The sequence below is a fragment of the Malaclemys terrapin genome, chromosome 7, assembly GCF_027887155.1.
Source record: "Malaclemys terrapin pileata isolate rMalTer1 chromosome 7, rMalTer1.hap1, whole genome shotgun sequence".
Taxonomy (NCBI): Eukaryota; Metazoa; Chordata; order Testudines; family Emydidae; genus Malaclemys; species Malaclemys terrapin.
In genome coordinates, this window is record NC_071511.1 from 81,175,787 (window position 1) to 81,319,965 (window position 144,179).

Genomic DNA, 144,179 nt, shown 5'->3' on the forward strand with positions numbered 1-144,179 from the left:
TACTTAGAGCAGAGCAAAGAATGCAGCCTTTTACCATGCACTGTTTTAGTCCAGTGCAGGAACAACCCATGACCTTGACAGGTAAACAACTTTTGAATTAATCTTTTATTAAGCAGAAACAGATGATTGTATAAGACCTAGATAAAAGCGAGAACAAGAAGAGCAGATAACAAGGAGAGTGTACTGAGTGTTTGTGCTGGGGATGTTTTGCATGGTTGGCTTCTGCAGTTTGTCCTGATTATGAGTATTTTCTAGTTCCAGCTTTTTGCCCATAATCCCCAATTCCCTGGGCTATATTCAGAATTTGAAGTTATAACAAAGGATTTTTTATAGTTCTTTCTCCCCATGGATGCTTGTAAAACCAGAAAACTTTATTTTAACTGTAGTTAATATAGTGCACACCTTATTCTTCAGTAGGAATGAAATATAGATGCTATATTGCCAACATATATTTTCATTTAAACTATGTGCAATTCAAATATTGGATGAATTACCCTTTGGCCTCTCATTGGATTAATCAGTAATGGCTAGATTAGTTATTTCTTTGTTTATTTTACAGAGCAAATCCAGAGCTTAAAAATACCCCAACAAATAGCTCTCAGAAAAGAGATTTTGGATGCTCCTGAGTTGTGAGTTAACACCTGTCATAATGAAACCTTGATCGCCTGCCAGCACAGCCAGAATCCTGATCCCACCTGATTGTTGTGTTGAAGCGTTAATTTGTTTCCTCTGTTCCTTGCTGTCCTGAGCCATGCCAGTGACTGCTGCCATGCCATCCCCATCCAAAATGCTGCATTGGTGTGTTGTCAAATGATGCTCTCCAGATGCCTACCGGTGTACAGTGAAGATGCAGTATTACCTAACTAATCCCAACTCTATTAGGTTTTATCAGTAATTAGAGAAGTACTAATGTGTGATTTGGATATAATCAGAAAAGTTGCTATGGTAATCACCAATCGGTTAGATGCTACTAGCATAATAATAACCCCAGTGCTGTTATTCTAGAGACCTGTATATCCAGAACCATCCACCACCTTATCACATGACTCTTTTAATAAAATAACCCCTGTGCTGAGATCACCTATACTGATATAGTTATTCACTTTGAGACGTTCCATTGCTTTCATTATTATGCCCAAGAGCAATCCATTCCTACCCTTGAAGTGTGACTTCTCTCTGCCTTATCAGTGGGCAGCTTTTTCCCAGACAACTGAGGAAGAGTTTTTTACGGAGCCATGCGGCCTAAAGATGATGTTGTGTCTTCCTGAATGACAGAAGTGTTCTAGCACAGTGGACTGAAGAGGATTTCACTTTCCAGCTCCTCAAAAACAAAACAACCCCCCCCCCACCCCAGTAAGTACCTGTCCAAAATGCAAGATTAATACTTAGCTTTTGGAAAGGAGTGTTAGTACTCATTGTTGCAATTCTGAGCCTCACAGTTTAACCAAAACCACTCTGGATGAACAAAACACCTGGACTCTGTTAATTAAGACAGTTGTAATATATCTGATACAAAATCTAACAATCACAACCATAATTATGGTTGTAAAAAATTTCATTCCTTCCTAGGTTGTTTTCTGTCTTTTGCTGAAAATGTCTTCCCAAATTAAAGGGGAGATGATCAAAGGCACGAATGGGAGTTAGTTGTCCATCTCTCATTGACTTTCATTTGAAATTGGATGTCTCTTTGCTTTTTGTGTCTTTGAAAATCTCTTCCTAAAATAGTGAGTAAATGTGGCCATGAGAAACTGAACTGTTCCCTCTTATATGGCCCACGTTGCTGTCATATCTCAGCGTCTTGTAATTGTTAATATATTTGTCCTCACAACCCCTCTGTGAAGTTGGGAAGTGCTATTATCCCATTTTACGGAAGGGGAACCGAGGCAAAGAAAGACTAAGGGTCAGCAAAGTAGTTATGCACCGAAAGACTCAGATATCTGTCTAGGCGCTTTTGAAAATCCCACTAGGCACCCACATGCATCTTTAGGCAGCTATATGTTTTGTTTTTTTTAATTGACTTGCCCAAGGTCATATAGGAAGTTTGTGCTAGAGCAGGCAATTAAACACAGGTCTCTCAAGTTTCATATTGGCAGTGAAACCACTGTTCTAGCCTTCCTCTCTCACTGGACCTGCTGTCCACTTCAGAGCCTGATCTTTGACAAGGTGGCAGTGAAAATGTCATCAGCACAGACTGAAACCTCAGGGGTGGCTAAGCTTCTATTCCCAGTCAATAACAAAGCAGCCTGTCAATAGCACCAAGCACAGTTCACAAAGAAAATGATTTAGTTATTTTCTAGATATCACAATGTAGTAGTTTCACATTCATGGTGCATCAAAACTAGTCCAAACGTGACTTCATACAGGAATGCACATTTATGTTGTAGCACTACTGAGAGGCAAATAGGGCCATCCTATCTCCGCTTTTTATAGAGATTTGTAGTTTGTGAAAAGTGCCAGATTGAAAGAAACAAAAATATCCCACAGTGCAGACAGAGCACAAATGCAGTTGGAACATGTTCCCTGTCTTTCCCCAGCAATGTGCTTCAACCCTGACCTAGATCACCTCTAGTAACAAAAGGGGGGAAGGGGTGTAGTCTCCATGACCATTCATTACTTGCATTCTTGCTCCTTCTATGCTGAGGAGTGACTCAGCTAATACCCATTTCAATAATGTTTTTTTCTATACAGACACTTGCCCACAAAGAAATGAATGCAGCCCATTCAGATGGCAATGACTGTTGGTCACTACAGAACCTGAGCCAGATAGGAACTGGTGTCCTGATTTAAGCTTCTGGGAGCAAACCATACCAAAGCTAGCACTCCCTCTATGCTTATGTATGTTTCTAATCCATGGCTATCACATGCTGTTAGATTCATAGCATCCTTATTTCACTTACCAGTTGGATGTCATAGCATTTGGGAAAAGAGAGCCAGAAAAGCAAGCTCCCTTTCATTATTACACACACATATCTTTCTTTGAAATAACATTTTTCAATTTTACTTTATAATGATGTGACAAAAGCGATCTTATTCCCCCTGCTTTCTTTTGAAATGGCTAATAATGCATGTTTGCTTAGTTGCCTTTAGTATACCCAAAATGCTTAATAGATTGGAGGAGAATCCATAAGGACTTTCAAAATAACGTTATGTATTTTGTTTTAAAGTTACTGTTGATAAATATTTCTGTACTTTGCAGCTTCAGATTGTTGTCCTATGGCCTGTCACTGTGTTCTTATTCTTACAGATAATTGAATGCCTTAGGGTGTTTGTGTATTTATATATACATATAATATGAAAGTGGGTTCTGAAATTAACTCTGGGATTCCTGCTTAGATTTGCACATTTTAACGGGCCGGCGTGTGAGTAAAAGCTCCAAATTTATGACCCCGTTGCGCACCACATCCTGCTCTCCAAACTGTAATTACTTTGTTGGCTGCATGTGAAACAGAACTGGCTCTACAGAAGGAGGATGCAGAACAGCATCAAGTGTTTTTAACACACACGTATGCTGGTAGCATTACAGAATAAAAGGATCATTTACCAAGAAAGTGTTTCATGCAGAGAGTTATTTTTCATTTTTGAAGATATTTAAATAGTTTTGAGAATAGCAACATTATTTTAAAGCTATCTAGTACCTTGACCACATTATTGTAGTTCCATTTGGCTAAAAAGTTTCATTTTTACCCTGCTAGCTTAAATAGAGATGTGCGAATCCATATAACACAGTCAATCCTTCGTTGCTGACATCCAATGCCAACTGCAGTTGATACAGGCAAACAAAACCTGATGTCCTCTGAAAGCCATTCTAGTTTTTCTCTCCTTAGGGATCAATTTATGCCTTAATATGACAGTGAAGAAATGACTGAATGTAATTTCTAATCAAGCTGAGGGGTTCCTGTTGGCTAGCACTTACCTAGAGTCTGGCTGGAATGGGCCCACTTTGCATGCAAAAACAGAGAATCCCAGAACATTTTGGTCTATACTGCATTGGTTCTACCTCATTTACACACAGGCTAGAGTTTACCATTTAATTTTAATACTTCCATTGATCATGCTTGACTTTTTTACCCCCTGGAATTGGTACACAACCACCTATATGCATGACTTCTCTCTTGAGGTTTACAGCTGTTATATTGTTTAATACATTTAGAAACATCCCAAGATCACAGAGGGAAATAATTTTTAGTAACTGTACCTTATGCATCTAACTTGAAGGAAAAAAAACCCAAACACCATTAAGGAGCTTGCATTTCTGATGATAAAGTTGTATATTTTTAATAGGGATGGCTCAGATTTCACCTAATGGTTTAAAAAATATGCTTCCAATTTTCTGTAAATATTGGTAATTTAAAGAAATAATGAGTCAGATCCTCCACTGAAGTCAATGGAGCTAGGCTGACTTTCATCAACAGAGAATCTGGCCCATTAGTCCTTGTACACCTAATACATCCATTAAAGTCAAGGAAAAGATAATGAGCTTTTCAGTTGCATAGGTAACAGTGTCAGGTACTTAAGGTTCTTTGACAAAAAGATATTCCACTACCTGGAAAATGTTGTAGTCTCTATTTGTTTGCATGTGATTTTTTTTTAAAATAAGCTATCAGTTGACATATGGATAGATATTTGAACTTTTTGAAATTGACAAATTATAACATCCCTTGAAATTATATGTCCATGTTTAAGAAAGTCACTATGTTAATAGATTCCTTGTTTTTTACATACATCGGGTGCCATTGTAAAGCAATTCAAGAAGACGACAAGGAAACTATAAACATCTTCAGAATATTAAGATGAAGTTCCTAAAGAACTAATGAGTATGTAATTGGAAGCACAAATTTGCATACAAATTTGAGCTTGATCTTTCAAAGCTTGCAAACATCATAGTGGATTAAAATGACAAGCTATCCATGCTGATGTATAGTTTTTAGTACAATTGGCTGAAAAAATAAAATATAAAGGCTTTAGTTTTTAGATTACTAATTATATCACATTGCTTTAGGCAAATGCAACATCATACCATTGTGACATGCATTAACTTTCCATTTCCCCTGTTGCTGTTTGCAATTCTGCATACCTTATTGTGTCAGTGCAGAGAAACATGGTCAAAAAAGTATCAAAAACAATGGGTGAAATTCACCAAGACTAGGAGTTCTATCTGTGTACCAGAAGACCAAATGTGGTCCAATGTGTTTCTCCTCTAGAACTGTGCCTGTAGGCTAACATTCATGTTCACTTGTTGATGTTGGGGCTGGAATTCATATCTGAATATGAATATTGGAGCTGGAGAAATATGGGAAAAGTTTTTCTGCAAATATTTTTTTGAGTGAATTTGTTTTGAACGTACATGTCTCTTTTGCTTTTGTTCTCTGAAAACACTCTTGTGATTTGAGCTTCCCCAGCATGAATGTTTTTAGAAACCAGATTTCCAGTTTGCACTGATAAGTAGTTGTGTCAGAAGTGCTTGAATGCTTAACCAGTCAGCGACCGGAAACAATACTGTGTGACTTATGTGACCAGTCTTAATGAACTGACAAAAAAAAAAAAAAAAAAAAAAAAAAAAATCACAGTGTTTGTCAAATTTTGAATTGCACTTTGCTTGTGGATATTTTGTGTGTCTCCCCCCAACCCCCCTAAATAGGCTACATTCAGTGGGGAGGGTATTTGTTGTGAGCTATTTATGTAGCACTATTGGGTATTACACAGTCTGAGGGAGGGAGGCTTTAAACTTTCTTTGTGCTTCCTTGGTTCTGCCTGCTCTCTGTGCCAGCATGGCCACTGGTGGAGCAGAGCAACCCCAGGGACCATTCTGATTTACAGCAGCCTCCTTACAGCTACTTATCAGCTGCTCTTCAGCCCAGAATAGCTGGGTACAGAGAGCTCTGCCATACACCTTTCCATGCCCAGCACACACCTATACCAGGTGTTACAAGGGGCAGAAGCGTATACTGACCCTACACCACTCCTGCACTAAGGAAATTCACCTTGGGCCTGTTGCCTGGCGTATTCATGGTCCCAGCAGACTGCCATACTGGTGTACTTGGGCTAGAATCTGTATTTCACTCTTTCAAGTCTTGATCTCTCTCTTTCTCTCTGCGTTTGTCTACAGGAAGACATGTATGGTATTTTGTCATCTTTTCATTTTCAGTCACCAAGCAGAGTAGAATTTGCACTTTACTAAATTGCAAATCCCAGAGTCCACATTGAACATAAATTTCAGGATCTGCAGTTTTCTGCACCAACAGTTGGTGAGCTTCTGTTGCTATGATGAAATGGAGCTAGTGTAGTTGACATCACACTGGCCATGAGCGAGGAGAAGATCCCTCATCATCTGCTAGCCTTTCTCCTGGTGCTTAACTCCCTGAAATCAGATGTACTCATCTAGTGTGGCATCTCCTTCATTCTCCTGCTGTTCCTACTCTGGAAGAGGGTCTGGCCCAGGCTCTCACAGCTTTGGCATCAGCTCTGAGTGTTCATTACACCACCTAATGCCAGAGAAGAACTCCCGTTATGCTAAATGGGACAACCCTGAATAGTGGATGGAATTGGGAAGAAGGTAAGTTAACTTTACTTGGCTTTAATTTTTATGTTTTAGTGGGGCAGTGCTTTAGATACCTGCACCATGCTCAAGAGATGAGAAATGGAAGCCTCATCTAAAAATGGATTTTTTTTTTTTTGAAGGCACCAAAGATAATTTTGGGGATCCTTCAAGTATTTCCAAGGAAGACACCAGGTCATGATAAGCATTCTCATCAATGAGTGAATTTTTTGCATTCTTCAAATACAAAGTTCAGCAAGTCCACTGATGTAATGCATTGCAGCAATTTAACATAACTGTTCTGAAAGAGCGGATTGGTGCTTCTTTCTAGATTTAAACTGCAGACAGAAATATGTCAGAGAAATTCAGTACTAATCAAGCAGGAATTCTACGTATTGATTTGATATTTGATATGACTTTCAGGATGACAAAGTGACAAATGGGGTTTTGCAGGAGAGACAGTATATACATGAGCTGACACACAGCACTAGGCTCTCTAGGGAATGGCTTGTGTGATGTCAGTTCATGGCTAGTACTCCTCCCCAACCCACCCACCATACAATGACAACATAACAGTAGATCTGAATGAAATAGTCATTGCAAACAGTATTTCAACAAAACAGACCAGTTTTCAGCTGTGCAAAGGAACCATAAAGCCAACTTAACTAGCCTTTTGAGGCTTTCCTGCAGTATAAAGGAAAATTTGGAGTGGCATAGTGGCTTTGCACTGTTGTTCGTAGCCTCTGGTGTAGAAGGCCTGGGCAGGGATGAAGGGTTGAGGTTGGGAGTATTGCTGCACTTTGGCAATCCTTGCCTGCTAGAACAGCACCATGGGGCTATAGGCAGCCAGACACAATTTAGAGCACCCTTGAAGCTGCCTAGAGTTGTCAGGGTCTGAATTTTCCTCTCTTTGGTGCTGTGATAATTACAGCTTGGTCAGACTAGAGAATCTGAGCCTCTGTATCTCAGTTTCCCAATCTGTAAAATGAAGCTCTATCTGTTACATCCTGAATGTTTTCACTTACCATATAACCAAGAGCATTGCCCCAGTTGAAGAGATGGGGAAAACTGAGCCTCAAAGAGGATAAGCAACCTGTGCAGGCTAATATTAGATAAGGAATAGAAAACAAGTCGCCTAGTTCTATCTTCAGCCCACTAAAGCACCATGCTCATTTGGAAGTCACTTAACTTCCTGAACCTTAGTTTTTCCTGTCTGCCAAAGGACAGAAATATTAGAGTATGTCTACACTGCAATTAAAAACCTGTGGTTGGCCTGTGCCAGATGACTTGGGCTTGCAGGACTGTTTAATTGTGGTGTGGACAGGGCCAGCTCCAGCTTTTTTGCCGCCCCAAACGGCGAAGAAAAGAGGGGGGGGGGAAAAAAGCCGATTGAGCCGCTGCTGAAAGCAGAGCGATTGCCCTGCCGCCGAGGACTACAAGTGGAGCGATTGAAGTGCTGCCGAAGAAGAAGAGAGGGACCAAAGGACCCGCTGCTGAATTGCCGCCGCAGACCGGGATGTGCCACCCCAGTAACGTTCAGAGTGCCGCCCCTTTCTGTTGGCTGCCCCAGGCACCAGCTTCCTTCACTGGAGCCTGGAGCCGGCCCTGGATGTAGATGTTCCAGCTCAGTCTACACCTGTCCCACCCCCCCACCATAGCACTGTACAAGATTGTAAGAGCCGGGGGGCAGCCCAAGGTGCATTTATCTTTATTCTGCTAACTTTCCAGTAGCCCATGTTTAAAATGGTGTCTTGTGAGTCCCACAGTCCCAAGTAGGAACAAGGTTTTGCAACATATAAGGCAGAAGTGACTACTAAATATGACTCCATAGAGAGCATTAGTGTAGTTTATATAAGGCCAAATGCTGCCTTCCTGCAGTAAGACTGTTGGACAGGGAGCCCAAGAAGTTCTGTGAGGTTTACCCTGCATGATATCCTTAACAATTTCCTTCCCTCAGTGGGGAGAAGTGTTTTGAGGGCAATAGAGGATTGAGAGGTTCCATATCACATAGATCTCTTGGGAAAGGAAACTGCAGCCCTGTGGAGAATTGATTCCTTTGCAAAGTGGTTGCTACCTCTCCATGGCTGCAGTTTCCCTAGAAACCATTACCCCCATCCTGCACCTGCACAGACCTCTCCTGTCTCAGGGAACTGGAGGCAGGAAGGGGAAGTTAATGCTGCTCTGCCATATGGAATGAGCAATATGGCAACATAGCTAGGAGTCATAGGCTGAAATTAAGAAAGTATAAATTTAGCCTGAATATCATAGAACAATTCCAGACAGTCAGATCTATTAGATGTTGGAATAGTCTTCTAAGGAAATTGGTAGAAGTAATGGAAGCACCACCACTTGGGACTTTTGCAGTTGGGCTGGGTAGAGTACTGTCCTGGCCTGGGGTGGAGATAACAACTACGTCTTTTTCATCTCTAATTTCCTTGTACATAGTTCCATTTAATACATCATAAACAATCAAAGCCACTGAAGGACATTCTGTGCTTTTCTCTGTTTGGGTTATTTCTCGACAATCATCAGAAACTCTACTGAGCCATGCTTAATCTTGGAGCCAAGTTGTGCTACTGCACATTATTAACTGTTGTATGCGAAAAGCAGATGGTCACAGTGTTTTAATATTTCCATAGAATTAATTTGAATTTTTGCCTAAATTATACACCCAAACTGAGTGGAATTGTTTCTTTTCAATAATTTTCAAGGTTTCTTGGAGGGACTTAGGGAAGATGAAAAGAAGGGTGGGGGGGAAACAAACAAAACAGTGTCCTTGTAAAGATTTGTCTGAGATTTACAGCCAGAGTGTTAAATTTTAAAGGCAGTGTAATTACTACTGGCAGTTGCCAACTGGAATGAAATTGCTTCCTGTGTAATAAGCCTGCCACTGAATGACCTCAGAAAGAGAAAAAACAAATGAGTCTAGGTTAAAAGTATCTGCTATCAACTTTTTTCAAAAACATTTTTTTTTTAGTTTGCAGAAAGGCCCTGATCATGGAATAAACACTGCACAGGTAGACCCAGGCTTTTGCATAGTCAATTGCAGGATCAGGTCTCAAGTCATTAAACAGAAAGAATGGGATCTACATTATTATTAATTACTAGTACAGGTCTGTTGCATCTTATGCACATTTAACATGCGCGATTTCAGCTTTACGGCAAAAACAAAAAAAAGAGAAAAATAACAATCATCTGTAGTGTGGGCGATTCCACCCGCCATTCAACTCAATGTAATTTTGACTATACGCAGTTTTCGCTTTACGCGCTAACCATGGAACGGAACCCCCGAGTAAGATGAGACTCGCCTGTATTACAGTAACAACTAGAGATCCAAACTGACATTTCATGATACCATTGCGCTAGGCACTTTAGAAACACATAGTAAGTTGTAGTCTAAACAGACAGACTACAAGCCTATGAAGATACAAATTAATAACTGACAAAGGGACGGAGGCGGTAAAAGAGGTGTAGAGAAATGACATATCTAAGGTAACACAGCAGGTGAGTAACAGGGCTGGCTAATAGACCCAGGTCTTCTAACTCCAAGTCCAGTGCCCTATACATTAGACAACATTAGATGCTTTCTAGTGCCACTCATCTATCCTCTTACATGACAATGCATCTTCAGTCAGTATACAATTGAGAGGCTTGTAATTTAATAATCATGAGAACTAGTGAAATTATTTTTCAGATTCTTGGATGAATTTTCTTTCAGTGATTTTTGTCTGCATTTGTGGTATTTTTTTTTCTTCATATTTCAAAGAATGATAATTGGACCTGGAACAAGTTGTTGGCTCTGCGGTCTGCATCTATCTGCGGACAGGAAGGAGGAAATGGATTTTGAAATTCTGCTTCTTTGTATAAATTAAATGAAACTAGCAGTAACTAGATTTTTCCACATGAACCATCTTAAAAAATGCATTTGAAGATTAATTAATTCTTTAAGTGCTTGAGTTAAAATTTTCTGAAGGTCTGACTACTATATTACATTCCATTGCTTTATGCAGCAGTCAAACAATAGCATCACTCACGCAACTGGATGTAAATCATCACTGCAGAGGATCCAGTCCTGCAGATCTTCCTCGCACAAAACTCCCAGGTGTAGAGTCTCATCTGATGTACATTGTCAAAGTTCCACTATCTTGAGTGGAGCTGTGCTATTTTACACTAGCCAAGGATTTGCACTCCTAGTGATATAAATGGGAGTTTGCCTGAGGAAGTCATACAGATTCAGACCCAGATTCTTTAAACTCATGTACCTATGTTATTAGTTGAAATATTTTCCTTCAAAATATTTTAATATGTATTTACCAGAAGCTACTCCTATGTTCAGAAAGATTCAGTTGTCAGTACTCTGTAGTGTGCAGAGTATGAGGCACTATTACTGTTCATGGGTGTTAAAAATCTAATTCCCTACACACAATTGTTGTGTTCAGTCCCCGTATCACCTTGTTAACTAATTAGCAGGTTAACATAAACAAAAATCTAGCATCTGCAAATAACTGAGACCTACCACCAGTGAGTATGTCTAGTTTGCTTACATTCTGCTCATTTGGGATGCAACGCGCCTCTTGCATCCAAGTTACTAACTGATTTGTTTGTTCTTTATTTTTTGGTAGGAAATGGAGGTTGGTAAGATTACATCCTGTAAAGCAGCGATACAACCTTGAAGGAAAGCGGAGTATTACCTATAGCTAATTCTTTCCTTTTTTCGTGACACTGTTATGTGGATGGCTAATGAAGATAATCAGCCTTCTCCTTTGTGGATAGCTTGTCACCTACTTTAAAAAACAGTAATTAGGATAACATCTTTCAAAATGCAACACATATTACAAAATGTAAGGGGTGCTTCTCAATAAGTCAACCACCTGTGAGAATCATTTTAAAACAGATGGCCCAGAAACAAATTAGCGAAAATGTCAAACCTATGACATAATCCTGGAAAATGTTCCCAGATGTTTATTATTACAGTATTCATGAGCCCCAATCACTTGTACACTCTGTTTGCTGTGCCTTCTGTTATAAATGAGATAGTCATCGTGTGACGGTGTCTTCATGGCCATATGTAGGCATGAAGGAAGGCTCCCGTGGCATGAAATGAGATTACTTTTGTCCAAATAAATCTTCTACGTGGTTTATGATTGCTTTTGCCATTTTTGATATTCAGCATATGTAGTAACCCAGTGTAGAGGAGCAGCTGTTACATGTTAGAGTTGTATGGCAAGGGAGGTTGAACTGTTCCTTTTTCAACTTCAAGTGTTAAATTCATGGTATTTTCATAAAGCACCCTACTTGAATAGATTTCTCTTAAAAACTTGCTATTTTTCGTTCTCAACCAGAGGTATATGTACCCTTGGGGATACACAGAGGTCTTCCAGGGGTACATCATCTTATCTAGATATTTGCCTAGTTTTACAACAGGCTACATAAAAAGCACCAGTGAAGTCAGTACAAACTAAAATTTCATACAGACAATGCCTTGTTTATACTGCTCTGTCTACTATACAGTGAAATGTAAGTACAGTGTTTATATTCCAATTGATTGATTTTATAATTGTAAAATGAGAAAGTAAGCAATTTTTTTTTAGTAATAGTGTGCTGTGACACGTCTGTATTTTTATGTCTGATTTTGTTAGCAAGGAGTTTTTAAGTGAGGTGAAACTTGAGGTAGGCAAGGCAAATCAGACTCCTGAAAGGGGTACAGTAGTCTGGAAAGATTGAAAGCCACTGCCCTAGGAAAATATATATGGTTACCTCAGTATTTGCATTAGCTCCTGTTATTCTTTAAGACTATACTATAAGAAATCCCTGGTCCGAGGGCAAACATTGAGGTTACATATTTAGTTATCTGTGTCACTTGGCAAATCTCTTAAGCATGATCACTTTTTTTTTATTTCTCATACTTTGCACACGCAGCAGCTTTCAGCCAACAGCCTCAAATTGCTTTACCATGCTGAGCAAGTGTCATGAATAGCAGCAGGCAAACTATTTGTAGCATGCAGTTTATCTGTTGGATTTAGCCCTTTTTACCTTATGTGAATTGGTCACTAATCATCTTTGATTTTTTTCAAATTTGCTTTTCAAAGTTTTATTGAACAAATTTCTGGTATGCGGTCCTCTTCCCTAGGCAGGAGGCTGGTCGAAGCAAGGACCGATGAGCCCTCTGCCAACAAGATTCTTTGTAGGAAACACCTCAAGTTGAACTTCTGATTCTTGGCTCTCTCATGGATTATTCCTGTGGGTGGAATATTTGTTAGGGCTAGATCATTCCTTTCTGTGGTAAAACTCATGGGGGGCAGCTGTTTAGGGGAGAAATTCCTCATCAAGGTCTTCCTGTGGAGATCCCCAATGTTGTCCCATCAGCGGGTGGAGTTTGCATTCCCCGATTGAAAGAGTAGTGGGGCCTGCTGTCAAATCTAGTGCAGCGGTTCTCAGACTTCATTGCACTGCATCCACCTTCTGACAACAAAAATTACTACCCAACCCCAGGAGGGGGGACCAAAGCCTGAGCCTGCCCGAGCCCCACCGCCCTGGCTGGGAAGGCCAAAACCAAAGCCCAAGCCCCCCACCCTGTCTGGGGGGGGCCCAAGCCCAAGGGTGTCAGCTTCAACCCCAGGGTGCTGGAGCTTGGGCTTTGGGTTCAGCCCCAGGCTCCAGCAAGCCTAATGCCAGCCCTGATGACCCCATTAAAATGGGGTCACGAACCACTTTGGGGTAACGACCCACAGTTTGAGAACCGCTGGTCTAGTGCATCCTCAGGGATTTCTCTGCCTTTCTGTATGTGGCTCTGGTTCCCAGTGCTCCCCACCCTTTATTCACCTAGATATGGCTCAGCAGCCCAAAGGCAGGCTGTGTGTAAGAGATAACGTAGCCCAAACTATATGATGGTACAATATGCATTTCTTCTGCCCCCACCCCTGGCCTGCATGCTCCTCCCCAGCCCATGCCATCCTCCATCCCTTTCCCCAGGGAACACCCAAGGTCTGTGGACAGCATCCAAGAGATCTGCAGGAGGGTGGGTCTGGACACAGTGCCAGGAAAATAGGTGATCCTAATTCAGCATTTGGAAAGTCCCCTCCCTGCACAGATCTAGGAGTAAATGGTCCAGTCTTTAATTATTTATGGAAGGAGCCTTTGATTCCCTAAGTCTTATTGTTATTTTCTTGTTGGACAACTAATTGGAATCTGCTACAAAAAACATTCACACAAATTATTCATTTCAAAGAGCTGAATCCTCATCACATTGTAGTCAATGAGAGTTTTGCCATTAACTTCACTGGAACTGGTACAATAACTCCTCACTTAACGTTGTATGTTCCTGCAAAATGCAACTTTAAATGAAACGATGTTAAGCGAATCCAATTTCCCCATAAGAATGAATGTAAATGGGGGAGGGGTTAGGTTCCGGGGAAATTTTTTAAGCTGTACAGTACTATAGTTGGGAGGTGCCCCTGCCTTACCCCACACAGGCACAGCTCACTAGCACTGGAGACAATGAGGCAGGCAAGGAGGCTGAAGGTGCTGTAGGCTAGGAGAGGCATGTTGCACAGCAGCAGCGGCAGCTTCCCCTACTCTGCAAGCATGAGGGGCGGGGGGCCTTAACCCTCGGCCTGCCCACACCACCCCTTCCCCCACCCTTAATCCACCTCTTCTACCCCCCCCTTTTCCCTTTACTCCACACGCCGCATCCTCACTCTTCCCCCCCTTCCTCCCCTGCCTCCATTCAGGCCAGTAGCGTAGCTAGGGGGGGTGCATTTTCCTAAAGCAGCACCTTTCTGCGCAGCCAACACTGGGCTCCGGACTCGGAGTCCGGAGCCAGGTTTTGCACGCGGCCGCCAGCTTGCTCGCCGCTCTGCACAGGCACCGCCCCCCGCATCCCCAGCTCTGCTCGCTTGGTGGCTCCGGGGCTGCAGGCTGCTTCGGCTGCTTGCCTGGCTCCCCGGGGATGAGAGGAGGAGGAGGCTCCCGGCAGATCTACCTCCCCTTACTGTGAAAAATGAAGACAGCTAAAATTGAATAAAGGGGCAGGATTTGTTTGTTTAATTAATTGCTGTAACATTGTCCTTCAGGTGGCTGAGGAAGTTTCATTTTTTCTTTAGACATCATTAGACACCGAAGCTCTTGCAGAACAACTTTGATACTATAAGAATTCTGCCATTTTGCTAGGACTGATATGGCTCTGGGATCCACCTAAAAATAGACAAAAAACGCCACTCCTGTCAATCGTTGGAATCCAAAACCTATAGCTGCCTATCAGATACAGTGGTTTTTAATCAAGTTACTGCCAGCAAGTTTGAAAAACTTAACATATGTTTAGTTTCCTTTCAAGCTTAATATATGCTTATACTGTGTAACAACCGGCGTGCTGCTAAGGCAAAAGAGAGGAGTTGTTAGCAATACCTTTCAATTACTGAAACATATTTGATGACAATTACCTTACACCTCCCCTCTTCCACTACTCAAAAAGAAGTATTTTGTTAAACATCTGAGTAAAGATGTATGTTCAAATTAACGCTCAATGTTTAAACCATGTTAACATAAACAGAAAAAACAACAACTTACCACTCCATTAGAACTATTTACTCCAGTCATATTAATTTTTGTTACAAATCTTACAAATGGAGGTGCTTCTGGATATTTAGGCGCACTTTCTATTTTAAGGCTGTATATTCTGTTTTCATAAATTGTCTGGAAAAGAGGAACATCTACCTCCCCTTAAGCAGGTCAGGGCTGGAGGAGTGGGGGGAGGTTGCTGGGTAGAGCTGGTATGATGAGTGCAAACAGAACTGCATTCAGATACAGCTGGGAAGCTGATGCACAGGAGATGGGACGGGAGTGGGGAATGATTCGGAAGCCGCAGTGCTGACTTTGTACTAGGACTCACCTGGATACAGTACCCACCGGGAGCAGATCCGAGACCCCAGAGTGCCAGCACTGCTCTGGCAGCCTCGCCCCCAGCACAGCAACCAGAGCTGTAATGATCAGCCTCTGGGTGCAGCCTAGCCACCCTCCCTCTGCCACCTTCGCTATGGTGCCTGCATGTGGGCTGAGACTTCAGACAGATTGGAGGGTGGGGGAAGTGGGGTGCTGCCCAACGTCCCCCTGAGCTGGCGAGAGATGCAGCTAGCAGCACAGGAGCCTGAGGAGGACAATGGCCCAGGAGGTTTTCACTGCATCTTCTCTCTTGGCCCCAGCTACTGTTCTCCCTTCTTATTGCATTGACAGTGGGTGGGTGTGTCTCGCCTTTTTTTTAAAATCATATATGCTAGGGACAGTCTTGTCCTCTTCTCTTCTCCTGATGTCAGTGTAGATACAGGCAGTGCAAAATGTACTACAGTCATATATAGTATCTCAAATGCAAAGCTGCATTTCACTGGTCTGAGGTTTGAAGAACAATGTGGCACTAGCTATTTTACGGGATGTCTAGATTTCATTCCTGTAGTAACAGAACTGGTGATAGGAAAGCAGGAAGAGGTTTGTTTTTTGTTGTTTTGTGTGTGTGTGTGTGTGTGTGTGTGTGTGTGTGTGTGTGTAGCTTAAATTGGTTAAAAACCCTAACTTTCAGTACTCAGTGTTTCAAAAATGTTAGACTGCCAACCTGTGTCGTAGAGATGTCTTTTGTCTAAAAAAACCCCATGAATAAAGCTACTTTGAGGGAAAATTACTGCTTTGTCCAACCCCAAAGAGCTATGAGAGCTTTGCTCACCAATTCTCATAAAACTTGTATATGTCATGCCTCTTTGGTGGCTTTAGTATTACGGTCTATTATAAATAAAGTGCATTTCACTGATTAATTTCATTTTAAAATCAGTAACTGGAAAAAATGGCCAGTATTTTTTTTTAAACCTGTGACAATTATAAACTACTGTAATCTGTCATTTACTTTCTAGAATCTAAAGTATATCTAAGTATAATCTAAAGTTCTCCTGTGAAATGCCAGCTGTGCAAACCCTTCCATGGCTGGATCATTCTTGTGTTTTTATGTTAAGTACAAATAAATATGTATAACAAATTTAAAAGTATGTAATTACTAATTTGATATGTTGGGTGGCGCCTTTTTTTATGTGTTCACTCCCCCTGCTGTTAGAACCTGGCTATGCCATTGGTTCAGGCTCCCCCGCCCTCCCCTGCTTCCCGAAAGCCCCAAGCCAGCTGATTGCCGCGGGCAGGAGGCGGGAGAGGGAGTGGAGAGATGCGCTGCGTCCTCGCTCCTCCTCCCTCCCTCCTGCCCGTGGCAATCAGCTGGCTTGCGATGTTCAGGGGGCAAGAGAGAGGGGGGAGGAGCGCAGGCTCCCCCCTCTCTCCCCTGCCTCCTGCCCGGGGCAATCAGCTGGTTTGCAGCTTTCGGGAGGGAGGGGGAGCCTGAACGCCGCAAGCCAGCTGATTGCTGCGGGTAGGAGGTGGGGGGGTGGGAGGGGAAAGGTGCTGATTCGTGGGGTCTGCCGGCGGGTGGGAGGTGCTGTGGGGGGGAGCATAGGGGAGCTAATGGGGGGACTGCCAGCTGTGGACAAAGCAGGCAGCCAAACAACATTATAGTGAAGCATTGCACAACTTTAAATAGAGCATGTTCTGTAATTGAGCAGGGACATAAGATCGAAACAACATTAAGCGAGAGGACGTTAAGTGGGGAGTTACTGTATTGGGCCTTCAAAGAACTGCATTTTTTCAGTGGTGTCTTATATATTAGATAGGCTTGCAAAGGCAATTCTTTAAAATTTCACAGTGCTAATACTGAGAGAAAAGTGTAAATTCCACACACTTCACCCAAGTGTTAGCTCAGTTAATGACTGAGTTTTTTGCAGTATTATAAATATATTTGCTGCCCATGCCACACTTCTGAATATTTTAGGAATGCATAATACAGTACTGCATGTGTCAAAACAGTTAATTTATTTATAAATGTTTATCAATGTTTTATCTATGCTATGTGATCCAATGTTACAAACAAATGAATTCTTTAAAAAACAGATAACGGGGTTTGCCCATGAACATAGAAATTGTCATAAGAATTATTATTAATATCATAAAAATGCAGTGTTACATTAACCTTTGCTTTTGAATTATGCCAAGTCATTTTTGCTGTATTTGATACTTTACTTTCTAACAATCAATTTATTCTATCTTGCAGAAAATTGCTTTAAAAATTATGTTTATACTTGAAAGGCTTTCTAGGACTAGTTATTAGTAGGTTGTTGAGGATTCACTTTGCCTTAATAAATGAGTTCATGGCTCAATGTAAGTTATTCCAATTTATATTGTTATATATGAAACATATGCAATTTCATTCAACATTAATGTAAATTTTATTGTACTTCAGAACAGGGTACCAAATACCTGTCTACCCTGGACTCCAGATAAGCTTAACTTTTGTTGTCATTAGCCCTTAAGAAATCTATTAGGAGAATTACCATGGGGAAAAAAAAAAAGAATGGGATATAATAATTCTAAATGTGAACAATAGCAGTGTTACTACATAGAAAGTTTTGGATGGAGAATTCAGTTCTCTGTTGAATTGGAGCCAGCGTGCTCAGCACATTGCAGGAATGAACCCTTAAAGACAAAGCAGATCAAAGGTGATAGAAAAAAGTAACCAGGACAATGATAGTCACATTTATTGTAATGAGACTGGAAACAAATCTGTACAACAAAACTTCACTCATACACTCGCCAGGATTATAATATTGAATTAGGAATGGTAAAACATCTGACAAATTAATGGATGATGAATGCTATTGATTAGCTAGTCAAATATGGTCATTCATATTTAAAATAGTAGCTAAACATTTCCCAGCTATGCTCCATTCTGTCTGAACACTGTAACCAGACTAGCTGATTTAGCTTTGATCTATAATCGTGAGATAAAGAAAGCTATTGGCTGACTAGGCTATTGGAAGCTGAGGTGAAAACGAATGTGGCTAAATGGAGTGAACACAGGTTCAGGGTCTGAAAGAAAAATGTATATGCAGAAAGTTTGTTTTTCAGACTATTTACAGATGATGGGAACAGTTATAGTAAAGATTAAAATAAGAATCTAACCACCAAGTGTTTTTGAAAGGGATCTAAACCCTCATGCTTCAGGACAGTAATAGGGTTAAGAAGAATCTTTCCCTACAGGCAGTTTATCACTTATCTGTCTACTACAAAGTTCTTGCATCTTCCAGTGAAGCATCAGAGACAGGATAGTTTCATCCAGTATGGCAACTGCTGTATTACTAAACATGTAAATATTTAGTTTGGGTTGACATCCAAGAGGAGGTCTGTCACTTGCTGACCAAATGGGGTTCAGAAAATTCCTACTCTTTCATTCTGGGACTTATCTCCTTCATACCAATCCACTTTCCTTTGGAGCTTGCTACAATAATGGAGCTAGCAACTTCTGATTCAAATGTCAGTCCTACTCTATGGATGAGCCAGAGGAAATTGCTTCCCTCTTTGGATCCCAAGTGCATTTGGCCTGGGCACCACTGGACTATAGAATGAGAGGTCTGAGGCCACTCCTGAACTTGTCTCATGAGCCACTTGACTGACTCTTTACAAATCCCTGGCTGAGTAATCTGTACACTTCTGGTTTTATCAGCTACAAATGGGTTATGCGAACACTCCATTCCCACTCCAAAAAGGTATGTGCTGCATTCCGAGGAGACTGAGGCATTAAAACATATAAAATGAGTATGGAGTTTTCAAAATTACCTCTACTTAAAGAAAGCCCAGCCTGATTCTGAGACTTTCTGCTGTGCTGGAATTGGTATTTGTTGCCATGGGAATTAAACCTATATTTGGTGTTTTGTTTTTAAATGTCCAAAAAATAATCATTTTCTTTAAGGAGAAGATTGTGATTCTTTTATCATCTCTCTCTCTCTCTCTCTCTCTCTGTGTGTGTGTGTGTGTGTGTGTGTGTGTGTGTGTGTGTGTGTTAGGGTGCAGTATGTAAACCTATCAATAACATTGCCTTTCCCTCAGAAGCCATTTCTTTCCCCAGGAATATTCAAAACATTTTTGGTAAGAAACTAAAAATACTGTTTTCCATTTTAGGAAGCTGCTTTTTTCTTTCTTTGCATATTTTTGGATTCGGTAGAGTTTAAAGAAATATAGTGAACAACTCATCAAGCAAATCCTGTGATATCCTCATTCATTCAATGAATATTATCTAACTTCAGGGTTGGTGCCATTAACATTAATATGTTCATTTACATGGTAAGGTACTTTAGGCTGTATGAGTATCGAAATCCCACTCTGAGTATTTTGACTCGGTGAGAACTGCAGGTTTTGGTCCCTGGTTATGAATATTTAATACTATTGTAATAACTTTTGTACAAAATACGCCTTATGAGATATCCTTTGAAAACTAATAGTTCACTTATCATTAATATTTTTGTGTGATGTATGTATGCAGTGGGCATTAAAAGTTATGGATATATGCTACAATTATGACTAAAATGAGTTTAAACCAGGCATGTCAGGGGGAGTTGGTTAGAAGGTCAGTCTGCCTTAGAAAAAGTATTTGACTGTATTTGATTCTCTGACCAGTCTAATCTTCATGCAAAGACAATGAAGGCCCATATTTGCATATAAGCAATAAACAGGACCATCAAGACAGCAGGGGGAGGAGATGGCAGGAAACAGAACAGTTTGCATTTAAGCCAACAAGTGGTGGAAGAAAGAGCCTGGAGCTTCCTTCACCACCAAACTCTGGCAGCTTGCATAAACTTTAGTTTGAAAGATCATCTCAGAAGAATCAATTTCAAAGGTTTACTGATCTATAAAGACAGGGGGTCTGAACCTCAAGCTGTAAGCAACTGCATATAGCATACCATATTACGATGTTAGAGGTCTTTTCTAAAAGCTAATGACAAATTGGTGACTAGTATTGTGAAATGTATGTATTAGCGCTATATGAGGAAATTAGGGTTTTAAAGTCTGTAGCCAAACAGAAAGAAACTGGTTCCCTCCCAGACAGGAAAGAAGGAGACAGTAAATAGCTGCCTTTGTAAATTAAGCATGGTGAAATCAGGAGAGTGGAAGCCCCATTTACATACAGAGAGATGGGAAGCCAGGGGAAGGGAAAAACAGCATGAGGTCATCCTGCCTCTTAAAAGAAAGTTATTGAACTTTGGAAGATATAAGCAAGGGGAGAAGCCATCTTTGGCGTCCATCACTAGACAGAAACAAAGGAACAGAGCTCTTGCAAACTGAAAAGGACAGGTCCTTCAATTAAGAGGGCGCTGAAGTCTCTGGAAACTGAATATAGGCAAGAAACCTGCGTAGACAAAGATTGTACCTTGCTAGATTAAGTTCTAAACTTTTAGATGCATATTTTCACTTTTATTTGCTTGTAACCCTTTCTAACTTTATTCTTTTTTTACTTGGCATCACTTAACTTGTGTCCAATTGTTAATAACTTAATTTTATTTTTACTATAAACCAACTCAGTGCTGTGTTTAAGAGGAAGGGTGTACTTACCCCTGTTAAGTTAATAAGCTCTGATGTGATTTTGTGTCTTTAGAGAAGGGGTGGGGAACCTTTTTTCTATCAGGGGCCATTAACCCACATTAAAAATCAATCACGGGCCACACACAAGTAAAAAGCAAGGGTCTGATCCAAAGCCCATGCCATTGACTATTCCGGTCTTTGGATCAGACGCTGTAATGTGGTTCTCGCCGTAAATCAGCCCTACTATCCCCTGGTAGTACTGACATACTACAGTTTGTCAGTATATTTCTGGGGAGCCAGAGCTGAGTGCAGGATCCCCGGGAGGGTGGGGGGAATCCTCCCCAGAACTGGACCGAGAGGAGCTATCCTCTTTCCCTCCCTGGGGTGGGTGGCCAAGTGGCATAGCCACACTTGGGTGGGCCCCGACTTCAGATGGGTGGGCAATGACAGGGGAGTGGGGGATGGGAGGCAAGAGGGATTGAGGCTGCCTCCCTCCACCTCTTCCAGCCAGCCTTGCAGGGGGAGATGGACACTCTAGCCAGGGCCGCACCGGAGCCCCAGGCATGAACCAAGTGCCCAGAGAAGATGCCACTTTCCTGCGGCAACAGCTCCCATCCTACCACCCCATGCCAGGCCTGGCTCCCCAGGTGGCAGACATACCTTTTTTGAGCATTCCTTTGCTGCTGGTGGGCCGCCCACTTATCCATCCTCCTCCCAGTGGCAGATGGTGCCCAGGACCCCCAGCCTGTTCCAACCCCAGGCCCAGTGCTCCTTCTGGGAAATGGGGTCAGGGCACAGGGGATTGCCCCACTCTGCCCGCTCTCCAGCTGGAGTGCCAGGCGGGCGGAGTGGGGCGAGCCCCCGACCCCGCTCCATGGGCTGGATGAAATTAAGCAATGGGTCGTAGGTTCCTCATCCCTGCTTTAGAGAAACAAATGAACTTTATTATTTCTCTGAACTGACCAGGAGAGGGCTGGACATTACAGAGCATATGACGTTGGGAAAATTTTAGACTGGGAGTGTGATGGGGTCGCCTTGCTAGTTGTAGTCAAGGCTGGTGGAAGCTGGAGTGAGACTATGGGGCTGTAGACAGGGCTGTCTAACCCATGGACACTTCAGGGTGTGACCTGCAGGGCTGGCTCCAGGCACCAGCTTGCCAAGCAGGTGCTTGGGGCGGCCACTCTGGAGAGGGGCAGCACGTCCAGCTATTCGGCAGCAAGTCAGTGGATGGTCCCTCACTCCCACTTGGAGCAAAGGACCTTCCGCCGAATTGCCGCCGCAGATTGCGATTGCGATTGTGGCTTTTTTTTTTTTTTCACTTGGGGCGGCAAAAACCCTGGAGCCGGCCCTGGTGAGCTGTAGCCTGATTGTGAGCATCTCAGGCTGTAAGCTACAGCAGGAAAACATAAAGCACCCAGGGTTGCAGACAAATGGTGACACAACCCTTCACTTGTCTAGATTTCACCCCGAACCACCATCACAAAACACAATTCTATTGTCCTAACTTGCCTTTTAATGGTGGCCAAAACTCAGTGCTATAAGAGCAATATTTTTGCAATAAAGAAATAACTAAAACATTCCCCAGTTTTAAATGGACTCGCTGTAGCTTAATTAGGCAGGAATATCAGTTCCTTCCTTCCATTTCACCTTTACATCATGTTAATATTCTGTCTGGTCTAGTCAATATAATAAGCTACTTTATGTAAAGAATTTTGTTGCTTTGAATTCTAAGAGAAATTTAAGTAATAAACCTAATTTAAAAAAAAAAATCAAGCACAGTGCAGATCACATTTCTCCTTGATTTGTGACAAATCTAAAAGCACTGGTTTTGAAATAACAAAATTGGATTATTGAAAATTATGTACTGAGCAAAATAGAATGTGTTTAGTTTACAAAAAATTAAGCACAAACAAAATGTAATACTCTCAACATTTTTACTTGGTCAACCTGCCTGGTGGGCTGACTGGCTACTCATCTCCTCAGGTTCCTGGCTACCCAGATGGCTATCTTCCTGGCTAGTTGCTTCTTGGGCTCCCTTTGCTGTCTGACTTTCTGGTTGCCTGATGGGAGTTTGGTTTCTCAGCCGTCTGGCTCTCTGGCTAGCTGGTTCCTGGGTTACCCAGTTCCTTGGACCAGCTCCTCAGGTTGCCCAGCCTGGCTGTCTTCCTGGCTTGTCACTCGGCCAACTCCCTGCCTGGAATTTTTCAAAAAGTTCTTTTTGGTTCTAGCAAAAGATATTTTTTTTTTTAAAGTTTCCATTCTGCTGAAAATTTTGCATTTTTGACTTTGTATTCCAATTTGGAATGAAAAAATAATTGAAAAGGTGATGGCAATTCTGATTTCTGCATAGTAGTAGGTAGGAGGAGCTTGCAGTATTTCAGACCTGTAGACCTTTTTTGGGGTATAATGCAACATGTTTGTAGATCCCCTCTAAAACTCATTACTGTATACACATAGTGTCCTGACTTGGGAAAGCACTTAAGCATGTGCACAAAATGTTGTTGAATACACGCAACAAAACAGTTTTAAAAAAAGAGATTTTTCTCCTCTATTCTCATTAATTTTATGAAAAGCAACAGAGAGTCCTGTGGCACCTTTAAGACTAACAGATGTATTGGAGCATAAGCTTTCATGGGTGAATACCCACTTCGTCAGATGCATGTAATGGAAATTTCCAGAGGCAGGTATAAGTATGCAGGCAAAAATCAGTCTGGAGATAACGAGGTTAGTTCAATCAGGGAGGGTGAGGTCCTCTGCTAGCAGTTGAGGTGTGAACACCAAGGGAGGAGAAACTGCTTTTGTAGTTGGCTAGCCATTCACAGTCTTTGTTTAATCCTGATCTGATGGTGTCAAATTTGCAAATGAACTGAAGCTCAGCAGTTTCTCTTTGGGATCTGGTCCTGAAGTTTTTTTGCTGTAAGATGGCTACCTTTACATCTGCTATTTTGTGGCCAGGGAGGTTGAAGGATTCTCCTACAGGTTTTTGTATATTGCCATTCCTGATATCTGACGTGTGTCCATTTATCCAGTGGAGTTCTGTTGGTATCTTTCTTGGGCTTGTCTTGTAGCAGGAGGCTTCTGGGTACACATCTGGCTCTGTTGATTTGTTTCCTTATTTCCTCATGCGGGTATCGTAGTTTTGAGAATGCTTGGTGAAGATCTTGTAGCTGTTGGTCTCTGTCTGAGGGGTTGGAGCAGAGGCGGTTGTACCTCAGTGCTTGGCTGTAGATGATAGATCGTGTGGTCTGTCCGGGGTGGAAGCTGGAGGCATGAAGGTAGGCATAGTGGTCGGTGGGTTTTCAGTATAGGGTGGTGCTAACATGACTATCACTTATTTGTACTGTGGTGTCTAGGAAATGGACCTCCCATGTAGATTGGTCCAGGCTAGGGTTACCATATTTCAACAATCAAAAAAGAGGATGGGAGGAGCCCCGCCCTAGCCCCGCCCCTGTCCTGTCCTAGCCCCGCCCCTGCCCCTTCCACTCCCTCCCACTTCCTGCCCCCTCAGAACCCCCAACCCTCCCCCCCACTCCTTGTCCCCTGACTGCCCCCCAGGACTCCACCCCCTCCCTAAGCCTCCCTGCCTCTTGTCCCCTGACTGCCCCCTCCTGAGACCTTCCCCACATTCTAACTGGCCCCCTAGGACCCTACCCCCTACCTGTCCCCTGACTGCCCCAACCCTTATCCACACCCCCACCCCCTGACAGCCCCCCCCAGAACTCCTGACCCATCTAAACCCCTCTGCTCCCTGTCCCCTGACTGCCCCCTCCTGGGACCCCTGCTCCTAACTGCCCTCCAGAACCCCACCCCCTACCTAAGCCTCCCTGTTCCTTATCCCCTAACTGCCCCTTCCTAAGACCCCTCTCCCTAACTGCCCCCTAGGACCCTACCCCCTACCTGTACCCTGACTGTCCAAAACCTTATCCACCCCCCTCAGAAAGTCCCCCCCGAACTCCCGACCCCTCCCCCCCACTCCTTGTCCCCTGACTGCCCCCTCCTGGGACCCCTGCTCCTAACTGCCCTCCAGAACCCCACACCCTACCTAAGCCTCCCTGTGCCTTGTCCCCTAACTGCCCCCTCCTGAGACCCCCCCACCTGTACCCTGACTGCCCAAAACCTTACACCCCCAACCCCCAGACAGCCCCCCCCCGAACTCCTGACCCATCCAACCCTCCCCCCTGCTCCCTGTCTCTTGACTACCCCCCCCTCAGAACCTCCCTGCCGCTTCTCTGGCCCCCGGCCCCCTTACTGTGCTGCAGAGCAGCGCGCTCGGCAGTGGGGGAGGGGAGCAGGCTCGGAGCTCCAGACGAACGGCTGGCGATCTGAGAATGCAGGGAGGGAGGGGGAAGGAGAGAGAGGAGGGGAGTGGTGTCAAGTTTCAGGAGAGAGGAGGGGGGAAGTGACGGAAGGGCTCTGGCTCTGGCTGTCGGAGCCCGGGCTGCTTTGTAAGCCGCGCGTACGCTCTGTATGGGGCGGGGAGGAGGGGAAGTCCGGACATTGACAAATTCCCCCCGGACGCTATTTTTAACTCGAAAAAGCCGGACATGTCCGGGGGAATCCGGACGAATGGTAACCCTAGTCCAGGCTGAGGTTGATGGTGGGGTGGAAGCTGTTGAAATCATGGTGGAATTCTTCCAGAGTCTCCTTCCCATGGGTCCAGATGATGAAGATGTCATCAGTGTAGCGTAGGTAGAGAAGGGGCGTGAGTGGACGAGAGCTGAGGAAGCATTGTTCCAGGTCAGCCACAAAAATGTTGGCATATTGTGGGGCCATGTGGGTGCCCATGGTGGTGCCACTGGTCTGGAGGTATATATTGTCACCAAATTTGAAATAATTGTGTGTGAGGATAAAGTCACAGAGCTCAGCAACAAGTTGTGCTGTGTCATCATCAGGGATACTGTTCCTGACAGCTTGTATTCCATCTGTGTCCATCAGTGCATTGGTGATCTCCCAGAAAACACCATCCTAACCACCATGGATGTGGAGGCTCTCTACACAAACATCCCACACACACCGCATCATAACAACTCTAACTCAGGAACCAATCCATGCAACAAACCTCGATGCCAACTCTGCCCACATATCTACACTGGCAACACCATCACAGGACCTAACCAGATCAGCTACAATATCACCGTAAAAGGATAAATGGACACAAGTCAGATATCAGGAATTGAAATATACAAAAACCTGTAGAATATCAGATTAAAGGTAGCCATTTTACAGCAAAAAAAACTTCAGGACCAGACTCCAAAGAGAAACTGCTGAGCTCCAGTTCATTTGCAAATTTGACATCATCAGATCAGGATTAAACAAAGACTGTGAATGGCTAGCCAACTACAAAAGCAGTTTCTCCTCCCTTGGTGTTCACACCTCAACTGCTAGCAGAGGACCTCACCGTCCCTGATTGAACTAACCTCGTTATCGCCAGACTGATTCTTGCCTGCATATTTATACCTGCCTCTGGAAATTTCCATTACATGCATCTGACGAAGTGGGTATTCACCCACGAAAGCTTATGCTCCGATACATCTGTTAGTCTTAAAGGTGCCACAGGACTCTCTGTTGCTTTTTACAGATCCAGACTAACATGGCTACCCCTCTGATCATTAATTTTATGATCATTGTAAGAACAGTAAGTACATTTGCAGAGGGAAATCTGGTTATTGAGTTGACTGTGTCTCTTCAGCATTGTATACTCATAATTTCATGCTCATTGAAACCCAACCTGAGAGGGCCTTCCCTGTTTCAACAGTGACTAACATGAAATCCCACTGTGTATGCTGAAAAGTAGCCCTCTGACAATGCCATGAATGCCCAATATGACTTGAAATTAATTCCTCCTCCCCAGCTCCTATGCCCAGGAATACCCAATTTATATTGCAGATGTCAAGCAGCAAGAAAAGAGAAGATGTTCAATCTTTTATATTTACATTGCTGAAGTACAAAATAACAACCCTTCATATAAATCAGGCAGAAAATAGCCCAACCATGGTGTAGATAGCCTCCTCCCATTCAATAGCTCAGTGGTTTGAGCATTGGCCTGCTAAACCCAGGGTTGTGAGTTCAATCCTTGAGGGGGCCACTTAGGGATCTGGGGCAAAATCAGTACTTAGTCCTGCTAGTGAAGGCAGGGGGCTGGACTCGATGACCTTTCAAGGTCCCTTCCAGTTCTAGGAGATGGGATATCTCCATTAATTTAATTTAATTTAATTTAAAAACGTCTGTGCTGAGGGGCCCTGTGGTGAGGAAAACTCAAAGAACCTCTTCACAGATATCCCTCAAATCATTCCATGAGAAGTTTAATTTGTTTCTATTTCCTGTAAGTATGAGCTATGTTTCCACCATCTAAACCAAACGGATACTGTCTCCACACTATCTCTGGGGTCCTCAGAGCATCCCCCTTCCCTGTTTGCTGGCATTATGGCTCCAGCACAGCCATGCTACCAGGGCTTCCTCTAGCCACAGATACCCTAGCAACCTCCTTAAGGGATGATTTCCCAAGTGACAGAGGCTCTGAGGAAAAGGATATATATGTGTGCACTGCGCTGCTGGGAATTAACTGAGTCCTTTTCCAACAAGACTTTCCCACTCCCTCTGACCCACACAATCCTCATATATTTTGCATGCATATCCAGATCTCAGAGTCCTCCATGAGGCCCCAGGAAAGGGAGATGTTGCAGTGGAAGTAGTTGACAACAAACTTCTGTAAGAGGCAGGGGAGAGTCTTAAGCAAAGGGCTCTCTTTGTGCAGACACACGTAGATAAACATTCCTTCATATTTTCCTATAATATTAATTTGTCTAACATTTTTAGTATATATATATTGACTGACACATTTCATTACACAGATTTCTAACATATTTAAGCTACCACATTCCCACTTGAAGGACCATTATATGTTTTACTCTATTGCTAAAACATGCACTCAAAAATGCATTTCTTCCAGAAATACTGTTAGTCAAAAAAAGATTGACTGGTTTCTTGGTAACATCTCTGAAGTGGTTGCTTTCAAGAACGGATATTGCAACATAGGTGTACAGATTTTATGGTTATAGCTGCAGACACCTGTGAAATGCAGGTCTTACCTCTGTGAGGGCACTTCTCTGACTTTTATAACCACACTTAATTTAATTTGTTTTGATGATTGTAACCAGATACATTCCTAGACTATTTACATTCAAGTCAGGGTGTACACAGAATGATTGTGTAATTACAAGGTACAGTTCCAAACCAGAATGAAATTGCTGACTGTTCTGCTCTGAGTGTCCTCCAAAATTATAAGAAACAAATACAAGTCTTGGTTAGAATTATATAGGAATTAAAATATCCATTATCTATTTCTGTCCACAACTTGATTTGGACATGAAATTCTACCAGGTGTTTGGCAGATTCAGAAAATTATCATTATAATTTTCATAAGGAGTTGGCCTTAAAAATGTGTGATTTTCTCCCCTCCCCCATATACACTATGTAGTGAAATAAAGCTTTAGGGAAAAAATGACCAATAAAAGTCTTTGACAATTCTGGCAATTCAGCTAGGAAGAGGAGTAAGAGGAAGTTTTATACTTCTGGTTAAGGCACTAGACTAGCATATAGGGACAAAACCTTTCCCAGGTCAAACCTCTCCCTAGAGATGACAGCTGATTCTCCCTGACTAAGGGGTTTATCCAACTTCTACTGAAGTCAGGGGGTACGTAGAGGAGGAGGGACTAGTATGCCAGTGAAGAGCAGTTGGAGGTACTGCTCTTTTTACATGACGGGCAGGGGAATGAAGAGCTGAGTAGCCTAGCCAGTTGCAGGAGGAACTAGGAAGCAAGGAGCTTGCTATTGTCTCGCGTGACCCTTTCAGAACTCCACTGAGGGATGGCGGGGTGGTCTGAGGTACTAGCTGGAAGGGTGTTCAGAAACCCCAGATTCAGCTCAGGACCAGTGCTGCCTCGTACATTGGGCTGAGTGTAACCTGTGCTCTGGGGCTGGCCCTACCTAGACCATAGCTATGACCCTGAAGCATCTCAGCAGTGGGATCCACAAATACCTGTGTGTGCTTCAGGCTTCTTCTTATATAACTTTAAAATACTTAGGTGGTTAGTTTATTTTACTTTCTAAAATATTCTCTAACTTTTTTTTCATAACCACCTCTAGTGACCATTTTAAGTTCCTGCTACACGTTTAGGATGAGATCCAATTATAAGTTCCAGTTGCTTTTCACTATTAATTTCTCTAACATTATTTAGTATACATATTTACCTTAACCAGGCAATTACAATGGGGTTGTGGTTGCTTTCTGTCAGTGGAGTGAGACAAACCATCCAGGATAGTAGTAGCTCTGGCCTGGGGATTCATTCTGATCACAATTACACCAATGTAAATTAAGAGTAATTTCAGTGAAGCAAAAGGAATTATACTGGTGTAAACAGGAGCCAAATCAGGTCCCGTCTCCTCATTATGTCTGGCTTGGGGAGTTTTCATAGCTTTTTTATGATTAATTTAGAAAGCGATTAGAGCTTTTCTTTGGGTTATTATGCTCCACTCCCCCATTATTTGCTTTTCTTTCTGTGCTGTCCATACATTCTGTTTTGTTTTTTATTCATTTGCTGGCTTGGTAAATTTTAGTTTAAAATTTTAATCAGATCACAGCAACTCCTTGGCAAAGAAAAACCATGAAATGAACTGACCTTGGACTCTGCATACATATGGAGGCAAATATATCTTTTCATATCAGAAAATAGTAGATGCAGAAGTATATTTATCTCTTGAATCTTGCAATATACAAAACAGGAGCAAAGTAATTTTTAAAGTGTGCTGATCTTTCTCTCATTTGCACTACATGTATATTATTTTGGTGACAATGTTCAGATAACAATTTGCTGCAAAACTATATGTGTTACAGAAAAACATAGGAAGATAATACCTAACAGACTGCCTCAGTCATTATTGTCCATATGGCAATGCAAAAATGAATAAGCTGAGGTCTCACTCTTCATCACTGAGTCCCTAGCATATTAGAGAGACAGAGATGGAGATAAAACATTATTAGAATTTTAATTACATTTCTTTTTTTCCCCCCCAGACTGTGTTTAAAATAGAAGACTACAACCACTTGAAAAATTCTGTAAGTAGAAGTATTTGGCACATGCCTTGCACATTTGTTCTTCAAGTTGCTCTTTTATAATTATCGTATTTTAGGGAGAGGATGGCAGAAATTCAGGAATGATGTGGTCATCCAAATTTCTGAGCAGGGTATTACAGAGCTTAGGGTAATATTATTACAGTTGGTTTTACCTCTGTGGTATTGTGGCTCTTAGAACTAGAAGATCTGCTTGAATAAGACTTGTCTGGAACTAGCTAATAACCATTGATTTTCGGAACATCTGGACTCAGTGCTCTATCTGCCCATAGTTATCAAAACAAGTTGGAACTAAAGCTAATGGCTTCAATATCCTCAGCCTTCCAGGTGCTCTCTCTTTGTGGGGTTATTTTATTTGGTTGGCCAAAATTATGGAATTTCCTCTGGTACGTTAATTAGCATGCTAAGTATCACCAGAATTACACTGTAAGGAAGATGTACTGTATTTGGAAAATACCATCACTAGTTTGCATCAAAAGGAAATTTTAGCTCCTTCTAAAATGCCCCAGCCAACCTTTTCTGTTGTCCCGGAATGATGTTTGTATACACTAATGTCCCTCATTTCTGCTTTTCCTGTGCTTTTGCCTGCAGTCCAAATTCATCAATGCAATATTTTGAATATTCAAAACCCCACATAAATGGAGATATGCAGCATCTTCCTTTGTAGATATTTTGTCTTAGTTAGCAGGTGCTTCTTGCAAGGTGTCTGGGAAGAGCAGCCATCATCCCAGTCCTTCCCATCAAGCTATGCCTCCATACCCACAGATACCCAACCCTTTTATCTATCCATTAAGAGGCTTCCAGAGGGCTAGGGAGAGGCAGGAGTATACCAGAGAGCCAGTGTTGGTTCTTTATATGGCCCCCCTCCATTTGTGCCCCTTTTGAGTTCTCTACACCCCAGCCAGCCTTGACATTTTGGGTGCCAGAGTCATCTTCCCCAAAATTATTTGGGATCGGTATGGCAATCCTTTGGGCCTACGGCTATGTCTACACTACAGCAGCGCTGTGGCGCTTCTGGGGAAGATGCTCTAAGCCGATGGGAAGGAGCTCTCCTGTCCACTTAGTAACTTCGGCCTCTGAGAGAGGCAGTAATTATGTCAGTGGGTGAAGCTCTCCCACTGACATAGCATTGTCCACACCAGCGCTTAGGTCAGTGTAAATTACATCACTCAGGTGTGGATCATTCACACCCCCAAGTGACATAAATTATACCGAAGTAATTTGTAGTGTAGACACAGCCTAAATGTTGCCTTTTATATAAAAGATCATTGTGCTGCCACCAGGCTTCTGAGCTGCTGTAATGGAGCCCAGCCGCTTGAGCTGAAATCTATGCATAATTTCCTATGCTATAAAGTTTAAAGGACTAAGTATCCAATTCAGCTTCAGTCTAGGGGTCTAGCAGTCTCTTTCCACTGAAGTATTGTGCCTGCATTTTGGTAAATGTTAAGTGATTTTTCTTTCTTCTATTCCTCCATGATTTAACTGGAAAAGAAAAAGTAGCTTAGTTCATATTAACATAACATATTATGTTTATAATAGCCATCCTATCCCGTTCCCAAATGTACAGAGATATTGTGCATCTCCCAGGGAAGCACAATAACATATAGGAACATATGTACATTACTACAATATGTTAACTTAAGCTTTGTCTCTCTTGCTAATTACTTTATTCCATTTCATTCTCTCCTCCCATGTCAGTCCTAATCTCAATTCTGTTCTATTTTCTCTTTTGTAGTCTCTCTCACCTTTCTTTCAGGTTCATCTCATCTTCTCTTTTCCACGTCTTCCACGAGCCTTATCAGACTCTCCAAGAATCAGCATCAGTCACATACACAATTCTCAGAACTTACATACTGCATGTTAATTTGCCAAAGCAACTGCATGATCATATTGTTGTTATGCTTGTCCTCCTCCAACTGTTTGCAATTACCACTCATTGAGTTTTGTCTAAATTTAGATTGTAAGATTTTATAGGAAAGAGCCAGATCCTCTGCTGGTGTAAATCAGCAGAGGTCCTAGGATTTCAAAGGAGCTATGTTGATTTACATTAGCTGAAGAGCCTAGTCTTTAACGTGTTGCATCCCTGCATATTTACGTGTGTGAGATACAAAGATTAGAACAGCAGAATATTTTAATAGGAAATAAATAGGAGAGCTCTACCTGCAATCACTTGTTTTGTCCTGCAGGTCTTCTAGCCAATGCTTCCTCCCCTGGGAGGAGGTGTGTGGAGGGTGGCAGGGGTGGCAAGGAAAAGATTTTAAAGAGCCCCACAACACCAAGTGTGTCTGCTAATTCTCATTCTGATCCACTCTGACACCTGGCAACATGTTGCCTGCCTGCTGAGTGAGGAAGATTCGTTACTTTCACTCTGAGCACTGTTTTTACTCCTGTAGGGATTTGAAGTGGACTGCCTGCCTGCCCTCCTCCCCTTTCCCATCACAGTCAGGGTGAATGACCTATGCTAGAAGTGGGGGGACCTCATCTGGAAGCCTGATACTGCAGGCAGTCTATTTCTTGTATTCACCGGGTTATAAGTGATGATCTCACAATGACATCGTCATGTGATTCCCAGAACCTGTAACTTGAGGTGCAGGCATATTGAGTTTAACACTGATTCTACAAGGCAAAATAGAGCCCTTAAAATCCTGTTTCCTGCGAGTCTTCACTATATTCTGTTACAATAGTGATAAGTCTTGGTAGCTATTTTGTTTCAAGGAGAACTTGGTGCTCTTGAATATTTAAGACAAGATAACTCTGCTTAGCGAAGTGGGCAGCCATAGTGTGGGTGGTACTCATCAGCAACAATGCAGTTCAATACTGAGCCGCAACACCTCTTACCTTAAAGTAGCACCTTCTCTTGACTGTAGACTGCCACATTACAAAATTACCAGATAATTTCTCTGTGTCAAAAAAACAAGTAGGGATGAAGTTGTACTCAGCAATCTCATTTAACTGATTATGTAGTTTAGCTGGCCCAAAGTTAACCCCACTGTGACCTTGCATCCACAATTTCCTTTTATGAAGCACTTTCAATTATTGTCACATCAAGCTATAGGAGAAATGAAATTACTTCCAACATTTTGGAATTTCTGATTCCTTCACTTACACAACTCATAAAGTGAGTAGGATTTGGACCTTTGGTATTAATTGCAAGAGGGCTGAACAGTGTGGTCACCAGTTTACTAGAGTCTCATTTAGAATTCAACATTGGCAACTCATTCAGTCAAATTTAGTGGTAACTGTGCTATACATGAAACCTCCTTCTTGTGTCCTTGTCACAAACTAGATATTTTTCCAGAACCGTGCACAAGCAATGGCTTTTTTCGTCTCCATAGCGAGGGCCTCCTTCGTACAAGTCTCCCCAGAGAGTTGGCAGATGAACAGGAGCTCCATGGTCTGCACCTCACTGCACTCGCATACTGTATGTTCATATCATTAGAATAGCCCCATTTGATCATATTAGACTTTGATCTGCCAGTCTGTGTGCACAGGTGGTTTAGGTATCACCATATTGACCAGTATCAGCTCTTCCGGGAAGATCCTCCTGGGGGTTCCATATCTATTTCAATGTGTGTCCAACTACACATAGTCTTTTATTCTGTAACCTCAGTCATGCCTTGTCAGTTGTCGTATCCAAAGGCACAATACTGATTATAAAACTCTTTCGCGATTGAAACATTAATAATAACAACCTGAACATTATTTTACATTCACTTGCCTAGCATATTTAAGTAACAATTAGTCAAATACATTACCATAATACATTAATTAATTAATTATACTCAGTTACAAACTCCTTGTTCCAGAATTAGGAACAAAAACCACAGTAGTTCATTTTGCTCTGAATGGAAGCTATATTGTGCTCATGGTTTTTTATATGGCAAAAGTGTCCTACATGTAAATGGAAAAGCACTTGATTAATTAGGATATTTCAGGCAAACAAGTCAAGTCTACTAAATATAAGCAGCAAAATTAATTGCCTTCTGCTCTATTCATTGAAACCAGAGATGTGTCATAAGAGTAAAACATTTGAATTTAAATCAATCTGGCTAGTTTAGTAAAAAAGACAATTAGTTTTTTAGAAATACTGTTCAATATTTTACTAACCAATTGTTTCTTTAGGACTGTTTGCATTCAGTTTTGTCAATTTAGTTAACATATATTGAAAGTACTGTAAATATAGTATTTTGCTTGAGTTACTTTCACAGAGAGTTCCATTATGTCTACAACTAGAGGATGAAATTAATCTGGAATTAATAATGTAGAGCACTGCAAGTGAACCAGCAATTCTTTCACATAAGCTCTATAAATTCTTACCTCTAACTAAACTTAATTTTTTAAAACGTACTACTCCAAAAGAGCAAGCAAGCATTAAACATTCAAGAAATGTTTCCCAAGTCTGCTGCAAAAATGTAGACAGCTAAAGGCTGTCAATGGGGAATATTGTCATAACACTAAGAATAATGTGTTATTTATTGCCTAACATTGAATATTGTGTAAACAATTAATCATAGGATAGAAACTACTGAAAATCAATAGCATTTGAGTTGCATTTACAGGCCTGCACTGATCAAGAAGTTTCTGTGCTTACTGCTTATGATGGATACATCTTGTTAACCTTTTTTTGGCACAATGTGTCTACACCTGAAACATCTGCATCATATTGATGTTCCTAGGGTCTTCCTTTCAGAGGGAGAGTGAATACAAATCTTTATTTTTCTATGATAGACAAAATCAGCCAGAAGAACTATGTAAAAAGATCAGTAAACCTTGATCATAGTTCATATGTATGAGTATATAAAAACACTGTCTGCCCTTTACAAATCTTGATTAATTTACCCTGCCCTAATTTACCCTGCAAGTTACAGAAGAATTAATATTTCTATTTACTGATGGGGGACCTGCAGCACAATGGCATAGGAGTTCTGCTGTTAAGTGAAATTGGAAGAGAACCAGGCACTAAGAGTATGTCTACACTGTAATAAAAGACCCACGGCACAGGCTCAATGAGGGTTAAAAATTGCAGTGCAGATGCTTGGGCTTGGGCTGGAGTCTGGGCTCCAGCCTGAGCCCAAACTTTACACTGTAATTTTTAGTCCCACTGCCTGACCCCCACAACCCTGAGTGAACTGAGACTTGGTGCCACTGGTTTTTTACTGGAGTGTGGACAAACCCATAGAGATTTGCCCGGGGTCATACAGGAGGTCTGTAGCAGAGCCATGAACAGAATGCAGATCTTCTGAGGCAAGTCTAACACCTTGACCACAACAGCATCCTTTCTCTAAGTGATCACACGTCCTGCTGCTCATCCAGCCCTTCTGTAAATTAAATGGGCCTGAGTCTCAGAATTCTGAGCCAGATCCAAAGATTCCTGAAGCTTGAATATATGGGGTTCTGGGGCTTTGGTTCAGCCTATAGTAAAGAAAGGAGTTGTTCACAATGCTCAGCTCTGGATTCAGATCCAAGCTTCTGAAAATATGGGTGGTAATTTGATCCTGGATTCTAGAATAGGCTCATATCTGAGTTACCTGTGCTACTGGAGCCTGCAATGTTGGGTTAGAAATCTTGCTGAATCAGGCTTCAACTATCTTTTGTTTCTTCTCAGACTAAAAATATTACAAGTAAAGGTGTTCTGATGGCATTTCTTCTTCTAGTCCTAGTTGGCTCCAGTCAAGGAAAGGAGTGTGAAAATTAACTTTTTTGTAAAATAATGAACTGAATATTTTTGACTTTTGGAAAAAGGTTCTGATTTGTTTTGACTAGGTTTTTACATGAAGGTTTGTGGGGGTTCTTATGCTGTCCACAAGGGGTGAACCATCTAATAAGGGGTCTGATCCAGCCCCCCACTGAAATCAGTGAGTTTTGTCTTTGACTTCAATAGGAGTTGGGTTAGGTTTACTTATACAGAGAGGGATTTATGAAGGCACTCAGTTGGCCTAACTCTGCTTCCATTGCAGTCAATAGAAGATTTCCCACTGACTTCAGTGAAAACAATTAGGCCAATGCTGAGCAGTTTTGAAATCCCACTTTACTTGGATACTCAATTTTATCTTTGCCGATTGTGTTAAATAGTTTAACAACAAAGCATTACCCTTTACTCTGGGCAAAGGCTCTCTACAATTTGATACATCTCTCACTTATCATAGAAGTTAGTAAGTAAACTACTCAATCACAATCTTATTTGCAACTCAAGGGAAGTTGAACCTATCTTCGTTTTGGCTAAAATGTTCTCCAAGGCATGATAGATATATCTCCAATTAACATTTCCCTACAGCTATTTCTAAAATGCATTCATCAGTTTCTGGGAAATTAATTGATCCTGAAGAAATGAGCTAATGTTTCCAACTTCGTGTTTTTTATAAAAGGCCTGGGTCCTTCCTGAATGACAGTGTGTTTTCAATAGCAAAGTACAAATGGGATACATACAGAGTAATGCAACCTGACCTTCTTAACTTCCCAGCTTGATTAAAAAGCTTGTAAGATACATTTTCATAATATAAACTGAGTATTATCCCATCAAGAGCAGATTTAAATATACTAACATTTCTGTATAGTAATTTTTTTTCCTGATACAGAAAAGATCCATTTGCAAGCTGATAATTTGGTATAGTATTGCACTAGCAGGCTAAGCAAGCAGTCTCTGTGTGTGCTCTTATCCTTGGCCCATCAGTACAGTTTGTCTATATTTATTGGTCAGGCAAAATGTATTCAGAAATACATTTTTTGAGGGAGTAAGTGTTTGCTACATTTTTGAAAGGTTCCGTCCCTTCACATTTCTTTCAGGAATTATCAATGGCTCGCATGGACTGTTTGGGGGAGGTTAAAGGCTACTGTAAACTCTGTACAATGCTTAACTCAGTATCATCAGTATAATTATCCTTCCTATTATGCTCACCAAAGCTTCATGGCAATAAAAAATTACTGACTCTACTGGGTCACCATCACTGGAAATTACACCATCCCTGAGTCTTATTGGGATAAAGTAAATGAGCTTTGAGTTCTACAGCTCATATAGGGTAAAATTCTGCTGTTCCTGAACTAGGCCAGAGTAAGTAAGGGAGACTAGAGGAGGCGATGAGTAAGTGTTTGAGGAACAACATGGGTTGAATCACCCCAATTCCTACAGTGCAGCTCTTCCTATTGACTGAAAAAGATGGACGCTGTCCTTCCATACCTGCAGGATGGGGGTTCACAGTCACTGGAGAGACAGATGTAGATTCACTCACCTTTCTCACTGCCTGCTCCCAAAATTGGCCTTTTTGTATCTGAGTAGAGAGACTTGAACTTTCCGGTTGCTCTACCTGTCCTACTACTGCTGTGGGGTCAGGGCTTTGTCTGGGCTCTGCACAAGAGGGGTCTGTGTTTGGGGGTCGAGAGGGAGTGTTTGGATTTCAGCCAGAGTGCAGGCAATATCAAGTTGCAAGTGAGGCCATGGATTGTGCTTCCACACCTGCTTATTTACTTTTTATAGACTTCTAGTATGTTTGTTTGTCAATCTCATTTTATAGCGCAAGGAGAATTGATTTATCACTTAATATTTTTTCTACTTTTCTTGTTGCTCTGTGCTTCTTACTAACATAGGCCACACAATGACAGCATGAAGAAAGAGCAGTCTCCAAGCAGTCATATCGAAGTGACAGCTTCGTTCTCTTTTTCACTGTAGGGCAATCACATGCCAGATTTTAAATAGAGCGATTTAAAAAAACAAAATGAACAGCAACATCTGCTGCAAGACAGCAGCAACAGACAAGCAGTGAAAACAACCAAGTAAAACATGCTTAGAGGAGTTGGTTTCTGGTATTTGTTCCTCTTAAAGTAGATATCCTTTTTTAAAAATCACAAAACAATGAATAGGATTGCAGGGCTAGAAGGAAAATTCTATATCCATGCTTCTGCTCCATTGAAGATACTTTCATGCAAAAGGATTCTCACTTTTGGGATATGCGATCCCAATGCAAATCACTGCTCTGTCTTGTTGCTGGGAGCTTGAAATCCAAGAGTGGGAATCTTACACTGATGGTTTCTTTAAAGACTGAATATTAAGATAAATGGTCTGTAATAAAGGTCCAGTAGTGAAGCCATACAGATGGCTTCTTCTGTAATAACTGGCTCTCAGTAAGTTGACTCTATAGGAGGGCCCCCAGCATGCTGATTTGAGAAATTAAAATTATGACCTGCCATTACTGTAACTGCTAGCAAACACTGAGTGTATCTTCTTTCTATTGTGTGATCAGAATCAGTGTCTTAGGCTGAGAATGGAGAATAGCAATTTTGTTAAGCAATTATGGAGGCTTTTGTCCTAGCAGTTGCTTCCGCTGCTGCTACCGTATATATTAGGTCATCAGATACTAATAGCACGCACAGAATAATAATAATAATAAAAAATCCCTAAGCATGAATCCCCTGGCATCATACCACCACTTAACCGCTCCTGCTTTTCTAGTTGGGTGATGGCTAAGTAGGCAGCCAGTATTAGCAGAAGCTGCATTTTGTTGTTGTTTTACAAACAAAGGCTTATTGGGTTTCTTTGTTCCTCGCCAATAGCTGTTTTTTGTAGAGGGGATAATGGTGATGGATGGGTCTGCAATTTTCACATTCACTACAGTATCTTTAAATTGGTTTCCTCATGCACTCAGCAGGGAGGATGTGGAGAACAGGTGTGTACTTTGATAGACTGGTAGAATTTACGTGGTGATTTGGGAAGTGTTAGTTTTTCATTTTCTACTTTGTCTTACGATCAGTCTTTTGCTTCTCCTCCACTGCGTTTTATTTCATTTTTAATACCAGCTTGTTTCAATTTGTTTGTGCATCTGTTTCTTAAATTCAGTTCATTTTAACATTTCTTTCCTATGATGTTGTTTAGTCATTTATGTACAAGTTAGGCATTTGAGGAGTAATTTTCAAAATTATTCACAATTAGGGCAGATATGCCTGTGAGAAGGTTCAGTGAGTGTTACCCGCACCCCTGCCAATTCACATCTGCTCCTTGGTCTTTGAGTTTCTTCCCGGTGTGCATCTGCCACAGCTAGTTGTATTATGCCTTAATGGGAGAGCATGGTGCTTGTCCATGCCCCATCTTACATGGGGGTAGGCTCCAGAAATCCTTATCCCTTCATCAGCTCTCTCTGAGGCTGAGTGATTCTCAGCTCTTTCAGGGCAGTCTGTGTGAAATTACCCAATACAACAATAGTCTTCTTAACAATAAGATTTATTAAAAACAGAGAGAAAATGGTAGTAAAATAAAAGAAATGTTTTGCACAACATCTCACATCTGAGTAGTTTGCAAAGCCCAGTGAGATGGGCTCCCATTAGCTTAGTTACAGAGAAAATCAAATCAAATCTTACATTTTTGTATGCTGGATGTTTCCAGTATCTATCTTAGCTGATGCAAGAGGTAGCGTAGATTTATCAGTATTCCCTTGCTGTGACATAGGAATTATTGACAGAACCCCATCCCTCTGTCACAGCAAGGACCACAGGAAGGCTATATAGTAAAAGGTAGATAGAGACACCTACAGGGTGCATGTGTGTGCATTTTGTACCAATCATAAGTCCTAAATTTAGAACTGGTAGCAATTGTTAAACACAGTAGATTTCATCATTTGCTTAAGTGCTTTATGGAATCAGGGGCCAAGGCAAATGACCTATTGGTGGAGCTAAGGTGCAATTGAAGAGTACACCTTCATATGCATAATCCAGCATGTTGATTTATTTATTAAGTAGGAAGTTCATTTTACTTTCCTGTATCCTATTTTCATAAGAGAAACAATGGCCATATCATAGAAGAAAAATGAAATCTATGAAGAGGTGAATTAAAAATCAAGACAAAAAGCCATATTCTATTCATGCCTTGAATATTTAGCTAATAATTTTACATTCTCTGAATCATAAACAAAAGTAGAATTCCCAGTGCCCTCTTTGTGCAGAGACATGAGTAAATTTATGCACCATGGTACTGCTCAGGTGAGTAAAGTAACACACATGCTTAAGCATTACACAGGATTGAGGCATAAATAATGAATATTTTATGAACCTACAAACCTTTAGATAGAAAATCAGTTCTAAAACTTTCATTTGAAAAATGGAATGGTTAGCCACTTCATAGAATATACATATAAAAAAGTCCATCTATTTTCTCATTATCTGCTTTCCATAGTTGCATAATTAAAATAGTAATGAAATAAATTTTAGGCACAAAGGAATTGTTTTAATAACAACTGAGTTAAAAAGGAATGAAGGAAACTAAGTTATATGTCAAAGAAATCTCTTCAGATCTTAAGTTAACAATATTGAAAATCCTGTAGGTCACATTTCTGTATATAAAATCACTATGCAAAAACATCAGTAGGCAAATTATAAAATGCATAATTGAAGCAAGTTAAATGATATGAAGAATGCCTTGAACAAATAGCTGTGGGGGACATGTACTTATACATAACCATTAGTGTGAATCCATAAGTCTACCTAATTAGACTTAATTACAATACATTAGATGTCAACAAAGAGGCTGTGGGATGTGAAAAGAGACATTTTACATATTGCTATAGGGATCATGTATTTATGCAACCCATTGACATGGCTTTACTCTAAAGGGCTAATTGAATGAATTTGTTTTGACTGTGCCAGTAATTTGGAAAGAGAGAAACTAAAAACAGTTATAAGTGCCGTGGGTCTACTCTGTAGTGAGCATAACTGTCATCTGTTCTGATTTGGTCACGTCATGTCAAATGCATCCTGATTTTCAGTTCAAAACAAATAAAAATCCCCAACCCCAAGCCTCCACGGAATATTTTAATTCGGCAAAAAATAAAACATTGAACTCTCTCAAGGGCTTGGAAAAAAGAACACAGGAGGGAAAAGGATATATGATGATGATGTTAGTCTTCTGGCTAAAAAAAGGAGTAGAGACAGATTCTGATTCCACATATATGGATTCAGGGCCAGATCTAGGCATCATGAAACCAAGCATGTGCTTGGGGCGGCACGATTTCAAGGGCGGCATTCCGGACACCTTTTTTGCTTCGGCAGTTGTGCTCCCGGAAGTTTTTTTTTTTTTCTTTGCTTGGGACAGCAAAAAATCTAGAGCAGGCCCTTTATGGATGTAAATCAGCAGTGGTACACCAGTGAAGAGCTGGTGTAACTGAGATCAAATTAGGATCACAGTTTATCAAAACCATTAAATGTATGGCTGGATTATACCTATTGAAGTAAAAATTATGTTTTATAAATTTTAACCTGAAACATAAAAGAATATGGACATTTTTTCCATGCACTATTTTTCTAAGCATAATTACTTGCCACAAATTATCCTGAAGTATATATCTTCTTTTGATGATTGGAAAATTAGAGAGCTCCTTGGCAGAAACTTCAATTTATTCAGGCTTTTTTACATTACATTAATTATTTGTAAAAAGTTTCAATAGCTATATTGAATTATATCTTGCGCTGCTGGAATAATTAATCCTAAAAGAAGAAAATATATTCATAAAAAATAAGAAGAAACAGAAATGTAGAAAGAGTGCCATGCTGTGTTGTTCAGCTGAATGGGGTGAGGGTGGGATGGAATAGCAGATTCATTTATGTGAGTCTCAATAATGTCTACTAATATATGCAACCTTTTCTATATGAAACAGGGCAGATACACAGTGTCTCCCAATCATTCCTCATAGATACTGCCGAGCTTTTTTCTTTGCAATGTGTAAACAAGACCTTTGGGGGGAGCATTAAGACAGTGAAGAACTACTTTAGGTTGAGAAGACGTAAGGAATCTTGCAGCTGCAATTCCCAGCTGAACACAATTGATAGGGTTGGCCTTAGTGTACAGCTTTACTGGCGGGAGTCCATGATATTTTCTAGTATTGGCAAGGCCATAGGTGGTAGTGTTCTTCCTACAGAGACTACTCTTGCATAGAGGAAAAGGCAAGAAATCCTTTAAGTTAGCAATGGCAGTTTCCAATGCCATCTTCCACCTAAAGTGGCTAGAGATTTGGCTGCTAGCCTTGTGATCCCCAGGATATAGCTATATGGACCATCTATACTAAACTCCTGTGCTTTTCCAAGGTCTCCGCAGGACCTGGAACCCCATTCCCTCAGGAGGACAATGAGTAAGTTAAAGCTGCAGGGGGAACATTAGAGCTGGCCAAAATCTTTCAAACAAAAATAGTTTTCACAGTAAAATGACCTTTCTTTGAAAATGGAAAAAAAAAAGGTAAATAATTGCTTTTAAACTTCTCATGTTTTGACTTTTAGTGGCATTTTAATATGTTTATTAAAAATTCAAAACCGGTTTTGATAAATAATCATTTTGATAAGCTTCGATTAAAATATTGATTCAATTTTTTTAACCACCTCCCCAAATTGATCCTCTTTAAATCTGTAGAATGGAAACAATTTAGAAATTAAAAAAACATCAGTTTAAAAATATCCATAGTGTTGGGAAGGTATGATGCCATGGGAACCAGTTGTTTAACCCTTGGTCAATATTAGAGAGACAAGGTGGGTGAGGTAATATCTTCTACTGGACCAATGAATGTTGATGTATTAGCAAAGGTGCTACAGAAAATTTACCAGATTGTCAAACTGAAAGGAAAATTCTTAACTTCCAGTCTAGATGTCCATGTCCTTTCATTAAGTAACATTGGACCAAATCATCTATCTCCACATCTATGGCATGAAAACCCAATGGATCCAGGCATGGATGTGCACATAAAGAAGGGAAAAGTGTCCCCTACTTTCCCCAATTTTTGCAGTAGTCCCTCCCTGGGTACTCTGAAACAAGGTTTCAAAATTGGGATGCAATGGATCAGGAAGAGGGGATGCACATGGGGGGACCTCATAGGTTAAGATTAAGTACTTTCACACATTCAGTACTGTCTTGTATTTATTAATACAATGAAGGGGGATATGAAACATAAATTTCACTAAAACTGCTGTATTCAGGGAGGATGACATCTAATCCAAAAAAAGAATAAAGAGCACTTATGTGCTGGAAGTGAATCCTTTTAGGAATTTCCTTCACCCTGAGTAAGAACAAATTAAAGATGACTTAGGGTCAACTCTTCAGCTGGTGCAAATCAGCACTAATCCACTGACTTCAACAGAGTGATGCTGATTTACACCAGCTGAGAATCTAGCCGAGAAAATCCTTTTTGGGCAGAAGAAATGGAGAACTGTCCATATGCATGAAGAAAATAAGTTGAGAAAAGTCCCTGATTTAGAGTAGAACATTAAAAAAAGTCTTTTAGAGCACACAGACATACATTAATAAAAAGAGATTCAGTCCATTTATCTCATGGACTTCCAAAAATATAAAACCCTACAAGGTTGCTGAAGATCAATAAAGAATCATCTCTGGACACAAGAAAAGATGTGTTCAGAAAAATGTGGAAAAATATGTTTTAAATACTTAGTGCACAAGAAAGTAAAAGTCCAGTTCAGAGACAGGAAAATGAGCTTGCATTAGACAAACTGAATAAAATAAACTCAAGAAGATGAAGACCATTTTTAATGAAAAAACACATGCAAATAATTGGAACTACACCGGGTTGGAAATTGACATATGTCTGGCTATTTGTTCAAATTAAAAAAAAAAAATCCTGCACTCTTAGTTGGATGCCTTGGCCTATGAATTCTGACTGATTTGCAAGGGTTGTTAGCAATATAGCAGAAAAGAAGCTTCAGAAACCACCATGAAAATGTTACAATTTCTAAAAGTTTTGCTCTAGTACTCTTTGTTTAACTGAGAAACAGCAACCGCTGAAGAAGAAAATAAAACCCAATGCTGTCAAAAAACCAAAGGTATTTCTAATGATTTTTTCAAATGAGATTTTTTTCACAGCCTTCTCTAATTCCAGATGGAGTGGAATGGCCTTACCATCAATGCAAGACGTTTAAGACTTCACAAAAAGGCATATTAATAATATTAACCAAAGAATTGGCTGATATATTTTAAAGGTAAAACACTATTATTGCTGATATATTATAGGAAAATGGTGTTAGAACAATCTAAGATATGCAACTATTATATAGTTAAGCTCATAAATGAGGAGTAGTGCATGAGTAACATAAAAATGTTGTGATTAATTAATTTATTTTAAACTCAGTAATGGCCTCTAGGCATGAGTGCAAGGCTGCATTTTGCTAGGGACTGTTCCAGCACATAGTAAGTGAGAGGCCCTGCCCTCAAAAAGCTTACGCTATAAATAGATAAAACAGACAAGGGATGGGAGAAAGGAAGTATTATCATCTCCATTTTATAGATGGGGGAAGCAAACGTATGAGTAATTGTCTCCTAAAACAGACATGGAATATACTGATAGTAAATCAGTGTCCAACTTCTATTACTTTAAATTGTGTGTGTGTGTGTGTGTGTACACCTCATAGTAGGTTTCTGAATATTCCTCACCTGGGAAATTCTTTTTACACTACCTGACACTTGGTGCAACCTGGCACATTCCCAAGGCTAAACCTTCATTGTCATTTTTATGAGCCTCAGGGATAAGTCATGCTTTAATTAATGACATGTTGTATAATGAAACTTTTCTAATACTGCACAGTAATAAAGCGTGCCTGATACTTATTTATTCCAAATACATGAATGCAACCAAACAGATTTTAATATGGTTCTGAATTCATGCTAAACCATGGATTCTCAATCTGAGGGTGATGAAAAAATATAGGGAGATAATGGCCACTCTCCTTTTCTTTGTGGTATAATTCCATTGACTTCAGAGGAGTTACGCCAGGGATGAATGTGATCCAGTATGTTTAGCATACTTGTCATATTTTTGTGATATAAAATATGATCAATGTGGCATATGTCAATCTGTTTTGCATGCTCTAATTGTGCAGTATATTTGATCCATGAATATAATCAATACGTACAAAATGAACTATGCAGATGTAACCGTATTTATTGAAAAAACATTTTCTGAGCATTTTCTCTACATATCAAATTCCATTTCAAGTTAGCCCAGCAAACATTGTTATGGTGACTTTAAATTGTGCACCTCTTCTCTAGTAACTGTTTCAGAGTAGTTATCATGTTGATCCCCAAGGTCTTTAGTGGTCATCCCAGTGGTGCTCAGGATATCAACCTGTGTCTCCTCCAATCTTTTGGCACTACAAGTCTCAGCCTCTTGTTGTCTTATGGGGATACTTCACCACAAGGAAGGTTTTGTTTAAAGCACTTAAGCCTTTCACAGTGTTCACAGGGAAGCAATGTGATAGATATATGAAACAAGGGCCAGCGCTATCTTTCAATCTCTTTTGGTACTCTGGCCTTAAAAAGTTGTTTGGGAAATGCTAAAAGTCAATCGCTTCTATTTTAAAGAGAATACTTTATTTATTTCATGTCTGTTCAGAAAGCTCAGATTTATTTTTCCAAACAGAGTTTGATAGGAATTCATTCATAGAGATTTTCCTCAGAATGATGTCAATATAGGCTACGTATTTAGTCATAAATCTGTCTTCTGAAAATATGTAATGGTTCTTTTCATATTATAGATAAAAGATGTTTTTTACCCACAATTGCATTAAAGATATCCAGCAACTTCTTCTGAGGGAATCCCTTGAAGGTGAATTAAGATATGATTACTACATGCCAGCTATAATCTGTAGTAACTAACATATTTTATGGGCTGGGTCAGAGATTTCTAATGAGACCATTAGTTATATTGAATGAACACTAACAACTCCTCCTACTGTGCTTCTTCTATCCCCACTCTGCATATCACCTCACAGTAGGTATAGCTATTTAGAGTGTTATTTATTTAATCTGAATAACTACCATATGTTATGATCCTTTTCTAGCATCAGGAGTGTTGGGTTTATATATGTAAAATATGTAACAATTTCTGAAAGCAAATTCTTAAGCTTTTTATGATATAAATTATTCTCATAACTTTCCTGACTGGATAAGATTTGGGCCTTAAATGTAGCAAATGTCCACAAGAAATTGGTATTGTCCAAAATTACAACCAATTTGTTTTTCTCCAACATCTAATAAACTAGTTCCTTAACTGTAGACCATCAAAAAGAATTTATCACCAGCGAGTTCTCATTATTAAACCATGCTTGTTTGGGTTTATTACAGCAATAACAGTTCCCTGAAAGGGAGACTGGTGTATCTGAACTAAAATTGCTTCTTTAATAAAACTATTAATGTATGACATTTCAGATTAATATAATACTTGTGAAAGTCTGGAGCTGATAACATTGGCTGGAATCAGAAATAGCATCAGTAATGTTTGTGTGTTTCCACACAGCATTTTGCCAGAGAATTCCATTGAACTACACCACCACCTTGGAAAGAAGCTCTTGTGCCAGATGGTGTGATGGTTTTGTGATACGAAAAAGCCTCTATTTAACGTATTTTCACCTATGACTAACTGGATTTTAAACTTCTGTCTTTAGAGATTAAAGGCTATTGCTGTCACCACATGCTATATCCTTCCATGTCATTTTTTAATAATAAACAATCTTGGAACATAAGAATGGCCATACTGGTTCAGACCAATGGTCCATCTAGCCTAGTATCCTGTCTTCTGACCAGCCAATGCCAGGTGCTTCAGAGGGAATGAACAGAACAGGCAATCATTAAGTGATCCATCCCCTGTCATCCACTCCGGCCTTCTGGCAGTCAGAGGCTAGGGATAGCCAGAGCATGGGATTGCATCCCTGACAATCTTGGCTAATAGCCATTGATGTACCTAAGCTCAATCAACTTGCCTAATTCTTTTTTGAACTATGTTATAGTTTCAGCCTCCACAACAACGCCTGGCAATGAGAGAGTTCATGAGAAGTGTGATAATTTTTAAGAAGCATATTATTTATCCAATAACATCCAAGTTCCCAGGCCAGAGTGATTCTTTCCCCACTAAATTCCTGACAGTCAGCCATCACTCTCAGTGATGGAGCATTCTGTCGCAGGATGCAAGGGGATAAATTCTACATTTTTTTGTAGGTGGCTTAATTCAATTGTCTTTAATAGGGTTGGTTGGGGTGAAAGTCAGTGGTGAATTAATCCTAAAATCTAAACCTAAGTGAGAATAACAGAGTTCTCACTTTTTGTTTGGGTACAGCAAGTCAGATACTTTATTTTCTCTAACAATTCTTTGGAGGTAGAGAGCTAAACAGGTCTCTCTACAGGTAAACAATCACACCAAACCTTTATACCTTTCATTACAGACAATAATAAGCAACAGCTGCATTTTGTTTATACATAGGCCATCTTGATATATTATTTTTCTCACTTGTTTTGACTCTAGTCTACATACAATATTTTCTACACAGTATCTACACAAGGTCGCAACAACTTCTCACACAGTTCTTTCCCACTCGCCTCACACAATCCTCGCTTCTACAAATCTCGCGTTATTAGGATTACAGTTAGCCTGACTCTTGCTAACAAACTGTCATGCATTGCAATCCCCTTCCTGTCAGTTCTTTCTCTGCTTCCACAAGATTCAGGTCTTTTGAACATTAGGCTCCTGCTTTTTTTCCCCTTGTGATATGCACTGGGATAGACAGGAACCCTGTGGTCAGTTCCATTCACGGCAGGTATTTCTGGTCTCGAGATCAATGATGTCTACTGCCTCCACTGTCTGCCTGAGCCAAAGAAAAGAGACAGTTAAAGAAGGTAAAGGAAAAGAGAAAGGGACAGAGAAAGGAGAGAAATGAAAATCAGGCAAAAAAGAAAGTAAAAACAGAAAGACATAGCAAAAAAGAAAATAGTCAAATGGACACAGAAAGAAGAAGAATGAAAAAGACAATTTGGGAGACTAACCTGGAAAGAAAAAAGGCAGAAAGTGCAGCTGTCAAAACATTTTTCTTTAACTTTATCTCATAATTTTCTTAAGGTCAGAGGTGGTCTTCCAAACTGTCCTTGTTACTACACTGAACACATGGTGTAAGATCAATATACAGCATGGGAGCTGAGTCCTCCTATTTGTATTCTGTGTTAAAACAGAAAAAAAATCAACGCTGGTTATGTAAGGTAACAGTGACATGCTTTGTATATGTTATAAATTTGTTATTATATGTTGGTCTTGCATGACACAATACAAAAAAAAAGCCAAAGTAAGCTGAAATAAAATACAGTGAAACTTACCTAACTGCACCTATAAATAGTGATCACCTGACCTAGCAGATAGATATAGCTCAGTCCTAGTGAAAGTTGCTATTCCCACCATTTAAAACTACATTGTTTTTCATGTGTCTGTCTTGTGGTACACACATTCAGATACAACAGTGGTGGGCATTCTAGTAGTACATGTACCTAGATTGATAGAATAGAAAGAGAGAGCCAATGGTACTATCTACATATTTGCTTGTGTTGTTTCTTTCAGAGTGTTGTATGTGGCCACTTTAATAACCAGGAAAAAAAGTCCCGTTATTGCCTAAGGACTATAATATTTTGATCTAATTTTGGCTGTTGGGCTTAGTATGTGGATGCTGTGTGGTGCTGGTGACCTGTGATTTACAGGAGGTCAGACTAGATGATCTGGTGGTCCCTTCTGGTCTCAAACTCTATGTCTTTTATTAACACTGTATTTTGTACAGTAACTCAATAAACTACCTTAACTTGAAAGAAACATATTGTCTCAGGGGAAAGATAACTGAAGAAAATGATATTTTTTCCCGATAAGAATGGATAGATTTAAGATCATTTTATGACAAGGAAAGACAGGCTTATAGGGCTTAAATATATCATATGGACAAGCCTCTTGTTCTGGGAAAGTAACACATGAGTGTATAGAGGTTTGGGGATGTGTGAGTATGAAAGAATAAACTGAAATTACTACACTGACACAAAATTTGCTGGGTTATTTAATCCTTTAACTGAGGAATCTTACGGTTTGTAAAAAAATATTTCCAACCCTAGAACTATTTAGATTATATAACATCCGCCACAGAGGAAGACTGAATTAAACTCAGTATAAAAGAAGTAGCAACATTTCAGTTAAAGTTTACATTTTTTCCCTCATCTAAGTGAAATATCTATCTGGTAATGATACAGCACAAAAGTAGAAGGTATGGTGGATGAACACATTACAGTGAACCGGACCCCTAGTGAGAGAGTTTTATTTTATGAAGGGAAATGAATCCCTTTATAAGGATTGCTCCAGATTTGTCCACTCATAATAGAGAAGCTTGGTGACTTATTAAAAGTTAGATCAATATTTTTCTTCCCAAAAGTAAAGGTCACAAGTCATGGAATAAAAATGGCCTCTATGATGAGACAGACAAACCATTGAGGATTCTGCACATTAAACTAAAATCACTCAAAATGTGTTGGATCCAAGTATCACTATCCAGTAACACCATGCACCTCTATGGAGTCGTCTTGACTTCAATGATCCAGCAGTATAGATCTGATTTCAAGACTGAGGCCTCTGTGAGCCTCCTTCCACTCTGCTTTATGATAGTAACTTCCAGAGTTCTACATCCTGGGAAGAGGTTCTTAGTTTTCTTGAAAGGGAAACAGGTTGACAAATAACTGCCAAGCATCTGGAAGAATCCTCATTGATGGCTTGTTGTTTAGTAGAAGGAGAGACAAGGTAAGAACAGTAAAGATCACAAGATTTCATAGTGAAATTTACACTGATTTTTTTGAACTGTGTGATGTTTAGCACCTCCATATTTTTATCCACAATATTAGATTATAATGAATCCATGAACATAAGCAATGGACAAACCATAATCCCTGACACTAGCTAAACCCTGGATATGAAGCACTCTAGGACAGTAAGCAGAAGTCTTGGATCCCAACATCATAAGCTATTAGTGATCTCTCTGTTGATTGTAGTATTTATGAAGGTTGATAGCCTCAGTCAGTTGGCCACTGTGGGGGGACATGCTGTCACTCATTCTGCCTAGTGAAGAGCAGAGGTACACAAACATTGCTGCCCAGGCCTCACAGAATGTGTGGTTTAGAGATCGAAACACAAATCAAGACCACTTTTAAATGCTTTTAATGCATCAGAGTTTTTCCTTGAACTAAGCACCTTAATGGGTTGTTTGATTTTAACAATGCTTTCTTCCAGCTGCACATATGACAAGGCCAAATGTAATTGTATTGAAATACCACACACCTCAGTACTGCTGAAATAATGTGACAATGGCAAGAAGCCACATGTATTTGACTGCAAGAAAAGGATAGACTTGACACAAGAACACTAAGCAGTTTAAAGAGAAAGTGAGATGCAATTGTAAGGAGGAAATGGAGGCCTGTAAAAATGGTTGGTTTGAATTCTGAAAATTCATGCCTTATTTATTATGTCATAGCCTCTTGGAAATAAGCAGTGCATTATTTGAGAAGCAAACACCAGAAACAGCCCCTGCTTGTATTTTGGGCTTTATTCACTTAAATTAAATGAAAATAATATCACTATTTGAGGGTTATGCCGATCTCAGAGTGGGCACAGAATATTGTTTATTGCTAATGCAGACAGTACTCACTCAGCTAAGAATAGGCCTTCTGACTATTTTATTAAGCAAATGTATTTCTAATGTAAGGTTCCCAAATTCCTTTTATAATTGAAGACCATGGTGGAAGAAGATGCATAAAAGATTAAGCAAGCAAAAGGGGTAAAAACCTGCCCCCATTCAATAACAGACTTCTGTAGGGCCAGGATTTCACTGGAAATATTAAAGCCCTTATTCAGCAATGCACTTAAGCATGTGCATAGCTATAAAACAGTAGTCCATGGGACTATTCACCTACTTAAGGTTATGCACATGCTTAAGTGCTTTACTGGATTAGGGTTTGTGAAAGGGCATGCTCACCATCAATAGTATGGTATGGTATGGTTGGTTGTCTTCCTTCCCTGCGTCCCCCTTTCTTGCTGCCACTTGCCCTAAGATGTCCTGTCCTTCCTATAACTCTGCCCTTCAGCCAGATACATATTCAAGTCTGTCCCCTCTGTGTGTTTTTTAAAAAATCCAAGAATGGGAAAGCCTACAGGACTAAGTGGGAGGCTTCAGGGCTCCTTCCCTTGGGTTGAGATCTTGCAGCCCAGAACCTTGTATCTTCAGGCCACACTCTCCACCAGGCTCTGATCCAGGACCCAATGGTAGGCAGCTAAGTCCTGCACCTTGGGTTGCTATGCAGGAACCTCTGTGAATTCCTACCAGTGCCTCTCTTCCCATAGGATAAAGTAAAGAACTAATCACAAAGATAAAGTCTCTAACTTTCAGAGAGTCACAGGTCTCTTTTTTGTAGTTATGACAGACTGACAATATCCTACAACATCCTGGACAAACCTTACGGAATTAAGATAAAATTTACGGAATTAAGATAAACGTTGTTGAATTAGGTTTAATATCTTTGGGTCCATTGCATTAAAATGCAATTGTGTATGCATTATTGTGGAATTGTATGTAACTCCTGTAGGAGGAAGGTGATGCTAATGGGTCTGTACTGGGACTAGTGTTGTTCAACATATTCATAAATGATCTGGAAAAAGGGGCAAACAGTGAAGTGGCCAAGTTTACAGACAATGTAAAATTACTCAAGATAGCTAAGTCCAAATCAGACTGTGAAGAGTTACAAAAAGATCTCACAAAACTGGGTGACTGGACAAGCAAATGGCAGATGAAATGTAATGTTGATAAATGGGAAGTAGTATATATTGGACAACATAATCCCAGCTATACATACAAAATGATAGGGTTTAAATTAGCTGTTACCATTCAAGAAAGAGATATTGGAGTCTTTGTGGATAGTTCTCTGCAAACATCTGCTCATTATGCAGCAGCAGTTAAAAAAAAGCTAATAGGAAAGGGATAGATAATAAGACAGAAAACATTATAATGCCACTATATATACCCATGGGACACCCGCACCTTGAATGCTGCATGCAGTTCTGGTTGCCCCATCTTAAAAAGATATAATAGAATTGGAAAAAGCACAGAGAAGGGCAACAAGAATGATTAGGGGTATAGAACAGCTTCCATATAGGAGAGATTAAAAAGACTAGGACTGTTCAGCCTGGAAAAGAGACAACTGAGGGGACATATCATAGAGGTCTATAAAATCATGAATGGTGGTGGAGAAAATGAATAAGGAAGTGTTACTTACCCTTTCACATAACACAAGAACCAGTCACCCCATGAAATTAATAGACAGCAGGTCTAACACACATACATACACAATGCATAATCAACTTGTTGAACTCATTACTAGGGGATGTTGTGAAGGTCAAAAGTATAACTGGCTTCATAAAAGAACTATATAAGTTCATGAAGGATAGGTCCATCAATGGATATTAGCCAAGATAGTCAGGGATGCAATCCCATGCTCTGAGTGTCCCTGAACCTCTGATTACTAGAAGCTTGGACCGAATGACAGGGAGTGAATCACTCAATGAATTGCCCTGTTCTGTTCAATTCCTCTGAAGCATCTGGCACTGGCCACTGATGGAAGACAGACTACCAGGCTAGATGGACCATTGGTCTGACCCAGTATGGTCATTCTTGTGTTCTTAATTCCTCCGGTTATCAATCCCTTTGAAGCCACCCCACTTGGAGAGATATGCATATGCTAATTCAAAATGGATTCTAAAAGAGACTGAAAGAATTTTTGATAATTAGCCTGATTTTACACAGGCTCCAGTCCTTCTTCCAGATCTAGACAACAGACAGGACCCCAGCAATGGAGCACTCTGATTCTTAAGGAAGGGTTGGAAGCCCCATAAGACTGGGTGCTTGTTATGAGCTGAAGCTGTGATGAACTTGAACTTGAAACCCTTTGGGTGGGGTGTTGAAGGACTGCTCTTTCCAGAGCCTATGTTAGGGCTGAGGTGATCTCTGGGATGCTTATTAGCATGCATGCAGGTTTTTTATTTTGTGCTTTTAAGATGTTTTCTCTATAGTGCTTTGTCCTAAGAGTAAAATAGGCTTGTATAAAAACAGCTGTGTGGGAACTATAACTGTGGGCAATCACACTGTTAATTAGCTGTCTCTGAAGAGAAAACAATCAGGCCTTCTTGGGCAGCCTGTCTCTGCTGGAAATAACATAGTGAAAGCAGGGAACCGTTCAGCCTGGAGATACCCTGGCCCAAAGGGAGAGAGACATGTCTCCATTCAAGAGAGCTGACAACTAAGGGAGCTGGAAGTCTGAAAGTGGGTGCACTTGCTGGACCACTGAGGGGAAATACAGTTGTAGTTGTCCTGAACTGTGACAATAGGCTTGGTCAGGTCACTATAGACAGACCTCAAGAAGCAAGCACTCCTGTGGTATGTCTTCCCAGGAGCTGAGAGTGTAGGTCAGCTTATCTCCACTGTCTGTCTGCCACTGAGCGACTCTGTTCCCTTTTTTAAACTCCTCTGCCAGCCTGCGCAGGCTTTGTGGGTGTGGTGAGGTGGAACTGCCTGGACCCAAAGCAGCTCTTTAACCCCTTCCCTTGCAATGTGGGGTTTGTACACCCATCATGGAGCTTTAATATTTTGAGTTTGCTTCTGACATCAAGCAACCGGAAGAGTGTATACTTGCTCAATGTCTGAATGCCATCAAATAGGACTATTCACTTGCTTACAGTTGTACGTGTGCTTAAGTGATTTGTTGAATCAGGGCCTTACACACAGATTTTTAAAGGTATTTACATGTTGTTCTGTTCAGTATTGCAACACCTGCCTGATTTAGGAACCTAAAACTCATTTTCAAAAGGGATTTGGGAATTTAGAGTCAATATTCCCTAATCTCTTTTGAAAATGAGCTTTAGGCAGCTAGGTGTTGCAACCAAAATAGCGTTAAAACTCTGGGCACGAGTGCTTTGCTGGACTGGGGCTGAAATGTGATGTATGCTGAATGACGCCTAAAGAGGATTTTCCCAGGTGGGACTTAGTGTATTCCACTAGCAATGGTAGAGATTGACTTTCTGTTAGGGTATCACCTACTGCTTAGTTTAACAATGCCCTTAACTGCAACAGTCGCAGTTCTTTCCCCAGCCAACTGACACAGTATTATTTTCAGTGTTGAGCCATACAAATGGTGAGACTATTAACCTGATTTCTTATAGTTGGATGTCATTATTTTCCACAAATAGTTTCCCATTTTGCACACCGCAGATTGATGTGTTTATTCTAGGGGGCAAATCTCACATACCCATTTATTAAGCAGCCCTAGCAGCCTACTTTTCGTGACAGTTGATACAGTGTAGAGAACATCTTGAGTAAATACAGTTTCTTATTCTTTTCCATTTCTTGTTATAGTTTAAAATATCAGGGCCCAGATTCTCAACTTGTGTAAACTGGCATAGTGCCATTAACTTAAGTGGAGATAAATCAGTTTAGCTAAACTGAGGATCTGTCACAAGAACATCTATTATGACAAAATATATTGAAGATGAAAACTATGCAGACTATAATTACAGATTACAGTATTTCCATTTTTAGTATGCTGACTTCAGAAGAATCTGTCACTTTGTTCTCAAATGATCATGAGTGCCACAAAGTCCCATCTTAATGATTTTTTTTACTGAGATATACACCTTCATCAGATTTCTAATAACAAGTGTAAATTTAATCAGACTATTACAGACAGTGGTAATAACCGTTAATGGCTTAGATTAATAATGGAGAACAAAGATCATTAGCCAACAGACTTTTTTCTTTACACTTGTGTAGCAAAGTGACTATTAAGGTGTTAACTGAGTGACTCAGAGTAGTATGGGCTGGAGCCAGGCTTCACCCTTTGACCTTACTTCCTGTTTGTAGGTGGGGGTTGTACCATCATTTTGAGTATGTAGTTCCAACAATAAAGCAGCGTGTTCTTTAGACTGCGGTAACTGAAAGTAGACTGCATCTTATTGTATCCTTTGGGGGCCCCTATACAAAACTGGTAATGAGAAGAAAACATAGAGTGGCATCTTATGGGAAATTGAAGAGTTTAATGCAGAGAATGAGGATTTGCAGCAATATGTTGAAAGATTAGGTCACTATTTCCTGTCAAATGAGATGAGAGATGAAGAAAAACAGAAAGTGATATTTCTCAATATCTGTGGCTAGGTCTATACTACCCGCCTGAATCGGCGGGTAGAAATCGACCTCTCGGGGATCGATTTATCGCGTCCCGTTGGGATGCGACAATCGATCCCCGAATCGGCGCTCTTACTCCACCAGCGGAGGTGGTAGTAAGCGCCGCCGACAGAAAGCCGCAGAAGTCGATTTTGCCGCCGTCCTCACAACGGGGTAAGTCGGCTGCGATACGTCGAATTCAGCTACGCTATTCACGTAGCTGAATTTGCGTATCTTAAATCGACTCCCCCCTGTAGTGTAGATGTACCCTTAGAGAGTAAAACCTACTCCCTCTTAAGTAGTTTGTTACAACCTCAGAAACCAGGAGAGAAATATTTAGAAGATCCACAAAGGATCTTAGCTGAGCACTAAACACTAAAGACCAGCATTACTACTGTGGAAAGTTTTAACTCACATAATTGGATGAGGAGGAGGCAAGGTGAATCTATATCACTGTATGTGGCTGAGCTTAAAAAGCTAACTGCATATGGTTAATTTGGGGATGTCCTGGAGGATATGCTGCGAGACAGACTGGTTTGTGGCATTAATGATAAAAAAAAATTCAAATGTGGTGACCTGGCACAAAGTGGTAGAACTGACAATGGCTATGGAAGTAGCAGTGAAAAAATATACAAGATTTTCATTGAGACTACAAAACAATCAAACCAATTCTGTAAACAAAATGCAAAGAAACACAAAGGGTTTCTGGCTCCTGAAGGATGCTTTTACTGTGGAGAAGCTCATTTAGCATCCATCTGTAAATATAAAATGGCCCGGTGTCATCAATGCCTCAAGGTTGGATATCAACAAGCATATCAAAGCCAACCTGTAAACCTCCATAATTACAAAGAAAAAGAAAGGAAGCAGAGGGTCTTTTTACTGGAGGAAGAGGAAAAGACAGATGAGGAAGTACACACTATGTACTCTATAACAGGGAAGAAAGTGGGTCCTTATGAAGTAACAGTATTGTTAAACAATCAGTCGGTGCACATGGAAGTAGACACAGGGGCTTCAGCTATGGTAATTAATGAATATATTTATCAGTAGGGCTCCATGTCTGTCACAGAGGTCATGGAACTCATGGATTCTGTGACTTTCTGTGAACTCTGACTTCTGCAAGGGCCAGTGTGGCTAACCCCAGGGCCGCTCAAGCAGCTTGCTCCAGGACCAGCTGCTCAGGTGGCCTCTGAGACAGCCACACCAGCTGCTGCTCTGGCCCCTGACAACGGACCCCGGTCACCCGGAGCAGCCGCGGTCCGCAGCCCCTGGTAGTGGTCTCTGGCTGTCTGGAACAGCTGTGGACACTGGCAACTGGAGCAGATGGCCCCGGTGCCCCCCCATGTCCTCCAGCACCGCCCCACCCAAAATTTAATCACAGGTATTTTTAGTATAAGTCATGGACAGGTCAGAGGCTGTGGATTTTTGTTTATTGCCTGTGACCTGTCTGTGACTTTTACTCAAAAATACCCATGACTAAATCATAATCTTATCAGTGGTGCCAAGTGAGACTAAGTCCATGAGTGAAGGAAGTAATGATGCTGCATACCTACATCAGAGAACCCATCGAGGTGGTAGGTTCAGTGCTCATTCCTGTAAAATATAAAAGCCAAAAGAAAATCTTACCAGTCTTAGTGATCCAAGGAAAAAGGCAAAATTTGTTAGAGATTCATTGAAAGAACTAAAAGTGAATCAGAAAGAAATGTTTAAATTAGACCAGGGTAAAACACCAGCACTCCAGGAAGTTCTGGATCATCCAATAATTTTTCAGAAGGGTTAGGGATGCTGGAGGTGGTAACAGTTAGGATTTATATTCAGGATGTGGAGCAGCCAAAATATTTTAAAGAAAGACCCATTCTTTATGCTCTCAGAACAAAAAATTGAGATTGAGTTGGACAGGTTGGAAAAGATGAGCTTCATTTTACCATTTCAGTTTTCTGAATGGGCTACTCCTTTAATGCCAGTGGTTAAACGCGACGACATCTTTGGGGATTATAAAGTAACAGTGAATCAAGTTTCTAAAATAAACAATTACACCATTCCAAGAACAGAAGACTTGCTTGGAGGAGGACTGTAAGAAATTCACCACTATAAACACCTTATATCAATACAATAGATTACTATATGGAATATTGTCAGTACTTGGAATTTTCTAGTGAGCCATGGAAAATTTGTTGAAAGGTATTCCAGAGATTGTAGGGAGGACTGATGATATCTTTAATACCAGCAGAAGTGATCCTAAACTTCTTTCAGTGCTGTAGAAGGTACTTCTCTTGAAACAAAGTAAGTGCTTTTTAATGAGACTAGAAGTGAGGTACCTGGGCTTACAGGATAGACAAGGAGGGAGGTCTCCCAATGGTTGACAAGATCACAGCTATTGAACAAATACCAGTGCCCCAGAACACCACTGAGTGAAGAGCCTACCTAGTTATGTTAAATTATTTACATGTGTTTCTTTCAAACGTTTCAGCCCCTTTAGAACCTTTATACCACCATTTAAGGAAGGAGATCCCTTGGCAGGGAAAAAAAAAACAAGAGAAAGTGTCCCAGGAGTCTAAAAAGCTACTCAGATCCTCAAAGCTCCTGGTTCATTTTGATTTGGGCAAAGGATTAATCTCATCCTGTGATGCTTTGTCCTGGGTTGGAGGCAGGTTTGTCCCATAAAATGAGAGATGTTGGAGAAAGACCAGCTGGATATGTCTCCAGGACCCTGAATAAAGCTGAATGGGATTAATCCCAATTGGAGAAAGAAAGCCTCACTATTGTGTTTGGCATAAAAAAATTCCACAAATACCTATATGGGAAGTCTTTTGCCATTTTGACAGATCACCAACCACTGGTATGACTCTGCAATGAAAAGAAAGGCATGCCAATCCTAGCACTGGTGTGACTACAGCACTAGGCTTTGACATTAGATGTTTATGAGTATAAAATAGTTAAGTCTGGACATCAGCATGCTAACTGTGATGCCCTCAGTCAGTTACCATTACCATTACCAGCTTGTTCTATGGCACTACTAGAAGAAAACGTGCTTCTCATGGAACACGTAGACCAGACCCAGGTAAAGGTGTCCCAGATAACAAAATAGACTAGAAAGGATCTTATCCTTCCCTGGGTAATGCAGCACATATAGCTCAAAATCAGAGTAAGGAGAAATAATTTCACCCATTTAGGACCAGGAGTACAGAACTAAGTATAGATAATGGATGTATACTGTTAGGCACAAGAGTTGTGATTCCCCACCAAGGATGAGATCAAGTCCTGATCCAATTCCATGAAGTGCATCCTCACATACGAAACCTGTGTCTCAGGGCTATTGATGGTCCGTTTCATTGATGGTCCGTTTCATTGAGTGGTAAGATGAGGATCAGGTCCTCTTATGGAATGACATATAAGTGCCTGAGCCTTAGCTTTTGGGTGAGGACCACCATGAGGAGCAAAGCCCAGGAGAGGATGAAGGGTTGCCCAGGGTGCCCAAATTAGGGGTATCTACTGAATGGCGGAACACAGAGAGTGGAGGAAGGTTTCCCCAATGCTTGAGATTTTGCTGGCAGCTAAGGAGGGTTGCTATCCAGTGAAAGAAAGAAGAGGCCATGGCTATTTAAAGGACTACATCTGAGTAGTAAATTAAGAATGGAGGGAGGTAGTAAATTGCTATTAAAGGGTTAACTGAGCAAATCAGAGTATTATGGGCTGGAGCCAGGCTTCATCCTTTGACCTTGCATCCTGTTTATTGGTGGAGGTTGTACCAACATTTTGAGTATGTAGTTAAAACAATAAACCAGCATGTTGTTTAACTTGCAGTAACTGTAAGTAGACAGTGTGGTTTTGTATCCTCTGTGGATCCCTATACAAAAACTTGTGACAAACTTAGTGTGCTATTGTTAGGCTATTTGCATTACCTGATGAAGAACTAATAACTTGCAGATCTCTGGCCATGTGTCCTAAATTTGCAGCTCATGTTAAGTGAAACAGCAATTCATTTTGCTAAGAGTTCACCACACAATGGAATAAGTGATTGCTGTGGGGCTTACAATGTATGGTACAACTATTTTATTACTGTTGTTCCATTTTCCTGTTTATTTCATGATTATTTTTGGTATATGTGTAAAAACCATGGCAGATACCAGAACAAAATATAAACAATTTAGATTTCATTGTAACAACAAAAACACATTCTTAGGATGGCCAGCTTGCTGGAGACAATATGCTGTAGCTATGGAAGAGTAAGATGTATTCTATTTTGCTTCATGCATCATTAATAAAATTACCAGTTCATTTCTGCTCCCAGAATCTCTATCATTGGTGATAATAATAATAAAAAATCCCATAGCCAAGTAGAAAATGTAGTGCTGGTGTTTAGAAAAAAATGTGTTTTGATTTGTAAACTGAGTATATTTGCTATCTCTAACTCATTAAAGAAAAGCAGAACAAAATCCTCTGCTGGTGTGAACTGGTGCAGCTCCATCCACTTAAAAAGAGCTGGGTTAAAATACACTATCAAAGAATTATGCCCATTGAATCATTTCTCTTCCCTCACTATCCTCTGTTTTCACAATCATGCCTTAAGTAGAACAGAGTTGAAGAGGATGAAGTAGGTCAGAGACAGTAAACTCTATATTATGACTATTACAGTGGAGGAGAGTAGATATCACTGGGAATATTACTATGATGCACAGCAGATCTTTGAGCTTCATAGTACCTTGACTCAAATGATTGTAATTTGCTGTGATAGTTGAAATATCAGTTGGCTTATAACATATCCAGTATTGTCTCCAAATAACCATGCTTTAAAATAATGTCAATAGAAGAAGAGGGCTTAAACAAGAGCACAATTTACAAGAAATTAAAAAATCAAAAATATTTTTCATTTAAGATGTAAATGTCTAACATTTCAAATTGTTGGAATAACTGTCTGAATGCAAATCAATTAGCTTTACATGTGAACTGTAGGCTACAGCTGTATTGTTTTTTAGGAATTTTGGATAGTTCTAACATTAAAGGGGTGCTGTCAGGTTCAAAATAATGTTTTTATAAAATATTATATTATAGAAAAAGCCTGAGATTATTTAAACTGAATCTAATTGACTGTTAGTATTTATAAAGCTGTATTGTTAAATTTCTTTTAGCATGGCCAATAGACCTGGATGTTCCCTGGAACCTAAAGGAAGGTAGACATCTACATCTTATTGAATTTCAGTAGGAATCAGGACTTAATTCCCTTAAGCTCATTTGAAAACCCAGCCAGAGACTTGTCAGTTTCCCCAAATTTTCTAATAACATATTCTACCCTGGCTAAAGACCATGTATGCCAAATTTCAGGCAAAAAGAGATTTCCCTCTCCCATAGGAACATGGAAGATGTGAGTTAAATCAGGCCTATAATGGAAAGCAAGCTACAGTCTTAGGCTTTCATCCTGCTAGTGAGGGCATTTGGGGAGATTGCCATGGCTCTCCCACAGATTTCATAGCCTTCACCGAAGTCTGTGGGGTGCCACATGGGCCTGGCAATCTGCCTCCGTGCTCAATTATAGACTCCGATTCCACAGCCAGAAGTGACCATTGTGATCATCAGTCTGACCTCCTGTAGAATACAGGCCACAGAACTTCCCTAAAATAATTCCTAAAGCAGATCTTTTAGAAAAACAGCCAATCTTGATTTTAAAATGGTCAGTGAGGGAGAATACACCATGTCCCTTGGTAAACTGTAGCTCCGAAGCCTGAACTACGGAGTCATTACCACAAGTTATCTATTAACTGTATTGCCATAGCATCTAGGGCCCCTAGTCATGGACCAGATCCCCACTATGCTAGGCACTGTGCAAACAGAACAAAAAGATGATCCTTGCCCCAAAGAGTTGACAATTACAAGTATTTCTTAAGTCTACACTGCAATGCTCCACATTTTATGAAAAATGTTACCCTTATTCATCACTATGTCACTCCAGTTGTGTACATCTTTCATTTCAGTGGAGTTATGCCAGTGTCAAAGTGGAGTAGCACAGTGGTGATGCTGGCTTATTATGTGTAGGGAATTATGTGCTGCAAAAATATGGATGCTGTATTGGGAATAAGAAGAATGGTAGAGTTGCTAGCAAACAGACTATAAGAGATCAGAAAAGTACCTTGGGCAACATAATTTCCTCTGACTCTAAATTCTGAGCTCATTAATTATGTTGTAAGGTTTGCATTAGTGAGGTGTCTGTGAAGGAGTGTACTACCCATTTACAGCTCAGCCTGGAGATCAGAACAGCCTGGGTGCAATTAAGGAGACTCCCTGCTCTGCCCTAGTTATCTATTGGAAGATGAAGTTGCATGGGGGAGGGTTTGATGAGAAGCCTGAAAGAGGCAGAGTTCCCCCTCAAGTTCTGGAAGATTAGTTGACCAAGCATAGAGACTTTTTCTGGACTTTCAGTTTGGGAGAGCTGAAACTGGGCCCTGAGGTAAGGGCCTTTAATTTGTTGCTGTGTGTGTGCCTGCTTTCCTTGGTGCTTCATCACAGGAAGTGACAATTGTTTTTTTTTTGACTAGTTTGGTTTGGATTGGCTTCTTGTTGCCCTGATCTGTGCAAGTGAATTGGTTGACACCCCAGTTGGAGAAAGGTAAGGCTAGGTTCACCTGCAGGTCCATGTCTGCTTAAAAAGTCAGAAAACAGTTGTTACAGAAAATAGTATTTAAGAGACTTAAACTGGGACTGATCATGTTGAGCTGAGAAATTAAGTGGGAGGACTTGCAGAGCTTACAGGTTGCATTAACCAGGAGATGGATAATTTTTGGATCGCTGAACTGAAAGTGTCTAGTAAAGTTGCACATAAAGTGCATTAACTGCAACCAGTATGTCATCTTTATACTGTGTTTGTGTTTAGTTTTCCTCAAAGTATTCTGATTGTCTTGTTCTTGTGTATTCTTTTGGAGCCCCATCCTGCAACTGTTTACTCCTGGTTCTTGCTCCTTGAAGTAGTCTCATGGATGCTGGTGAGGCTATTTATCCAAGAAATGGTTTGTAGAATTGTCCCTTGTCTTGCAGTTATTTACTGGACTTGGTGGTGGTTTATAATGTTTATGATGTTTTGGGATTCTTCTTTTCTGGCCACACTTGTTTGTTAGCTTCTAAATGAAGATTCATAATAAATATGTCAAAAACTGAGCTATCCACGCTAGAAGTGAAGCTACTGGAAGATCATTCAACCTAAAAGCCCTATTTCTTTGTCCTTGAAGTATCTATTTGAATTTATAACCAGCTGACAAGATTAGTGTCTTCTCTTCAAAGTAATTCCTGGGCTGAATGTGTTAAGATAAGTTTAAGGACACTTTGTTAATTAGCCGTATAAATCTGCAGCACCAGGATGCACTCTCTAATAGGCTTCATAGACTGTTCGGTTTAACAAACTCTCGCTGCTTTGAAGCCATAACTTTCCTGGCTCTCCTATGGCTTTTTTTTTCTAGCCTGGACTCCTTTTGAGTTGGTTGACATAAAGGTTTTATAAAGAAATAGTCTTTGAAAGTTTATTATAGCAATTTCCATCAGAAGAGTGATGAATAGAAATATATCTACGCTAACCACAACATTAAAATGTATTTGAGATTCTCCATACAAAGAGATCCAGTCTCTTCTTTAAAACACAATAGTCTGTCTTCCCTAATTTACAGCCTCATAGCTTCCATGAGTGTGGTTGGGAGCTCTATGTGCTCCCTTTGATGAGGCAACATTGGATCCCTAATTATTTGATCATCCCTAATGTACTAGGATCTTTCTTTTTTAGGTTAAAAGTTTTATTCCCATTTTTCTCCCAACTTCCTGATTATTTCTTGTTAAAATAACATTATACTTTGACTATACGGGGTCATTTAAAAAAACCTGCAAAATCTCGAAGTAAGATGTTGCTCATGCTGGTTACTAAAAACCAAACTTCTATTCCCATTGTTTTTGACACTAGGTTGTGTCATGTCAGGATGCATCAGTCACATTACAGTGCAGCACAGTTCTGACAACACTGGAGGTGACACATAACAATCCCAGCAGTTCAAGTTTCACATCGATGTATTCATTTAATATATTCAGAGGTAGAGCCATTCCTGTTCCTCATCTTATTAAATGAATTACTAATCTTTGTTTAAAATATATATAATATACACACCTCAGATCCTTTTACCTTCCCCACGCTCTTAGCTGTCACTTAAGGTATCCAGTTACATCCACTTATAATTCAAATGCTGTCAATGCTCACTTGATGTACTGAAGCTGATTACTTTGAATTTGATTTTCCTCTAACAAAGTGTGTTCCATTCATTGGAAAGTATGGTTCTCCCATATCTTAGATATGTTTTGGTTCTGGTGAAAACTCCCAGTCGTGGTGCCGGAGTGCCAGAATATTAGGCCCGAGTCCAGACACTGGTTCTGCATAGGTAAACCACTGAAATCAATCTGGCTTCAGCTGAACTCAGGGGTCTACCCATTTGCAGAAGGTTGCAGGATCAGGGCCATAATGCTTATACCCTTGCTTTTCTTTACTTTTATGTGTCTCATTTTTAGTATCAATAGTACACTCAAACTGAGTTCACTTCTTGTGTCCTAATTGCAAAGGGGAGACGTCTCTGTGCTTAGATGTATTCCAGGAAGGTTAAAGTTCCACATGTAACTATTTTAATTCCTACTTCCCTTTTGAACCGTATAATGGAAAAGATTACCTAGCCCTAAGTGTCCCTCATTATTTGATCTCCCTTTTTATTGGGGTCCCCTTCCTCACTCAGAAGTGACATTACTCTCTGCTTCTCTTTGTATTTCTTAAAACTCCTTTGTGTTGAGGGAAGACGTAAGGGCCTATGTGACCCGCTGTGAATTCAATGGTGTTTCAGATAGGTCAGTCCATGCAAATCTGATTATACGATTGGGGCCTAAGGGTGGGCGGGAGGGCTTTAGCTCTCTACTTCTGCGTCTTAACAGGCCCCAAGAATTTCTTGTTGCATTTCATTGATATTAGTTATGAAAATGTGATTGGCAACAATAAATGGTGGTGGTGGGAGAAGACATTTACAATGGCTTAAGTATTTTCAAAGTATACTGTAGCAATCAAAAAAGCAAAGAGGAGTATGACATCAAGTGCATTTTCTATTTGTTATGAGACATCAGGGCTGGCTCCAGCTTTTTTGTCGTCTCAAGCGGCAAAGCTAAAAAAAGAGGGGGGGGGGGAAGCCGCGATCAGCGTCACTTCAGTGGCAGCTCTACCACGCCGCTTCATTCTTCGGCGACAATTCGGTGGTAGGACCTTCACTCTGAGAGGGAGTGAGGGACACACCACCAAATTGCCGCCAAAGACCCGGATGTGCCACCCCTTCCCCTTGGCCGCCTCAAGCACCTGCTTCCTTTGCTGGTGCCTGGAGCCGGCCCTGTGAGACATGACTGCATTGAAGAGCTAAATGGGACCTACTTGACTTCCATGGGACTGATGGAGTAAAGCAAGTAGTTTTGTTATTGTCACCAGCCAAATAAAAAAAGTGTGTTTGCAAAGTATATGTGCTGCAGCAAAACATAGAAGCAATAAATATACATTAACAAAACTAAAATATTCATGGATTATAGTTTACTTAAGTTCAGACAATACCAAGATGCTACAAGCCTGATTCTGATTTCACTTCCTTCAGTGTAAACCCACTGACTGAAGTCTGACTTACACTTATGAAAGACTTAGATTGAGGGCCTCTGACTGTAGCTTCAGTGCCCCTTTTTTTTTTTTTTTTTTTTTTTTTTAATAGCCAACTTCTCTTCACCAGTTTACTTCCTTAATGTTCCTCCCTAGAATGAACTACAGGCTAGTGCTTCAGGGCTTTTTGGGGGGTGGGGTGGAGGCAGGGTGTGTGGGTGGGTGTTAAAGTGACTATGCTATGTCAGCTTCCGCTAAATGGTCATTGCTGCACCTGAGACTCCTTAAATTAGCAACACCTGGGTGGACTATTGTCCAATAGAACCCAATTGTCAAGATGTAGCTGAAGTCAAGAAGTTCATTTCTTGTGGAATGAATCAGAGAGGAGCTAGTTATTTTTTGTAAGCGTCATCCCTAGTCAGGTAAGTGCTTCTATATATAAATCTTTACATTGTCATATATATGAGCTAAAAACTAAATCATGTAAAGATTTTTTTTGTTTTTTTGAGATGGATGTCTTATCTGAGGTGCAGTTTCACTATCCCAGTCTCTTCCTCAGTTAATTCCTTAAACTAGCATTAGAAAACAAACACAAGAGGCAAACATGGTTTCCTTCCTACATCCAGGAAAGGTTAGCAGGACAGAGTGCTTCAGCGATTTACAGGAAAGGAGATAAAATTGAAATAATTGCATAGCTTTTATGAATTCACTTCTTCCCTGAAGAGAAGGGGTGAGAAGGAACTAAAAATGAAAGGGTTGAAATCCCCAGACTCTTGGAGAGAGGGAAGAATGGCACTCCCACCATTTCCCTTCAGTATCTTTGCTCTCTGAGGTCTCTTAACAAAACCTGCAAGGGAGATGACAAAATCTCTGCCATGCAGGCCCTTGAAACTTTTCTCCTTGAGCCCCCAGACCAGAGGGCCCTAAGAGTGATACGGAATGTCTCCCTGCTTGTTGTTTCCAGGAGATAATTCAATTTCTGCCAAATTATAAAAGCAGTAGCTGATAAAGGAGAGCTGCAGGTGCAAACTGCCTCTTGCTAGTGGGCTTGTTTACAAAGTATGTTCAGCTTGTCTGGTTTTAGGAAAACTGCTTAACAATCTGGACACGCATCCATTGTGTATCTGACCCTTTTTGTAACAGAAATAGAGCTTCAGTTTTCATGAAGGCAGGGAGGCTGTCTAGTAAAATTTCTTACTCATGTGCTGAGCTCTACTTCTTTTGATTTATTATCCTTTTGAGTCAATCTCTTCACCTTCAAGGACACATTATTCAATTTTTAAAAGAAGCTGATTTTAGAGGGCACAGTCTTAAAGTTGCGATTCTATTAGTGGTTTTACACTCATCAATTTCTTATAGGTTCAATATTTATTAAATCGAATGTCTCATCCTGGGCTTGTAAGGGTGAATTGAGAAATAGAATATCTAAAAAATACAGGCCATTAAACCAAATAGTGGCCAAAAAATAAAATAAAATAAAATTAAAGGCTAGATCCTTAGCTGGTATAAATTGGTGTAGCTCCTCCACTGACTTAAATGGAGCTATGCTAATTTATATCAGCTGAGGACCTGGCCCAACATGTAAAGGATAAAACTCCCTTGACACTTTAAACTTTTAAGAGGTATCATCCCTGCAAGCTCAATTAATGTATAGTCAGGTTTGACATTATTTCTGTAACAAAATATCTCTTAAATATCTCTTTCCTAGACCCAAGTTATATGTAGCATTCTGATAATTGTATCCTATGGCATATTTATGGCCAAATGAATGACAACTCAAAAGAGAAACAATGAATGTTTTATTTGAAACTAATGAAGCTTATCTGGAATACTTTATCAATGGTATGTCAACAGAAGACATTGATATGGCTGAAATGTGACTCAGACTTTGTGCTTCATTGACAAAGGAAGGAAAACATTATTTAAATTCCATTTTGTTTTTGCTATTTTGTCATTTGCTTAACAGTGGAATATACTTGGTCAGGGCTAGTGGCAATTGTCGGGTTTCTATTTTTCATCTAGGCACATGAAATTGTGTTTGTGTTGAAGGTTATAAAAGCATAATCTGCCGATTTTAAATGTCATTCATCCTACCTATAATGAAAGAGTCTTCTACAACATGGTATAACTATTTTGTACTTACACTTAGCATAAATCTTTTATGCAATTGTCAAATGTGATAGAATCTGTTTTAACGGGGGTGGGAAATCAAATAAGACAATGAACCGCAGTGTTTTGTCAGAGATTTGGATGTACAGGGGCACTCAGCAATCACTATGGTCCAACTTCTGTCCTGTGATTCAAATGCATGGATCCAAAGGCTTCAGGAAGAATCCAAGTGCCCAACTCAGTCTGAAGAGCTGGCAGCTAAATAGGACTTTAGAAGGTGCTTAAATTGGGGGCCCTCAAATCTAATATTAAATAGCAAAATTACTGTTTTCTCCCTAGAACAGCAGGATTGATTATGATAATGTTGCCCCTTGTCCAGAGAGGTTAGCCAATATTTAAGGCCTTGCTCAGTTATTTCTATTAGAAGGGGAAACTGATTATAAGAGTCAGGTATTTCTTTAGTGCAATTCTGTTTATTTACAAAGATTCCCTTGCTCACAGCTTCCAAACCTGCCTCACTAGCCTCCCAAGAGCTCTGTCCCACTGTTGCCTATGAAGGGCATTCTCATGGCTGTTTCTCTTGCTGTCTGATGGCTTTTTGCTTCTAACCCACAGCTGCAATCAATCCTCTAGCTTCTGAATTTACACACAGTCCTGGGAAAACAACCCCCGCCCCCAGATAAAAGGCTTAACTCTGCTCAGGCTTTGCCATGCAGCTGATTGCCTCAGACGGAAGTGTGACAGATATGGCAAGTTTCTGCAATATCCTGGACAAACTTTATTAAGTTTAAGTATTTTAGGAATTCATTGTATTAAACATGCAAAATATTTATGTATTGTGGGTGATGTCTCCCCTCTTGAGACATGACTAATGTAAATCCTGGGAAGTGTTATGAGCATTAAAGGGCTATCTGAAACAACTTAAAAAGTTCATTCTAGTTTAGCAGATTAAATGGGTTTCTCAGGAAATCTCTAGGGGAGGTGTAGGCATATATATTGCCTCCACTTGTGCAAGCCTTTTGGTGCCCTCCCCTGAGGAGGGGACCTTTGTCTGAAGACCGCCTGTTGTGTGAGGGGAACGTCAGGCGCCCAAACTGTATAAAGGAGTGACTGTCAGATTAATAGGGATGCTTGTTTTGAGCCAAGGCAGTTATGAACTTGTAACCACAGAAACCTCTTAGTGGGATTTGAAGGGCTGTCTCCTACCAGAGGCCTCGCTGGAGTTGGGGTGATCTCGGGTAAGTATACTGGCAAGCATTATAGGTTCTCTTATTGTTTTAATGTTTTTCTCTCTAATGCTTTCTGCTTAACAATAAGTGTGCTTGCTTAGGAAAAGCTGTGTGGTACCTCATAACTGTGGACCATTATAGCCTCTGAGTAGAAAAGCAAAGCAGGCCTGCTTTTAGGCAGTCTGTCTTGTTGGGAACTCAGTGTAGGCACGCAACTGTGCAGCCTGAATAAACCCTGGTCTCCACCAAGGAGAGGTGATGGTTGGGGATCCAGAAGCCTGAAAGTGGGTGCCTTTGTTGGCTCATAGAGGAGTAATGCAGGTGCAGTTGTCTTGAACTGTGACAGGCAACTTGTACTGTCTCCAACCATCTTGCCCCATAAAGGGGCCTAACTGCACCTTCCATTTAGTTTGAAAGATGGGTGTTTAGCATATCCATGAACTTTAAAATTGTCTGTGAATTCTGGGATTTTTAATGCCCACAAGTGGTCAAATTTTACATCTTCTTTGCATTACTGTGGTAACCTACCACAAGCTGGGGCACTATTTCAGTACAGACTTGGGCTATGTCTCAGTGCAAAAAATTGGTGTCTCTTTTGTTGTTGTTGTTTATTTCAACATGAGATCTCTTGATGCCTCCACTAGGATTTTACAAGGCATAACGTTTAAAGATTGTGCAACCTCATGGCAACTTGACCACTCTGGTAACTTAAAACAGAATTTGGGTCTAGCTAGCTAACCCAACCTAGCTACATTTTCATTGTATTTCTGTTTGTTGTTGTTCTCTAATAAACCAGCTGTTGAATTAAGTGACTGTGAATTGACACTAGTGGATAAACACTAGCAGCTCTGAGGAAAGAAACTGTTCCTGATTTCTAGGAAGGTGAGAACAGCATAGAAATATGTTGGAGTGCTTGTTCTATGTGTAAGAACTGTGGCCTCCCTTCCCAAGGATGCTGCAAGGACTTTGAATGTGGTGAAGGTCAGAACAAGGAAAGTTGAAGACCGAGAGCATGCTTGATGTGAGAGACCGCGTCACCTGTAGCAACAGAGGAAGGATGGTCCAATGACTTAGGCAGTAGTCTAGGACTGAGACCTTCATTCAAGTCCCCTGCTCCACCACAGGCTTCCTGTATGATTTTGATCAAGCGACTGCGCTTCTCTGTGACTCAGTTCCCCATTTTACAAATGGGGATCATAGCACTGTCCTACCTCACGCTCATGATGATGATGGATAAATACATTAGAGATTGCGAGGCATTCAGATGCTTCTATGAACCAGAGTATCGAAGATAGAACATCTTCTTTAGATTATTTAGAGAAAATTCTCCCTATACCTGAAAATGCAGTTTCTGCTTTCAAAGCTTGGCGTATACAGTAATTAATGAACTATTTAGAACAGCTACACTTTCTTCAATGAACTTTTACTACAATTTCTTTCTTAAACAGACAAGGAGTATCTGAGGACAGTACCATAATACACAATCATCAGAATAATGTTTTTGTTTGATGCAAATACAGCCCAAATCAAGTATGCTTATTCTAGATGTATAAAATGCAAGTTGAATGTTAGGGGAAGAAAACACAGAAAAGCTATTTGGAAGAGAAAAGTTCTAATTCTTTTTTTTTGTTTAAATATCCTAAGCCAAAACAAGGTGCATAACGTCAAAGGCTAACATTTTCAAAATAAATTTATAGTACTCTGTCTCTTTTGAAAATGGGACTTGGGCTTGTAAGTCACTTAGGTGCTTTTGATTACTTTACAATAGGTCTTATAGTCTTAAGCTTCCGTTCAAGCTAAAAGGTGTCTGTGGTGATTCTAAATATGTAAACCACAGAGGAGGCAGGTCAGTTTTAAAAATCATCCATTTGGGAGACCAATAAGAGTGGCCTTTGTGTGTGTGGGGGGAAACATCCAGCATGAAACACTGTAGTTTCTCTTCTTCCCCCACCCTCCTTGGAGAGCCACTGTGAATACTTCGAGAAAAGAATGAGTTCTGAAAATCTTCAGAGGACAATTCTAGTTGGCCATGGAAAATGTATATCTGTTTAGCTACTGCATAAATTATTGAATTAATAACTAAAGGGAAGGATTACAGCTAATATGTGCATCATCTTTTAAATGGTAGATCACCCTATGTGCTTGATATACTTTAACTAAGCCAGTGTCTCTAGCACTGGAGTAGGAAAGAAAGAGGAGAAGAGGGTCTCATTTCTTTTTTCATCTCCTCAATAGCCAAGTGTATCTTTGCATAATACTGCAGTTTCTTCAGCTACTGGCTCATTACTCCTTTATTACACCATGTATAGGGCCCCTTACTGCACGCTGGCAGACTTGTGCACCCAATCCTGAAGTTTATGGTGCATGTGGACCAATATTATCCTTTCTTGTGGCATTACCTTATTTTGCTGAGCAGACTGCCACCACCAGTAAGAGGAGAAAAGTGATAGTGATACCATGATAGTTTTAAGCACATCTGGTGCTCTACCTTCTAAGCCCTTTCAAAGCCTAGAGTCAGACATGCTTAGAAGTGAAGCCAATGTTTTTTAGAGAGCATCTGAGCCATAGATCTAGCTATACCACAGTTTCTCACTCGTTGATTGTACATTAGCTAGTCTGTCACATTTCTTGCTTCTTTGGGCAGAAGCGTGGATATCAGTTAGGGACAATATGTAGCTGCTGATAGATCATGTAACACTGACTCCTGTTGACTTTAGTGGGTGCTGGATTGATGTCATAGCACTGTTATCTGACAATTTCTAGAGTAGTGTTGCAACTAAAGTATCTGGAAACCAACAGAGCAGTAGTGCAGGTTTGGGCTCTTCTTAATTTCAAACTACTCAGTTGTGTTCCTGCTCCATTGAAAGAACTCTTACAGGCAGTCAAAGACCTTGCATAACAATTGAGAGAAGCCTCATTGGTGTCATGGTGTCTCCTTTCCCCTCCTTCCTGTCCATCCACTTTTTCTACTCTAGTGGTGGTCTGCTTTTTTAGTATTCAATATAGTGGAATAAGATGAATACCAAGCATTGTGCTTCAGGAATCAAGATTCAATTTAGTTTTAGCAGCACAGCAGAATGGGGATGTGGGACACAACAGCAGGGGAAAATAACTTTCACAGGTGATGTGGAACCAATGAGTTACTAGTAGAGATTGGTCCAAACCCTGGGTTTGCAAGCGCCCCCCCCCCCCCCGATAAGGGGGAACTAAATGTCACAGCTTGCCACTAGGATTGCATCTATTCTGCCAGTACTGGACATAAATGGTAGAGTTGGGTGGGAATTTTCTGACTAATCTCTTTTGCTGCACAATGCTGATTTGCTAAAACCAAAAATGTTTGGGGTTGTAGGTGGGGTCGGTTTTGATGAATCCCTTCACTTGAAAAAAGTTCCAAAATTTATTGAAGTGTCCAGCTGTCTAGTTCTGACATGTTCAAAACATGGTTTGGTTGTATGACTTTGTTTCAAAATTCTAACTTATACTAAAAGTTCCCCAAAAGCAACAAATAAAAACAAAACTTCAGAATTAACTACATGAAATGGGGTTTCAGTTGACCCAAACTGAATTTTGGTTTGGATTATCAGTCCAGATTCAGGATGAGTGGAAAATTTCAAAAATTCTCACAGGCTGGGGAAAACCGTTTCCCCCTCCCCCCAGCTCTAATAAATAGGTGTAAGGGATGTCCTTACTCATTACCTCTGAAATTAATCCAATGTCTGTTTTTCCAATTCAACAGCCTGGATGGTGATGTGTACTACTTTATTAGCCAAGCTTTACTCATTAGTAAAAAATTAAATGGGAGTAGCTGCCAAGAGCTTCATTTAGAATAGTACTTAACTTTTTCCCAACATTCAAATAAATGTAATATTGTAATTTGCAAGCAGTAGGCAGACAGGCTTGTGTTACAGTATAAATCAGACTCAATAAAATTAAGACCAATTCATTTCTCTAAATCTAATTTATTTTCCCCTAAATTAAAGGGAGATGGAAGCAGTAATCAAAGGCTGGTATGTAATATGTAACAAAACTAAAAGAAATGAGTCTTGAATCTGGCTTCTGACGGTTGCTCTTCTGTAACAGTAGAGTGGACCCTTAAAATCTCGACAGTTTGAGTCACAAAGCTTAAGGCCAGTGGGAACCGCTAGATCATCTAGTCTGGACCTGATATATATCACAGGCCACCAACACTTAAACCAAGATTTACCAATCACTAGATAATTGAATACAGTAGATAGTGTTCAAAGTGTTTCTTTTGGTAATTAGAGATGCAAGAGAGTACTTAAGATACTGATGTAACCTCATTTAATGTGAGTGGAAGTGACAATATTTGAAGGGCCATATCTAGTGTTCTGTGTAAGAAAGCACTGATGTCCTGTACTCTAAGTGGTAAACTCTGTCCTTTTTTGGTTGCTGTCAATAATCATTGTAAACAAAAGCTTATATAATACTTGTACTGACATGAGAAGGCACTTCAACAATGCCATTTTTGACAAACCATTTGGAAGCCTATTTTTAGTTTAATTGGGCATATACTGTACAGCAGTGATACAGAAAATAGCCATGGACTAAGTGACAAAAGTTTCTGAAGTATTCGATCCAACATCTATGAACATTCATTCAAATAGTTCTGTTTCTTGTTTATAAGTATGTCAGTGGAAAGCAAAAGGTGCTTGAATACTTGTGTGTTCATGGAGAAGTACTTCTCAACCATTTGTAAACCAACAAAATGAAAAATCTAATCACAGATCAGAAATGCTACACAGTAACTTAGTTATTCGTATTGTGTAGCTGGTCATACTAACACATGTTGAGAGACACAGCAGAGGTGATTGGTCCTTGAAGGACCTTTAGGCTGAAATATATTTATATAACTTTCTGAATAACCATTTGAAAAATCGAAGTCTGGTCACAAGTTAATTATGACCAGAGAAAACAAAACTATTCACTAGGAAATAGAACTAGGTGAACTATTGCCAAGTAAGCTCCCTAAACTTCAGTAAAATAGTTCGAAAATAAATCTATACAAGACTTCCACCCACCCGTCCCCCAACAAGTTCTGTTAATTTACTTTAGCCTGACTGGCCTGTCAGCTCTCTCTTATTCATTTGTTCCCAGATAGCTGCACAGGAAGGGGATTGGGAGGAAAAACCAAGATTTTTTCTGCAATGTATTTAGACACTGAGACACTCAGGCAGCAAGACTTTTTTTTTTTTTAAATGTGGATACTTAACACCTACACCTTTAACTATGATAAGTCTTTTAAAAATATTATGCAAACTTTCTTTTAGAAGAAGCCTAAGGAAGTCAAGGCATGAAGTAGGCAAAAAGCCCAGAACTCACCAAATACAATCTTTAAATATTTTATAGTGAATCCCACTAAAAGCTATATTAATGATTAGACATAATTTTAATGTAGCACGTTTGCAGCTCATGGATTGCATTCACAATCGATGGTGGATGAGTCTAGATGAACTAGCAGTCATTTTCTCTATAAATACATTTTGAGGCAAATAAGCCTTGTCTGCCTTTGTCAATGACCAGGGTAGCATAATGCTAGCTCATAAATTTCACACTCTTCATCTTGAGCGTAGGTGTCTGACAAAAATCAGCTTCATGGGCCATACACTGAAATCACTGTTTCTTCTTCAGATGGTTTGGGTTGAAGCATGTGGATGGAGTAGTGCCGTGAAGTTTTCATATATTCTGCTTTTTGCTAAACATCAGAGGGCTTGCATGTCCTTTATCAGTTTGGCACTTTTTAGAAGCACTAAACTTAATTACAAGAGAACTGTTTTGTTTTGTTTTGGAACAACTTTTCACATTTTTATCTTCCGCTATCGGTCAACTACCATTGCAGCAGGCACTCTGGTAAACTATCCCTCCTGGGATCATTAGGATTCTGTAGCAGAGGTAAAATACTTCTTTGTTGTATTTCAAGGAGTCCGAAGCCAGAATCTCTCAATCTTGCCTTTGAAATCAATAAGCAGCATTAACGATCAGTCAATAATGGAGAATCCTATGGCTGTTTCTGCGGATCAGGTTGTCTAGCTCAGTGACTCTCAACCTTTCCAGACTTTCAGGAGTCTGATTTGTCTTGCGTATCCCAAGTTTCACCTCACTTAATCTATTTGCTTATAAAATGAGATATAAAAATGCAGAAGTGTCACAGCAGTCTATCACGGAAAAATTGCTTACTTTCTCATTGTACCAGATAATGATAAAAACAAATCAACTGGAATATAAATATTGTACTTGCATATGAGTGCAGAGTATATAGAGCAGTATAAACAAGTCGTATGAAATTTTAGTTTGTATTGACTTCACTAGTGGTGTTTTTTTTTTTTTTTTTTTTTTTAAGATCATATGTTACAGATGTGAGTAGTCATAACTCCTGCTTAGTACCAGGGATGGGTTTGGATAAAAATGTGAACTGACACAAAAGTCACATGAAAATCTAGGTTGATATTTGGTCTGCATCTCTTAAGCACAGCCCAAAACTTGCAGCTCTAGGGGAGGGAGGGCCTCTCGATTCTGCTTCAGGGGCTGGACCTGCCCCGTATAGCTTAGGTGGCTCAAAGGGCATCTGTGCATTCGTTAAATAGAAGGGAGTGAGCTTGTAGGGCTGCCTGTGGCTGCCCTGTGCACTGTCTCACCAGGGGAATACTTCTCCAACCACTTAAATGGTTTTTGTGGCCCCATTTTCTACTGCCCTCACAGCATATGGGGGATGTAGTGAGAGGGAGAATCCCTCCCTTAAACCTGAATCAAATCTGTTTCCAGGTACAAAAGTTCAGTCTTCATTTTTTAAAGAATTAATTTTTTTTGTGTATCCTTACCATTCTTCAGTCCCAACACATGCTGGGATTAAAATCAGAAACAATGAAATATCAGGAGGGTATTCCTGGCCCAAGTGAAAGCAAAAATATTTTAAACTGCACAAGAAGCATGTTCCTGTCACAGCTACAGCAACACTTCGGAGACTCCAAGGATGTAATCCTGACTCCACCGAAGTTACTCCTAGATGTTCAGTCATGCTTCCAAAATTTGTACTGACTTTTCCAAACAAAACTTTGAAATTTTGGATTCCTCATCCCTATATTCAGTCATCAACTAGTAATCATATGGTATCTGAAATACAGTTTCACATTCATTCTCTAAACTACATATGGGAGGGAGGGGATAAGGTGGAGCATGAGGGGTGGTGGGAAGGTGGTATCTTACATACTACATTGTAGTAACTTGACAAATTATGATATTGGTAACTATTGTAGCATCAAATATCAAAGATGATGAAAATATTGAATCAAGATCCTATTCATTGATACACCTACTGAAGGCTAAAACAGTAGGTTATCTCTAGAAAGTTCATTAAAATTCAGTCTGCTGAGACAAAAATAAAAGCATGTTGGTTTGAGTAGAACTCTGATCACTAATCAGCAGTTTTGGATGAATTAAATATGAACTAGATTCTGAATAAGTTGATACTAGGACATTATTTTCTGACATTCTCAAGCTTATAAGGTTATGTCATGTTGCATCTTGTCAATTATGTCAACTTAGTACAGTGTAGGCTTGTGATGTGCTTTAACTAGTTGTTATGGTTCCAAACTTTAAAAAGTTTCATGAGAGAGCTCCTACACATTTTGGACAGCATTTAGTCCATCCTAAACTTTTATGGTGAAAAAGCAGCAACTCAGAAGGACTTAAGGGTGGTCATAGACAACTGTCTCTCATGAGCATTTGGTGCAGTGACAAAAAGGGCTGATGTGATCCTGGGGTGTATAAAAGTAGAAGTAGGGAAGTGATCTTGTCTCTGTGCATAGCATTGGTAAAACCACTACAAGAATACTGTGTCCATACTTAAAGAAGGATATGGAAATACTTGAGAGCTCAAATGAGGTTCATACAATGATCAAGGTCCTGGAAAACAAAAAGCCTTAGGATGTGAGGCTTAAGACACTCCACCTATTCAGCTTCTCAGATCTGATCGCAGTGTATAGGTACTAACTCATTTAAAAGATATCTGGGTGAGGGAGGCAACTCAATCTTGCTGACAAACGTATTAACAAGATCCAGTGACTGGAAGTTGAACCTTGAAATAAGATGCAACTTCTTAGCAGTTAGGGTAACTAAACATTGGACCAGCTTACCAAGGGAGGTGGTGGACTCATTATCACTTGGAGACTTTAAAGTGAGACTAAATATCTTTCTAAAAGATGTGCTTAAATGCAGCTCCTGGAAGAAATTCTACAGCCTGTGTATTCTGGGGGAGGGGAGTGTGTGCAGTGGGCCCTTTTGGGCCTGTAAATCTGATTTCTGCCGCCCGCCCCATCCATTTCATTCCTCTGACCATGAAAGGGACAAGAATCTCTGCATTGCCCTCAATACGCTCATAACACTTGCAGTTCTGTATTGAGACAATGACTATGCAATCACAGGCTTCAGGACTTTAGCAGATTGACTGTAGGAGTCATGAAGGAATTTGTTTCCCCCAGGTGAACAATTGGCCAGATGTATCCTGGGTTTTTTTTTGCCTTCCTCTGAGGCATCAGGGATTGACCATAGTTGGAGATGGTCCACCAGACACGGTGAACCGGTGCTCAGAGGTGGTACAGAGAAGCCTCTTCCTGGAGGCGTGGCTGGTGGTTCTTGCTCACATGCTCAAGGTTAAACTGAGAATCAGATTTGGAATTAGTTTATCTCATTATTTTTTCCCTTGTAGCGTGGAGCAGCTCAGTTTCCTGAGGACTGAAATGAGGTAGCTGGGTGAAATTCACTGATCTGCAATATACAGGAAGTCAGATGATCTAAGAGTCCCTTCTGACCTTACGCTCTATACATGTTTAAAATTGTTTGGAGAATTGGACTAAGATTTCCAGGCACTTTCAGTAAAAATGGTCTGTGGCTCCTCTATGTTCCTGATGTTGATTTAGAAAGATCAGGGAACCTCACAGGGATTTTTGCAGAGCCTAAGATGAAAGCATCTTAAATGGAAAATCATTGGTTTCTTAGAATATTTTTATTTTACATTTTAAGTCCTATCTGAATCCAAAACAATGTCTTAGAAAACTACTACAGACATCCTCCAGATACAGTCCATGGGACTGGGTTTCTTTTAAGAGGTTTAGTTTGAGGCTTTCATTACACAAACTTTTTCTAAACAATGGTTTAGGTGATGAAGAGAGAAGAAATCAGTTCAAAACCTGAAGCCAGGACAATCTTTTATTTTTATTTTCTGAATCATTACTTATATCTTAGGTCTTATCTGCATAATGCTGAATTTCAGGAAATAAAATAGATGTTCATCTCACTCTTTTCTTAAGAAATCACCAAAATAATGAGAGGGGAAATATTTAACATGGGGGAAGAGGAATTCTTCTATCTGGAGCAGGGGTCTCTTCCTCATTCCTCATCAGCCCTTACTCATCATCCGCTCCCCAGGCATGCAAATGTACCAAGATAGGTGGAGATGCATAAAGTAAACTGAGGAATGACACAAAAATTGAGGGTACAGGTGGAAAGAAGATTCAGGTTTTTTTTGAGACATTACTCAAAAGCCAAATGTTGGTATGTATTTGATAAGTACTGACAGACAGTCCAGCATCTGTCCAAGGAACAAAGGAAGGCACAGAGTCCTGCTCTGAGGCGTTCACAGTCTGATACCCTAATCCTGCCCACATGTTCCTGCAATGTGTGCCATTGTTCCACCCCAGAGCCCTACTGAAAGCAGTCTGCCAACAGATTCGGTTGCAAAATCTGGGGACTAAGAAGACACGCTTACATTGGATATAAAAATACTGAGAGACCTGGAGGATGATGCTACTTAGACTTTGTTTTTCAATGTAAGTAGAGGCAGCACTTTACTCACATGGACTAACATTTGTGGGCCTCAAAGCAGAAATGAGTTTTAAGGATTAATTTTAAGTGAAGAGTAGCAGGGTGACCCATGCTTACAGTAGGAAAGATCTCTTATGGAAGAAAGCATGAAGATGAGGGTCAGAGACATGGCCAGCACTCAGGTTATTTTAAAACATTTGTCAGAAAACTTAGTGATGCTTTCACAAGTTGAATATTTTGGGCACAAATTAGTTAGGGTTTAGTTGAAAAATAGTCTCTTATGAAAAGCTATTATCTTGGATTATATATCAATCTCAAAGAACAAAACTGTTTATAAATGCTGTTGTGTATTTGAACTAAACCTGAGAGCAGCAATAACTCTGAGGTGATCTTTCTCCCTCAATTTGTTGGTGTATGGTGTTCTGGGTGAGTGGGGAGGGGACCTCAACAAAAATGGCAAGGTATCTTTGGAACTGTAGCCAAAAATTGCTTTATTGCCCCCAAACAGAGAGATTCTTTTACCTTATTTAACTGCAGTACCTAAATATCTAAAGCACTGAAGATAATAGCACTCTTTCCTTCTTCTCAAATGGTAAGGCTTCTTTTCTCCTCAGTTCATCAATAGACAATGATTGCGGGTGAGGGATAGTTCTGTACAATGGGATATAAATTTAGGTAGAGTCCTGGAGCCTTAAAATTACTTGACTTATGTACAGGAACTTGTTGTTCAATAGACTCCACACTGGAAGGAAGGAAATTTCCTCGAAGACGGGGAAATGAAGTCTGAAGCGCTATTCTACATAAAATATCTTATTCAATAACATTTAAAGTGTCTGGTACTAAATATTATTTCTGTGAAGGACACTTCCAAAAAAACCCCAGCAACAGTAAAAGTACAGATAAAACAAGATTTTAATGGTGCTTAGGGTCAGTTTTAATCAGCACTGGAAGTACACATGCTTCCACAGAATGCCAGTCATTCATGATGGCACATTCGCACTGCATAGGAAAGTATTGTTCCTAGCAATAATGTAGTTCTCGTAAACTGGTGTCTTCAGTTGCTAAGGTTATCTAGTTTCCCAAGTAAGTCTTTAGAAACTATCTTAAGTGTACATTGAGAAGTCACCAGAAAGTCTTCAGGATCCTGGGCTCTTTTTAGAGGATCAAAGCCTTGTTCCTTACTTAAAGTACATGCATAAGTCTTTGCAGGACTGGGACCCAAGTTAGCAGTTGTGCCCCTGTAGCTACATCAATCAAGCTCCGAGGGTAGAGTGGATTTCAGCCTTAAGATATACTTAAAACAAATAGTCTCCCTCCCCCGCCCCTTCACGTTCTGTAACTTCAGTCATTTTCCCTCTAATATACTAATCTTTTTTCGAGGAAACTGACAATAAAGCACTGCTGCTCTTTTACTCTGTTTTTTAATGTTCAGATGATAAACCTTCTCAATTTGATCTCAGTGATACAACTACTGAACCATTCTCTGAGAAATACATAATTTAATAGTACAGCGTCAGTCAAGACAAACTAGACTGGTGCTACATGCTCCAGTGAATAGAGAATCTCTGCTGTAACATATGGTAGTCTATGGTTAAACACTTGTTTACTGCTTAACTGGTGCCAATACTGAGAAGACTGCAATAAAGCTTACTGCTAACATTAATGAAAAATACAAACAAATCTAGTAGATTAACTTTGTAAACTGTGTGTGTATGGAAATCTAAGGAAATTTTAACAATTTCCAAGGCAAATTAGCAAACTAAGCCTCTTTGTCAATATCTGCATGGTTAAACTTTTGAAAAGCCTTGTGCTCTGCTCTTAGCTGGGACAGTGATAGGTGATGCGATTAAACAAAATGTAGAGAATTTACAATTCTTCATGAAGCTTTTCATTTCAAAACACAACTCCAAATCTAACTGCAGCTTTTCATTTACACTCCCTTTCTTCTAAGATCCTCACAATATCTTATGTTCCACATTTCTATTGTGTGCCACAGAGCAGTTCTTTTGTGAAAGTTTGAGGTGAATGAGAGAGTCTTTAGTTGACATTTTACTTTTAGGGGACATTTTAATCTATTTTATATAGGTTCTTATGCTACTTTCGTCATAGTACCTGAGTTCTGGCAAGTATACATTGACACGTGTGTGGTTTTTTTGTTTGTTTTTGTTTTTTTTTTTCCTCTCCCTTCTCCTCTCCTTGGAGGAATGTATGTACAGTGGTGGGTGTTTTTTTGTTTTTGTTTTGTTTTTGTTCTGGGGTTTTCTTTTTAAAATGTACATCTTGCTCTGTCTTCTCTAACCTTAACAAGGTTGAAGTGTCTTACACTTAGAATGGAAGGTGGTGAGGTTTGTGAGGACCCTTACTTCCTGTCAGAGTTTGTGGGCCAGAGAGAAAGCTTTACGCTTGGAGTAGAATGCTCCACTGTGCAGAAGAGCAGAGTTGTCACTCACGGTCTTTATCCTGGACTTTTAGTATCTTTTAGATATGCTGAGCCTGGGCCTTTGAGCACACTGAAGGGAAGGACTGAGACCGTGAACCTGACTCAATAGCCAGTGTAGTGAGTAGAAGACAGGTTTGATTGCTTGTGGTAGTCCATTTTGCTGAGAAGAGATGCTGTAGCTTTCTATATCAGCAGGAATTCCATGGGCATAAAGGCTTCAGCCCTTAAATGTGATGAGACAACATTATTCAATTATAGCAGTGCAAAAGCGTGAATAACCAAGGCCAGGTCACTTGCAGGATGGGATAGTCTCTTAGCCAACTGGAGATGATGGAAAGCTTCACATGTGGATGCTGCCCTTTGAAGTCTTAGCTTCAGTGACAAATCCAGGAGCATTCCTGAAATAGACTGATTTAAGCAACTGTGCCTTCAACTGAAGACTGTACCATCGCTACAAATTCCTCACATTGCTCTCTTCTGCGCATCTAATGTCTATTTTGCTCACATTCAGCTTTATGCAGCTGCTGTTCATCCATGAGTTGATCTCATCCAAACACTGGGCCATCTTGGTGGTAGTTGAGTGGTCATATGAAGTGAAGATGGATAGAGCTGTCATTTGCATGTTGCTGCCACTTGAGTCCATGTCATCTGGCTCTATGTAGATGTTGAATGGGACAGGACAGAGAATTGATCCTTGTGAGACTCCAGGAATGAAAGGGGGTCTAGTGGTAGAAGTGCAGTTTCCCATTGCTACTCTTTGGGAGTGTCCCTCTGAGAAGAACTTAAGCTATTTTAGTGCATTCCCCTGGATCCCTACTACCTCTTTCAGCTGGGACAGCAATAGTTCATGGTTGACTTTCAGATACTGCAGAGATCCAGAAAGATGACCATGGATATTTTACCACCATTCATTGGCAGTGGGTGATCATCCACCAGTACCACTAAATGAGTTTTCATTCCTGAATACAAACTGTTTTTGGTCCATGATATTGGCTTCAGTCTAAGTGTTTAGTTGGCCTTTTGATTAGATTCTTTGAGCTTGCTCAGAAACAGAAGGCTTGATACTGGGTGGTAGTTGGCTAGAACAGATGTACCCAGGCTATATTTCTTCAATGTCAGTTGCACTATTTTGTGTATGTAAGGTGTGTTTGTTTGTTTATTTTATTTTTAAGTCCTTCCTTGACTGGAGCATTGGCCATTTTGGTTATGAATGTCACTAGTTCATGACTTTCATCAGCCAGGAGGGCATGGGTCAGATTCACAGGTATTGGGTTGAGACTCCTTTAAGCTGTTCATAGTTCTTGATTAGTGAATGTACTGAACTCTGGGAATACAGGTGTTTGGGTAGTATAGAGTGAGACTGAGACGCCTTCCTGGATGTGCACAATCTTTTTAGCCAAGTAGGATGACAGTTCTTCACAGCACTTTATGCTAGTTGTTTTTTATGGACTTTATGCACTCAGGATTGATGTTGTCACCCCCGTTAATTCCTTAGTCAGATTTTTTTTTTTCCAGCTTCAGTAGACGCTGATAGGTACATTCTCTTGAACTGTGACACAGCCTCTAAATAGGTGGAAAGATGTTTTCTAACATATCTGTTTCAGCCTTCATTTTCTCCATCTGTGGTCAAGATTCTGACCCTCTCTTCATCTGTGGTAGGATGTCAAAAAAAACAATAAATTTGTGTGGGCAATAGAGACAAATGGACCAGTTAAGGGATCCTGTATTCTGGTGAAGTATAGTTTACAATGATTCACTGGATGCTTGATTTCTCATGTGCTTGGACTTGAGTGCTAGTGTCCTTAAGCATGCTTTGAAATTTGAAGTCTGAGTTCTTGCAGTCTAATCAGGGTTAAGAGCTTGACAACTGGGAGAGCTCTGTCTTAATAAGATGGTGATCCATCCTGGACAGTGACTTGATTATGATGGACTCAATTAGGAAATCTAATCTGAAGACCAATCCAAGGGGTGACTGGCTGTATGGCCAGACGAGAGATGACCTATGAAAGTTCTAGGGAGGGAAGCTAGGAGATGAAATTTGGGGATTCTGCATATGTGGCCTAGTTAACTTAAATGTTTAAAATGAGCCGGATGACAAATCTGGGGTACTTATCACTATTGCCTGCCAGGTACCACTGATCTACTTTATGAACCTGTTAGCCGTTGGCTCTGTAAATGAGCATACCATCTGTTAGCTTTGGCTCTGGTTTCTATTTTAGATGAATGAATTTGAATGATGTGGCCTTAGTTGAGGCATGTCCTTTTGGATATGGTGGTGATTCAAGAGAAGGTGAATGCAGTACAGCTTGCCTTTTTCTGTCTGGGTCTTTGATGGGCTGAGAAAACTGGCAAGATGAAGGAGGCTAGCACTGGGTTCAGTGTCATACCTCAAAAACCGCTTGATGTAAATGCATAACTTGTCTTATTTGGTGGTTCTCCACAGAAATGGCTTCCTTTTAACTAGCTCAAATCACAAAAGCTAGCAAGCCTGAGCATAGTAAAGTTTCCAGTACCAACCTAATTATGCCACCTTGCAACCCACCCATCAGGCACCATCTAACTTTTATACTATGGGAGGCTTGTTCCTCTGATATTCTGTATGAATGTCTACGTACTGGCCTATACATTGAACTTGCCTACTAACTGAAGTTGAGAGATCTTACCCACGCTTGCAATACAAACCAGAGGCTGCCTCTCACTGAGAGATTTTTTTTAAGGCAATCTACATGAAACCTTGTCCCCACACTTGACCTCATTTACTGACTCTTAATTTCTCAAAGACTACATGCTCCAGATACAGTATAGGGAGTAACCCTTTTAATGGCCAATCTAAGTATAGGCCATAGACCCTCAAGACTCTACACATTCTGATAGAAGCCTGAGATGCTTACAGTTTGTAAAGGTGGATGCCAGGTATATAGTCGGGAGGGGAAACCACACTACATGAAAAACTTATTTTCTTTCGTGTAACCATTTTTCCCATGTGTCAGTGGAAGATAAGTGCGGGTAAGAGGCAGGAGTAAAGGTTGGTGTTCGTGGCAGTTTTACTGAATGCTTCCTGTGTTTCTGTATCTGAGTTTTTTAAGCTACAATGCTCCGATTTAGTGCCTTTAAAATTGATGTTTTTATTACAAAAACAAATTACTACACTAGTCCAACATTTTAAAGTGGCAGATCTCTAATGTCCTGAACCTGCCTAAAAGCTTTTTGTTTAGGAATATTTCCTTTATATGTTTGTGGGGGCACCATTAAGAATTTGTGGGACTAGAAATCTAAAACTTGGCAAGTGGGGTGCACCTCAGAAAACTGCAAAAACCTGCTAAGGCACAGAATGGGGGGGAAGATAGAAAAATTAATTTTAATAAGCAATAACTTGTGATCTTCAGTGATACATTAAGAAATGTAGTTCTAATATTTAGACTGGTGTGACACATGCCTCTAATGTAATTCAAATCTATTCATCAATTCAGTGAGGGAGGTGTAGAATGTCATTTACTTTTATGCTATAACAATCAGTTTCTTTTTACTCTCAAAGCTAATTCTTTTAAAAGTCACATGTGGAAAGTTTGACTTGAACAGTGAATACTAAAATGATGTGAAAATCTGCCTTATGTAATAAGTTCACTTGTCAGTCATTTGCTCCTAACTACTTTATTTGTAACTTGAATTACACATATCCAAAATTAGTCTCCTTTATTAGATCTTAGATCTTTTCATCCCCTCTTTTCCAGTCGATGGAAAAAGGCTTGGGGTGAGGAGTAAAAAGATCAGCTTGTGGAGAACTTTCCCACTGTTTCAAAAAAACTAAACAAAACCTGGAATGTATGTTTCTAAAGTTCACATTTTTTAAAGAAGTTTTTAATTTTTTGGTAAACTAGCTGTTCAGCGAAAAATGTATTGGGGCTGTTCAGTCCAGCCCTTCCCCCCCCACCACCACCACCACCCCACCAGATACCAGTAGCGAAACAGCTGCACAGTGACTCTTAAGCAAGCACTGTAGGCACTTTCAGCTGCTAAGCCTTGTAGATGCTAGGCCTGGTGGGTACCAATAACTACTGAGCCAGGTGGCTAGGTGCAAGGGTATTTTGTTATGGTTGGCAGGAAAGGGATTGCTCTGGATACAGGTTCCTGGGGATTCTGTTCTGAATTCAGCTTCTCTCCATCTCCCTGGTTGCCATGTGGCTGCTGCTTCAGCTTCTCTGTCCTGGCTTGCCATGTGACTTCTGAACCCTCACCAAACCTGGCCACTTTCTGATCAGGTCCTTTCCCCTTACCTGGCCAGCAGGGAAGCGGACAAGCTGTGTGGAGGAGGCTGACTGGAATTGTGATCCCCTGCTTAGAAGATCCATCACCTTATCAAAAGTTTTAGCTGGATCTATTCAGCAACTTAAAAATAAATAAATTTAGTTAGAAACAATATCAGGTATTAAAATATTTATATTAAACCTGTTTCCTCAATCTAAGCACACAGGAAAACTAAATTTGTATAAGTGTATTAACTGTTCCACTAAAGACTTCAAAACAATTCATTTGAAATGTTCTGTACTCTTTCCCCTCACGTCCTTAATTCTATGTAGAATCCCCTGCCAAGTTGACTTTTTCCTGTAAATATATAAACAGATCATAAGACTCAATGTGATATCCCAGTTTCCCTGTAGGTGTCACAGATTATACCAAAGGATAGATAGAACAGAACGTTTGCTTTCAGATAAACATTTCTTGGGTGGAAAGAAGTGACTGAATTTTAAAATCATAGCAACCTCCATTTATCAGAGCGATATAAACCCCATTCTGTTTACAACTGTGGAAGAACCCTTCTTGTGACCTGATTATTATTATTATTATTTTTAAGCCCAACATCTAGCTAGATATATTGATGTCCAACTATAATGCATGGCTCAAACATGTCTGAGTTCTGAGTTTAGACTCACTAACACATGGGATTGCTTTCAAAATTGTTTCCTTAGGAAGGAATAATTTGACTGGCTTATGATTACAGACTTTTAATTCCATGGTTCTGAAGACCCCACCATTTCCACCCTACATTCTAAACATGAAGTAAAATAATATTTATTAAACTTTTGTATGTAGGACAAATGTCAAATGTGTAAAATGGGACTAATTACACTGACCTCCTTTGTAAAATGTCTGGAGATCTTAGTATTTACCTCATGTTCCACAAACACTACTTTCCACAGCACCCCTATAAAATAGGCATGTATTGTAGATGGGGGAAAACTGAGTCAGTTTGTGACTTGTCCAAGGCTACCCAAGTCAGTGGAAAAGCTAGGATTGGAACTCAAGAGGGGCTGGCTCCCAGTTGAGGCCTAGGGGACTGCAAACTCAACTGGAGTCAGTTCAGTGATTCAAAATACCAGAGAGAAGTTGAATTCACATTTCTATATCTAATCAGTTCATTATAGATAAATCACTCTTCTTTCAGCAGGAAATAGTGTTCCATTTCCTTGGTCTCTGAAGTACTATGCCCTATCTATGTGGCAGAAAACCAGAGTTGTCCTCAGAATTTACCAGCTGGAAACAAGAAAATGGTTGGCAATTGGAAGACTCCTGCTGCAGTTATTCCCAATTCAGAGTTTTAGGTTGTGTCAAATTTGAATGTAAAACAAATTCTAACAATATGGGGTCAAAGTGATCTGTGTAACATCAAATGGGGAAGCCAGATTACAATGGGTAACTAGTGAGACTCCTGACCTTTAGTTTCTGCCCTAGCTTGTCAGTGTGTGGTAGGTGAGATTAAAGGAAAACAGATCATTTTGGCTAAAGTTGTGTTGAAACAGTCACTACGGTAGACAAGCTCATCTACAATCTCTCAGTGACTCATTGTGTGGATGAGCTTTTTTTTTTCTTTCCCCCACCTAGAGCTCTAGGTGGTGCTTTACTGAAGTGATTCATCAACAGGTTTTTTAAAAAATGCACAAATCTTACAAGAAGCTGGTGATCCATAGATTATAATTGATTGTCTTTTCTGGATCCATTGTTTTAAAGTGAACTTTTACCTTTTTACTTAGGAATTGCTCTCCATGCTGAAGATTTTTATCTTGAACAAAATATAACTTTGTTTATACAGGTCAAAATTGCCTTCCTTTTGTGCATCTGTGTTGTACTAAGCACAATATTAAAATGCCAGTTCATTAATTTATCCGGGGCTGGTTATATTAAAAACAAGTGCATGTTTCACTCCAGAGATTTATAAATTTCTTCCATTTTTTATATGGACAGGTGTTCTTAGGAAGGTCAACTTTAAGTTTGGGGTGGAGATGCCAGGTGATTAAATGGAGTATGCAGTGCTACCAGTAATCCCGTTCCACTGTGTTGGAGCTCCAATGTGCTGAGCCCTGCAGCTTTCCCTATTAATGCTTAATGGAAAAGCAGCAGGACCCAGTGAAACAGTGTTAAAACTACTGCAGAATGAGATCAGAAACTGCACTATGATTGCTAGGAAATAAAATTCCTTTTCCAGTCTGAATACCTGGCTAACTACAATTAACATATCAGTATTGTAAATGTAACTGACAACTGTATCAGGCCAATAAATGGAAGTTGTAGGATGAAGAAATACATTTAAATGGTCATTGCACAGTCTCAGTCAAAATGTCTGTCTGTTTTTGGAGCCAAGGATGATGTAGTCCTGTTCCTGCAAAAATTGGGGAAGCTGTTTGCAAAGAGGCTTATTAAAATATATCGGAGCTTGTTATTAGAAATAGCAAACTCAAGCTCTGCTTAAACTTGTAACTTTCTTGTTTTTCTTGGAGGCTGCTGTGCAAAAATTTCTTATTCATGGTAACAGTACCCCATCTTCATCCAACTGCTTTGAAAATTGTTTTCTGTGAATGCTACACTACTTCATGATCACTCGAATCTGAGAAGGATTAAAAGCACAGATAAAATGGTGGCAAAATCATGGGAATGCATAACTCGGGTGTGGAACCTTTCACAGTGAAGTTTCCAACTTACATCTAGCAGAGGTCTCTATTTATGGAAGTTTGTTAATCAATTGAACAGCTGTTAAGTATAATGTGAAAGACCTGGGTGGCTGTTGTCCAGAGCCAGGTGGACAAATGTCCATTCTAAACAAAAATACTGTAGTTATTGGCAATAATTGTACCTATATTTACACTTTCATGAGAGAGGCCACTGGTTGACTGGATTGTTGAATCTGCTATCCTCTCACCGCTATAGGCCCTGCAGGTCAGGGTTGAGGCATGCTGACAATCAGTGTAACAGAAGCTGTTGTTGTTAGCATTCTTTAGCCTTTGCATAAATGGCTCCAGGGCTCTCAGTCTGGCACTTTTCACCAGCACTAATTTCACGCGAACATTGGTCTGCTCTGGTCATTGGCCACTTTTATTTTCAAATGGAAGCTATAAGTCACTGGCTGCTAACTCACCAAGCTCTTTCTAAATCATAAGATAGAACCCAACATGTAGTGGTAGAATTTATCCGAGGGCATGATGTCCCAAACTAGGATATTGATCTGTTGTCTGAAAAATGTGAGTCCAAGCTTTTGTCTACATTACAAGCTAGAGATGTGACTCTTCCCTCCCTACTTGTTATGCACTTGTGCAAGTTTATGTGCATGAGTAGGGGAATCCCATTCCTAGCTCTTAGTGTAGGCAACCTAATTATTAGCTTGTTACAGTGTTTTTCATCCTTAGATATAAGAGGGTAAATATAAATATCCCATTTCACAATGAGGGGAAGGTGAGGTACAAAGAGGTAGAGTAACCTTCCCAAGTTCACTCAGGACATAGGGGCCAGGTGTAGAATCCAGATCTCCTGATTCCCACACAGTGCTCTTATCAATGGGAGCTCACCAGTATAGGTGTGTTGCTGCATGCTATGAGTGCAGATTGTTTTTGTTTCAATAGATATAGATGTGAATCTGACTGAGCATGGGTTTCCACATTTTTTACAATTATAACTAGTCTCACATCTGTACCCATGCCTGTATCTGTCTTTGACAACATATTGCCCCTTTTTTTTTTTTTTTGTTTTAAATGTTGAACGTGCAGCGCAAACTCAGATGGGTTTCCTAGGGCAGTGGTTTTCACACTTTTTTTTTTTTTTTTTTCTTCTGGCGACACAATTGAAGAAAATTGATGCCTGTGATCCAATGGAGCTGGGGATGAGGGATTTGGGGTGTGGGAGGGGCTCAGGGCTGGGGCAGAGGGTTGGGGGGAGGATTGCAAGGTGGGGCTGGGAATGAGGGGTTCAGGGTGTGGGAGGAGGTTCTGGGCTGGGGTAGGGGGTTGGATGCAACAGGGGGTCAGGGCTCTGGGCTGGGGGTGCAGGCTCTGGGATGGAGCTGGGGATGAGGCGTTTGGGGTGCAGGAGAGGTTCCGGATTGGGGTGGGGGCTCAGGGCTGGAGCAGGGGATTGGGGCACGGGGTTGGAGCATGGACTTACTTCCGGTGGCTCCCAGTCAGCGGCGCAGCTGGGGTGCTAAGGCAGGCTTTCCACCATGGACCACGTTGTGCCCCAGAAGCAGCCAGCAGCAGGTCTGACTCCTAGGCAGAGCTGCACAAGCGGCTCCTTGCGGCTCTCGCCCACAGGCACCACTTCCCCAGCTCCCATTGGCTGGGAACTGGCCAATGGGAGTGCGGAGTCTGTGTTCGGGGCAGGGGCAGTTCATGGAGCCCCGTGGACCCCCTGCCTAGAAACTGGACCTGCTGCTGGCTGCTTCTAGGGTGCAGCGCAGTGTCGGAACAGGTAGGCACTAGCCTGCCTTAGCTGGGCAGCACCGTCGGCGGTGCTGACCAGAGCCGGTGGGGTCCCTGGGTGCTGAGCAAGGTGACCCAGTGCCTTATATGCTGCAACCCAGTACTGGGTTGCGACCTGAACTTTGAAAAACACTGTTCTAGGGTATGTCTGTACTGCAATGTAAGCCCAGGGTTTGAACTAAGGGACCCAATGTTCAAGCCTTATTGCTTTGAAGAGCAGACACAGTTCCACTGGACTCGTGCTCTGGGATTCTACCAAAAGTATTCTACAGTCCCACTGGTCAGCTTTGTTCTCTGCCCCAAACAGTCAAGTTTGGTGGATAGTCAAGTTTTCCCACCACAAACAAAGGGATAGAGCAGTCACATTTTGGGAGGGGCATTAGGAAGTCTGGGGCATGGGTGGTTGGACTTGGGCCCACATAAAGCAGTGTAGACACTGGAGCACCAGGTTGAGACCTAGGGTTCAACAATTCCTAACCTGGGATCACAAATGAGTGTAGCCGCTCAAGCCTTAGGTTAACAAATGCAGGGTCTGCTAACTCAGGTTCAACTAACCCAGGTCTTACATTGCAGTGTAGACATACCTTTAGTGACTTCTTATTTATATAGTAACTTTATATAGGTACTAGAACACCATATTTGGCCAACACTGTTTGCAGAAGCTTAGCAGACATACATACAATGGGGATCCAAATGAGTGAAATATCCATTAGTCACTCAGACTGCAAAGTTAAAAATGCTGCTATATTAGCAGGCCCATGAGAAAACATTCAAATTAGAATGGAAATATTTCCTACCTCTCCAGTTTATAAACAGAAAACCAAAAAGTGATGTTACTTTTTATTTCTCATAGTCTGACTTTAGCAATTGTATATTACTGTATTTACTGGTCATCATTTTTAAAAAAGTCAGCAATTATCATAGAGAGGTATCTAAAATGCCTCATTCCTGTAACCCCTTAATTAGAATGAGAAATAACTTTTTTGGCAACTGTTGGTGAATCTGACTTTTCTATGACTAAAGGGCAATTAACTACTTGAGCAATTTATTTGGGATGTGGTGGATTCTCCATTGGAAGTCTTTAAATTGAGATTGGATATATTTCTAAAAATATTTTCTAGCACAACCAAAAACTGTTGGCTTAATGTAGGAATTACTAGGTAAAATCCAATGGCCTGTGTCAACCAGCAAGTCAGACTGCATCACAATTCCTTTTGATTTTAAAATCTGACTCTATGGATTCATTGTAACTTTCAAAATCTTTGAAGTTGCTCAGATATCAGATGAGCCTGATGTCCGAAGTGAGTTTGTGTAGGTTACTCTACCTCTTTGTACCTCACTTGCCCTCATTGTGAAATGGGATATTTATATTTACCCTCTTATATCTAAGGATGAAAAGCACTGTAAAAAACTAATAATTAGGTTGCCTACACTATGATCTAGGGATGGGATTCCCCTACTCATTCACACAAACTTGCACAAGTACATAAACATGAGCAGGGAGGGAAGAGTCACATCTCTAGCTTATAGACAAAGGCTTGGACTCACATTTTTGCAGACAACAGATCAGATGAGAAGTTAGTAAAAGTTCTTGATTATTAATTATCCTAGCGGTGCTCTTCTAAATTTGTCTAATATTTTAAAAATGAAAAACCTTTGTATAAAATTTAGTGAAGTAATGTCTATAGGGAGAACAAGGCAACAAATGGTGGTCGTATTACTTCCCTTTTAGTAACTCAGATATTTCTGTTGGTCCCCGAACATTTATGATGCAAAGTATAGACTGGAGTGTGGAATTAGCTTGCAGGGCCACCAAAATATGTAGAAGCACGTAGTTAGGGCTCCTCAATTGGTAGTAAGTGCTGATTACCAGGCCCCATTAGAATACCAAATCATGTTTCACAAGTACACCAGATGAGCAAAATATGAAAGGAAGAACTTTAGTTAGTTGCTAACTAACTACAGCAAAAGGTTTGCAGAGTGCTTTCTGCAGATATAGAACAGAATTATAGAAAAAGGGAACCACTCAAAGATGTTGGTGAACAAATGTACAGCAAATAGTGTTTTATCATGCTGTTCCTTAAACAACAATACAAGGAAAAAACCCATAAGAATCCTTAAACCGGGTGCCGTCTTGACACACTCCCCTCGATCTCCACTGTAAAGCATTCATCCTAAAAATAAAGTTGCCATACTTATTTTCTGTTAGAGATATGGGTAGAATGAGTGTAGTAACTGCAAGGAAACACTTACGATTTATTGACTACCAGCAAAAGCAAGTCCCAGGGAAAAACAAAACTGCAAACTAGAAAAATGTGAAATAAAAAAATACTTTCTCCATTTATGATAAAGTGGAGTAAATGTATTGAGCCACACTTTCAAGCATGCTCTGTTCCCACTTAAGCATCTGGATGATGTCTCTGGACTCTTCAGAAAAGCTTAGTACCCAGCAGCTTCTGTTGGGTCTTCAGACAAAAGACCTAGTGAAACTTAGTCAAAACTTTCTTTACAAGTTTTACTTTTCTTTCTCTTCAGAAAAGCAGACTTAAACTCCTTTAGGGAAGTGATGGACAGGATTCCCTGGGAGGCTAATATGAGGGGGCAAGGAGTCCAGGAGAGCTGGCTGTATTTTAAAGAAGCCTTATTGAGGGCGCAGGAACAAACCATCCCGAAGTGCAGAAAGAATAGCAAATATGGAAGGTGACCAGCTTGGCTTAACAGCGAAATTTTTGGTGAACTTAAACTCAGAAAAGAAGCTTACATGAAGTGGAAATTTGGACAGATGACTAGGGAGGAGTATAAAAATATTGCAAGAGCAGGGGTCTCAAACATGCGGCCCGCCGAGTTATTTGCTGCAGTCCGCCAAGCTCCCTGCAACCTCCCCGCACCCCCTACGAGTTATTTCCTGCGGCCGCCAAGTTCCCCTCACCTGCCGCCCCCCCCCTCCGCCAGCGCGCCATGTCGCTGTTCCTCTACCTACCTCCAGGTGCTTCCTGCCGCCAAACAGCTGTTTGTCGGCGCTTAGCACTTTCCAGGAGGGGAGAGGAGCAGGGAGCCGCGTGCTCAGGGGAGGAGGCGGAAAAGAGGCGGGGCAAGGGCGGGGATTTGGGGAAGGGGTTGGAATAGGGGCAGAGGAGGGTGGAGTTGGGGTGGGGACTTTGGAGAAGGGGTTGGAATGGGGGCAGGGAAGGGGTGGCAAGAGGCGGGATGGGAGGCTCATGGAAGGGGTGGAGTGGGGGAGGGGCCAGGGGCAGCAGGGGGAGGGATATCAGTGATGCGGCCCTCAGGCCAATGTACTAATCCCCATATGGCCCTCGTGGTCGTTTGCGTTTGAGATCCCTGTGCTAGAGCATGCAGGGGTGTAATCAGGAAGGCCAAAGCACAATTGGAATTACAGCTAGCTAGGGATGTGAAGGGAAACAAGAAGGGTTTTTACAGGTATGTTACCAACAAGAAGAAGGTCAGGGAAAGTGTGGGACCATTACTGAATGGGGGAGATGACATAGTGACCGATTATGTGGAAAAAGCTGAAGTACTCAATGCTTTTTTTTGTCTTGGTCTTCACAGACAAGGTCTGCTCCCAGACTGCTGCACTGGGCAACACAGCATGGGGAGTAGGTGAGCAGCCCTCAGTGATGAAAGAACAGGTTAAGGACTATTTAGAAAAGCTAGACATGCACAAGTCCATGGGTCCAGATCTAATGTATCCAAGGCTGCTGAGGGAATTGGCTGGTGTGAATGCAGAGCCATTGGCCATTATCTTTGAAAATTCATGGTGATCAGGGGAAGTCCTGGACAATTGGAAAAAGGCAAATTTTAAAAAGGGGGGAAAAAAGAGAACCTGGGGAACTAGAGATCAGCCAGCCTCACTTCAGTCCCTGGAAAAATCATGGAGCAGGTCCTCAAGGAATCCATTTTGAAGTACTTGAAGAGGAAGGTGATCAGGAACAGTCAACATGGATTCACCAAGGGCAAGTCATGCCTGACCAACCTGATTGCCTTCAATGATGAGATAGCTGGCTCTGTGGATATGGGGAAAGTGGTGGATGTGATGTATCTTGACTTTAGCAAAGCTTTTGATATGGTCTCCCACAGTATTCTTGCCAGCAAGTTAAAGAAGTATGGATTGGATGAATGGACTATAAGGTAGATAGAAAGCTGGCTAGATTGTCAGGATCAACTGGTAGTGATCAATGGCTCGATGTCTAGTTGGCAACCAGTATCAAGTGGAGTGCCCCAGAGGTCGGTCCTGGGGCCAGTTTTGTTTAACATCTTTATTAATGATCTGGATGATGGGATTAATTGCACCCTCAGCAAGTTCACAGATGACACTAAGCTGGGGGGAGAGGTAGATATGATGAAGGATAGGAATAGGGTCCAGAGTGACCTAGACAAATTGGAGGATTGGGCTAGAAGAAATCTGGTGAGGTTCAACAAGGGCAAGTACAGAGTTCTGATGAGTCAGCAGTGTGCCCTTAAGAAGGCCAATGGCATATTGGGCTGTATTAGTAGGAGCATTTCCAGCAGCTGGAGGGAAGTGATTATTCCCCTCTATTCAGCACTGGTGAGGCCACGCCTGGAGTATTGCGTCCAGTTTTGGTCCTCCCACTACAGAAGGGATGTGGACAAATTGGAGATAGTCCAGCAAAGGGCAACGAAAATGATTAGGGGGTTGGGGCACATGACTTACAAGGAGAGGCTGAGGGAACTGGGGTTATTTAGTCTGCAGAAGAGAAGAGTGAGGGGGGATTGGATAGCAGCCTTCAATTACCTGAAGGGGGGTTCCAAAGAGGATGGAGCTCGGCTGTTCTCAGTGGTGGCAGATGACAGAACAAGGAGTAATGGTCTCAAGTTGCAATGGGGGAGGTCTAGGGTGGATATTAGGAAACACTATTTCACTAGGAGTGTGGTGAAGCACCGGAATGGGTTACCTAGGGGGTGGTGGAATCTCCATCCTTATTGGTTTTTAAGGCCCGGCTTGACAAAGCCTTGGCTGGGATGATTTAGTTGGTGGTGGTCCTGCTTTGAGCAGGGGATTGGACTAGATGACCTCCTGAGGTCCCTTCCAACCCTAATCTTCTATGATTCTATGTGGAAGATCTGTATTTTCCAATAATGGAAACAAAGGTTGCACAGCCTATGCCAAGTATTGGACTTGATTCAAATTCTATTGAGAGGCTTAGCACAATGTTACCCCACAAATCATGTATATGGGGATTGTTGTTTCCATGGGGTGGCATTAGATATGTGCCTTCTACAGTGTCATAGACATTAGTCGAGTCAGGGCTAGATTATGGTAATCTGGGACCTTTAGGGTGGTTGCTTAGCTCTCAATTCAATGAATACAAATACTAAGTCCTAGAAGCCACCAGAAACCAGTCAGAGCCCCTATATGTAGCTTTATCTGGTAGGTTTATATATACTTTTAACTCCCAAATAACTCCTATTTTCTAACTCTGTGTGTGTGGCGGCTTCATATCTTTGTTGTGCAAAGAGTAAAAGATGCCACACCTAGGGCCCCATATTATGGTGTGCCTCCATGATTCCACTCCACCCTCTTGGAGTGCTGATAGCAGGAGGGTGATTTACCTTTTTAAAAAGGCAGGAACAGCAGCATGGGACCCCACTCCTTTCTCGGAGTAGGTCCTAGTCTCAGAAGCAGGGGTGGTAGCAAGGGATATCTGCTCTGGTGAATTGACAGGGTCTACTATTTTCTACTCCTACCATACACAGATTCCTTTGTTGGTAAGGTGTTGGCAGGGATCACCAGAGCAGTGAGTCTTGGTATAAGCACTGCATTTGGCTACCAAGGGCAGGTCAGACCTTGATTATTTCAGGCTCTCTGCAGATGTCCTTGAGTTGGTTGTTTTTGTTTTAAAATTTGAGAGCTTTTTCTTCACAACCCTTTGGGCTAGAAATGCTCAGTTTGTAAGTGAAAGCTGAGATTCTGATGTCACTGCAATACTCCAGGATCTGGGACTCTTGACACAGTCCCCTCCCCTTCCCCCGTGCCTTTTTTTTTTTTTTTTTTTTTTTTGTCTAGGCCTTAATCTAGCCCTGAGCCAAACAGCTAAGTGGTTAATTGTTTCTATATGACACTAGTGAAGATGTAGTCCATGTGACCTTTTGTGTTCCTGTCACTTAAAACCACTAGGGAACAGTGTACAACGAACCATTGCTGCAAATGTAACTAAAGATTTAGCCTGCATCTGTGTTCTTGGGAAACAGAACTCTATAAAAACAGCAGCACGTGAGCCACTACAGAATTTTGATAGCATCTAAAGCAGGGGTCAGCAACCTAAGGCATGTATGCCAAACATGGCACGCAAGCCTATTTTGAGTGGCAAGCTGCCTGCCTGGTGAAAGGGGGAGGAGGGGCAGGAAAGCACCACAGCTTTCCCGTGCGGGGGCAGAAGTCAAAAGTTTGGTCCTGCGACAGCCAAGGGTCTCCCCCCTCCCCCACTTCTTCCCCCAGCATGGTACTTTCCTGCCCCTCCCCCTCCCTCTCCCTCTCCCTGCACTGATCAGCTGATGGCCCTTGCGAGGGGGAGTGGAGTAGAGCCGAGTGGCAGCATGCTCACTGCTCTGTAGAGCAGGCAGAAAAGAGGTAGGGACGGGACCTTGGGGAAGGGGGTGGAACAGGGCATATCCCTTCCAGCCCCCTGCCATGAGCCACTCAGGGCAGGGGGCTGGGAGCACCCCCACAAGCCAAGCACCCCAGCCCTCTGCCCTGACCCCCTGACACACACACCCAGCCTTCTGCCCTGCACCTCCACACACCCCCAGCCCTCTGCCTTGACCCCTAAACCCCCCCACACACCCAGCCTTCTGCCCTGCACCCCCGCGCCCCCCCAGATCTGGGATCCCGGCTGCCAGCCCCTTGCCAGCCGGCATCCCGGCCGCAGGCCCCACTCAGCCCACTGCCGGCCTAGGTGAACAGAACCCCAGGCTGGAAGCGGGCTGAGCAGGTTGGCAGCATAAGATCAGCATTTTAATTTAATGAAGCTTCTTAAACATTTTGAAAACCTTGTTTACTTTACGTTCAACAATAGTTTAGTTATAGAATATAGACTTAGAGACCGAGACCTTCTAAAAAATGTTAAAATGTATTACCGGCACGCAAAACTTTAAATTGAAGTGAATAAATGAAGACTCGGCACACCACTTCTGAAAGATTGCCTACCCCTGGTCTAAAGCATATTACATCACTTCTGAAAGCTAATGGTTGAGATTTTCACAACTGACCAAGAGATTTAGCCACACAACTTCAATTGAAACTAAATGGGAGTTGTGTGGATAAAAGCCATTTGGTAACATTTTTCAAACGTGACTTAGGTTCCAAAGTGACTGTTCTTGATTTAGGATTTTCTCCAAGTGACTAATTCTATTCTGAAAATGAGACCTAAACTTCTATCTCCTATTCTGCTTTGAAAATCTCAGCCAATATGCACATCTACACTTAAACAGAAGTATAGATAACAATGTGAAAATGTTGCAGCCCTTCATGGCATCATCCTTCTATGCCTCCATTGAGTATGTCAATGATCTAGTCACATAAACTAGTAAGACTTGCACATGTACAGAATTTCAGATTAAAGGGGACAACTACAAATAGAGCTGGTCCAAAAAATGGTCATTACTTAGTATTAAAAATTTTCAGTAAAACTTTGGTTCAACCACAAAGCAATCATTTCTACCTCAATAGCTGCCTAGCCCTGTACAAATCAGACTCCTAAATTTAACATCTACACAGATATCTACAGCAAATGAGTTGTTAATCTTGATAAACATTAGAATAAATTTATTTATTCTGTAGTCTACCGTTATTCTTCATGTAGAACTCCTGTTAGCTGTAGAAAATAAAAATCCAGGTTCTGTCTTTGACATACTAATGTTTTACGTCTTATTAATAACCTACATTTTTGGCAAACTTCGTTGGAACTGTGCAACTACAGCAAGGGAATAGTGTTCAAATTAAAAAATCTCTACCCTAAAATTAAATTTCATGAGTCCTATTTTGTAAGTAAGGTGCTAGGAAGATAAAATAGAAATGTCCAAGGCAATAAGATCTATTCTCCATTAAGACCACTATCTATCTTAATATAATCACATTCAAGTCCAGACATTTCTTGTTCAATGCAGTCTGGGAGAACATCACAACAACTTTTCAAAAACTACAGCTAACACCAATGACAGTAACCTAACTCAGGGGCAGGTTTAAATACACATCAAGAAAGCAATGAAACCAGGAAGAGATTAGGGAGCTCAGAACTGTCTCTCTAATGACACAAGTAATATACTTAAAGTAGTCATTTTCAAATGGTTGACTAAATTTTTCATCAGTAAAAACAGAATAACCAAAAGAGGTTTTTGCATCAAGAGAGAACTCCTGGGAAGGCTTTTCAGTTATCTAATGCTCAAGAAATATTTAAATGATTGCAGATTGATTGAATTAGAAGCCTACATTTCCAACATTCTAGCAGAAAAAAATCAGTTGATAACCATGTAGGAAAACATTGATTTCTCCCCCCCACCACCAGCCTTCCAGTAGCCAATTACTATTAATTTACTTACAGAAAGTAAAGGTTTGACAGTATCTAGGTTTCCATGCGGTGTTAACCACAGCAGCTAGGCTGATAGGTAGGAGCAATTGTTTAGAGACAGAATATTATTGGTAAAAAGGAGCTGTAACAGTTGAGGTTTAAAAATGAATGGAATATACTTATTTATATTAGGATACTCTTGTAAAATACTTTAGGGTTACTAGACATTTGAGTCCAATGGATCAGTAGGTTGTTTATAATTATGGCTTATACTGATGTCCAACCAAGATGTGGAGATGGCCCAGAGGCAGGACCCCCCCATTACATGGGTTCAGCAAGTCTGGTCCAATGTTGGACTCTTGGGCCGTCAAGTCCTTGTGGCCATTCAGGAACGGACCAAATGGTGAACGATCGCTACGGATGACTGTTCGGCTATGAGTTGAAGAAGATGTCACAGAGGTGTTTGACCCTTTAAAGGGAGCTGGGGCCCAGCCTAATCTGTGACTGACCAACTGCCTTCCATATGATGCTATGAGGCCAGAGATCAGGTTATTGCTGGAAGATCACCTGACCCTCATAAAAGCCAGCAAGTAGCTCAACTGAGCTACAGAGCAGCAGGGAGGTAGTAAACTGCAGATGTTTTGTCAGGTGCCAGTTCATGTGACGCTTGGGCAGATGGAAACAGAAACCTGCCTGTGTTGTTGAAAGTTTCACTGAGGGGTTGGGTGTGCAGGAGGGGACTCTGGGCTCGGGCAGGGGGTGGGGGTGTGGGGTCTTGATGGCACTTACTGCGGCTCTGAGGAAGTGGCCACCAGGTTCCAGTGGCCTCTAGGCGCATGGGTGGCTAGGCGGCTCTGCCTTCGCGCCTGCAGGCTCTGCCCCCCGCAGCTCCCATTCCTTATGGTTCCTGGCCAATGGGAGATGCAGAACCGGCACTCAGGGCAGGGGCAGCGCTCGGAGCCTCCCAGTCCTTGGCTGCCCCAGCACCTAGGGGCTGCAGGGACCTGGTGGCCGTTTCTGGGAGCCACACGGAGCTAGGGCAGGTAGGGAGTCTGCCTTAGCCCTGAGCCCTGCTGCGCTGCCAACCAGACTTTTAATGGCCAGGTCTGCAGTGCCGACTGCAGACACCGGGATCCCTTTTTAACTGGGCATTCCAGTCAAAAACTGGAGGCCTGGCAACCCTATTTAAACTACAGGATTATCTATTGACCTTACTGACATTGGTTGGTGGGAAGAAAGACCTGATTCTGCTCTAAATTTCACTGGTTTTAATTGGCAAGGACTCCATTGGGGTAAAACAAAATCACACCAGTGTAAAGCTTGTGTGAGAAAACAGTTGGCCCTGTAATCTCTACGATAGCTCCTCCCTGGATCAACTTCTGCATTTATGCATTGTGTGTTTAAAAAATTCAGCAAAAACACACATTTCCCTGTAACCTTAATTTTCCGGTGGAAAACTCTGCTGGAAAAGTTTCAAGCAGATCTATGAAAACCATTCACAGATTTTCTGTAGAAAGCAACTGAGAGAATCATGTCTGTTTGTAAATATTTGTGCCACAGCCTTAAGGCCTGTGTAGATTTTAGTAATGTTTCTCTTAAATCTTAGTTACATTATGGCACTTGGATCATATCTTATTATACTAAACCATTAACATCATGGAAAACTCTATATAAACTGAAAAGCAATATATCTTCAGTGTGGTTTCATCATCCCTTATTAATACCATAAACGAAGGGTTATACATTTCTCACTTCTACAATAAATGTAATAAAATACTTAATGGATTGTGAATGATGTCGTATAAAACTTGGCATTAAATATTGAAATATATATTTAAATATGCTTTAGATATAAATAATAGGCTGTCTAAAGTCAGAATATATGTAACCCTTCATTTATGTCTAGCAGATTTGGTAGCGGAGTCGTTAGGTGATGACTTACTATCATAAACATACAAAATTATTATATTTTGAAATAGTCTTTTTCTTATATATTTCTTTCTTACAGGGAGTGCTTCCTTAAAACCAGAGATGTTGCAAGAATTCCTAATAGAATTTGGATATCCTCTGAATTCTCAGAACTTTGCCACCTGCCCCAATAGTTTCGTACAAAAACTTGGTTTATATAGTGGGTGTCCATCTGATCTCTTACCATTCCTGAAGTGCTTATCAGCATCATATCTAGGATATTTTGGTATATCAGTTGGTTCATTTTATATTAAATGTGCTGCTTGTGATGAACCAAGGTAGAGATAAGAGGCTTTGATGGAGTTCTAAGCAAGCTTATGGCTAGGATAGGTTTAACACAGGGGTTGGGAACCTGCGGAACATGCGCCAAAGGCGGCACGTGGGCTGATTTTTAGTGGCACACTGCTGCCAGCCAGGGTCCTGGCTGCCGGCCCCGCTCAGCCCACTGCTGGCCTACCCCGGACCAGGAGTGGGATGAGCGGCTCAGCCCGCTGCCAGTCTAGGGTTCCGTCTGCTGTCCGTGCTGCTGGTCTGGCACGTGAAACCTTACATTAATGAAGACTTGGCACACCACTTCCTAAAGGTTGCCGACCCTGTTTAACATTTTAGTATTGCAGTCTTTCAGATGGAGGGAGACAGAGGGATCTGATAGGTAAAATAAGGGCAAGCAATTTAACTGCTCAATTTACAGTGAGGACTAGCCCTAACTGTGTAGTCAAGACATGGGACACCACGAAAATGAGAACAAAGCAAGTAAGGGACAAGTTCAAATGGGAGGGGTTATGCTGTGGCATGTTTCCAGCAGGTACAGATGCAAATCAGTACCTGGTAACAAAATCATCTAGTGACTTTGTGCTAAATCATCCCTTTCAATATGAATGTGTGAAGACCACTTACACTTTGGTTGGATTCCAGGTGAGGAATGTTTGTTTTTCCCCCATTGTGAGAGGGTTTAGCTATGGTGCATCAACGACACATGATGTAGTCTACCAACAGCATAGATATGAAGAGTGCATAGAGTGCATAGATATGAAGAAAATCCTGACCTCAACTTTGCGGAGTTTGGTTTCTACTATGCAAAAGAGGAACCCATCCACATGCCTTCCTGCCTGCATTCCCTCTGGCAGCATAGGCACTGGAGGCCTCAGGTCTACAGCTGTGCACTTTCACTACCCCTGAGGGGATAGAAGTCATGGCTTATAAGTTATGTATTACCCAAAGCAGCATTAATTTCCCTGATATTTTCTGCCAGAAACCAGGTGGCTTTGCATGCTGAACAGCTGTCTAGATGCTAAGTCTCAGTCGCTTGGGGTAGAGAGATGGCATAATCACTGCTCCCCTCCTGTTCCTTGGCCAGGTATAGCCTATAACTGTGCACAGAATGTAGGGGATAATTGGCTGAATTGAAATGTTGTACTGCATGGATCTCATTATTTGTTCTACTGTGTGGTAGACAGAATCTGCTTCTTTGGGTTTTCAGACAGAGAAACTTCAGCAAAGGAAAAAAAATGGTTTTTACTTCTCAAAATTACTTAGTTTTGCCTTTCTCTAATTAGTAGTTCTCTTGTTTTTTGCTGAGTGCTGTTTTTGCCTTGTATTGGTTCTTTAGGGTTGCCAAGTGTCTGGTTTTCGACCGGAATGCCCAGGGACCCTGGTGGCTCCGGTGAGCAGTGCTGACTGGGCCATTAAGGGAGCTGCCTAAAGGAAGCACCGCCTGGGGCCCACATCCCCTACTACACCCCAACCCCTGCCCCAGCCAGAGCCCTCATCCCCCTGTACCCCAACCCCTGCCCCAGCCAGAGCCCTCATCCCCCTGTACCCCAACCTCCTGCCTCAGCCCGGATCCTTCTCATGCATCCTGAACCCCTCATTTCTGGCCCCATCCTGGAGCATGCACCCAGAGCCCATACCCCCTCCCACACCCCAACTCCCTGTCTCAGCCCTGAGCTCTCTCCTGCATCCCAAACCCCTCATTTATGGCCCCACCCTGGAGCCCGCACCCCCAGCCCAGAGCCCATATCCCCTCTCACATCTCAACCCCCTGACTCAGCCCAGACCCCCTCCCATACCTCAACCTTCTGCCCCAGCCTGGAGCCATCTCCTTCACCCTGAATCCCTCATCTCTGGCCCCACCCCAGAGCCTGTACCTGCAGCCAGAGTCCTCACCACCACTAGTCTCCCCACCTGCACCCCTATCCCAGGCCCAGCCCGGTGAAAATGAGCAAGGGTGGAGGAGACAGAGTGACGGAGGGAGGGGGATGGAATGAGCGGGGGTAGGGCCTTGGAAAAAGGGCTGGGCAGGGGGCGAGGCAAGGGTGTCCGGTTTTCTGCAAATAGAAAGTTGGCAACCCTACCTTACTTTTTGGAGGCCTCTTTCTTATATCTGAACTTTCCAACTGGCCTTTCTCTACAATGCACTGACCCAAAGCTTCTGATCCAAAGCATGCCACAACCTTTGTGCATTAAGGGTGTGTATGTGTGGATCAGGAGTGTTCAGATCAGCTGCTGAGTGCTTGAAGTTGGCAATGGATCATGAAGGTTTCTGAAAATTCTGCTCAGATATGGATTTACTTATGTCTGAATCTGGACTGCAGCTGTGAAGTGCCTTGAATCTTTGCCCTAGAAAATCTAACAACTTGGTGATCTTCCTAGCTCATATTTAAAGGGCTGATTTTTAAATGATATGGGTTGTGTAAGTGTTTTTTTTTTTTTCCTTCTGTCATGATACTGGTCATGTGTCTAATGCTCTCTTGAGTCATGAGCGCTGGTGTTCAGTCTGTCTCTTTACTGCAGTTAAGCTATTGGTTCTGTTTTTTCTCCCTTCCCCTCCTCTCCCCCCAACCCTGTTGAAGGAGCAAGAAACTGTGAAGTGCAGTCCACCTGTTAGCATTATAATAAGTTAATGCTACATGTGGCGGGGGGGGGGGGGGGGGATTGGGTAAGCCTGCAGTAGCTAGTGTGCAGTAGCTACTCCACACTAATAGCCCGTATAGAAGTTTATTGTGCACTAAGAGCACCCTAAGGCCACTTAATACACTTTGGACACATTCGGTTAGTGCACTTTGAAAGGCCCTGTGTGCACAGTACAAATGTCCACTACTGAGGGGTTTTTTCCCCATGACAAGCCCTCAGACACTGAATTTCACTCTACAGAAGCTTTTGTACAGTTACTGTTATAAAACTTTGCATGTTCTTGGTGAATAGTGTTTATGCAGTCAATTGTTAGAGCTGAACAAAAGTGGGAATTTCTGACCTGTAGGAATTCTGTCACTTAACATTCATTTTCATGTTGAGACAAGAAATTGCAACTGTTGGGTGGAAGAAATGTCAAAATGAAACAGTTCAACACTTTTGGTCAAAACCAAATATTCCAACATTCCTGAAATCAAATGTTTGTTTCATTTTGGGCCATTTCAACAATCCAGAATTAAACATTTTTGTTTTGAGTCATTTCAACGTTGAACTGCTTTTTCCCATTGTGGCATGCTGCCTTATGGGAGTAGCCTGAGGCCCTCATGCTTTTGTAGGGACTAGACTCCCTGGATGGACATCTCATGATATACAGAGTAATGTGAATCCTATTAGGCACCCCAGACTGGTTGGTCAGAAAGAAATCCAAATCGCATTATGCAAGATGTAGTCTTCCAGAGCACTTGCCCCATAGGCCAGATGGGGACCCAAACAACTCCTACAAGGCAATACACTAATAAGGAAATGCTGTTTAATATTTCATGTACTATTTCAAAATGAAACCTTTTTTGGGCAATTCAGCAAAACAAAATAATCTGATTTGTGTTAAATACTTAGTTTCAGGTCAGTTCAATTTTTGATTTCTCTCAACAGAAAATAAACTCAGCAGAATTGATTTTTTTTTTCCAGAAAATTGTTTTTGTGGCAATTTTGATTTTCCAGTGGCAAATACTTCTGATGGAAAATTCCCAACCAGCTCTATCTTCTACACAGGGAGGCCTGTCCATATAGGCGAACTACGCGGTCACCTAGGGTGCCAAGTTAAATGGGGCGCCAAATTCAAGGGAATAAAATAACGAAGATGTCGTCATTTCAATTCCCATGCGCATGCAGAGGGAATATGAATTATAATTCATTTCTCTACATTTCTGAGAATTTATTAATATGTCAAGTCTTATTTACTGCAAAAATAAGTATTTTAGTGTTTTCTTTTTTTCTTCAATTTGCAACATAAGGTCAAGATGCCCCACTCCGCAATTTTGATAAGCAATAACTCAGTCACAATGAAACCCATCCACTAGTGGCAAGAGCTGCAATGCTAGTGACACCTAAGTCGAATATACATCAAGGTCGCATAGCCGGAAATTCATGTAGAGTGGCGATATTGCGAGTTGATATATGTCAAATGGTCATTTTAACACGTCGCAGATAGATGATTAAGAATAGAGCAAATACTGTGGAAAATTGTGTGTTTGTGCCAAAGAATAAAGAATAACATCTTTCAGCATTACTCATGTTTTGGATTTATATCTTTAAGCATTATTAAACCTTAGCGTTATTATCGGGCTGTATAATTATGAACTTTGCTTTGTAATTGGTTCACATGTAATAAATAAGGTCCATAAAAGAAAAGTAACAGCTTTAATGCTTAATAAACTACTAAAGTGATGTCACTCTCCAAGTGGGTAACCGTGCGGAAGGAGATTACTTTCCAAACAACCGGTGTCAGGTTATAACGGCGAAAAAGGTCATTTTGTTTCTATGTAAATGCTGTAACTAACTGTTTTAATAGGTAAGTGAGTGTATGTTACTAATCATTGAACCTATAAGCAGTGAAAAGACATGTTGGAATGGCTGCAATGTGGTTTAAATTGCCAACTGTGTGGTGTGTCAGCCATCCTTAACGCTATAATGCTTGCAGTTGAGAGTACAGTACATAACACTATTCAAATGCCTCATGGCAGAAAGAGGAAAAAGAAAACCCTCAGGAGCTGAGAATCGTAAATGAAAGGTTGAGAAGGAAAAGGACCAAGCAAAACAGCAGGGATCCTTCTTGAAATATTTTCTCTTTAATCCAAACAAAGATGGAAGCAGTTCACAGCATCCAGATGAAGGAATTTTACTTGGAGAGGAGGGTAGCTCACATCCGCATGGAAGCAGTTTGGAAACTCAAGATGATGGAAACTTACTTCTAGATGAAGGTTTCAGAGTAGCAGCTGTGTTAGTCTGTATCCGCAGTCTCTAAGGTGCCACAAGTACTCGTGTTCTTTTTTCTAGATGAAGGCCGCTCACAGCATCAGACTGATATGGAAGGGGAGAAAATGTTTTCACCTTCAGAGACGCATGCAGAAATTGAAGTAAATGAAGTAGAAGGAAGAAAGGATGAGGAGGTTACAAACAAGTTATAGTATGGGGACCCAGCTTCATGGCCCATTGGTTGGACAGAAGAAAGGACAAACCGAATAGTTTAACTTCTGTTTATAAAAAAAAAAAAAAAACCACGCTTAAAACATTAAAAGGAAAAAAGGGGCAAAATGTTTCCTAGTTTACCCAAAACCTCAGCCTATATCTGCCCTTGGGATTTGGGGGTTGGGGGCGCCGATTGCATGGTTTGCCTAGGGTGCCAGTTGCTGGCAGCTAATCTAGGGCCGCCCCTGCTTTTACAGCACAAAACTTATTTAAGCATAGGATGCAACCCTTGCCTTGAGACAAATAGATCAAATAAGAGCGCACTACATAGCCATAATGGAAAACAACTTAGTACAACTTTTTTGTTTTTCTCTAATAATGGGGGCTGAGCGAGGGGGGTAGCATGTGAGTGGTGACAGCATGAAATACGTGAGTTATCAGGATGGGTTTGGACTGGAAAGAATTCACTTCAGACATAAGTGGTAGAATGAGAATGGGAGAAGGGGGGAAAAAAGAAGGCAATGAGACTGGGTATGCTGTTAAAAATAGCAGTTTTAAGATACCATGTTAAAGGCAGTAGCTGAGGGGGAGCAGCTGCTCCCCCTGAGCATATTCCCCCAAAATGGCACCTTTTTAACTCACTCGCAAAAAAAAGCGCCACCCGCTGTGGCATGGTCTTCGGCGGCGAGACCTTCACTTGCTCTGCGGGGCTTCATCGGCATTTCGGTCCTTCAGTGCCGCCGAAGACACCCAGAGCTAGTGAAAGGCCCGCCGCCGAAGACCTGGAGCCCTGCCCCATCAGTAAAAGCTCTGCAGAACACAGGGCTGAGGAGGAAGGGGCTGGAAGGAGTGTCTCTTTCCTTTTAAGAGAACCCTGCCTCCCCACCCACGTCCAGTCCCCGAACCAATAGGAGTGGCCCGGAGGGGAAGGTGGGAGAAAGCGAACCCTTCCCAGCGCTGCCAGCCACATCTTATTAGGGCAGGGCCTCGCGTATGCGCGAAGTTTACCGTCTGGCCAGGGGCAGGGGCTCCAAGTGGTTTGCCTCGGCAGTGGCCATGGAACCAAGGCAGACGGAAGCCCCGGGACCTGCCCGCCCTGTGGGGGCACCGGTGGGAGCAGAGCCGGAGTGGTCCAGCCCCATGTGCAGCCTGCAGGGAGCAGCAGCAGGAGGGCCAGGGGTCTAGCTCGGGGCGCCCCCCGCGGGGTGTGAGTGCTGGGAGGGAGGGGCTGGCCGGGGATGCATGTGCTGCTGGTGTGGGGGGATGATGCGGAGCGAGTGAAGTTTCCGCCGCCCGCCGAAGACCCCGGTGAGTACAAGCGCCGCAGCAGGTGGCGCCTTTTTTTTTTCTGATCACTCCCCCTGTTCCCTCCTCCTGGCTACGCCACTGGTTAAAGGAGCATGTTAAACCAAAGTGTCTTGCTAATCTGACTGTTCCATTGAAAGTAAAATTTTCCTTGACACTTGACAAAATAAGTAGGGAATCACAATGTACCAACTTCTTTCCTACCACAATTCTAATAAAAATAGGTTTTAATGCCCATGACTGAGCAATTACAGACTGAAATAATGGCTGATGCATTTGGCTCTAACTGGTCTAATCCATTGCTGCTGTCCAATGTACAAAGTTAAAACCACTGCATGGTTCTTTAACTGCCTTGTGAAATTGTACTAAATCTGGGGAATCAGAGGCCAGCCACTGATAAATCAGCTCTTGCAAAGGATATAGATGCTGCCAGTTATCAAACCTCCATGTCCCAAAAACTCCTGAATGAAGAGCCTATGCTGTAATAATTCATAGCACATGGACAGACGTCAATATCTCTGCACTGTAGTCCTAAAATGTTGGCCTTCTATCAACGAGACATGCATGTATGGGCCAGCTTTGCAAAAAGAACCATTTCTGTCACCGACAATCGCAATGGAAAGTGGTGCATCCTGAAGGAATACCCGTCTCCAACCAGTCTGGAGCACTAGTCTCAGGTCAGGCCCATGCTATGACCTCTTTGTAAAAGAATGTCACCATTTCAGAACATACTGCATGCATTGATTGCTACCTTTATGGTTTCTGGTCTTTCTGTCTGTCTGTCTCTCCTGCAGGAAAACTATAGAGGAGAACACAGTGATGTCTCTGAATTGTGGCACTAAATCTTTATTTAGAATAAATAAAACCTTATTATATTCTCCAGCAATGCTCACAAATTTTACAGCTTCCAGTTGTAATGCTGAGTTGGTCAGCTATCACTGAATACTGTTGTATTTTATAAGGGCACTTTGTAGTAATTGTGCATGGTAGGAAGTAGTCGGCTCAGACCAGGACACACATTTGTTTTAGTATGGGGTGCACAGGTTGGTGTAGAGCATGCTATTAAATAATAATTTATTCCAAGTAAACTTGCTTATTTGGCCCAGATGTATTGGGCATTGGCCGTGTCTTAAAAAAGGCAGGGCTATCCTTATGTCTCATAGCAGAAGTTACTGAACTACATGTGAAATACTCTGGGATAGCCTAAATAGGAAACTACTAATTTGGGCAGCTTACTCCAAGATATCTTTTGAGATAATAGCTGAACTTTCATTGAAGCTGTTTTCTTGTCTACTTGGAGCTGGTTCATTAAGCTGAAAACTTGTTCAAAACAGACATCTGTGTAAAGAATGCTCAGGGCAAAATTAATTAGTTTTGCCAGGTTAGTATTTAGTCAACAAGACTCCCATGAGCTGAAAGTGAGAAATTTCATGAAATAAGGCAGACCACTTTTTAACTGAATTGCCCTTAATTGCAGGAAATCAGGAGTAATAAAAATTCTTCACATCTACTTGATTCATGCACTGACGCATAATAATTGACTTGCCTTGTGATCTGGTAAGACTTACGGCTAAATCCTTTTCTAAAAGGTACCTGGTCTCCTCTGTAACTATCGTGGATGTTAATCTCCCAAATCATCTTTTCCATATCATTAACCAATGTTGATGTCACAGACAGTGGGCCTTGAATTTTCATCCTCAGGGCTAGTAAGTTCCAACCTGCCATCCAGTGACCTACAGACTAGGAACTGAATTCCAGTAGAGGACTTCAGCGCTGGGACCTGATTGGTTCATCACTGCTTTTTAAATCCAGCACAGGGACAGGATGCTGTCCATGCAACTGGGTTCACCCTGTGTAGGACTGTTTCTACTGCTTGTTGCTGATCACCTGATCCTGCCTTCCTCCGGATACCTGACTCTTAGTTTTGTCTTCTGACCTTCTGGTATCTAACCCAGCCTGACCCTGGTCTGACCACTAGGTCAGACTGCTCACATCCCAGTCATGAAAACTGGGTAAAATAATGCCAAAAGCTATCTGACTTTCAAGAAAAGTCAAATAGCAATTAAGTCAAAATACATTCTTCCCTTTTATTGTTCACATTTCCATGAAGCTTTGTGATCCCTCTTTACACAGGAATGTTTTTTGGAGGAGCTTTTATGTACCTGAATAGGATTACTTGTGTGTGTGTGTGTGTGTGTGTGTGTGTGTGTGATGATACATCAAGAAGTCAACGAACATTCACAAACCTTGGGAGCTGACTAAATTTCACAAATCTTCGGAGTCAATCTGAACTGATTTAGGGTGTTTATATGGGGATTATACAAAACCTGCATTTTCACGTGACTGAGGCAAAACCAAATGAGGGTCAGGATCCTATACCTTGTAGGATCAGGCACCTTAACAATACAGCCCTACATAATATGTGGCTATCTTTTGAAAACTATAAATTATTTAGTTATCTAAATGGTACCTACCGCACAGTTATTTAAATGGCATTGTCTATGTCACAGTATCTGTGGCAGAATCAATTTCTTGTAGTGGAGTTTCAGACACCAGTTCGGTACAGTAACTTTTTAGGAATCCTTACTGTTAGCTATTGACGGTATTTTCTAACTAATAGGGAAATATAGAGCATTGTTTGTACTATGAGGTCGTTTTATTTAGAGGAGAATTGGCAAGTTCTCAAGGGTGGCCACTGTATGTGGTCCCAGTCCCTTTTACTTTACTCAGGCTCATAATTTTTTGTACTGAGGACAACTTTTTATTTGATATTTCTGCCCATTTTTCTTTGCCTCAATATTTCTTTAGTGCTCTTTTTTGTATATTTTCTGTACTGAGGTTTTTTTTTTTTTTTTTCTTACATGGTGTTCTGATAATACTGCACACTTGTTTTCTCTGGTTCAGTTGGTTCATCATGGATGTGTATTGGCTTTTTTTCCCTGTGTCCCTTTTATGTCACTTTTTATGGTACATTTTGTGATCTTTTCTGTATTCTTAGTTCAAATGGTTTTCCTTTTTCCCCTCCCTTCTCTCTTAAGTGAACTCATCATTCTGCAGCAGTCTTATTTTTCTGTCTTTGATCAGCTGGTACTTTTTATGCTCTACCTCTTATTGATTGCTATCCTTTTATGCACTATTTCATCTTGCTTTCATTATATTAATTCACTTCTGTGTGGGTCAGTTTTTTCTTTGTCATATCCTTGAAATAAAGAGAAAACATATACACCAAAAGCTGCACTGACAGGAGTTGATATTTCAAATGTTCTTCTAAATCTGGTGTGAAATGCCCTCAACTGTGGTCACTCTGGCTGGCACAATGGTCCTTGTTGAATGATGTATGTTGATTGAGATACAGTATCAGTTTGACCAGACTTAGCATTTGGTGGCTGTTAAATAAGTTGCTTAGATGCAGCTCATTTTCAGGTTTATTTATTATTACTACTACTTTCATCCCAAAGCATTGTAAGAAGGCCCTATGTTTTGAGGTACTTGAATCTTTGAGTATCTTTTTTGTCTTCACTAATTCTGGTAGCTTTATAAATAGTACCTGGTAGCAATACCGTCCTAGTCAGCAACATTGTAAAGGACTTTTTAAAGCTCAAAGCTGTCCCTTTATTTTTATTTATTTTAAACTTAAAATTCAGAGTTCGTGAGACTCTGATTTAACAACTGTTCTTGTTTGGCTTTTTAAGGAAAGTCATCTATCCATAACAACTAGATTTAGGTACTTATATTTGAAAATCCTGGCCCCTGTAACCAGCCACAAAGACCTTGTCTACACTAAGATCTCCTTCCAACTTCCTACCATTGCAACCCCATGCTCCGCTACACAGCTGGAAGCAAGAGTTGGAAGCAGGAGTATAGGTAGAACTTCAAGCAGCCTCCAGCAATTTAAGCGCTGTTTGGAGGTGGAAAACTCTGCAGCCTCAAAACTGTATAGTTGTTCTCAGTTCTTCCTACTGGGTGTTGGTGTCAGCGTCACAGAAGGCCCATAATTCCCCATGGAGGTCCAGTGCCTCTCCGCTATTACTTGGTCACCCTGACACTTGAAACAACACAGTTCATTTAGAAACCTCCCATTGGTTCCCTCCCAAATGCCTGGAATAATGTTCTCTTTTGGGATGGATTTTGAGGGAACATAGTACACTGACAGGATCAGCATTCTTTTATGCATAAATTTCCTGGAGTTGAGTGGGGGAATGACACCATGTAGGCTTAAATTCTTTCAGGTTATGATGTATTCCTGCCTCTTGTACATGAAAGCAGAGTGTGTAACCTGGGCCTTGTTGCCTAGGGTAAGAGGCCTTCTGGCATAGTCTGGATGAATGCAAGAGATATTTGCTACATCTAATTCTTGGTGATTTCTTTATGAACTTGGGAAAAATAGCATTTTTTGTTTGTTTGTTTTTTTAAATCTTGTGTACTGGGAGCAAAGTGCTTTAATTACAAGTTTCCTATGAAGTCTCTTGAGCAAGTGCACTTTAGAAATGCTTAGTTTACTCATGTTTTACATAGTAACATATTTGTGCTGTCAACTATTAGTGTTTAGTTTACTTTGAATAGTTTGTAGTTCCTATATTGTGCATGCAAATGTTTAACTTCGGTTGACTTTAATTGGGGACAATAATAGAAGGTTAGCTTATCCATATAATGGAAAAATAAGAGGTAAAGAACTTTAAAACAAGCCAAAAGCTGGAAAATATTAGGTTCAGGTAAACAGCTGAGAGAGGCATGCCAGTAGAGACGTGCATGAAAACAGGATAGTCTTATCACATTGGACAGAGATGTAGGACACCTTTATCAAATCATATGTAATGTAGGACTTGCCAGGGTTACTCTGATATGAATAAGGTTAATGAATTGCTGATGCTTGCTAGGAAACTTAGCATAAGGATATCTGAAAGTTGCTGGGGGGGGAGGGGAGGAAACGGGGTTGTTTTAAAAATTTATCATGGGGCTGATGGATGAAATCTTGCAGCAGCTAATGGGTTTCTTAAAATTCACACAGTGTTAAATAGATGATTCCCATTTTTGATAAAGTATAATTGTTATACCCCAATGTGAAGTGTACAGACTGAATATTAAATAACGGTAATGTTACAGAACACTCTTGTGGCCCAGCTAGTCTTCATCTCTGTTTGAGAGTAAGAAAGTGATGGATTCCTCCCCTTCTCTCTCCCCCTCCCCACAATTGTGTATTTACAATAGACATTGAAATGAAGTGCCTGGAAGTCCAGAAGTTGTTGGTGAAAGTGATGCTTGTTGCTTTGGGGCAGGAGATCAGTCGCTCTCCCTCCTCCTGATCCTCTCTGGCTTCTGCTTTCCAACCTGTCTGTCTTCCAAGCTAAATCTGTTGTCCTGTCCCTATTTCTATTGCTACCCTCTGACCTATTATCATGAATTGTTCAAGAATATTTATTTATTTTTGGTGATTGGGTTCCCAGATATGCATCACTGGAAGCATGTGTATATACAGAAGTGTAGTTTGACTTCTATATTTGGGGTGGGAGGGAAGCTCCACTCAGGCCAATGGAGCCCTGTGTGTGGGGGGGCGGGGAAGGGGGAGGACAATGCCCCTCCTGCCCCCCCCCCCCAACTATGTCCTTGCTTGTGTATGTGAGAGATCATAAAAATGGCCTGATATGCTAATCAGGATTGCACCAGTGTAAATGAGGAAGTGTGTTGTAGTCAATGGACTTGTGCTGGCTTGAGATCAGCAGTGTCCACAGCTGTTCTTTAATTCTATTTAGTCCACTTCAAATAGGAGCAGAAGTAGTTTTCAAGATGCAAGTGAGAACTTTAAGAATACAGAAAGGAAAGGAATGTAGGGGAGCAAAAGTATAAAAAGCATTAAAGGTACATAGAGGCAATAACTAGTTGTATCAATATACTTTACACCAAGTGCATAGATGAACGTAAGTAGTTTGAGGGATATTGTGTCTGTTTGCAAAACCCAGTATATTTAGTGAAGTTATTTAGGTAAAATCTTGTCACTACCTTATGGTAGGTATCTTTTGAACATGAGGGCATCTACCTTGCATCTAAAAGGCTGTAACAGCTTATAAGCTTGCACGAAAAGCATTGTCAAACACGCTTGCTAAGATGAAAAGTGGTGAGCACCCAGGAACTTATTGATACTGGAGTCTCACTTGCATGCAGACTATCCTTCTAGTAAAAAATCATTAATCTCCACTGCATTTTGCTCCCACATCTCCATGCAGAAGTTTCTGCATATCACAACATACACTTGTAGACTAAATTCTTTGTACAAAGGGCACAGAAAAAATGTATTTGGTTCCATTAAATCTGATCGTAGTAAACCTAAATGTATCTTGCATTCATTTTGGCTAAAAATGAATTCCACTGTGTTGCAGGCATATTGTAAGACAGTTATTTCCATTGCAGAAAGAATATTTACATTGTAGACTGTCAGAGGTAAAAATAAATCCAAAGATACATAATTTGGCACTGTTCATTAGCAGCAGACACTTTCTCTAATCAATTAAACAGAAAATTACATCCCCATATTTGTATTGATAACAGTTGATGTCAAGTACCTAATATTTAATTATGCAAGCTGGTTAACATTTATTGGGGTTAATAAAAAGTGAAGGAGCGGGGAGTGAATTTAATTTATTAAAAGTTTCTTAAATGCTAGCTCAAGACTGAAATTCCCTCCTATCTCTCAGAATGAGTGCAGTGTACGAAGAGACAACGAAACCTCACACCACGCTACCAATGTGCCTTATCCCTGACCTGCAATTTACCTTAACTCAGACTGCCTCTTGGAGTGAGTAATTCAGTCTCCATGCTCTCACAATCCTCTCTGAGGCTGCTAAAAATGGTCCAGTCACCACCATATGTGGTGGTGGCTGTGTCACCTTTTTCAAGGAAATATGAGATCACCCCAGCTAATTTCTGAAACTGAGCAAATAACTTCCTCAATAAAATTTAGCCTCTTGTTCTAATTGTGGAATGTCCATAAGCAGCCTTCTCTGAACTGTATACAGTTGACTGCTAGACTCCCTACTCAATATACACATTTTAAAGCGGTGATTGGTCACATTGCATTGTTTAACTGAATGGATGAGCATAACTTATTAGAAGGGTTTGGGGAAGACATTAGAATGGAACTAACAAAAAGAATAAGGGAATTTCCAACCTTCTGCATTCTGAGACACAGGCCTGTATCATGCTTTGGGATTCAACTCAGACCAATAAGGAATTGTCACCAGCTGCCCTCCTACATTGGGTGGCTCTGTGCTTTGCAGCTTTGGTTCAGAGCCCTGACACCAGAAGTCTGCTTACAGCACAATAATCTTACTCTGGCATCACCAGCCAGTTACTCCTTGCAGGGTGACACCAACCTCCTCCCAGTCCTGAGTTTTCCCAAAACCATCTGCCCTGTAGTGTCCAGTTTTTCTCACAGAAGGAGTTTGCTGCTTCTTTAAAGATACAGTATACAGCATCAACCTGTTTACTAGCTGCAGACTTGCACTTCTCTTTAATATACAGCACTGAGACGGCTTGTAGGAAAACTAAAATAAACGTAATAAGAGCAGATATTTAAGTGATACTACATTGGAGTAAGTGGGATAGAAAAATGGTCACAAACAAAAGTAAAAGTATATTTTAGACTGAAGTTTAACTTAACAAATGAATCTTTTTTGTTCAAGCAAGTCTCTCATCTATATTCAGTTTCCAGAGACTTTCAGCCCTCTTGGTTGAAAGGGTCCATTTTTCTCAGGTGTACAAGAGGTCTGGCCTCTTCTATCTGCCTGGTAATGGATGCCCACGTGGCTTTCTGACCTTGCTTATGTCTTCTACATCTCAATGACCTTGTTTCAGGAGGCAGGCTCCAGCTTCCATCCCCCTGTCACGAGTGTTAAGTGGCTAGCTTCCACGTTGTTTTGCCTGATAGTTGTGTGTACTCTTCATGTAAAGGTAATGACATTCTCTCCTTGCTCAAGTCGTATTAGAGACACATTCAAGAAGGCAGAACCATATTCCTTTGTCTAGGGCAGTGTGACTTAAGCCTTGCTTGACAAACACATTAAAAACATATTTATTCATATAGAGCCTGTATGTATACCATGCAATAATATTTAATAACAAGCATGTTGCAAATTTATATAGAATTACAATAATTAGTTTGGGCAAAGAGTATTATGTCAGACCTGATAAGAGTTGTGTTATGGTTTTGCCCTTTGCCACTTGGCACTGAAGAGCTCCTTGGACCAGAGCCTGTCTTAAGGCTCCGTTCGTAGGGGGAGAGAAAGGACAATTGGCTTGGTGCAGAATTAATCTTCACTTGTTACACTGACACAATTTTAGCCATGTGGCTCTAGCTACAAAGAGTGATGGAATTCTGATTTGCTTTGTTTAACTTTTGTGTGTGTGCCAGGGCTCTTTCAAGGGCCTCTTGGAAACCTTGTTTCCCTCAGTGAATCAAAGTGCCCCATCCTATCTAGAGCATGCCAGTTCCAGTATGAACAATCATTTGTTTGCAATGAAAACCAAAGGCACAAGTGGATAGGCTACTATACAAGGAGCAACATGTTCAAAAAGCTATTACAGTTCAAATAGTAGTTGTTGACAGATCTTTAATAAGAGGCAGAAAAATTCTCTGACTTGTCCAGGGTTCAGATTTTGTCTCTTGGCCTCTAGCCTACACATCTATGTTCTATTAATTGGCTGTGTTTTGTGATTTTTAATTTTTAGCTAATGGTTTATTTGTATTTACGGTTATATTTTACTTTGTTTGTGAACCACTGGCATCAAATGACACGGGTATTCTCTCTTTGTAAACTGAATCCATCGGGTGTCTGGAGCCAGGAAATGGAACTCTGTCTCTAACCGAGCTCCTGCCTTTCATACTTACATGTGTTTTGCAGATTGTCATAGACCAGTAAGCTCTATCTTCATATACTTTTACTTGCAATTAATGAACCACATTTTGAAATTGGAAAAGCAATTCATAAACCTCTTGGGATTAAAAAAAAAAAGGAATATAAACTAATTATTTCCACAGAAGTCTGCTTATTACTTCACCAGAAACTATAGGAAGTGGGCAAAGAATTGGTGCTAGACAAAAATATCCTGTAGACAGTCTCTTTCCATATCTGCAAGACGTTGCCTTGTCTTAAATCATTAAACAATTATTCTTTAAAGATGGAGCCAAAATGCTTCTTGCAAAAATCCATCTTTTTTCTAAGTCCTTAACAATCCATCAAAAGTTAAATGCATCCCCAAACTTTTGGGGATGGAAGGCGAGCTGAAGGGTTGTAGCTGGGGCTTTTCTGTTGTTTTTGGGAAGGCTGTTTATATTTCAAAAATGTGCAGGAATAAAAACAGCAGAGATGCCTTAACCATTGTATAGTGGCCTTCTACATTATGTACACACACATCCCTCAGATTGAGTGATAAAATGGTTAAGAACAAGCAACGTTTACCCCATAGTTAATAGGCTTGTGGTAAGGTGACTGCCTACACCAGACTTTTGTGTTACAGTGGGTGAAGACCTTCCTGCAGGGCTGAGTTAAAAAATCTTCATGTGGGAAGAGAGACAAGTTCTATAGCAGGTCTCTGTTTGAAGCATGGTATCTGTGCTTAATTTTAAGGATCCCGGAGAAAGGAGCTCCCACTGATGGGGCGGGTGGGAGCTCACCTTTCTTTCTTTCTTTCTTTTTTTTTTTTTTTTTTTTTATACACACAGTATCTGAAGAAATTGGTAGAGTGTTGAATTTTATATTATGTTGCAAGTGCTACATATGAGGGAATTCCATCCCCAGAATAGCAGAGTTTTCTGAGAGCATTCTGGAAGGGTAGGCAGCTGTGCAACAGCTGGAAGGAACACAGAGAGTGGAGGGGAAAAGTCAACTGGTCTCAGTTCTCTCTTTAAAGTAGAGGTCTTTTTAAAATACCATGTGGCTGCTTTATCTGTGGACTATTACTGGTTTGGTTTTGTCTTCTTACAATGACGTTTTATTTTCAAAATCCTAGACTTAGTTTATTTAACTACAAGCAGAACTCTTTGTGTGTGTGTGTGTGTGTAGCCTTGTGGAATATTCAGTCATTCAAAGCACATAGGCCCCAGTGATATTTCAAAAAGACAATTTTCATAGCCAACTGCAGACAATTCAGGCTTTTTATTTAAAAAATAAAAATACTGGTCAATTTAATTAGGGGTCTCTACAAAACAATGGTAAGGTGCATGAAAACTGTAAAGATTCATCTGATTTTATATAGTTTACTTCCAATTCCTCATGGTCAGAAAACCTAGAATGTGGTAAGAGAGAGCCAATTAAGTCTCGAGCACTTACTGAGAGCTATATTCTAGGATTATACAAGTGTATTATGATAGCATGCACTTTGCAATCTATTCTTCCAGCAGTAACAAAGTTGGGGATTTGATAGCTCACAGGCCAATTTCAGAAGAATTGAGAAAGAGACCATTAGTAACAGTCAAGTGATCTTAGGACCTGCTATCTTTTCGTATTTTTTTAAAAAAGTATAACAATTTAATGCTATAATGTTAGGGAAATATCCTCAACTTGATTGACCAGGATTAAAGTACAATAAAATGGCAATATAATCCCTTTGTCAGAGGTTTTTAAATCAATCAACCCATATGGAATTATTCTTGACCATAGGAAGTTGGAGGGTGGGTGGTGGGGGGAGGGGGGAGTGGTTTCCTTCTGAAGGTAGCAAAAGGTTTTCTTCAGAACTGCCCCATGCTTATGAGCCGTAATTCCTGATTCTGAGACACTCCTTTTCCTCTGAAAAGTGACTTCATAAATCTCATCTGGAAACATACTAGGAGTTGAGTTGCAACAAGGATGAATTTGGCTCACGGTGCTTTCTCTGCCTGTTCCTTTTTAATCTCTTTCCTTCTCTGTTTTATCATCAGTAACTAGGACCCTACCAAATTCACAGTCCATTTTGGTCAATTTCACAGTCATCGGATTTTAAAAATTATTCATTATTTCAGCTATTTAAATTTGAAATTTCACAGTGGTGTGATTGTAGGGGTCCTGAACCAAAAAGGAGTTGTGTGGGGGATCACAAGGTTATTGTAGGGGGGGTTGTGGTACTGCTACCCTTACTTCTGCGCTGCTGCTGGCGGCAGTGCTGCCTTCAGAGCTGGGTGCCTGTCCTATAACCACTGCTCTCCAGCCAAGCAGCTTTGAAGGCAGCACAGAAATAAGGGTGGCAATATTGCAACACCCTAAAATTACCTTGTGATCCCCTGCAACTCCCTTTTGGGTTAGGACGCCTAATTGGAGAAACTCCGTGAAATCAGTACAGTATAGGGTAAAAGCACACACAAGACCAGATTTCATGGTGGGAGAACAGATTTCACTGTCCATGACATGTTTTTCATGGCTGTGAATTTGGTAGGGCCTTACCAAAAACTTAATTATTTTCACAGTCTAGTGTTGTTCAACATGGCTTGTATGAAAGACACTATGCAAAGCATAGTTTCATGATAGCCTCAGGGCCAGCGCAACCCTTTAGGAGACTTAGACGGTTGCCTAGGGTGCTAACATTTGGGGGGGCGGCGACCGTGGTGGCCGGATCTTTGGACACCCCAGTCGGGGCGGCATTTTGGGGGCGGTACCTTCCGCTGCCTATGGTGGCAAAAAAGCTGGCGGCACTCCTGGATAGCCTACAGTATTAGGGGGGGAAACAACAGTTGTTTCCAATCCAAAACTACTGCTTGAAGCTGTTTGGGTCAGTGGCTGAAATTTACTATGTTTTTGTACAGGGTTTAGCACAGAGGGGGCCTGGATTATGGTGAAGCATCAAGGTGCTAACAAATATAAATGATTATACCAGGGCTGTCCTTACCCATATGCAAAGTATGCAGCTGCATAGGGCACCAGGAAACTTGGGGCACCAAATTCCAGCCCCTGCCCCACCCCTTCCCACCCCTGAGGACTGAAGCAGGGCTGGGCCTGCACTCACCGGCGGTGGGAAGTGCAGGGACCCAACCCCAGCTGTGCCGCTGGTGAGTGCTGGGGGGCAGTTCCTCCCTGCCCCCCAAGCCAGCCAGCCCCTCCCACCCCCACGGGGCCATCATGTGCCAGCAGTGCCCCTCTGCTATGTACATCGGCCAAACTAGACAATCCCTACGTAAAAGGATCAGGGGCGGCTCTAGCTTTTTTTGCCTCCCCAAGCACGGCAGGCAGGCCGCCTTTGGCGGCGTGCCTGCGGGAGGTCCGCCGGTCCAGCGGATTCAGCGGCATGCCCGCGGCTTCGGCGTACCCCCCGTCCTGCAGCAAAAAATCTTCAGGACCAGACTTCAAAGAGAAACTGATGAACTTCAGTTCATTTGCAAATTTGACACTATCCGCTCAGGATTAAACAAAGACTGTGAATGGCTAGCCAACTACAAAAGCAGTTTCTCCTCCCTTGGTGTTCACACCTCAACTGTTAGGAGAGGGCCTCATCCTCCCTGATTGAACTAACCTCGTTATCTCTAGACTAATTCTTGCCTGCATATTTATACCTGCCTCTGGAAATTTCCACTACATGTGTCTGATGAAGTAGGTATTCACCCACGAAAGCTTATGCTCCAATACATGTGATAGTCTATAAGGTGCCATAGGACTCTTTGTCGCTCTGTACCTCAGTTTCCCCATCTGTTAAAGGGGCATAATGATACTTCCTTCCTTGACAAAGGGCTTTAAATCTGCTAAATGCTATATAACAGCTAGGTATTCTAGAAGGCAAAGCCACTTATATTGAAGTATTAGAGTAAATGTTAGTTGATAATTTTTTATGCTCAGCGATAGTTTGAACACCACACTGGTCAGATCTGGATTAGGTTTAGATTTGAATTGTGGCATGAGGTAAAAATAGATTAGAACTACAGTTGAGATCAGAATTCAATGGTACCAAAATTCAACAGGCTGTTTTCATAATTTTGTCCCAAATAGCAGAAATCTCACCAGTTTGTGAAAGTCACTGCTGTCGTGAGCTTTTCTACTACCTCTGTTTACAAGGATTGCTATGACTCCCATGACTGCAGTGATGTGGCCTGGATTCTCCAGTCTGTGGTGAGACTCCATGGAAACTGAGCCTCAGGATTTGGCCCATGTCTCCTGTTTTGGCCGTGTATTTGCCATTTCACTGTACAATACCAGTGGTAGCACTTATAGTATATGATCTAGTCAGTTTATAATCTCTCATGATGTCAGTGTACAGGAAATTCATGAAGTTTATGTCAGTGACCCAGCAACTAGTAAAAGTGTGTGTGTGTGTGGGGGGGGGAAGTGCACAAGAAGAATCAGTTTTTCATCTTTTTTGTTTCATATTTTCTATTATGGCTGGTGGTTGAAGGGAATACTGCACTGTTTAGGCCAAAAAACTTAGTGTTTTACAATCTTTGTGTCTGCAGATTTTCCTTGCACACCATTTTCTCCCCTCCCGTCAGTGTTGTAACTTGAGTTTGTCAGGTTACCATTTTATGCACCAAACTTTTAATGACATACAAGTGAAAGTGGGGAAAAATTGACTCATCTGAGTGCCTGCAGTCATATCCCAAATTCAATTTCTTATTGATAATCTGTAATAGTGGTATGTCATACCCAATAATACTTCTTGAAATCAATATTTCAGGAAAGTCATCACTTCTGAGTGTTGGCTGATAAGTACATTACCTAATGCTTTATGATACATATTCCCCATGGATACTACTGGGAGGAAATCTATTCATGGAAATCCATTACATGAACAAGTCATTTCATAATAGAGGTGGGCATGGTAAGCCTCACAGGGCCCAATCCTGACATCCTTACTATCATGAATAGTCCATTGACTTTAGGGGGCCTATAACACTAGTGAGTGTCTGCAGTATTGGGTTCTAGATCATTAATTCACCCCTATTCCTAACCAATGCTACTGTATAAAAATACAGGATGTGTATCCAGAGCAAATTGTAATATCTGCTTGGAAGAATGAATAATTGAGTGACTCTCCTGGAGTTCAAGCTTTTTTGAGAAACTTCAGCATGTTCAGAGTAAAATGTTTCCATGTGTCATTAAGTTGTCATAACTGTAGCAGACTCTTCATATATGACCTTACTCCTGAGGGAATTCTGCCCCCCAAAATAAAAATTTATGCACACAATATTTTAAAATTCTGCAAATTTTATTTGTCAATAAATACATGTGGCTCCAACATGGCAGTGGGGCGCACAAGCCACTGGCTGCATTGAGGTGGAAGATCACCCTAAAGCCTCTACCTCCCCAGTATAGGGACTCGGCAGTGAGGCTACACCTGACCCTGACACAGTGCAAGGGCTGGGCCTGCCCCTCTGCACCAGGTGTGGGTGGGCAGGCTCAGCCCAGCAGGATCCAAGTGTGGAGGGGTTTAGTGTGGGAGAATCCATGTGTGGGGTGAGAGGTTTGTGTGGGGCAATCTGGGTGCAGGCGGCTCAGTGGGAAATCTGGATGAACAGAGGCTTGTTGAGGGTGGAGGGGAGGGTTTTGGGCACAGGGGCAATGGGACTCGGCAGGGGATCCAGGTGAAGGTGGTTGGGGCTTAGGAGGAGGGGCTGAGTCTGGAGAGCTGGGGATCTGGGTGTGTGGGGCTCAGTGAGGGGGGAGGGTGCTGGGGGAGTGGAACTTGATGGGATGGGAGTCCAGGTGCAACTCGGGGGCTTGTCAGGGTGAGGCTTTGATAGACCTGCTTAATGGGGGAGCCCTAGCTGCTGCCAAGGGGATAACGCATGCAGGGCTCCCGCTTCCCCGTGTGATTTCCCCTATCCCCTTTTACTTCATCCCCCTTTCCTGCCACTCCCACATTCCTCTCCCCCTGCCCTATTCCACCCCTTTCCTTCCCCACTGCCTCTTCCTCCTCACAGTCCTTTCCCTCATTTCTCTCTCCCACCCGCAGGGCTGGCTCTAGGTTTTTTGCTGCCCCAATCAATAAAAAAAAAAAAGGGGGGGGGGGTGGCCAGAGTGCCGCCCCTGGAATTGTGCTGCCCCAAGCATGTGCTTGGTTTGCTGGTGCCTAGAGCTGGTCCTGCCCACCCCCTTTACCCAGCCCCACCACGGGCACTCACTGTTGCACAGAATAGAAACCAGGAAGGCTCCCAACACACAGAAGGGGAGCACGACTGGCATTAGGACCAAGGAGGCAGCTTTCAGCTGCAGAGTCAGGGGAGCGGAGACACAGAGCCTCCTTCAGCTGGGCAGCTCTGCGCTTGCAGACTGAGGTGGGGCAGTGGCATGTAACCCTGTGTGTGTCTTCCCCCCCCACCCCCTTTGCCTCATCTCTGTTTGGAGGGGGACAATCCCCCCCCCTAAAAAAACTGCACCCATGGCCACCCTCCCTGCCATTTTCTGTAGGGAAACACAGGAAATCTGTGAGGGGGCATTTTCTGTGGGTGTGCAGTCATGCAGAATCCCCCCAGGAGTAATTAGCTGCACTTATCCCCATCCAAAATGGAGAGGAATAATGTCATTTTTGGGGTCTTATGATCGGATAAAAGGGGAGTTTCAGGGTCAGACTTAGTGCTGAACAAAAAGGCTAAGAGTGCAGAAATGTAATACAAGCTGATGGCATAACAAAACACTTTTCTGGGGAAAAGAAACTCAACTTAACTGTCTCTGACTAAATTAGATATAAATTATTTTTATTGAATAATACAAAATGTAATGAAGATTTATTTCCCCATAAAAAGCAAACACAAATGTTTGTAAATCTTCAATAACTGTGACAATTCTGCAATAACACTTCCACTCTGTGTTTCAGTGAAGCTGCAGTGAGATGTCCACTAATTTACATTTTTGCTTTTGGTGTGTGTTGCCTTGCCAGTTGAACGTGATCTCCTCTTACAATTTATGAGCAAAGAAGATTGCCATGGAAATCTTAAATGTCTAATTAGTACAAACAGCTGAGTGCAATTACATATGCAAAATGAAGCCATTTTGATGGAGTTCTTTAAGTGAAGAAACAATTTCTAGTAGAGCTGGGCCACAATTTGGATGCAGCTCTGGATTCCAAACCCCCAAAGCAATAGGACTAGCTGTAAAATTCAGATCCAGAACTTGAATGCTCATCAAAATGAGAGATGCCTGGCTCTGGGGGCTTGGCTCAGGCCAGTTTTTAATGTGAAAATGTTCATTAACAAACAAAAGGGTTTGCTTTCTTGGATGAATCCATGCCTACCAAATGAAATCAGCTTTGTTCTGGCACAGGAGCAACTCTGCCTTAAGGTTGATTCACCCCTCGGGGAGGCCAGGCAGTGTTTGTACTGCTGCTGTGCCTGGGAGTTCTGCCAGGGAGTGCTCCTTTAATCTATACCTATCGCTTCATAGGAGCCCTGCCAGTAGAGATTACAGGGTACATACCCCACGCAGACTGAAATGGATGAAGCCTTCTTGTTAGAGGACTTCTATATATTTTTTTTAAACATGTAAAGACAAGATTGATAAAATTCATTTGGAATAGTTAACATGTTTTAAATGCACTAAACTACTTTGAGTTACAAAACACGAGGAAAAAATAGCTGCTTTTCCCTTCAGCTGGGTAACTTGCTGAAAGTATGTCACAAAGCTGACAAGAAAAAGTTCTGGGTGAAAGGTTCAGATAACTTGCATAAAAAGCTTGTTGCTGGGCGTTTACAGCAATAGACTAACTTTTTTGATTTTTCAATTCTTCAGCTCCCCTTAGACATAACAAAAATAGAAGTTTCACTGGTAGGGAAGTAGTTTTTACTATAAAATACAAAGGTTGGAAAGAGATCTGAGCCTAACTATTTAAACAAAGTGTTTTAAAAATTCAAAATAGGGTCTAGGTGTTCTGTGACATTGTGACAATCCGAGTCCTGCCACCCCAAGGGAGAACAGGTCTGAACCTCAGAATAAGCAATTTAATCAACTGCTGCATGCAATATTGTGTATAAATATGTTCAAGGTCTCTTGTGAAAGTGATGTTCTGAATTTGATAGTCATTAGATATGTTTACAGGTTATGGTTATGAATATATGCATGTACATATGTGTAGAAAATTGAAATTGTAACCAGATTGTAATTCCTGCCTGATTGCTTCCCACAGAGTCAATGGCTGTAAGGGGGCACTTCCCAGGCTAGTTAGTTTTGTACTTAAAAAAAACAAATAAACAAACAAAAAAAAACTGCAAGTTCTATTAAAAAGGAAGAGGGTTTGAAGTGGAAGCTATTCAGAGTGAAAGGTATCCAGAAACTGAGGGCCAGAATCTAAGCAGGGTGTTCTCTGTGGAAACATTGGATCCCCTCTAGGGCACACTGGGAAACTGTTCAGCGGCAATATGGAACTTTGTATTAGAAAAGGGAATTGTTTTTATTAAAACCATTTAAAATTTCCTAGGAACAAAGCAACTTTTGTTGACTTTTTCAATTTGCTGAAAATTCCAAAAAACTTTAGGTTTTAGTTACGGTAAAACCAATATTATTTTTTTTTCTAAGTTTTTCAGAACTACCAGCGAACCAGAAAATCAGTTATTCTCCAAGCACTATTGATTATGTGGCTTTGCAGTGTACTAAACATTACATTTCAAAACAATTTTCAGCAGTATCTGCCACTGTTTCATTAACTCCATAATTACTAATGATGTTATCTGTCAGTGGAGGCAGCTGTCTTCTGGTATTATCCACTGGGTGACTAAACTTAATGGTTTAAATAAGTCCATTTCAGTTAGCTACACTAGGGATTAATTTGGTCAGTTTTGTAAACTAGAAGTCAGAGAATTCACTACACTTTGATCTTGGCTCCAAGGAGCCGAGAAGCTAACACACAGCCCAACTTTACCTTATAAATATAGTGGAATTTAATTATAGTGAACATCTTTAAGAGATAAATCTAATTGGAATGTAAAAAGTGATTGGCAGGACAGAAGGAATGTGGAACCTGATTCTTGACCAAAACACACAAGAAAAAAGGTGGATGGACCATAATCTTTCAAATCTCACTAAGTGGAGTGATAAACTTGGTCAACAGGGTGGGTAATAATTTGACAGATTCCTACCTCAGTAAAATGAAGTTATTACGGATACATTGGTAGGTGCTCCATGGTTAAAGTTGCACAGAGATTTATGCACCTTGAGCAGGATTTAGAATCCCTTTGTGTCACACTCAGTGACTGAATTGTTTTCAAATTTAACACACTAACACTTCAGAGAATATTTTTTTCATAATATTAATTTGTAAATGTTAGTAAATATTTTAGAGGAGGATACATTTAAAAATTACTCCTATTGGAAATTTCCTTGAACTCTTCCCCTCCTTCTCCCCTCCTCCCCCTCCTGCTCAAGTCCCTGTACAACCACAAACCTAGACAAGGCACATGCTCATAACACCTCACACATACGCCACTTCCCAAATTGTACATTTAAACAAACAGAAGGATTCCACTATTTGACAGTTGTTAAATTTAATTTCCCAAGAGAAAGCTGCTGGAACAGCTCACAACTGTCAACTAGTTCCATTCTCTGAGGCTACCTTGCTGAATTACTAGGCCTCTTGTCCTTTTCCCCTGTCCCAGTCTTAGCTATATCTTTTTTTCCCTTTTGCTTTTAAAGGTTCACATACTCCTAAATTGCAACAATTTACCAGGCACAGTGTATCTATTTCCCCACAATCACACTGAAATGGTGTCCTATCCTGGGGAGCAATCCAGATTAATGAGGGGATTGTCAATGGCTGCTCTGTAACCCTGGGTGTGTCTCAATGCTTTCCTGCTGTGGCTCCCAACCTGGGCTGCTCACAACCAGCCTGCAGGTCATGCCTTGACTCTGTATAGCTGCAGCTCTGACGCCGGACGCTTGCTAGTACCGACCAGTCACACACTCTGGTTTCCACCAGCCTAGGTTACTACCTGCAGGGTGACCCCAACGTGCTCCTGGTCCCGGATTCCCCCAAAACATGTGTTCTGTGCTGTTCAGCCCTCTCCTGGACAGTTCCGATATATTGAGGTTTGTTGCCCCTGTAATGGGTCAATATTCAACAGCTTGTTACTTTATTTGAAGTTACCAAACAATGGAATCTAAACACAGCACTGGATTGGTTTAGATTAAAAATAAAACAAGCTAATTAATAAAAGAAGACAGGATTTTAGGTGAATTCAAGTATAAGAGAAGGTTAGACATGGTTCCAAGCATATAAAAGTGAAAACACTCATCTAAAACTTCATCTAGAAAGTTCTGGTTCAAGGCTTTTGTTCAAGATGGCCTTTTCCACCCACAGTCTTCTGGCAGTATGGTGACTGGTTAGGAACTGCCCCAGAGGCCCGAAGATGCTGGTGGCTTTGTCTTTGAGAATTTGTGGTTTTCTGCCCCTTTCTTTTATAGTCCTGTGAACTTCTGAAGTGGATTCTCTCTTTAAAGCAAAGCTTATCCAAACAGTGAGGAAGGTGACATGGAGTCTGGTGGTGAAAGAAGCTCTATGCTCTTTCTTTCCCCAGTTATGTTTGCTAAAATTCAAATTGTTCTATTTTCTACCATCTTTACAGGTAGAAAGGGGTAACACTAACCAATGCAACAGCCAATTCTTGTCTCCAACTTATCGTTCAGATTCTCCACTTGTGTTCACCCACCATAGCGTGAAGTGAACACAACTTGTACAGGTGTCCTCTCCTAGAACCACCTAGATCTAAAGGGAGATGGGGTTATAGGATCAAGCAATCTCTTTACCCCTTCAGCATGTGTAGATTTACACATTCCATGAATTGAAACAAGTCACTCATCTCAGACAGAGGGGGAAAAAGTGAACTTTTTATTTTATTTTATTTTATTTATTTATTTACAAGGCAACACCATCTCTGCTCAGGTCAGCAGTCTCTCTGGCTGTCTCATCATCAATTCTGCTGTCTCAAGATCTCTGCGTAGGGGTCAGCTTACATTTCCAGACATGATTTCAGACAGTAGCTTTGCTTTCGAAAGCAGTTTTCTCCATTTCATAGAATAATACGATTGGAAGGGACCTCAAGATGTTATCTAGTCCAGTCCCCTGCACTCATAACAGGACTAAGTATTATCTAGACCATCTCTGGCAGGTGCTTACCTAGGGAGGTTGTTGAATCGCCATCATTTGGGATTTTTACGAGCAGGTTAGACAATTTATTCCAGTGCTTAACCACCCTGACAGTTAGGAAGTTTTTCCTAATGTCCAACATAAACCTCCCTTGCTGCAATTTAAGCCCATTGCTTCTTGTCCTAGCCTCAGAAGTTAAGAAGAACAATTTTTCTCCCTCCTCCTTGTAACAACCTTTTATGTACTTGAAAACTGTTATGTCCTCTCTGTCTTCTCTTTTCCAGATTAAACAAAAACAGTGTTTTCAATCTTCCCTCATAGGTCATGTTTTCTAGACCTTTAATCATTTTTGTCGCTCTTCTCTAGACTTTCTCCAATTTGTGCACATCTTTCCTGAAATGTGGCACCCAGAACTGGACCACACTCCAGTTGAGGCCTAATCAGCTTAGCATAGAATGGAAGAATTACTGCTCGTGTCTTGCTTACAAAACTACTGCTAATACATCCAAGAATGGTTGGTTTGCTTTTTTGCAACAGTGTTACACTGTTGACTCATATTTAGCTTGTGGTCGGTCCACTGACCCCCCAGAGCCCTTTCCCAGTACTCCTTCCCAGGCAGTCATTTCCCATTTTGTATGTGTACAACTGATTGTTCCTTCCTAAGTGGAGTACTTTGCATTTGTCCCTATCGAATTTCATCCTATTTACTTCAGACCATTTCTCCAGTTTGTCCAGATAATTTTGAATTATAATCCTATCCTCCCAAATCACTTGCAGCTCCTCCCAACTTGGTGTCATCTGCAAACTTTATAAGTGTACTCTCTATGCCATTATCTAAATCATTGGTGAAGATATTGAACAGAACTGGACCCAGAACTGATCCCTGCGAGACCCCACTCATTATGCCCTTCCAGCATGACTGTGAACCACTATAACTACTTTCTGGGAACGGTTTTCCAAACAGTTATGCACCCACCTTATAGTAGCTCCATCTAGGTTATGTTTCCCATGAGACGGTCAGGCGAGACAATCATCAAATGCTTTACTAAAGTCAAGATATACCACGTCTACCACTTCTCCCCATCCACAAGACTTGTTACCCTGTCAAAAAAAGCTATCAGGTTGGTTTCAGAGGATTTGTTCTTGACAAATCCATGCTGTTACTTATCTTATTATCTTCTAGATGTTTGCAAACTGATTGCTTAATTATTTGCTCCATTATCTTTCTGGGTACAGAAGTTAAGCTGACCACTTTATATAAATCGTATGTACATACAAAGGTCTGAGGACAAAGAGGAACCTGTATTGCATGTGAAGGAGAAGGAAGGAAGCTAAACAAAAAGATAGAGAACTAGTTAGAATTCGCCGGGCAAAATAAGGACAGCAAAAGCGCTGAACAAGTTACTGCTAAACCACTGGTGAGGGCTAATATAGGATTGTAAAAACATGCAATACAAATGCAAGAGAGATTCATTACTACACAGAGGCAGCTAAATCAGTATCAAATTGGCATAAAACTACTGAACTACTTGTGTTAAATAACTAAACAGAAGATAAGGAAAAGATATACAGCTAAATAGGAATAGGTGGAGACCTTGTCAAAATAATACTTGATCAAAAGCAGTGAAGAGAATACCTGGGGTGAAGTGAAGACAGGGTCTAAGGAGGAGGATGGGCATCTCACTATCAGAAAGATGTCAAACAAAAGTAAATGTAAATACCTGCAAAAATATGGAAAGGACTGATTTGAGGATATGCTTGAAAAGATTTACAAGTCTATCACTTTAGGGTCCATCCTAGGATCCAAAAACACTTACTGAATACTTATTTATGAAACCTTTCAGTATCTGAGGTAGAATAATAATATCCACATTTAATAGATAGTATATTAGTGTACAGAGGGGTCAAGGCCAACACAATCAGAGCTGCATGCCTAAATAAATAGCTTGATTCTCTTAGGTGCTAAGCACCCAGTAAACTCAATGTAAGCTATTAATGCTCAGAGTCTCTGTGATGAGGCCATTTATTAAGATGCCTAGGCTTACACACCAACAATGCAAGATCTGGCCTCAATGGCCTGCCTGGATTCACACAAGACTGTCAGAACCAGGCCCAAAATCCACATGCTGTTGCTTCCAGTTGTCTGCATTTAGCCAAAATGCCATTCTTCCTACAGTATTCAGAATATTTGATTTACATGTATGTATAACATGTCTGCCAATTATGTATCCTATCCTTGACCCACTATGGTATGGTTATCTTGCCATATGCATTATGAACTCTAAGTAGGGAGTAATGTGTGTTGTAAGGAGTTCCAAAGAAGTACAAGTAAGGAACAGAAATTAAGCAAAGGAAATTCAGGCTGACTTAGAGTGGGGAGTGACTAATCATGAACTAGCCCCCACAAGGGAAATGGTTAACGTTGCATCCCTTGAGTGATTTAAAAACAGGAGTAGATGAGTCATTCAAGAATCTACTTGAGGGATTAATCCTACATTGGCAGGGAGTAGATAAGATTAGCTAGTGGGTCTAGGTTATTGTGCTAAGCAGCTATATATATTTCAGTGTTGGAGTATACAGTTTGTTCTTGAACTAGAATCATTTTGAAGTGCTTTACCAAAAGCAGATTACTGAAGAATTTGTAATTCCCAGTCCCATGTCCACACAATGGATTTTTTAATATAAATCATATCTAAACTAAACTGCCTGACTAAATGGAGGTCTAAATTAAAAAGAATGGCATTTAAGAGAACTTCAGAAATATCACTTTGTGGTGAACTGTCATGTGGCTACTAGAAGTCACATCAAATAATGAAAACACATTGGGTACCTTTTATTTTGTTCCCAGATACAGCACTTCATTTTAGAAGAGTTAATTTGAAGACTTTGTACTATGTGACCTTGTCTTTCCAAGATTTTACTAGCAGATCATTTTATGCCACCTAGCTTAGTGTTACTATATCATGATTATGTCTTCACTATATCATAATTATGCCTTCATATAAGAAGATTTCAAATGAAATTAATGAAACCCCATTAAACTTAAGACAAGAGTATGGGAGCCTGAAGAACTCTCCTGGTGGGCTTTTTCATTATTAAAACCCTTCACTTAAATGTCTATAGTTTTATTTAAAGTTCTGTATTCTATGTTCTGTAAACAAATAATTAAATATTTTTTCAGCCTTAGTTTTCATAATAAAAGGCTCCTCACAGTTCCTTTTATTTGAGAGATTAGGAAAAAAATTAAGGTAGATAGAAGATACTCGGTCTGCCTGATTGCACTCAAACAAGACAAAACCATTTCTGAAATATAATGATGTGATCTTCCAGAGTTCACATACATAAAAATCCTCAAAGTGTAATAATTTGAAAACGTGACAATCCAGATGACTAAAGTACCAGTCATCTTGTAGGAGCTGTCTTTTTTTAGGGAGCAGTCTCTCTCTCTCTCTAAATCCCCATCCCAGAGACTACAATGGTCACTTAATGATTTATACAATTAGGTGGAACAAACAATGATTTACCAATAAGCTTTCACATCCCCTCCTTTTGTACTGTTCAGATTCACAACACTAGAAGCACTTGTTCTTTTCCTTCACAGTGAGTAGATCTGAGGTGTATGGTTATCACAGTGCAGTCTTGCTATCCTTAGGCTGTAACCAGAGTCGGTTCATCAAATAATCTGAAATAGAAAGCTCTGTGTTTTAGTATGTTACCTTCCTGTGGATCCTACAGTATAGATACCATAATGTAAGTTTGTAGAGATGAGTTCTAACATGTTATTCCTGGTCTCCATCCACATCTAGAGAGCAAGAACTTGTGGGGAGTGAGAAGGTCATTAACATCACTTATTGTCTCCTTGTCTGGTTCTTTCTGAGCTATGCAAACTTGATTTCAGATATCATTGGGCCATCATCACTCTTCATATTTTGCTCACAGAATTTGCAAAGCTCTGGTTCTCTTTTTCTTCACCTCAGAGCCAAGTTTTTGCATGGAAAGCACAACAATCGGAAAGAATTATTTCCTATTCTACTAGAAGACTGAGGAAACTCCAATATATGAAGAAGAAATATCTCTGAAAATAGGGTGGTCAGTGATATCAAGTCATCGTCATCTAATATCAGACACATGATATTAAGGGTCAAATTTCCATCATGCTGGAAGGAAAATTAGAAACACATGCCTGCCTTCCATTTTAGCTAGTGGAACATAACACTTAATCCTTAGCTACCAATACTGAATATTCATTAGATTTTAACATGTAACTATCAAAAAGCATTATTTAAAAATCTAACAAAATTAAATCCACCTTTTTTTAAAGTGAGAAAAAATTCTGATTGGTAAAAAATACTCTATTCATTTTTAAATAAGTCTCCGAACTTCCTGCCAGAAGTACAAGGGATGAAATGTCATGGGAAACACTGCTCTTGTAGCACTTTCAGTCTTACCAAAGCAAGTAGTGGTAGACAACTTATGGGGAAGCCTGCTTAAATTAGATTGGCAGACGTTTTTTATGCTCAAAATCTTATGATAGTTTGGATAAACATCCACGTTTGTGGGTCCTCACCCAAACTGAATTGAGTCTGAGCCTTGAGGTTTGCTTCACTAATTCTGTTTCCCTTGGTCCATTGAATGAATAGTGTGATGGAACAAGTTTCTGCATAAAAACATCCAGTTACTAAATATTCCTCTAAATAGATTTCTTTGTAAGATAATTAACACAGTTTGATGACCCATGAGAATCCCAACTGGTAACCAAGTTGTCACTTCTATATTGTGCTCCATTACCTTTGAGCAAGTCCAAGAGTCAAGATTCTCTCAGATACTGCTGACAGATTCACTTAAACTATATGTAATCCCACACAGGAAAGATTAGTTGACTTCAGATATATCCACACTGGAGTTGGAGTGTAATTTCCAGCTTGAGTAGACTTACTAATGCTAGCTCATGATCTAGCATGCTAAAAACAGAATTGTGGCTACAGCCATTCTATGGTCTCAATAGCGTCGTACTCAGGGTAGCTAGCCCCTCCCACTGCTCGTGGGAGCTACACTTCTATTTTTAGCACGCTAGCTTGATCAGAACTGGTGCAGGTATGTTTACTTGAGGTGGAAACTATGTTTCACCAAGCTCTACACACATTCCTTACCAATCAACCTTTGTAATACTCAGACATATTCTCTGACAACTCAGTTCCAAAACAATCTCCCTCTAACTTCCCAACTATAACCAGTCATGATGCATCCATTTCTCCAGAAGTGCACTCAAACACATAACCTCAACTCAAACTAGAAAAATTCCCTAAAGATATGTAGACAACATAGAAAAGTCTTTCATGAACAAATAATATGTGGCAGAGTGTGATGCTAGAGTTCAGGTTGTGTATTTGTGACTGAAAGCACCCCTGGATTCAGACCCTACACGCTAATGTAATAATTTTTGTACAAAATATGTTTGTAAGGTATCATTTTAAAATTAATAACTCGCTGATCAATATGCTCATTGTGAAATATATGTAGCAATATTATATGTAAATATATGAATTTCCCCTTGTCTGATGTTGTTAGCACATATCCAAAACCAGACAGGCATGCCTAGGCAAAAGTTGTTCAACAAGCCTACTCTGAACAAAGGAATGTGTTTTACATTTACAATTTAAATATAAGTAGTAAACAGGGAAGTAGTTTTTACTATAAAATACAAAGGTTGGAAAGAGATCTGAGCCTAACTATTTAAACAAGGTATTTTAAAAATTCAAAATCGGGTCTCCGTGTTCTGTGACAATCAGGGTCCTGCCACCGCAAGGGAGAACAGGTCTGAACCTCAAAGAATAAGCAATTTCATCAATCACTTTCTCTTCCAATAGAAAACTGACTCACAGCATAAACCTCAATCTGCTACAATTTAGCTGAGGAGTAAAAGGATTATTTTAACTCTGTATGTAGACGGAACTCTGTGATATAGGTATACCACTGATTTTTGTAGGAATTTACCACCACTCCTGTTCCATATCCATACAAATATATGACTAGCAAAAGGCATTTAGAAATGGAGCTGGGGCTGAAATTATAAAAAAAAAAAGTTTGTTTAAAAAAAAAAAAAATTGCTGGCTGCTGCCTGGGCTGCTTTTTCCATTCTGGATTCCAATCCTACCAATCAATAACCTCACCAAAATAAGCTATGAACAACTAGTATCCCATTTTTCCCCCCTTCAATTTTAATTGTGTGTGAGGTGTGTGTGTGTGGCCTTGGAAAGATAAGGAAATAAAGTATCAGGATGTGGGTTTGCAACCTGTGGCAGTGTAGTCATAAATTCAAATTTGGAAGCTGACTTTGAATAGGTAAGATGCCAAGTTCCTTATCCACTAAAAGAAGGGCAGAAGCATCAAGACCCATTTAGTCACTTTTGACTTAGGACAACTCAGTTAGCATATTTGGCTCCATCTTCTCTTACACAATCTGTCAGCATGTACAATAGACAGGATGTTGAAGGAGGCTGAAAACTATTAACTCTCAGCAATTACTGAGGGTAAAAAAATACTAGAAAATATATTAAGGGGTAAAATTGAAATGCTTACTGTGAAATCGAGTATTGAGCATCAAATTGAAAAAAGCTGCAGAGAAAAAAATCTCAAACTACAAGAGAGACATCCACAAGTGCAGTAGAAATAGTTTTATACTGAATAGCTGATGACTTGGACAGTCTTATTGAAAGAGCAACATATGTCTGCGTGTGATTCCAGGTTCCAAAGCCGCTAAATCAGAAGATGCTGATTGACTGACTTTTTATGCACTTTGATAGATGACAACTTGACTCTCTTAAAATAATTGAATGTTCCCAGTCAAACTTCTTCTATGAAACCTCCACTCAGTAGCCAAGCCAAGGCTGTCATAATTCATTGTTTAGATTATCAGGTTCCAGAGTGCATTCTCCAGCTAGTGCATTCTTGCTAATGCTTCTGTTTTGAATTTTGTGTTTATGTTCTGAAAGTTTAGAAATTAAGTTTTGGCAAAGTTTGGAGGGAGAGGGAACACACAGATATTCAGCACTCTTACCTGCTAAACTGAGAGGTGTGTGTTTATGGATTAAACAAGCTGATAAAATGTCAGCTTGTTCTTTTCCATTAGCAAATCCATCTTAGAAAGAGACTATGCCACAAGTATCTCCTATTTGTGTAGTAGTTTGCTCTTCTTATGGGTGGTTGTAGACTGAAATGAATGTTTTGTGTACTTCTACTTGTATTTGTTGTCTTTCATTGTCACACTTTTAATAGATGTGAATACACAAAGCTTAAACTGAGTTTTCCAAGGGAGGTCTATGGACTGTAGAAGTATGGAATCCGTTGCCCCCCAATTCAAGGGCAGAATATATGGCTGCAATAATGGTCCTAATGGCTGATGTTGGCTGCTATACGTTGAAACACTACCCACTGCTCCTGTGAACCCCAGGCAAGTTTTTGTGGTCCCGTGGGATTATTGTAATTGTAGATGTAGGAACTCCTCACCTTCCTGCTCCCAGCTTGCTTTCAATGCTGGTACTGGAATCAAGGGCTTAGAAGAATCTGCCATCTATGCAGTGGCCTTTGAACTATGGGAATTTTCAGGCTAAGTAAACTGTTTTGGTTGGAGCAAGGAGGGGGATTATACTGTCTCATTTGTGAACCCTCAAAGAGATTTATATAGTGGTGTAAAAATAAAATACAAGTATCGATTTTTTTTTTTTTTTTTTTATACAAATTCCTGTTTGTTTTGTTTTTGTGGGATGGGGGAAAAAGACATCTATGAAGATGGCTTTTCAGCTGTGACGAAAACAAGCAACACTATTTATTGTACTGCAAGGAGAGAATGTCTTCCCCTTCCACAACCAATAAAAATTTCCAAGGTAAAGATGTATGCAGAACTTCCATGCAGTTCTATCTGTAGACTTGAACTAATTTTCCTCCAAAGCTACTCTGCTGCCTTGGCTCTGTCTTCATTTAGTCTTTTTTCAAACTGATTTCTCCCTGATGCTACCTCTAGTGAAAGTGCAGGGATGGTACCAACAGCCTGAAAATGAGTGTAGACCATGCACAATGCTGCCAGGGGCATAACCATTGTTATGTAGATCTGCTTTCAGCAGGTGCTTGGCACCTTGCATTGTACTGCTTTTAATCATTAAATTAACAATCAGGCATGGGTCTGGGGAAGAAAAACATCTCCAATATTGTACTAAAGGGGTTTAGGCTGTCTCAGATAAGTGCTGCACGTTGACCAAAATGAGACTATTGTTACAAAGTAACGACAGCAAAAGTTTGTCAGATCCTATACCTTTTGGATAAACATGTTATGTCCCCCTGCCAGTAAACAACCTGCCCATCATCCACTTTGAGGATTTCCCTTTGGACAAATAGAAGCAACTTCACTATGTAACTCAGTAACTCTGTCCATTTGAAGTCTGCTTCTTTACCTAAAGGATCACAGTGCTGGGTTAAGTGCCAAATCAGAGACCTAATCTTGGTCTCATCAAAATCAATATGGCTTTGCTATAGACTTCACTGGGAGTAAGATTGGAGCCCAGTTTATTAAAATTGATTTTTAATTTAATCACACTGTTAAAATGGACAAACTGATATAGCTGAACAAATCAATGATGAATCTAGCCCATCGTCCTATTTTTGGTAGTAGCCAGTCTCAGAAGCTACGGAAGCCCCATAGCATTATGCAATGCTTCCTAACACCAAACTAGTGTTTACCTTGTACCCTACATATTGGGATGGATGCCATTATATTACAGGGACTACTTAATGTAACTGCAGATGATATTCTTGACTGGAATAGCAATTATAAAAATATTAATGACCCCTTGTCCCGCATGGGTTTTAGTATGACACAGTCCCACAAATGATCTTTCTTAATTCAAGTTTAGTCCTCAAAACTGTCTTTTTAAAAGCTTTCTTTTCAAATATAACTGGCTCCCCAGAGACTAAGTACAACATAGAACAGATTTTCTTAAACTTACTTAGAGGCAGGCCAACAGAATCAGCTTGTCAGAAAGAACAGAGAGTCAATTTTATTAGCACCACCATTTCTTTGGATTTAAGCTCACCACTACTTTTTGTCAAATCATGACTGTGTGGGGTTTTTATAAACACTTCTCAATAGCTGGAAAGCTAATAAAGTAAGGAATTGGTATGGTTGTGCTTCTGATCTTCATGCTATAATTAGATTTGTGATGCACTGCCTAACTCTAATTATGAATATTGTGTTTGAGGATCTTTTCCTTTTTTACTCTTGGCATAGAACTGATAGACTGATACGTATCTAGATTTTCATTAAAATAAATATTTCATAAAATGTATTTTAAAATACATTTTAACTCCAGTGCATCATACTTCAACAAGATTTTAAACTAATTATGATGTCACAAGGTCTCTTCCAAGAGGCACTCCAAAATATTTCTTCAACAAATTTCTGAAAATAAGATGAAAGAGACAAATGAGGGGAACGTATATGCCCATATATAGCAGGACTGGGCTATTTTATTAAAAAATGACATTTTCTTAGGCTAAACTCAGAACATGTGATTTAGGTCTGGAGTTTCTAAAGAGCTCAGCTCCTGTTTTGGCACCAAAATAAGTGGCCAGATGAAAGGTCTCCTCAACATGTTAGATGCTAAGTTCCTTTGAGAATCTAGCAGTAAGTGTCACAATAGAAGCTTCTGGGTGCTTTGTATTCTTGAAAATCTGGCCTTTTATTTAGGTGCCTTAATGGTAGTTGAGCCCTTTTTGAAAGCACTTGGAGAAACTGATCTCTTGTGAAGATCTGGCCACACATCTTCCCATTGCAACCTTGGACTGGAATTTTTGAAGATGGCCACTGATTTTGGGCAGTGATATACTTTTGGTTACTCAACTTGAGACCACTCGGGTTACTAGTTTCTGTTAGAGTCATGGGAGCTCAAGTCCTCTCATGATAAGGGGTGTCAAGCTGAGCACTCAAAATCAGCACCTTCATTTGAAAATGTTGGCCTTGGCCATTATATTTTGACATGTTCTCAATACGCTGTTTTTGCTAGCTCCATCTAACTTGAATGGTGACTTAGAGACTAAAAAAGACAAGTGCAGGTGATATTAACACAGCTGCTTTCCCTCTCTAGAATTATGTCACTTTCAAAATCAAATTCTATGGATGTGTCTGTTTTAAAGGTGGAAAAATAGGAAATGGCAGGAATTTAACATCTCAAAAGCTTTTGTGTATTAGGTTGATTAAGATTTACCATGACTTAATTTCCACACAAGCATTCTTTTAAGTCCAAAGGTCACTTGATATTTTGAATGTAACCAACAATATAACCACATACATGTTCTCTCTCCCATTTAGCTAAATACCATTAAGAATTAATTACGGTCTGGCTACATTCCTGAATCAGATGTATGTGAGCATACTGCACTCTGGATACACTTGCTAGCTCAGTTCTAAAGATACTTTTTAAAGTACAGACATTTTCTGTCTTTATTTTACTGTAATTCATGTATATAAGTGAGCTAAAGAGCATGTTTTTACTAGAGATGCTGAAATTGCAAAATGTGTAGTTTTCAGGTGAGGGAAGCTGTATAGTAGGGTGAAAATTCTCATCATATGAGATCCAAATGGCACAAAGGGTGACAAGCATAAATTCATGCAGAGAAAAATCCTACCATATTTACTTAATCAAAATTCCAAATCCTATAATGATGATTGTCCCTGAATCAAGATGTCAAGGTTTAGCTGGCTGAAACAGAACATTGCTTCCTATGATGTCTTGAGTAGAGCTGGTCAGGAATTTTTTTGACTAAATGGTTTTTCATTGGAAAATGCCGATTGATTGAAACTGAAACTTTTGCGGGGAAGAGTTGCAGGGCTGGCTCTAGGTTTTTTGCTGCCCCAAGCAAAAAAATTTTTGGCTGCCCCCAACCCCAGCCCTGGGCTCTCCCCCTCCCAACTGCACCCTCCTGCTGCCCCAGCCCTGGGTCACTGGTAACTCGCTCCCAGGGCGGGTCATTCAGCAGGAATTTTGGATGTGCACAGAACACAGACAGGCTTGGTTCCCATATGGTTACAGAACTGCAGTAAAATGAAACAATTTTCAGCTTGTGTGACTGGAGGATATCTGGATGCACATTATAAGACTGTCCTACATAAATGAGGAAAAGTTGAGGTGCGTTTATTATTCTTTTGTTCCATTCTTTGTTTCTATGGGGAATGTACTATCACGGTCTTCCTTTTAAGCAAATAAAAAACTTTTTTTTTTTTTTTTTAAAGGCAATGGCTGTTGAAAATAGCAATTCCAGTCCTAATAACCACTGGGAAGCATTTCTTGCTCAATTTATTCTACTTTTTCTACAGCAAGTTATAATGGATCAGTATATTTGATTTGGGGGAAACGAAGTAACAGCTGCCCAAACTGAGCTTGAGCACTCCTCAATTTTGAGGGTGTTCAAATCTGGAAAGCAGGTGCTCGATTCCCTTTCTGAATATTAGCTATATCTGGAGAGGAAAAGTCAATTTCTGATTCCATGGCTCAGACCTGGAAATCCTCCTAAGTGCCTGGTATTGTATCTAAAGCTGCCCAGGTCCAGAGCCTCCCTTCCCTTACTTTTCATTTTAAATTCTACTGGGATCCACATACCTCCCTTCCTAGGCTTCAGATGGAGAGGTGCACCGTCCATTTAGTCCCCCCAATTCCTTCTTTGGGGGAGAGCCCAGGGCTGGGGCGGCAGAACGGTGCAGGTGGGGGCCAGAGCTGGGGCGGCAGGGGGTGCGGGGCGGGGGAAGAGCCCAGGGCTGGGGCAGCAGGAGTTGCGGGTAGGGGGCAGGGCCGGCTCTAACTTTTTTGCCGCCCCAGGCAAAAAAGAAGAGCGCTGCCCTGCCGTACTGCCCCCTTGTGAGCGCCACCGAAATCCCCGCCCCCCCAGCACCACGCCACCCGAAGCCCCGCCCCCTCCGAGCGCCACACCGCCTGAAGCCCCGCCTCCCCGAGCACCATGCTGCCCGAAGCCTCCACCCCCCCCTCCAAGCGCCACGCCGCACCGCCCGAAGACCCATCCCCCCTCTGAGCACCACGCCGCCCGAAGCCCCCACCCCCCGCGAGCACCACGCTGCCCGAAGCCACGCCCCCCAAGCACCACACTGCCCGAAGCCCCCGCCCCCCCCTCCGAGCACCACACCACTCGAAGCACCGGCTCCCTGAGCACCATACTGCCTGAAGCCTCCGCCCCTCCCCCCCCAAAGCACCACGCCGCCCGAAGCCCTCGTCCCCCCTCTGAGCACCGTGCAGCCCGAAGCACCACCCCCCCAAGCACCACACCACCCGAAGCTCCGCCCCACCTCCGAGCGCCTCGCCGCCGAATTAAAAAAAAAATAATAATAAAATAAAAAATCAAGCGCCGCCCTGCCCCAAGGTGCCACCCCAAGCACATGCTTGGTCGGCTGGTGCCTGGAGCCGGCCCTGGTAGGGGGAGAGCCCAGGGCTGGGGCAACAGGGGAGTGCAGGTGGGGGCCAGAACTGGGGCAGCAGGGGGTGTGGGCAGAGGGGGAGCCCAGGGCGGGGTGGGATTGGGCAGCAAAAAACCTAGAGCTGGCTCTGTTCCTACCATTCACAGCAAGCTGCAGATTTCAGTTCCATACTCCTTTCCCACACCCCTTCCTGTTGCTAGTGACCAAGGGAATGGTGGGAAATGTTGTTCTTTCCCTGCTCCAGGGCTGGCTCTATAGGCAGGGAGCTAACCAAGGAACTACAGCTCCCAGGGGCCCCTGTTGGTTCTTAGCTCCCATGCTGGATTCTTGCGCCCTTTGCAAATCTGCCGCCCCAAGCAACTGCTTGCTTTGCCGGTGCCTAGAGCCGGCCTTGAAGAGTTGGTTTCAATTAAACTTACAGGAAGGCTTCTCAGCTCTAGAATGGATTCGTTGCTCAAACAGAGAATGAGTCATCCAGCCAATGGACGGTTGATCGGGGAGCTCACTTGGGATGTGGCAGATCTGGATTCAAGTCCAAGTCAGGCAGAGTGTGGACATGAACTCTGTCTCTCACGTCCCGGGTGAGTGCCATAACCACTAAGTCATTAGCTATTCTGGTCCTGGGTTTTGGGTTACCTCCAAAAAGTTTAAAAAGTCTCAGTGTAATGGGAAACTATTGAAATATCAGCTTTTTCAGGGTGGGAAAACTGTTTCCTGCCCAGCTCTAGTATTGCGTGCTACGTGAGGCCTTGTTCAGGAATGGTTTGTAAAGGAAGAAAGTTTGGCTAAAAAGACTCCAAAGCAGGGATATTACATGTCAGGATTTCATTTTTATATGAATCCCTTATTTTATTAAAATAAGTTAGTTAAAAATGATGTGATTTCATTAATGTTAGCAAAGGGAACAAGGAGCCTAAGATTTCTCACACATCTAGAAAACACTGTATTTATCTTTTGAAAAAGCTCTGCCCCAAGGGTGTAATGAACTGTCCGCAATTCACTGGTGTGTGTGTGTGTGTGTGTATATATAGTGGAATAGGTGCCAAAGAGAGAGGGGAATCCTTGCCATCTTCTACAATCACTCAGGAATAATGGAGTTTAAAACAGATTCATGTTGGTTGATACCACCCTCTTACAATGTTTTCTCAAGGTTCTAATCACTGAGAGCTGGATTTGGGGGCGGGGGGGGGGGGGGAACGGATGGCACAGTAGTCTAAACTATAGGACAGATATTTTCATATGAAGTAATAACCAAACTGAATCCTAACTCATAGTTAAACCAGTTTCCAGGCTTAGGAAAAAAAAAAAACTAGCTTAGAGCCAGATTCTGCAAACTTTACTTGCACTGAGTAATACCTGACACTGAGTAATTCCCTTGAAAACATAATGGATATGTGCATGACAAAAATGTAGACATCAAAGCATTGGAAAGTGCATGAAAAAGTAGAAAATATATATTGTAATCTCACACAAGTATCTACTCTAAATGAAACTCAAACTTTTTGTTGATAACAGCTGAAGGATAAAAAAAGTGAATTACTTAAGTACTTTCTATACATAATTCCTTATAGCTATTAACTTCATAACCCTTAATGTACAAATTGGAATACCTTCAAAGATGCACACACAATCAATGAAGGTGGCTTGACCCTTTGTAAAGCTCTTTCCTTTGTACTAGAGAATTACATTGTTACCCAGGAGAGCAATGAGCCATTGAAATTAAAGATGGAAGAGTTCTGTATATCAGGTTATCTTGCCCATGGATAATATAAGTTCCACGAAGTGCATTGTCCATTTTAAAAGATAAAATAAAGACTTGCTGATCATGAATCTGATTCTTTTCTCCCTGTCTTGCACCCTCTGTAGTCATTTATACCTGTGTAAAACATTGCCTAACCAATATGGTAATGTTTTGCACAGGTATAAACGGCTATATTGCTGCAAGGCAGTGGAGAAAATTATATTTAAATCCATGTTAATTGGCCAGATTCTCACGTGGTATAAATTGTCATAACTCCAGAAATCAATGTAGGTACACTTACTCATGCCAGGTGACTGAGAATCTCTCTCCGTGTGTGTGTGTGTGTGTGTGTTTCTATTTTTTTAAATCCTTTACTGTGGATGGTCTTCTGTACACTAACTTATCAAGTTCAAGGTTTACCCTGTGCAGTGTTGCAGCCAAGCAAGGTTCCCAGATGAACAAGGATAAATCAGTCTTTTGAGCTGGTGGAAAGGGTCTGAGTTCTGTACGTTTGGTTAAATGACAACCCTTATTTGATTAAGCCTTTAATATGGATTGGCTTTTTCAATTTGTGATTAATACTTCTCAAGAATGGGCAGAGGTTCAAATCTACCATGTCCAATGAGGATTCATTATTTGGGAAACACCTTGTTTGTGAGCTGAGGAAATAGTGCAGTAATACTGCACGACTTTTTGATTGGCTTTTGTGAATCAGTTTCTAATGGCAAAAGAAGAGGCCACAACATGGCGTCATCCACTCTTGTACCACCTCTGGATGTGTATTCTTAGCATTAACATCTGCACTATCACAGCTTCATTCATGGACACATTATGCACCCACATTTACAGGTGCAGAGGGCTCTCTTGCAGTAGCACTGATGGGGTTCTACCAGGCAATACAGTTAAGTTGTTGGGGGACTGTATCCCACCCATACAGAGCAGAACCCATCTTTGCAGCAATCTTCTTGGCATTATCACGCAGGGAATTGCTTGAAGAGCAGGCAAGGGGATCGGATGTGTGTGGATGTGTGTGTGGGTACTCCAGTATGCCCATTTGCAGAGAGAGTATGCTAGTATGACAGGCAGGTCCTGATATTTTACAGTTAGCATCTGGTCACCCTAGGAGCTCCTCAATTCCCAGCCCTGCTACTTGGGCTCAAGGCTGGGGTACTATTTTAGGCTTTGTACATATCGTAGGCTAGAGCTGTTTACCAAAGTCATAACCAATGTAGGTCACTTGTACACTGAGGCCCCCAATTCAGCAAAGCACTTAACCAGGTGTGTGTGTGTGTGTGTGTGTGTGTTATAAATATTAGAGTACATTAAAAGCTGTGCATGAAGAATATTATGACTGTGAGACTAATCTGAAAAGGAAGGGAATGCTGATAGACCATTTTTAATTTGTTTCTGTGACTCATTAACCATATAATAGTAATGACTACCCATACTAGAAGCTATCCAGGTTTGTATACAAAACCAGTCAGTTGGTTTTAATCCCCACACAGAGGTTTTTCTAATTTTATTTTCAAAATACTTACTTTCTCCCCCTCTCTTTTTAAAGTCTCCCTTGCTGGTGTTTGCAACTTAAACATGACTATGTAAATACTCATCTTTTCCCAACTTGAATATAGAGATCCCATTTTTATCTGGGTGAGCTGTCCTTTTACTTACAATGGTGTGCTGTTTCACCTATCTTTTGAAAAGCTGGCCAAGCAAAATGATCTTACAGTTGCACTGATAGAAAAACATTAATGAGATTTTCTAATGAAAACAAAAAATCAACAAAGATGATGAGAAACTGTAGAGCTACAATTCTCCAAGTCAGATGCTAAATAGACTGCTTCCCTCTCCATGACAACTATCCTGGACAGCAGGGGAAGCCCATATTATTTATTAAATGCAACAGAAATATGGGAACTAGTAGGAAAAATAGGTATGTTCACTTCCTCTCTAGCATCTGGTAGAGGTCACTTCAGAAGCAGGATACTGGAGAAGATAGTCCATTGATCTGTTGTGGTGTGGCATGTCTTGATGTATGTTCAAAATAACTTGACTTTAGGGATTAGTATTTTTTAAAATGACTTCCTTTGAATCATAGAATCATAGAATCATAGAATATCAGGGTTGGAAGGGACCTCAAGAGGTCATCTAGTCCAACCCCCTGCTCAAAGCAGGACCAATTCCCAGCTAAATCATCCCAGCCAGGGCTTTGTCAAGCCGGGCCTTAAAAACCTCCAAGGAAGGAGACTCCACCACCTCCCTAGGTAACGCATTCCAGTGTTTCACCACCCTCCTAGTGAAATAGTTTTTCCTGATATCCAACCTGGACCTCCCCCACTGCAACTTGAGACCATTGCTCCTTGTTCTGTCATCTGCCACCACTGAGAACAGCTGAGCTCCATCCTCTTTGGAACCCCCCTTCAGGTAGTTGAAGGCTGCTATCAAATCCCCCCTCATTCTTCTCTTCTGGAGACTAAACAATCCCAGTTCTCTCAGCCTCTCCTCATAAGTCATGTGCTCCAGACCCCTACTCATTTTTGTTGCCCTCCGCTGGACTCTTTCCAATTTTTCCACATCCTTCTTGTAGTGTGGGGACCAAAACTGGACACAGTATTCCAGATGAGGCCTCACCAATGTCGAATAAAGGGGAACGATCACGTTCCTCGATCTGCTGGCAATGCCCCTACTTATACAGCCCAAAATGCCGTTAGCCTTCTTGGCAACAAGAGCACACTGTTGACTCATATCCAGCTTCTCGTCCACTGTGACCCCTAGGTCCTTTTCAGCAGAACTGCTACCTAGCCATTCGGTCCCTAGTCTGTAGCAGTGCATGGGATTCTTCCGTCCTAAGTGCAGGACTCTGCACTTGTCCTTGTTGAACCTCATCAGGTTTTTTTCTGCCCAATCCTCTAATTTGTCTAGGTCCCTCTGTATCCGATCCCTACCCTCTAGTGTATCTACCACGCCTCCTAGTTTAGTGTCATCTGCAAACTTGCTGAGAGTGCAGTCCACACCATCCTCCAGATCATTAATAAAGATATTAAACAAAACCGGCCCCAGGACCGACCCTTGGGGCACTCCACTTGAAACCGGCTGCCAACTAGACATGGAGCCATTGATCACTACCCGTTGAGCCCGACGATCTAGCCAGCTTTCTATCCACCTTACAGTCCATTCATCCAGCCCATACTTCTTTAACTTGGTGGCAAGAATACTGTGGGAGACAGTATCAAAAGCTTTGCTAAAGTCAAGAAATAACACATCCACTGCTTTCCCCTCATCCACAGAGCCAGTTATCTCATCATAGAAGGCAATTAGGTTAGTCAGGCACGACTTCCCCTTCGTGAATCCATGCTGACTGTTCCTGATCACTTTCCTCTCCTCTAAATGTTTCATAATTGATTCCTTGAGGACTTGCTCCATGATTTTTCCAGGGACTGAGGTGAGGCTGACTGGCCTGTAGTTCCCCGGATCCTCCTTCTTCCCTTTTTTAAAGATGGGCACTACATTAGCCTTTTTCCAGTCATCCGGGACCTCCCCCGATCGCCATGAGTTTTCAAAAATAATGGCTAATGGCTCTGCAATCTCACCCGCCAACTCCTTTAGCACCCTCGGATGCAGCGCATCCGGCCCCATGGACT

At 41.1% G+C, this 144,179-nt stretch overlaps 1 protein-coding gene across 1 annotated transcript; it reads right to left on the minus strand.

The window, feature by feature from the left end:
- Nucleotides 1–14,581: 14,581 nt before the first annotated feature.
- Nucleotides 14,582–81,115, minus strand: LOC128840988 (ubiquitin-conjugating enzyme E2 variant 1-like). Its single transcript, XM_054035613.1, has 3 exons — nt 80,873–81,115; nt 15,101–15,226; nt 14,582–14,728 (listed from the first exon to the last, which is right to left on the minus strand). The coding sequence occupies exons 1-3, from the start codon at nt 81,113–81,115 to the stop codon at nt 14,582–14,584; spliced, it is 516 nt and encodes a 171-aa protein (XP_053891588.1).
- Nucleotides 81,116–144,179: the final 63,064 nt, after the last annotated feature.

Coding starts and splice junctions, on each gene's coding strand:
- LOC128840988 (XM_054035613.1), bottom strand. CDS start 81,115: ATGGGAAACTGCACTTCTACCACTAGACCCCCTTTCATTCCTGGAGTC. Junction 15,227..80,872: donor GCAGCTGCATAAAGCTGAAT/GTGAGCAAAATA, acceptor CCTCTTTTCCAG/ACAATTTATGAAAACAGAAT. Junction 14,729..15,100: donor TAAATAGTTCTAATGGAGTG/GTAAGTTGTTGT, acceptor GTCTATTTTTAG/GTGGATCCCAGAGCCATATC.